The sequence below is a fragment of the Leptodactylus fuscus genome, chromosome 1 (genome assembly GCF_031893055.1).
Source record: "Leptodactylus fuscus isolate aLepFus1 chromosome 1, aLepFus1.hap2, whole genome shotgun sequence".
In the NCBI taxonomy this organism is placed as follows: domain Eukaryota; kingdom Metazoa; phylum Chordata; class Amphibia; order Anura; family Leptodactylidae; genus Leptodactylus; species Leptodactylus fuscus.
Genome location: NC_134265.1, coordinates 111,176,468 through 111,320,646, shown reverse-complemented (window position 1 = coordinate 111,320,646; position 144,179 = coordinate 111,176,468). Strand labels below are relative to the sequence as shown.

Sequence of the window (144,179 nt, the reverse complement as noted above, 5' to 3'; positions counted from 1 at the left end):
AGCGTTTGTTAATTTTTCTTGAACTTGCTTCAAGGTAGACAGTCTGTCGGAGACAGCAGGAACTGAAGAAGAAATTGGAAGGTTGGGAATGAATGTAGGATGGAAACCCATATTGGCAAAAAATGGACTCTGGGATGTAGAAGAATGCTGGGAGTTGTTATAAGCAAATTCTGCTGTAGGAAGGAAATTAACCCAGTCATCCTGGAGATAACTTGTGTAACACCGCAAATACTGTTCAAGGGTTTGGTTAGTGCGCTCAGTTTGCCCATTAGATTGTGGATGAAAAGCAGAAGATAAGTTTACTTCAATTCCTAGAGTGGCACAAAAACTCTTCCAGAACTTTGAGGTAAATTGTACCCCACGGTCAGAAACTACATTGTCGGGTATGCCATGTAGGCGGAAAACTTCTCGGATGACTAATTCCGCAGTCTCTTCAGCAGAGGGTACCCCCTTTGTTGGTATAAAATGAGCCATTTTGGTCAGACGGTCTACCGCTACCAGAATTGTACGCATATCTTTTGAAGATGGTAGTTCAACAATAAAATCCATGGAAATAGAACCCCAAGGACGAGATGGAATAGGAAGGGGTTGAAGTAATCCCACTGGTGAGGATCGAGGGGTCTTATTCCTAGCACAGGTTTGACAGGAAGAAACATACTTCTTTACATCCACTTGATATTTAGGCCACCAAAATGAGCGAGACAAAAGTTCTTTGGTCTTTTCGACTCCCATGTGACCTGCGGGTCTAGAGTCGTGAACAAGGCGCAGAATTCCTAATCGAGTAGTCTCAGGAACATATACACACTGATTAAGAGTCCAAACCCCATCTCTAAACACCAAATCAATATCTGTGGGGGGATGATTAAGGAAGGGATCTCCATTATAACCTTCTTTGATCTTCTGAAGTATATCCTTGGAAATGATTGCCCCTACAAAATTCTTAGCAGGTAAAATGGTGGTCTCGGATGTGTCATCTTTAGAGATGAGCGAACACTAAAATGTTCGAGGTTCGAAATTCGATTCGAACAGCCGCTCAATGTTCGTGTGTTCGAACGGGTTTCGAACCCCATTATAGTCTATGGGGAACAGATACTCGTTAAGGGGGAAACCCAAATCCGTGTCTGGAGGGTCACCAAGTCCACTATGACACCCCAGGAAATGATGCCAACACCTCTGGAATGACACTGGGACAGCAGGGGAAGCATGCCTGGGGGCATCTAACACACCAAAGACCCTCTATTACCCCAACATCACTGCCTAACAACTACACACTTTCCACATTCAAAAAAACCTCTATCAAAGTGGGAAAATACCTGGAAACCTTCTTTACTCCCCAAATGGATGGACACAAACCCCAATTTAAGCTCAACAAACAGTAACAACCACCCCTTTAAATCACGTTCCCCATGACAACCACAAATGGAATAGGCAATGGGAATTCCAAAAGCCCTCACCCTTAACTGTCATTTTGAGTGTGTGTGTGTGTGTGTGTGTGTGTGTGTGTGTGTGTGTGTGTGTGTGTGTGTGATGTGGTAAGACCTTCCAAAATTCACTTTTCTAGCCCTTAACATGAGCCCTTCCAAACAAAGTTACATGACCTTAAGCTGAGCTACCAGCAGAGATTGAGGCCCTTGGCATGAGTAGAGCCTTGCACCAGCAGTGTTTTTGGCACTTAGGGTGAGTTGAGCCTTGTACCAGCGTGTGTCCCTTAACATCAGGCGGGCCCTAAGTTCTGCGCTTTGCACAAAAGTTCCACATTAACTAGGCTGAATGGTACAAAGATTAGTAGGCCCGAGAACCAGGAACAGGTCTTGCAATGGCTGTCGGATAACGCTTAAAGCACATTGTCCACCAGCCAGTCAGCCTCTACCTCCTCTTACCCAACAGTCTTGTCCTCCTTCCACCCAAAATTCCCAATCTTCTCAGAACAATAACCCCAACTGTCCCTGCTCCCCAGAGCTGTTCTCCCTTCCTTTGACTGTACCGCAACCTGCCCCTCCATTTCGCGATTCCACGGACCTAACAGACGAGTATCTGTGTCCAGATGCTCAAACACTAGAGTCTCCTCCATTCCATCTCCGGTCGATTTGGTGGCGGATGACCAGCAACCCACCCTCATCGACGACGATGAGACGCAGTTGCTGTCAGGGCAGCCAGTTGACATGCGCATTGTGCAGGAGGAGGAGGCGAGACAGGAGTTGGAAGAGGAGGTGGTGGACGACGAGGACACCGACCCCACCTGGACAAGGCAGATGTCAAGCTGGGAAAGTAGTGTGGATGTTGAGGCAGGTGCAGCACCAAAAAGGGTAGCTAGAGGCAGAGACATGTCCAGAGGCAGAGGTCAGCTGCTTTGCCGAAGCCAGGCCAGACCCGGAATGTCCGAAGATGTTCCCTTTTGTACCCAGCCCAGAAAAACTCCCCCATCGAGGGCACGTTTCTTGAAGGTGTAGAGTTTTTTCAAGGAATGCGCTGAGGACAGATATAGTGTCGTCTACACAATTTGCCTCTCGAAATCGAGTAGGGGCCCTGAGAAGAGCAACCTGTCCACCACTTCAATGCACCGTCATTTGGAATCCAAGCAATGGAATCAGTGGCAGGCAGCAACGGCAGGACAAACGTCGCCCGCCGTTCATGCCACTGCCTCTGCTCACAGTGCTGGCGATGCACTCCAGAGGACGAGCCAGGACATCACTTCATCTGCCTCCGCCACTTTGTTGACTTCTCCCTCATCCTCCCCTGTTTCTGTCTTATCTCCTTCTCCTGCACCATCAAAGGCACCATCAGGCGCTTCTTTACAACAACCCACCATCTCTCATACATTGGAGCGCCGGCAGAAATACACCGCTAACCACCCACCCACGCAAGCCTAGAACGCCAACATCGCTAAACTGCTGGCCCAGGAGAGGTTGGCGTTCCGGCTTGTTGAAACTCCCGCCTTCCCGGACCTGATGGCAACTGTGGCACCTCACTATGCCGTCCCTAGCCGTCTCAACTTCTCCCGGTGTGGCGTCCCCGCCTTGCACCAGCACGTGTCACTCAACATCAGGTGGGCCCTTAGTTCCGCGCTTTGCTGCAAGGTCCACTTGACCACCGACACTTGGACAAGCGCCTGTGGTCAGGGATGCTGCAGTGCTTATCTTTAATGACAGGCAGGGTGAATGTGGTGGAGTCTGTTCCCCGGGTGCAAACTGGGGTGGCCTATCTCCTCTCCCAGGCCAAAATTCATGGCAGGAGTAGACTGAAACCCTACGACGCTGCAACCTCCACCACAGCTACTAGCGGCAAACGCTAAAACACTGGTGTGGGGAGACGTCAGCAGGCGGTGCTGAAGCTCATCAGCTTGGGGGACAGACAGCACAGTGCCTCCGAGGTCAGGGATGCCATCCTGGCTGAGATGGCATTTTTTTTTCCCTGCTACACCTGGGGCCTGGCATTTTTACGCCTGTGATAATGGCTGGAACCTGGTAGCGGCTCTGGAGCTTGCCAGCCTCCAACACGTTCCATGTTTGGCCCACGTCTAACCTAGTGGTGCAAAGTTTTTTAAAAACATACCCAAATGTACCGAAGCTACTGTTGAAAATGCGGCGCTTGTGCGCCCACTTTTGCAAGTGCACAGGAGTCGCTGCTAGCCTAAAAACACTCTAGCAAGGCCTACATCTGTCCAAACACAGGCTGTTGTCCGTCATTCACACACGCTGAAACCCTACAATACCATATCTTGAGCAGGGTGTGTGAGCTGCACAGACCTTTGATGGAGTTCCATCTACAAAACCCAAGGGTTCCTCAAAGTCAGCAACCAAAGTTTCTGCACCATGAGTTTCCAGGGGTGGCAGAGTTATGGCTAGGGGAAGAGGCATGGATAGGGATGATGTCTAGGGGCAAAAGCAGTGTGGATGTGGAGGCAAGCTAAGCAGGAAAAACTGGGGGTACAAGCTAAGGCATGGACTGGGGTGATGTCTAGGGGCAAAAGCAGTGTGGATGTGGAGGCAAGCTAAGCAGGAAAAACTGGGGATACAAGCTAAGGCATGGACTGGGGTGATGTCTAGGGGCAAAAGCAGTGTGGATGTGGAGGCAAGCTAAGCAGGAAAAACTGGGGGTACAAGCTAAGGCATGGACTGGGGTGATGTCTAGGGGCAAAAGCAGTGTGGATTTGGAGGCAAGCAAAGCAGGGAAAATGGTGGCTAGAGGCAAAGGGATGTCCATAGGCAGCAAGGGCAAAGATGCAAAACTCTCCCGTTTCAAGAATTTTCCTGACTTGTTTCCCCACAAAACATTCCTGGGAGGAGGGCTGAAACACCACCCTCCTCCTCCTCCGCTGTTAGATTTACCCCAGCTACGAGCTGAAAACGCTGCAACACTGGTGTGGGGAGACGTCAGCAGGCTGGGCTGAAGCTCATCAGCTTGGGAGACGGACAGCACACTGCCTCTGAGGTCAGGGATGCCATCCTGGATGAGATGGCAATTTGTTTATCCCCGCTGCCCCTGGGGCCAGGTTTTTTAGCTTGTTGGAGGGCTCTGGAGCTTGCCAGCCTCCAACACGTTCCATGCCTGGCCCACATGTTCAATGTAGTGGTGCAATGATCTTTAAAAACATACCCCAAATTAGCTGAGCTAAGGGTGAAAGTGCGGCACTTGGACACCCACTTTCCCAAGTCTACAGTACCTGGAGCTAGCCGCAATACACTCCAGCAAGGCCTACATCTGCCTGAAGCACCTACTGTTGTGCGAGGTCACCACACGCTCTAACCCTAGATACCGTATGTTCAGCAGGGTGTGTGAGCAGCAGAGACCTTTGATGGAGTACCAGCTACAAAACCCAAGGGTTCCTCAGAGTCAGCTCCCTCACTTTCTGCACCATGAGTTTCCATGGGTGGCAGACTTATGGCTAGAGGCACAGGCATGGATAGGGGTGATGTGTAGGGGCAAAAGCAGTGTGGATGTGGAGGCAAGCTAAGCAGCAAAAACTGGGGGTACAAGCAGCCGGTGACATCATCACTGACAAGCACAGCTGTCTGTCAGCTGACAGGCTGACTTTCACCAAAATGAACAGACAATGGATAGACTCATCATATACATGTCAGTTACATGACAAATTTAGTGCAATTTGCAAGTCCAAGATGGTTTGGAGATCTGCGGAGAGGAATCTCACCACCTCTTGCGGGTGCCATCATTTGGAAGGCAAGCCCTGGGCTCAGTGGGTGAGAGCAAGCGCAGGATAATCGTCGTTTGGCCTGGCGGCCACTGCCTCTTCCACTGTTGACAGGGCTGGCGCTGCAGTCCAGACCAGGAGCCAGGACACCTCCACATCTGCCTCTGACACTTTGGGGAGTTCACCCTTATCCTCACCTTTTCCTGCCATTTCTCCTTTTGCCCGCGCCATCATGCGCCTCTTCCCATCAACTCCCCATCTCCCAAGCCTTTCATTTCATGCTAAAGTACAGCGCAACCCACCCACATGCCCAAGGCTTCAACGGCCTCATCTCAAGAAATCTGGCCCAGGAGATGTTGGAATCCCGGCTGGGGGACACTCTGCCCTTTTTGGGCAGAGTGTCTACTGCGCCACCGCACTGTGCCGTCCACACCAGCACTTTCCCCCAAACATGAGGCGGTCCCTAAATTCAGCGCTTAGCCCTAAAGTTCCATGTGACCAGTTACGAATGGACAAGTGCATGCGGACAGGGACGCTACCTTTCAATTTGGGCACAGTGGTTGAATGTAGTTGAGGCGTGGACCGGGTCGCAAAATGTGGTGGCCTGACTTGTCTCCCCACACAACATTCCTGGGAGGAGGGCTGAAACACCACCCTCCTCCGCTGTTAAATTGACCCCAGCTACGAGCTGGAAACGCTGCAACACTGGTGTGGGGAGACGTCAGCGGGCCGTGCTGAAGCTCATCAGCTTGGGGGCCAGACAGCACACTGCCTACAAAGTGAGTCATGCCATCCTCGATGAGACGGCAATGTGGTTTTTGCCACTGCACCTGGGCCCAGGCATGTTGTCATGTGTGATAATGGCCGTAACCTGGGATTGGCTCTGTAGCTTGGCAGCCTGCAACATATTCCATGCCTGGGCCACGTTTTTAACTCATTGCTGCTAATCTTTTGAAAAAGGTACCCCAATGTTCCTGAGCTACTGGTGAAAGTGTGGCGCTTGTGCGGATAGTTTTTAAAGTGTATAGTTGCCGCTGCTAGCCTCTATGCACTCCTACAACGCCTGTACCTGCTGGAACAACGGCTGTTGTGCGACGTCTCCACACTGCTGGCACTAAACATATCATGTGTTGAGCAGAGTGTGTGAGCAGCACAGACCTTTGATGTAGTTCCAACTCCAAAACCCTCGGGTTCGTCAAAGTCAACTCCCTCAGTTGCTCAACCATGAGTGGCCATGGGTGGCAGACTTATGTGAAATCCCATCCCATCCATTGCACTGGACACGAAACATTAGCATGCGCTCAGCACAACTTCGGATATGGCAGATGCGTTAAGCAGGGTGCAGGGTACAACACAGACCAGGCCCGAGCACCAGGAACAGGTGTTAGAAATACTGCAGCATCTGCCATTTCCTTCCAATTTTGGGGTTTTGGACCCGCCACCGACTTGTCTGGACCTAAGTGGGGATCATGAGACACAGTTGCCATCAAGGCAAGCTGTGGTCATGTGCGGTTTGCAGTAAGGGGGCAGTGCGCAATTGGAAGAGGAGTTGGTGGATGACGAGGCCACCGACCCCACATGGACAGGGGTGATGTCTAGGGGCTAAAGCAGTGTAGATGTAGAGGGAAGCTAAATCAACAAAAAACCTGGGTAGAAGCAAAGGCATAAACTGGGGTGATGTTTAGGGGTGAAAGCAGAGTAGATGTGGAGGGAAGCTAAGCAGCAAAAACAGTGGGTAGAAGCAAAGGCATGCAAAACTCTACCCTGTTGGAAGACTTATTCCTAGGTCTGGAACACGTTAATGGCCCCCCTGGACAAATTACTGCCACTCAGGGGCCTAGTGTCACCAGGAGGGACAAGTATAGGCGCATGTTGTGGGAATACCTGGCCGACACCAGCTCTGTCCTCTCCGATCCCTCTGTGCTCTACAGCCTACACTTATTTTCTCATCTTTTTTTCTGAACTGCACATCTCTTGCCTGCTTCCTTTGGGATCTTAGAAATGGTGGTCCACTTCCACAGATGGTAACTTCAATAGACAGTGTAACGGGAGTAGCTGAGGGATCGCTGTCAACCACTTTTTGGCACAAAATTAACTTCCAAAGCCAAATATGGTGCAAGTATATGATGCAAGGACACCTACACACCTATCTCTGACACATTGGGGAGTTCACCCTCATGCGCCCTTTTGGCCTGCACCATCATGCGCCTCTTCCCAGCCACTCCACATTTCCCAAGCTTTTCATTGCAGGCAGAAGTACAATACAACCCACCCCCATGCCCAAGCCTGTAACAGCCTCATCGATAAACTGCTGGCCCTGGAGATGTTGGTGTTTGTTTATGCTTCTGGAGACCCAGGCCTTCCGTCAGCAGATGGCAGCTGGGGCACCTCCCTATGCTGGGCCTAGCCGTTACTACTTCTCTTGGTGTGCTGTCTCTGCCTTGCGCCTGCATGTGTCCCATAACATCAGTCGGGCCCAGAGCTCTGCGCTTTGCTGCAAGGTCCACTTGACCACCGACACATGGACAAGCGCCTGTGGTCAGGGATGCTGCAGTGCTTATCTTTAATGACAGGCAGGGTGAATGTGGTGGAGTCTGTTCCCCGGGTGCAAACTGGGGTGGCCTATCTCCTCTCCCAGGCCAAAATTCATGGCAGGAGTAGACTGAAACCCTACGAAGCTGCAACCTCCACCCCAGCTACTAGCGGAAAACACTGTAACACTGGCATGGGGAGATGTCAGTAGGCCGTGCTGAAACTGATCAGCTTGGGGGACAGACAGCACAGTGCCTCCGAGGTCAGGGATGCCATCCTGGCTGAGATGGCATTTTTTTTTCCCTGCTACACCTGGGGCCTGGCATTTTTGCGCCTGTGATAATGGCTGGAACCTGGTAGCAGATCTGGAGCTTGCCAGACTCAAACACGGTCCACGCATGGCCCACGTTTTCCAACTTGTTGGTGCCATGTTTCTTTGAAACCTACACCATTGTGCCTGATATACAGGTCAAAGTGGGGCCATTTTCGTAAGTGAGAACTAGCCTCTGCTAGGCAGAAAACATTCAGAGCACACTCCTCTCATCTTCGCACCGTTGGCTGGCGGAGGAAGACGAGGGGGTTGGAGTGGCATCTGATGTCCCTATCCCACACGAGGCTAGAGGGTGCACTTCAGTGCATCCCATTGCTTCACCACAAATGGTGTGAAGGGGAGTGGAAAATGGAGGAAATGGAGAGTGACCCTTACAGTTGGGGCCAGCAAAGGCATGCCAAGTAACACACTGGCACACATGGCTGACTTCATCTTGGGTTGCTTTTCAACACATATTTCACATCATGAAGAACAAATAATACTGGATTTTTTCAAGCCTCGAACCCCGGTCTAGGTCTAATGTCTGTTCCTTTCTTATATTAGGGGAGAGGGAAAAAAAATTACTTCAGTGATACGTTTAGCGTACATAGACTGACTATTAATGTGTATCCCACTTAGTGTTGTTAGGGTTACACACCGTCACAACCTGGCTAAAGCTTCTATAGCTGTTAATAAAGTCAACATAACTTTACGGTATCCAAAAAGACAGCTGGTACCGACAGAGAGCAAGACAAATGTCACCCAAAGCTGTGAGCTCTGAACACCCACAGTGACTTTGGCGTCATCATCATTATAAGGGAGTGGGTGGTAATAAATAACTTGGCAGTGCCTAAAACCCAAAAAGCTTATACAACTATATTTACATTAAGATACACAAATGAAACTTTTCAGTAGCATGTCATGAGACAAGCTGATAAGCTCTTCCTTTGTGCAGTGCTATTTGAAAGTTAAACGCTGCCTTTATTTTAATTCTGGAGAAGGTGCAGACATTAGATTTAGAACATGTTGTCTTCATTGTCCAAATCCTCTATATAGGTAACGCGTTTTTCGGGCCGAGCTGTCTGGGAACGAGCTGGTGCAGCACTGACAACCTGGGTGAATATGGCAAGAGCCTGAGATGTAGGGTGAATGAATCCCCAAATTATTTGTGGAATTCCCAGTGAGACAATGGCACTGTATACCAGTATTAAAAATTGTGGGTGCACATAACCCCCATATATTCTTTGAATTCCCAGTCAGACAATGGCACTATATACCAGTATTAAAAATTGTGGGTGCACATAACCCCCATATATTCTTTGAATTCCCACTCAGACAATGGCACTGTATAGCAGTATTAAAAATTGTGGGTGCACGTAACCCCCATATATTCTTTGAATTCCCAGTCAGACAATGGCACTATATACCAGTATTAAAAATTGTGGGTGCACATAACCCCCATATATTCTTTGAATTCCCAGTCAGACAATGGCACTGTATACCAGTATTAAAAATTGTGGGTGCACATAACCCCCATATATTCTTTGAATTCCCAGTCAGACAATGGCACTGTATACCAGTATTAAAAATTGTGGGTGCACGTAACCCCCATATATTCTTTGAATTCCCAGTCAGACAATGGCACTGTATAGCAGTATTAAAAATTGTGGGTGCACGTAACCCCCATATATTCTTTGAATTCCCAGTCAGACAATGGCACTGTATACCAGTATTAAAAATTGTGGGTGCACATAACCCCCATATATTCTTTGAATTCCCAGTCAGACAATGGCACTGTATACCAGTAGTAAAAATTGTGGGTGCACATAACCCCCATATATTCTTTGAATTCCCAGTCAGACAATGGAACTGTATAGCAGTAGCAAAAATTGTGGGTGCACGTCACCCCAATATATTCTTTGAATTCCCAGTTAGACAATGGCACTGTATACCAGTAGTAAAAATTGTGGGTGCACATAACCCCCATATATTCTTTGAATTCCCAGTCAGACAATGGCACTGTATACCAGTATTAAAAATTGTGGGTGCACATAACCCCCATATATTCTTTGAATTCCCAGTCAGACAATGGCACTGTATACCAGTATTAAAAATTGTGGGTGCACATAACCCCCATATATTCTTTGAATTCCCAGTGAGACAATGGAACTGTATAGCAGTAGCAAAAATTGTGGGTGCACGTCACCCCAATATATTCTTTGAATTCCCAGTTAGACAATGGCACTGTATACCAGTAGTAAAAATTGTGGGTGCACATAACCCCCATATATTCTTTGAATTCCCAGTCAGACAATGGCACTGTATACCAGTATTAAAAATTGTGGGTGCACATAACCCCCATATATTCTTTGAATTCCCAGTCAGACAATGGCACTGTATACCAGTATTAAAAATTGTGGGTGCACATAACCCCCATATATTCTTTGAATTCCCAGTCAGACAATGGCACTGTATACCAGTATTAAAAATTGTGGGTGCACGTAACCCCCATATATTCTTTGAATTCCCAGTCAGACAATGGCACTGTATAGCAGTATTAAAAATTGTGGGTGCACGTAACCCCCATATATTCTTTGAATTCCCAGTCAGACAATGGCACTGTATACCAGTATTAAAAATTGTGGGTGCACATAACCCCCATATATTCTTTGAATTCCCAGTCAGACAATGGCACTGTATACCAGTAGTAAAAATTGTGGGTGCACATAACCCCCATATATTCTTTGAATTCCCAGTCAGACAATGGAACTGTATAGCAGTAGCAAAAATTGTGGGTGCACGTCACCCCAATATATTCTTTGAATTCCCAGTTAGACAATGGCACTGTATACCAGTAGTAAAAATTGTGGGTGCACATAACCCCCATATATTCTTTGAATTCCCAGTCAGACAATGGCACTGTATACCAGTATTAAAAATTGTGGGTGCACATAACCCCCATATATTCTTTGAATTCCCAGTCAGACAATGGCACTGTATACCAGTATTAAAAATTGTGGGTGCACATAACCCCCATATATTCTTTGAATTCCCAGTCAGACAATGGCACTGTATACCAGTATTAAAAATTGTGGGTGCACGTAACCCCCATATATTCTTTGAATTCCCAGTCAGACAATGGCACTGTATAGCAGTATTAAAAATTGTGGGTGCACGTAACCCCCATATATTCTTTGAATTCCCAGTCAGACAATGGCACTGTATACCAGTATTAAAAATTGTGGGTGCACATAACCCCCATATATTCTTTGAATTCCCAGTCAGACAATGGCACTGTATACCAGTAGTAAAAATTGTGGGTGCACGTAACCCCCATATATTCTTTGAATTCCCAGTCAGACAATGGCACTGTATACCAGTATTAAAAATTGTGGGTGCACATAACCCCCATATATTCTTTGAATTCCCAGTCAGACAATGGCACTGTATACCAGTAGTAAAAATTGTGGGTGCACATAACCCCCATATATTCTTTGAATTCCCAGTCAGACAATGGAACTGTATAGCAGTAGCAAAAATTGTGGGTGCACGTCACCCCAATATATTCTTTGAATTCCCAGTCAGACAATGGCACTGTATACCAGTAGTAAAAATTGTGGGTGCACATAACCCCCATATATTCTTTGAATTCCCAGTCAGACAATGGCACTGTATACCAGTAGTAAAAATTGTGGGTGCACATAACCCCCATATATTCTTTGAATTCCCAGTCAGACAATGGAACTGTATAGCAGTAGCAAAAATTGTGGGTGCACGTCACCCCAATATATTCTTTGAATTCCCAGTTAGACAATGGCACTGTATACCAGTAGTAAAAATTGTGGGTGCACATAACCCCCATATATTCTTTGAATTCCCAGTCAGACAATGGCACTGTATACCAGTATTAAAAATTGTGGGTGCACATAACCCCCATATATTCTTTGAATTCCCAGTCAGACAATGGCACTGTATACCAGTATTAAAAATTGTGGGTGCACGTAACCCCCATATATTCTTTGAATTCCCAGTCAGACAATGGCACTGTATAGCAGTATTAAAAATTGTGGGTGCACGTAACCCCCATATATTCTTTGAATTCCCAGTCAGACAATGGCACTGTATACCAGTATTAAAAATTGTGGGTGCACATAACCCCCATATATTCTTTGAATTCCCAGTCAGACAATGGCACTGTATACCAGTAGTAAAAATTGTGGGTGCACATAACCCCCATATATTCTTTGAATTCCCAGTCAGACAATGGCACTGTATACCAGTATTAAAAATTGTGGGTGCACATAACCCCCATATATTCTTTGAATTCCCAGTGAGACAATGGAACTGTATAGCAGTAGCAAAAATTGTGGGTGCACGTCACCCCAATATATTCTTTGAATTCCCAGTTAGACAATGGCACTGTATACCAGTAGTAAAAATTGTGGGTGCACATAACCCCCATATATTCTTTGAATTCCCAGTCAGACAATGGCACTGTATACCAGTATTAAAAATTGTGGGTGCACATAACCCCCATATATTCTTTGAATTCCCAGTCAGACAATGGCACTGTATACCAGTATTAAAAATTGTGGGTGCACATAACCCCCATATATTCTTTGAATTCCCAGTGAGACAATGGAACTGTATAGCAGTAGCAAAAATTGTGGGTGCACGTCACCCCAATATATTCTTTGAATTCCCAGTTAGACAATGGCACTGTATACCAGTAGTAAAAATTGTGGGTGCACATAACCCCCATATATTCTTTGAATTCCCAGTCAGACAATGGCACTGTATACCAGTATTAAAAATTGTGGGTGCACATAACCCCCATATATTCTTTGAATTCCCAGTCAGACAATGGCACTGTATACCAGTATTAAAAATTGTGGGTGCACATAACCCCCATATATTCTTTGAATTCCCAGTCAGACAATGGCACTGTATACCAGTATTAAAAATTGTGGGTGCACGTAACCCCCATATATTCTTTGAATTCCCAGTCAGACAATGGCACTGTATAGCAGTATTAAAAATTGTGGGTGCACGTAACCCCCATATATTCTTTGAATTCCCAGTCAGACAATGGCACTGTATACCAGTATTAAAAATTGTGGGTGCACATAACCCCCATATATTCTTTGAATTCCCAGTCAGACAATGGCACTGTATACCAGTATTAAAAATTGTGGGTGCACATAACCCCCATATATTCTTTGAATTCCCAGTCAGACAATGGCACTGTATACCAGTATTAAAAATTGTGGGTGCACATAACCCCCATATATTCTTTGAATTCCCAGTGAGACAATGGAACTGTATAGCAGTAGCAAAAATTGTGGGTGCACGTCACCCCAATATATTCTTTGAATTCCCAGTCAGACAATGGCACTGTATACCAGTAGTAAAAATTGTGGGTGCACATAACCCCCATATATTCTTTGAATTCCCAGTCAGACAATGGCACTGTATAGCAGTATTAAAAATTGTGGGTGCACGTAACCCCCATATATTCTTTGAATTCCCAGTCAGACAATGGCACTATATACCAGTATTAAAAATTGTGGGTGCACATAACCCCCATATATTCTTTGAATTCCCAGTCAGACAATGGCACTGTATAGCAGTATTAAAAATTGTGGGTGCACATAACCCCCATATATTCTTTGAATTCCCAGTGAGACAATGGCACTGTATACCAGTAGCAAAAATTGTGGGTGTATATAGCCCCAATTCTATTGCTAGGGGACTTGCAGGGTATTTCTGAGGTGAAGGTGGGGGGGCACACCGTTGGAACGGGGATTTGGGGTGTATATATGGGGTATACGGGAATACACTGTCAGTGTGTTCCATTCAGGATCCTGGGAAAGCTGGGTTGCGGCGATTGAGCCCGTCAGTGCCACGTTACACTGACAAGCTTCTCCCTGGAATTGAAGTTATATGTAAGCCCAATATATTCTTTGAATTCCCAGTGAGACAATGGCACTATATGGCAGTAGCAAAAATAGTGGGTGTATATAGCCCCAATTCTATTGCTAGGGGACTTGCAGGGTATTTCTGGGGTGAAGGTGGGGGGGCACACCGTTGGAACGGGTATCGGGGGTATATATCGGGTATACGGGAATACACTGACAGTGTATTCCATTCAGGATCCTGGGAAAGCTGGGTTGCGGCGATTGAGCCCGTCAGTGCCACGTTACACTGACAAGCTTCTCCCTGGAATTTAGCTCTTATAAGAGCTGTTGGTTGTCTTCTCCTTCCTATCCTAGCCTGTCCCTGCCTACCCAGAATCTAACCCCTAGCTAACTGGACGGAAACCTCCGTCCTCGGTGAATTGCAAGCTCAGAATGACGCGAAGCTGGGCGGCGCTGTTCTTTTAAATTAGAGGTCACATGTTTTCGGCAGCCAATGGGTTTTGCCTACTTTTTTCAACGTCACCGGTGTCGTAGTTCCTGTCCCACCTACCCTGCGCTGTTATTGGAGCAAAAAAGGCGCCAGGGAAGGTGGGAGGGGAATCGAGTAATGGCGCACTTTACCACGCGGTGTTCGATTCGATTCGAACATGCCGAACAGCCTAATATCCGATCGAACATGAGTTCGATAGAACACTGTTCGCTCATCTCTAGTCATCTTGTGTTATTTCAGAACACATCCGGGATAAGGCGTCTGCTTTTCCATTGCGGGATCCCGGTCTGTAGGAAATAATGAAATTAAATCTTGAAAAAAATAAAGACCATCTAGCCTGTCTACCAGAAAGTCTCTTGGCCGATCTAATAAATTCTAGATTTCGGTGATCTGTAAGAACCTGAACCACATGAGATGCTCCTTCAAGGAGATGCCCGCATTCTGTGAATGCTTTCTTAATTGCAAGTAATTCTTTATTCCCAATGTCATAGTTTCTTTCAGGAGGAGACATCAGGCAGGAGAAAAAAGTACAAGGATGAAGCAACTGTTTGTCTCCAACTCTTTGGGACAGCACTGCTCCTACTGCTGAATCTGAGGCATCCACTTCAACTATAAATGGGAGGTCTGGATTAGGATGAACTAAGATAGGAGCAGAAGTAAAAAGTGTCTTTAATTGGTTAAATGCTTCATTGGCACTTGAAGACCATTTAAAAGGAATTCCTTTCTGGGTTAATTTTGTTATCGGACTAATAACTTTTGAGAAATTCCTAATAAATTTGCGGTAGAAGTTTGCAAAGCCGACAAATCTTTGGATCTCCTTGACATTCTTGGGAGAAGGCCAGTCTAAAATAGCTTGGATCTTACTAGGGTCCATGCGCAATCCTTCCGTAGAAATGATGTATCCCAAAAACTGAATTTCTGTCTTTTCAAATTCACATTTTTCCAGTTTAATATATAGTTGGTTCTCTCTTAGACGGCTCAAAACCATGGTAACCTGCTTACGATGTTCTTCAAGGTTCTCAGAGTATATTAATATGTCATCCAAATACGCCACCACAAATTGATCCAGCAGATCTCGGAAGACATCATTAATAAAATGTTGAAAAGTTGCTGGGGCATTGCAAAGTCCAAATGGCATAACAAGGGATTCAAAATGGCCGTAGCGTGTTTGGAATGCTGTCTTCCACTCGTCCCCAGGTCGTATACGGACAAGATTGTATGCCCCTCTTAGATCCAACTTAGTGAAGATCTTTGCTGACCGTAATCTCTCGAGTAACTCTGGAATAAGCGGAAGAGGATAACGATTTTTAACGGTTATTTGATTTAGTTCTCTATAGTCAATACAAGGACGTAACGTGCCATCTTTCTTTGGTACAAAGAATATAGGTGCACCTGCTGGAGAAGTGAAATGCCGTATAAATCCTTTGGCCAAATTTTCTTTGATGTACTCATCCAGGACCTTCAGCTCCATCTCTGCAAGTGGATAGATGCGTCCATAAGGTATGGATGCACCTGGTAAAAGTTCAATAGGACAATCATACGTGCGGTGAGGGGGTAGCTGGTCGGCATTCCTTTTGTCACAAACATCTTTAAAGTCTTTATAAGGTTCAGGTAATTCGACAGCGATAGTGCTGGATCTTTCAGTAGCTCCCACCTGTGAAAGAATAGGCTGCTTCAGTTGACAATTTTGTTGACAATATTCAGAAGTGAAAGTTACATTTCCTGACTTCCAGTCTACTGAAGGATTGTGGATGCTGAGCCACGGTATGCCCAAAATTACTGGAAATTTTGGTGAAGAGATTAACTGGAAACTAATCCTCTCCTGATGACCGGGATCAATCAATACTTCCAGTTCAGTAGTTTCATGAGTAACAGGACCAGAATTTAAAGGTGACCCATCAACAGTTACTAATTCAACTGGTGAAGATCTTGCACTGTGCTCAATATGATTATCAAATGCAAACTTAATGTCCATAAAATTTCCAGCTGCACCGGAATCCAACATTGCTGTAGTGGACAACTTATAGGAACCATATGAAAGCTGAACTGGTAAGGTGAAATGAGGTCGGTTAGATGTCATATTGTCAGGACATGGTGTGGTGGAAAACAGAGGCTGTGTCACCAGACTAAGAGAAGCACAGTGGGGACAAGATTCCAAATTTGGTCGAATCTCAGTTGCCGCAACTGCCCGTTGAGGTTTCTTAGGGCAGTCAAGAACATAATGTCCAGGTTGTCCACAATAAAGGCATAATCTTTCAGCAAGGCGGCAACGTTTTTCAGCAGTTGAAATTGGTCCCCGGATGGCATCTACTTGCATAGGTTCTGGGGCCAAACCTGTTTGAGAAGGTGTCTGCATCTTTGGGAGAAACCGTCCCTCAGGTAAATGAGAGAAGGTGCCTGCATCATAATAACCTCATCTTTCTCGCTTCCTTTCCAGGAGTCTTTGGTCAATACGGACGCATAACCGTATATACTCCTCAAAGTCAGCTGGAAGATCTACTTTAACAAGTTCATCTTTAACAGATTCAGAAAGTCCTCCATAGAACCGCCATTTTAGTGCGGAGGTGTTCCAGGAAACATCAGAAGCCCAGCGCCGAAACTCTGCAGCATATTCCACAACAGAGCGTCTTCCCTGGCGGAGATCCCGCAGAGCCCCCTCAGCAGTGGCGCAACGATTGGGGTCATCAAATACTAAGTCCATTGCTGCAAGAAAGTCCTTCAGATTGTCCAAAATCTCATCATCCTGTTCTAAATAAGGTGATGCCCATGCTTGTTCATCGTCTATTAGCAGGGCAATGATGAACACAACTTTGGACCTATCAGTAGGGAACTGTGAGGAATGCGTAGAAAAAATCATCCGGCAATGATTAAGGAATCCTCGGTACAAGTGTCTCTTTCCACCAAATTTTTCTGGTAGTGGAATCCGGTAAACTTGAGAGGTGGCACTGACAGCAGCAGAATTTGCACACAATTTATTTACTTGTTGTTGTAATTCAGTGACTTGACTTTTCATTTCATTTAATTGTCCTTGAAGGCCATACACAAGGTTATGCAATTCCGAGATCTGGAAGGCATGCTGTGACAAAGCAGACTCCGCCCCTCCGGCCTCCATGTTGGGCCTGATTATTATGTAACGATGCTAGTTATCAGATTTGGAGTCCAAATGGTGGGGAAAATGGTACAGTACTTAAATAGTAATAAATGGAGGAAAGGTACCTCAGAGGTAGAAGAAACCGTGGTCAGATGTTTGCCGGGATCGGTACACAGGAGGAGCAGATCAACCGTAGTCAGACGTTAGCAAGGTTCGGTACACAGGAAGAGCAGATCAATCGTAGTCAGGCGTTAGCAAAGTTCGGTACACAGGAGGAGCAGATCAATCGTAGTCAGGCGTTAGCAACGTTCGGTACACAGGAGGAGCAGGTCAATCGTAGTCAGGCGTTAGCAAGGTTTGGTACACAGGAGCAGCAAGGTAGTGGTGAGGTTCAGGGCAACAGGAAGCAGACAGCCAGAATAATCAGGCACAGGATGGAGTGAGCTGTGAGTTTATATAGGACGGGCTAAACTGTGATTGGCCACAGAACAGGTGATCTTAATAACCCAATTACTCCAACAGAAGAGACCAGACAAGGTAAAGCACAGAACAAAACAGGATTCCAAATAGTACTATGGTTAAGGCCGCAGAACATAGCCAGGAAGTCGTGGGTTCAAGACCCAGTGAGTTCAGTTCGTGACACAGAGACAGTAAAGAGCAAGTATGCGCACGGCAATAGCAAGCATTGGTGTGAATGGGAACCAAGGCTAAATAGGGAGGAAGAACCCGCCCATGGAGTTGACTGGAAGGCAGGCTGTCAATCACCGACAGACAAAATTAACCACTTAATGGACAGAGGCAACAAGGGCAGAAGACGGGTGTGGTGCAATCACAATCACAGCAGTAGAGCCGTGTTCACACAGTGTGACCAAAAACCCTAAGGCATGAACCAAACTGCACACGCCTCCTGCGCCGCAGCACACGAGCAGAGGGCGGTGCAGAGACCCGAACAGGCAGAGATGTTACAGTACCCCCCCTTTTATGAGGGGCCACCGGACCCTCACCAAACAACCCAGTTCTAGAGGGATTCAGAATTTTTCCTGCCTTATATTTCAGTTCCGCTTTACCCACAGATGTTTGAGGACCAAGCAAACGTTTATTCACTGGCGTTTTTGATACTGTTGGGTTTTAATACCGGAGGGGCATTCCCAACGTTTAGTAGCTGAGACCTTCTCCTCAGTGACACAATCTACAGAATGTAAAGCAATACAGTGGGATGAGCACTGAGCTCCCCACTTTACCAAACTCCTTTTTACCCCAATCAAAAATAGGGTTATGGAGCTTCAGCCAGGGGAACCCCAAAATAACATCAGCAGAGAGATTCTCCATAACAAAAAGGCCTATGACCTCCGAATGTGTAGAACCCACTTGCAAAGAGATTAAGGGGGTTTTAAAACGGACTTTACCCCTGGCCAGTGGAGTAGAATCCGCTCCAGTAATAGACATAGGCGAGTCAAGTGGCAAAAGCTCAATGCCCAAAGATACAACAACTGAATATTGAATAAAGTTTGCTGCAGAACCAGAGTCAACTAGGGCCTGGCCAGAAACAGATCCATCCCCAGAGGACAAAGACACAGATAACATCATCTTATAGTTATTTCCACCAAATACCTGGCTGCCTGAGTGGTTCTTCTGATTACCACTCAGGCACTGAAGTTTTTTCGCTGGTGTCAGGGGTCTGATTGAGCAGTCACGGATTATATGATCTGGAGAACCACAGTACAGGCACAGGTTATTCCTAAGACGATGCTCTCGTCGTGTCTTGGTGTCCACAGCTCCCAGTTGCATGGGTTCCTCACCAGAAATGATGGGAGGAAAGGTGAGTTTTTCAGGAGAGAGAGAGGAAGAGACAGAAAATTTGGAGGAAACAAGTCCTACTCTCTCTTTCAAATTTTCCCGGATCTTACGGTCAATACGGACCGCCAAAGTCATGGCCTGCTCAAGAGTAGGAGGATCTGGGTGACCGACCAAGAGCTCCTTAACACGGTCACACAAGCCTTGCTTAAAGTGAGCCTTCAGCGCTGACTCACACCAACCTGCTGTTACACTGTACTTACGGAACTCAGAGCAATACTCCTCTGCAGAGCGTTTTCCCTGCCGCATGGTGAGGAGTTGAGATTCCGCAAGTGCAATGTGGTCTGGCTCAGCATAAATAGAGCCCAGGGACTTAAATTTTTTTTCCAGATCAGACCACTCATCAGCGTCAGGGGGGAGTTTATGGGCCCAAGCTTGTGGATCCCCCTGTAGCAGAGATATAACCACCCCCACCATTTGGGCCTGAGTCACATGTGAATTAACACGGAAGTACAGGCGACAAGACTCCTTGAAAGTTTCAAATTTTGCACTGTCCCCTGAGAAACGGTCCGGGAGTAGCATCTTGACCTTATAAGGTGCCGAAACAGCTGGGGATGATGCAGCAGCCTCCATAAGTGTCTGAACCTGTTTAGCTAGCTCAGCTATCAGGCCTGTCAATCCCTCCAACTTTGCTGCAAGGCACTGAATAGGATCCATGCTATCTGTAGGGATGCAATGGATGTAGGTTTTTGGGCTTGCTATTATGTAAGGGAATTGCTAGGACAGCAATTCCCCAGTAACTGTTAAAACTCTGGGACGGGGCACAAGAGACAGTGAGCCCTAAGCTGAAGCCCCCAACTTTCCCTTCCTATTGCCAGACCCTATTCTAGGTAATAGGCGACAACCACGAAGACAGTCCCTCCCTAAATACGTGAAACACAAAACGCAGACAAGACGAACAACAACAATGGGAAGTCAACTTAGTCAAGGGTCAATAACAGTCGGGCAATGCAGTACCAAATCGGAGTCCAAAAAGAGAAGTCAGTGAGGAAAGCCAAAGGTCAAGTATAATAGAGTAATCAAAACAGAGACAGTAAAGAGCAAGTATGTGCACGGCAATAGCAAGCATTGGTGTGAATGGGAACCAAGGCTAAATAGGGAGGAAGAACCCGCTCATGGAGTTGACTGGAAGGCAGGCTGTCAATCACCGACAGACAAAATTAACCACTTAATGCACAGAGGCAACAAGGGCAGAAGACGGGTGAGGTGCAATCACAATCACAGCAGTAGAGCCGTGTTCACACAGTGTGACCAAAAACCCTAAGGCATGAACCAAACTGCACACGCCTCCTGCACCGCAGCACGCGAGCAGAGGGCGGTGCAGAGACCCGAACAGGCAGAGATGTTACAAGTACCATCTTGTACTTGCTATTTCAGAACTTCTTTTGTCTCCTGTTCCAGAGACCTGCAGACTAATCTGTAGAGATAGACCGCATCCACAAAACCCTAAGTCCCCTGACCCGTCTCAACCTTGGGATATTGTTTGCTGTGTGCATCTCTATAAGGAGAAGATAGCCATCCTCCATAGAGCGCGAGAGGAGGACTCACTGCAATATGAGGACTCTTCTATTTCGATCCTCCCTGACTTGGCCAAACACACTGTTGCTCTGCAAAGTGGTTAAGCCACTCCGCACCACACTGAAAGAATACGGCATTCCATATAGGTGAGGAATTCCATTTCATCTTACTACCAGGAAGAATGGCAAACCCATGTCATCCAAATTCATTGGAGATTTACCTTTCCTTCCTCCAACCTGGCACTACTAATTATCTTCTTTCCAGACTGGCTGAACCCAACTTTACTGCCACAGACTCCACCAAGGGAAAAGTGGCAGGACACGGCTCCTTGCTGTTAGAGAAATCGGAGGAAATCATGCCCTATCTTTACCTGAGTCACAACCCAACCTTGGATGTGCTTCACCAGCTCCAGCTCTGGTCCCACCAGGCCCAAACGGCTCCTTTGTTTTGTGCCTCTTATTTATTATTTTCTAAGACCGAATTTCATTGCCTGGACTTTGCCTAAATGCCTACATTTATAATTCTCAGTTCTGAACTGCTATGCATTTGTCTGTTGCCTTTTCTGTAGTCGCCCTGACCCTCTAAACCTTCGTGGGGAATGAAGGAGTTCTGTGCTACTGTTCATCTCCATTTCCCCGCCCTGGGGACTGCAACACTCTGTCGCTAGGTGATCTTTAGTTTAGTTGTACCTAATACCCCTATCTCGACTTTTCTAACCCATTACATTTCTCTTCCTACCTTTACCCCTCTTCTTTTCCCCCTCTTTCTTTTCCTCCTACAGCTTATCCCTTCTTTTTTCTCTATTCATTTTCTTTACCGGAATCTTTCTCTGTACCTAGGCTATTACCCTTCCCGTGGCCTTGCCATGCTGGGCCTAACTTTTTGTACTTTTAATGTGAAGGACTTGAATGTACCTGCCAAACATGGCCATATTCATTTTCCATGAGGCACGTCTGAAGAGGAAGCATTCTATGAGATTAAAGGACCCTCTCACTACCCTGGTGATTCAGGAGGACTGAAACAAGTTAACCCAAACAGATGCGTTGACATCTTGTCTATTTTAGACCAGAGACACTAAACCTTATCTTCTTCATGCATTTAATACTGTCTCTCATGATTAGCCTTTTCCCTCTGAATCTATCCAGGTACATAATACAGTATTACCCAAGTCAATTTCACTACTTAGTATCGATATAAAACTATATGCCATGATTATGGCACTTTGACTCCAACCTCATGTGCCTGAAATTATTCCCCAAGAACTGGTGGGTCTTGACCCTGTGTGTTTATTTAGTAGATGCTGAAAAAGCATTCAACAGGATCCACTGGGGGTTACTGGAGGAGGATCTCTAATCTATCGGGCTGAGTTCTCGCATGCTTGATCGCATAATGACCCTATATAGGGGCACCATGGCCACATTAACAGGGCTCTTTCTGAACCCTTCTCCATATCTATAGGTACATGGCAGGGATGCCCCTTATGCCCAATCCTAGATCTCTTGGCCATGGAAACATTAGCTAATACCTTAAAGGATAACCCTTCCATAAAAGGGGTTCCAGTAGGATCCATAGAACATAAATTATCACTGTTTGTAGATAATCTGCTAATTTATGTGTCATACCCCAGTGCTACCCTCCTAGCCGTATTACAGGAATTAAACTGATATAGTCAATTTAGCAACTTTAAGGTTAATCTGCAAAAATCAGAAATGCTTAATATCACTCTTCCACATGCGGAGGCCAACGTTCCATTTTATTTTCTGCCAACCTGGGGTGGCTTTCTGAGCTAAACTTTAAATCTTTACTCTGTTCCCTGGAACTGGACTTCCAGAGGTTTGGCAGGATCAAGGTCCTGAAAATGGATTCCTTGTGAAACTTCTTTATTTATTACAAATGATTGCCATCCTATGCTCCGTTCTCCAGTTGTGAAAACTGGGGGCAGGGTTTCTTTGGAAAGGCACAAAAGCTAGACTCTGTCACTCAATTCTTTACCGATCCATGGTCAGGGTGTTGGTGGAGTGATTCTTCCAGACTTTTCATTGTACTATAGAGCAGGTACTGTATATGTACCTGTGTGCTGGATTTGTTCTACCATCACTTGTCTAAGTTATGGGTAGAGATGGCGCTAGATCACTCTCAATATATTCTGTTCACCCCTTCCCTCTACACTTTTTTTTTTTTTTTTTATTCAAAAGTTTTATTTATTTTCAAAAAGTGATAACAATACAGAAATCGTAAGAACTGTCGCTTACAGAGTGTATGGAACTAAAACAACACACAATCAGCAGAAGTTCAATATTCACAAGGGCGTAAAATAGAAAACATTACAAAGTCGTCAAATAGGCAGCATTTCAAAATCACAGACAGTAAAGGGAAAGGTGAAAGAGGGCACAGACAAAGAAGGAACATTGAGGAGACGTAAGACAAGAGACAAAGACTGAGGGGGGGGGGGGGAGAGGGAGGGGGAGTAGGCCAGTCGCTAAGTCATCGCTTTTGTATCAGCCAGGGTGTCCAGATCCTAAGGTACTTATCGTGTGTGCGAGAGGACCAGCAAAGCAGCTCTTCAAATCTGGCGATCTGATTGACCTTGTCTTTGAAAAGTGAAATTGGGGGGGATTCTCTCTGCATCCAGAAAAGCGGGATCAATGATTTTGCCGCAGACAGTAGATGTGTTACAAGTTTGTCTTTGGAAGGACTGTACTCCTTGGAGGGTAAAGAAAGAAAAATCATCTCAGGGGTGATTTGAAAGTAGGGGTAGCTCACTAGCCTTATGTAAGATTGGATCTCAGCCCAATAGGGGACTATGACCGGACAGTTCCACCAAATATGTAAGTAGGAGCCGGGTCCTGTCAAGCACCTCCAGCATCTGTCTGAAGAGTGAAGTTTCTTGTCAAATAGCCATTCCGGAGTACGGTACCACCGGGCAAGTAGCTTGTAGCTGTTTTCTTGAAGCCTGATGCATGGGGAAAAGCCATGAGAGGCGGAAAGGATGGCATCTATGTCGTCGGGCGACAGGGACAGGCCGAGTTCCTTCTCCCACGCCGAGACAAACTTAGGTTTGAAGTGGTCCGGAGGGGCCACGAAGCGATGCAGGAAGGTAGATACACCGCGAAGTAGCAATGTTTTGGAGGCCAATAATTTTTCAAACTCCGTTAGGTGGGTGCGGAAAGAGAATTTTCCCTGGAGATCCGCAAGGACAGATGACAGATGTTGTCTATGTAAGAACGTCAGTTTGACCTCCGAAAGAAGTTGGCACACATCGGTCGCTGGTAGCAAGCCTGTGGGAGTGGTGATGTCAAGGAGGGAAAGGGATTTGAATTTATCCCACATGTCTTTGTTGACCGTAGTGCCCCGGCCACGCAGGTAAGGGAGAAGATTGAGAGGTAGGAGGGGTGAGGGCTTCGGCATCAGCGTCTCCAATAAGTCCAACCAGGCAGCTGAGGAGACCGGAAGAAGAGGGCAGGTGTTCCTGGGAGATTTGGATGCCAGTTTCGGGAACCACAAAGTCGCCGGAAGCGGTGAGTCCTCACAGGCATGTAAAAAGGCTGCCGGCACCTCCCTCTACACTTTTGAGGCCCCTTTTTCCCCTTTTACACACTCTTACCATGGGTGTGTAGAACATGGGTCTTATGTCTGTCCAGAAAACTGGCATAGATGGGATAATAAATTTCCTCCATTGCGTTCCTTTTTATTAAATTAGGTACTTGCAAATATACAGTAAAACAAGGAGCATACAAGTAGAAAAGTGGAATAAAGATAAAAATAACATCTTCCACGGTTTCTTGGAAAACAAATATTAAGAAAATGGTAGTTAGAAGGTTTTACCTTTGAGACATCATTGGAGATGAAATTGATGTCATGATGAGAACAGAAACTTACACAATAATTACTTTTAATGCAAATAAAATAGGCCTTTTAGCATAAAAGCTGAAAAAATAAATAAATGATTTAAATCTTCATCCTGTTATTATAACATCAAAGATTACCGTATTTTTCGGACTATAAGACGCACTGAGGTTTTAGAGGAGAAAAATAGGTGAAAAAAATTTTCAGGCAAAAAATGGTAAAATATTTAATATATGGGAGTTGTAGTTTTGGAACAGCTGCAAGGCCACATTGACAGGTGACCCTGCAGCTGTACGGGGATGTATAGGGCGTTTTTTTTTTGTGGGGCCAGGTGTACTTTTTAGTTATACCATTTTGGGAAATGTTTATTGCTTAGATCACCTTTTATTTAATTCAGAGGCAAAACAGAGAGAAAAACCCGGCGGTTTAGCACTTTTGATTTTGACGTTCACTATACATAAAAATATTAGTAGACAGGGCATTTTCAGACACAGGGATACCTAATGTGTATGTTTCACAGTAATGTTATACTTTTATATGTATTCTAGGGAAAGGAGGTGAACTTTTATTTATTTTAGTTTTTATTATATTTTTTTTAAGTGTTTTTTTTTTTTTTTTTTTTTTTTTTACTATTTTATTATCCCCCGCCTAGGGGGCTTGAACCTGCAATCATTTGATTGCAAGTCCCATAGACGGCAATACAAGTGTATTGCTGTCTATGGGAGATTCTATACATTACTATCGCGGAGTGTCATAGACCCAGCCGCGATAGTAATATATAGCTATGACAGGCCTGGGAGCCTTCATTAGGCTCCCGGCTGTCATCGGAACAGGTCGGCTCCTGCGGCCTCGCCGTGCAGGAACTGGCCTGCATCACTAAAGGTATGGGGCCGGTGGGGACCGGCCCCGGGGCTAAATGACTGCTGGGACCTGTGGAGGAGGAGCGGATTTACAGCATGGCCGCGCTACTGCCACCGCTGGTTTTCTTCAGCGGCAGGAGCGTGACAATCTGCAGGCCCCGGCAGCTAAGACAGTCCCCGGCATCTGCTGTAATAGACCGGCGGATGCCGGGGAGTGTCTTAGCTGCCGGGGCCTGCAGATTGTCACGCTCCTGCCGCTGAAGAAAACCAGCGGTGGCAGTAGCGCGGCAATCTGCAGGCCCCGGCAGCTAAGACACTCCCCGGCATCCGCCGGTCTATTACAGCAGATGCCGGGGACTGTCTTAGCTGCCGGGGCCTGCAGATTGTCATGCTCCTGCCGCTGAAGAAAACCAGCGGTGGCAGTAGCGTGGCCATGCTGCAAACCCACATTCAGACTATAAGACGCACCCTCATTTTCCTTCGAAATTTGGGGGGAAAAATACGGTAATAGGTCTGTTTTAGAAAACAAGACTAATGTATTCCCAGAATTTCAAGTTATCCCCTACACACAGAATGCAAGCACAATCTGTGACCCCATCCGTACAGGGCATCTGTATGCTCTTGTGATCATGGAGGTCCCAGCAGTCAGACCCCTACCGATCACACAATTATCTGTGTGCTCTGCTCTGTGTACTTAGAACTATGAGAATACCCCTTTAAGGCTAAGGACACATGCTGTGAATTTGCAGAGGGACTTTGGTTTTGGACATCCTGAAGCGGATCCAGTCACAGCAAAAACCAGGTAAAATGAGCAGGTCTTCGCTGTGGGTTTCACGACTGGTTTCTTGGGCAGATAGCCCTGGTTTCATCCTTTGCATTGCATATATGCTGTATTTGCATATTCAACAGTAATTGACATGCTGCGTGCTCAAAACCTGCAGTACAAGACACTTTGTGCTACAGTGTTTTCTGCAGTATGCTGATGGCATTTATTGTAATCCATAAATCGAAGTAAGTTAACCACCAGTGATTTTGCCACACTTACCCCTGGTTCACATTAGCGTTTGTATTCCATCCGGGGGAGTCCGCATGAGGACCCCCCCAAACGGAATACCAACGCAACTGCAAGCACTGAGCAGTTAAAGCACACGGACCCCAGAGACTATAATGGGTCCATGTGCTTGCTGCGCACTGCCCACACAAATGATTCATGCGGGTAGTGCATGGCAAGCACACGGACCCCATTATAGTCTATGGGGTCTGTGCGCTTTGACAGCAAATCACTTACAATTGCGCTTGTATTCCGTTCGGGGGGTCTCCATGCGGACTCTCCACAGACAGAATACAAAAGCAAATGTGAGCCAACCCTTAACCAACTGGGAAGTCTCAATGTGTAGTTTTAGCCTAAGAGAGACTCTCATGTAACATATGTCACTGGAAATTCAGAGATATATTGCATATAATATATATTTTTCAACTTCCTCTTGTTATCCGGGTTGCTTGTACTTCCAATCTGCTCTACAACTTCTGTATAAGTAGAAAGTGACCTGAACGTGAACATAACGCCTCTGTTAGGAACCTGATGCAACAATAATAACTGTGAGTCTTAGGCTACTAGAATCCCCAGGCACTGAGGTAAAAACAGTCCTGAGTGTATTACACTCTCCTAAAGAATGGATCCAGGCCCCGGAGTTCTTTGCCAGAGTTCCAGAACCGCAGCCGCCAAGAGAGCGCCGAACACCCAGTGAACCCCAAGTAAAGAGGACCCAGAAAAACCCAGACAGTGGATGACGTTCAGGAGAGCAGGTCAGCATGGAAAAAGTCGTACAGGGCAAGTTGGTAGTCCAGAGGTCAAAGCAGGTTCCAGGGGAAGCCAAAGAATAGTCAATGAAGTCGAGTTGTTCACAGGGGGTCATGTGGTAGCAGGAGGTAGAGGCAGAAGCATAGTCAGGAGCGCCAGGTCATAAAAAGGAGGTTTGCAGAGTAGCCAAAACAGGAGCCAGATACGGGAAGTCAGGAGGAAGCCAAAGGTAATGCACAGGAGGTCAGGAAGACACTAAATCAGGATATCAAGAAGGGGTTGCCTGTAAAGCAACATACATGTACAGAGGCGATCAGGAATAGCAGGGACAGGAGACAGGAGGCGAGGAAAGATCACAGTGGAGCTGATGCCACGTAAAACAACCAGCGAGCCGGAGGCTATTTAGGCCTCTTTCTGGCCCTGGTCCATCGCTGACCTCTCTGATCCCGGAAGCACTGGTCTCATTACTAGACGGAAACCAGAACCACCGCAGAGGCTCCCGCCTTCCCTTTGTTGGGACCAGGCACGCTATTCTGGTGCTGGACAAAGAGTGGGCCGGGAGCCTCCACGCAGCACAGCGGAGACCTCGGTTCACCATAACAGCCTCATGAACATGAATGTAATCTTCAGTATATTGCCCTCAATTATGGATCTGCAATTGTGGATAGTATACAGACCTATTAATTTCTATGGCCCCATACACACTTCCATACGTTTTACTGATCAACGTCCGGGCCATAGAAACCATCTGCAAAATATGGAGCAGGTCCTATTCCTGTCCGCATTTGTGGCAGAGACTCACCCATACAGGAGCAGGGGATTATACAAGTCCTTTTATGGCTCCACAATTGCGGATGACATTTTGAAGTAATGTGGACATGTTTATTGCAGAATGCAGATCCGTTTTTGAGGACAGTAAAAAAACACTCATGCGCATAAAGTCTAACTTCTCTAATATAAATTAAGGCAGCAAACTAAAGTTGAATTTTAAGTAGCTATAGTTGTTATCTCGTTTATATAGTATAGACTGGTGTAAACAGTCTGTAAACAGGAACGTAGGGAAACAGAGGGAAATTTATGGTACCGTATATACTTGAGTATAAGCCAATCCGAATATAAGCTGAGGCCCCTAATTTTACCACAAAAAACTGGGAAAATTTATTGACTCGAGTATAAGCCTAGGGGGGAAATGCAGCAGCTACTGGAGAATTTAAAAATTTAAAATGGTCGGAGTTTTTGGGTGCAGTAGTTGCTGGGAAAGGGGAGGGGGGTTTTGGTTGTCTGTCTGCCCCTTCCCTGAGCTTGAGGACTGGTGTTTTTTCTCCCACTTGGAATTCAGCCTGGCTGACTGTAGGGTATCTGCTGTGCTCCTATTAACCCCTTCCCGATGGAACAGATCCCCTATATTCAGTAGTCCGGTCACTTTCAGACACAGGGATACCTAATGTGTATGTGTTTCACAGTCATTTTCTACTTTTATATGTATTTTAGGGAAAGGAGGGATTTAGAACTTATTTTATCTTTTTAATTTTTTTATTATATTTTTTTAAAGCTTCTTCCCCCCCCCCCCCACTATTTTATGGGATATACTATACATTACTATTGTGGATGGTCATAGACCCCCTCCCTCAAAAAAAAAAAATAAAAAAAAATAAAATTATTTTTTTTTTCTTGACTCGAGTATAAGCTGTGCTGAAAATTGTGCCGAAAAACTTGGCTTATACTCGAGTATATACGGTAAGTTCTCTTTTCGGCAGTAATTTCACAGTTAAAATAAAAAAAGGAACTGCTATTTATACAATTACCTAAAATTTTATTCAGTGTATACACTTTATATTAAGGTGAGTCATATAGAAACTGTCCCGAATCTACAATGTATAATTTTAGCATTAGATCTTGGTGACACTTTGTAACAAAATGACTCATATCAGTCAGACAGTATCAATGTTCACGGCATGGAGTTGGCTGCCCCCTGTTGGTGCATATACAATTAGAACTAGTTCAGCAACAAAATGAGTTGTTTAAAGGGATATAATAAAGGAAAAGAACAAGGCTGGTGTGTAACATTTAACAATGTTTTACATGATAAATTGAATATATAAAAATTATGTTTATTTACAGGGCTGACTTTAGGTTGAATTGTGCAATATACAACACTTTCTGTTAACACTCTTTACGGTACACCTTACAGTACCCGAACAGTACAAACATACAACATGCAAATAAACCACCATTGACATAAATAGCACTGACAGGCAATTGCCTAAACAGAACAACCAAGTTAATAAACTAGGGAACGTACACGTAGTCTCTGACGCTGCCTTTCCACAGGTTTATGCTTCAAGTGTGGAACTGGGAGTGTAATTTCTATGGACCCAAATTCACAGCTGTAGTTTTTCCAGGCCATAGTGAAGAGCCGCAAAATATGGAGCAGATCCTATACCTGTCCATATTTCAATGTATACGTCAGTGCAAGTCATACCAATATGTGCGTCATCCATGCTGTTTTTATTAACTTATACACTACACATGGTCTTATGGTTATATTATCTTAATATTTAGTCCTACAGGTCTATACCACTACTGCACTAATGTTTTTGAAATTCTGCCATTTTGGCAATTAGTGGCATGGACCTGTAACTATAACATGCTGCCCCTATATGAGGGAGCCTATTACACTGACAGATCTACTTTAAAGTTATCTATAAGCAACAATGCCTTCTTCAGTTAGACACAAACACCACAAGATCAATTTAAAGGGGTTGTCCGACCTATTTTGTAAAAATTAACAGTGCTGTTGATAGGGTCAATATTATATAAAATGTGAAATTATTCACCCCCGAGGCCACACAGTGGCTCAGTGGTTAGCACTGCAGCCTTGCAGTGCTGGAGTCCTGGTGTTCAAATCCCACCAAGGGCAAAAAAAACATCTGCAAGGAGTTTGTATGTTCTCCCCGTGTTTGCATGGATTTCCATCCCATATTCCAAAAAAGACATACTGATAGGGAAAAATGTACATTGTGAGCTCTAAAAAAAAAAAAATATTATTCACCCCCTCCATCACCTTGTCCTCTGTTTCCTCAGGTGACAGGTCTTGTCTTCCATTTACAGTCCCTCTGGCTGAAGTGATGCCCCATTTATGCCAGGTGACTGCTGCAGATAATCACAGGTCTCAGCAGTGACCTCTTCACAAATAGTATTTTTTCTAAAAAGAATAAGTTGAACAACCTCTTTAAATGGTAAATACTACAAAATGTTGCACTGATTTTGGATCATTTGGGGGTCCAGTGTGATGCACCACATTTAGGAATAATATTCTTGCTATGGACAAGATTGGCAGCTCATCCAAATAAATGGAACCTATCAGGATTCTTTGGTTTCCAATGGATAATAAATCTGCTATAGCTCCTTTGAGAACAGAGCCTACAAAATGCATTTATTCCATGACAGAAAGGATCAAAATGACACATGAAGATAGAAAAAAAAATCCCACTCCAGTTTTTGCTGATATATTCTTACCTACCTACAATCACCAGCATTTTTAGATCTGCTCTAGAATGTAATTGGACTTGGCGCTCATCGTTCTGCTCATCTTCTTCGCTTGCACTTATTCCCACACTCTCTGTATTAATTTTAATATTGTTTGTTTTTGTTATCTCTATACCAAACAGAAGGAACTCAAGAGGGGAAGACAGTCTTAGGACACACAGCAGCATCTGCTACTCTGCTCATAGTATTAAACTGTACCACAGAAGCTATTGATCAATATCCCTTGCCACTTGTATATAAATAATGAATATAGACTACCTCTACTCTTAATACATCTACTATAATCTACTATAGCTGACATTTGTGCCTAATGCAACATGTGCTTTTTCTACAGTACATGAGTTTCTAGGTTACTGTAACACTATTCAGAGTGTTATAAGAGTGCAATGGAGTAAAATGGTTAGTATATTGGTGACATGACATATATTTATTTCATATAATTATGTCTACATTCCATATATACTATACATAATATGTATACACTATACATATTCATATATACTATACAAATCTATATCTAACTGTAGATTATGTGACAACTACGGTTCTGTTAAGGGGAGGAAAAGATGTAGCTTGCATGGTGTCCCTCTTCTTGTTCACTGCCTTGGTTTACCACCAGCAAGTAGTAAGCAATAAGGTGGTAAATCTACTGTATGGCAACTCTAGTGCTGACTCCAAACTCAGATTAAGGATATTTCATTGTGTATATGCCTTACTTATCAGCGCCATCTTCTAAATCCTGCCATTCATAGAGATAAAGTCGTATTCCATTATACGTGTGATTTATTTAAGCATATACAAAACTTTGCAGACTAGAATATCAAGATGAAATGATTTATTTAGCAGTAATGCTATTAGTATATGGCAAAACACTTACATATTGTTCCAACTCAGAACTGAGGGAGATCAGGACTCATCCCAAACTCATAATGGGTTGCACTTTAGACTTTCCAAATGCATTTCAGTGGACAAGTGTATTAACCGCACATGCAATATATAATACCGCTCCATTATCAGCCATTAATCATGTAAGTTATAAAACAGAAAAAAATGATTTTGTTTTTTTAGGGAAAAGAAAACAAGTTATTGATTGTAAAGAATAAGAAGTTTATACTTAAAAGGCTTTGGAGGAGGCCATCATTATTAGCTCTACAAGGGTCTGACAGCTGACACCCCTGCAGATCTGTTGTTTGAGGATAGTGGGGCTCTCAGTAATATTTACATTCTTATGCGATGGTGCAGAAAGCTACAAAATGTACAGCAAGTGAAGAGAGTGTCTCTAGGCAAGGAAATGTTACTGGGAACCACGCTAGATCCAAATAGCTAATCTGCAGGGGTCTTGGTTGTTGGAAACTCCCACAGATTAGTATCTAATATTGATGATTGTCATCAATATTAGAAACTGGATAAGCCTTTCCCTTTTATGGCTTTCCCTTTTACGCATGTATCTAATGCAAATAATGCAGATAATGCAAAATACAACTTTTTGTAAGGTCCCAAATTGTGGCAAAAAACTAAGATACCGTAAATATAATGTACAATTACTTTAGAGCAAGTGTTTCATGCCAATAAATAGTTATCCAGAAGAGATGTGCATATCCTTTATAGGTTAACCCAGTATTTGTGGTGCTTTTTATCTAGATTGTCTGTGTATTCTGAAATTAAAGGGAGTCTGCCAAGTTCTAAAACCAATAATAGTGCCATGTAGGGACCTTTAATAGCCGCAGATACCATTATAGCCACAAACTGATGAAGCAATGTAGACATATCATCTGTTTATGGATATGCAAACCAGTAGGCAAATGCACCAGGGGAAGGATGTGATTTTCCAGTCTTGCCTACAGACAGCAGCTAGCACTGTGTCTCACCTTTGAAACTGCTGTATAAAGAAAAATGTTGCAGAAACACATTTTTTTTTTTTGCTGCATTTTACAGTATTAGCAAATCTCATCCCCACAAAAAAAAAAGAGCTGCAGAAAAGCTGCATATTCGTAAACACATGCGTCTAAAAAAAAAGTGTTAATTTTAGCTGCAGAATCATAAGTGTTTTATCTATAGATTAACTGGGGGAAAGGAAAAATACAGAGACAAAGAGTAAAAACTGAATGAAAAACATTACACAGGACTCTGGTCTAACAGTGCTTCTTTAAGCTGTGATTGACATTTTCAGCCCCTGGCTGTGTCATGGCTATCTATAGAGACCCCCTCCCCCCAGCCTTCACCCACTCCCCTGCTACACTTGCAGACTCATTTTAATAAATAAATAAATAAATAAATAAATAAATAAATAAATATATATATATATATATATATATATATATATATATATAGTTATTCCAGCAATGGTTCATCGGTTTTGCCACAAAGGTATATTTTGGCTCCTATTAAAAGGTCACTATAGGACACTATTGTGATGGTTTCAGAGGAATACTCTCTTTTTTTCCTCCTGGGCAAAGCATAAGCAATATGTTTTTTCATATATGCACTATTCTGTAACCATGGTCAGCACAGGTTTATCTTTACTGTTAAACTCACAATGTGCACTTTACATCTGACAGTTAAAGAGGATCTTTCATGGATTTGGGCACATACGGTGTTATATACTGCTGATAAGCCGTCAGTGCGCTGATTCCTGCACACTGTTGGCTTTCCCCATCTGTTCCCTGAGTGAAGAGCGATCGGTGCCGGTACTGTAGCTCTCCATCGTCAGAAGGTCGTACCTGACACTCTGTCAGGTACGTCCTTCTCCACATCAGCGCCTACAGTGCTGTACTGTGTGAGCGGGAAGGAACGCCCCCCTCCCTCTGCTCACAGTACTCGTCCATAGACGAGTATTATCAGGAGGGGAGGGGGCGTTCCTCTCCACTCACACTGTACAGCGCTTATAGGCGCTGCTGTGCAGAAGGACGTTCCTGACAGAGTGTCAGGAACGTCCTTCTGACGATGAAGAGCTACAGTACCGGCACCGATCGCTCTTCACCGGGGTCACAGATTGGGAAAGCCGACAGTGCGCTGAATTCAGCGCACTGTCGGCTTACCAGCGGTATATAACACTGCATCTTGGAGAGCTAACCATAGAGGAGACACAAATCATTCTTTCTCTTCAGGTAATCCTAGACAGACTTGATGATGTTGAGCTTAGGGATCTGTGAGGGCCAGATCATCACTTTCAGGACTCCAAAAGAGTGGCCACATCAAATATTGTTCACTTCCACTGATGTCAATACAAGTTTTCCTAAGGATAGACCATAAATACCGAATTCCTGGACAAGCCCTTTAAGTTTTTAAACTGACAAATGTAAACTAACACCACTTCTGTTTCTGAAGGTATTCTTACTTGAAGCCTGTTCTATACAATGACTGTGACCTTGTGGTTTGGACCAACGAGAACTGTGTTGCTCAGCGAGCTTTTCTCTTTCTATAAGGGGGCGTTCACACTACCATCGGTGTCCGACAGGTAGTGTCCGCTCAAAGTCGGGTTTTTCTGTCCGCTTGAGAAGTCGGACATCTTCACTTGCGGACAGGGAAGGACAGGAACGGAGTGCAAAAGAACGCACCCGATGCCCATTTAAGTGAAGGACAGGTGTCACGGACACAGCTAGTGTCCGCTCCTAATGTCCGTGCCAGATTTTGAGCGGACACTAGGAGCGGACACTACCTGTCTGACACCGACGGTAGTGTGAGCGCTCCCTAAGAGTGGCACATCTGTACATGCAGTTGTGTCAGGTAATACAGCTCGGTCTTACTCACGTGACCATTGTGCTATATGGTGGGGTTCAGACCCCTACTAACTACACATTGAAGGACCATACATGGGAATTCCTAAACCAATTTTACCGATACTTTGGCTTTTTAATTGGTTGTATTGATAATAATATCTTGATTAATGTGTCAAATAATGCAGCAATAAAGGACAAAGTATCATTACTGCCAGTATAGGTAGGAAAATCCCACCTCCCACAAGCCTGGAAACAATCTGTAACACTTCTATAGGAGATAATGGCTGCAGTATATTTTTATCACATTTGGAAAAGCATAAATGGAGAGTCTTATTAATAGGATTTTAAAGATGGAGAAATATCTTGGACTTATATTGCTATTAATTTTAGGTGGGCACGCTCTGTAACAATATAAAATGTACTAATGACAGTCGTGGTAAAACAATGAGAAAATACTTCATGGAAAGTCCTTTTAAGTGGAATTGTTTGAGCTTATTTGGAGTGAAAAGACTACAGCTGTAATAGATTTCAGGCTTTATAAACCACAGACGACATCAAGTATTTTGCTCCCAACCCTCCAAATAAAAACAAATACTTAACATTCAGGACAAAACCCTATGCTCCCATGATACATAAATAAGCTCCATCATACCAGAGAAATGTGCGCCTTCCAGAATCTTCCCAAAATAGCCTTAACATATAACAATACGCAGACTGAATACCTTTTCCCTGCTTGTGTGATCCAGAGTCTTCTTTATCCCACAGTTTCTTTGTAGTAACAGGAAGATGAGCACGGACACACAAGAATGGCAATATTATAAAGCACAATTCACACACTGGTATACAATCAGTAAGAGTATTAACGGTCAGGCAGATGACTGGGAAACATGGTCGTATTTCCTGGAGTGGCCAAGGCTGCGTGCAGTTGCTACAGGGCCCTGGACCATGAGTGGGCATCGATCGTGCTACTGCCACATAAAATATAATGGCTCATGGTAAGTAGGGGGTCTACTACAGTTTTGCATTGGGGTCCAGGAGCTTTAAGTTACCGGGTCAACCCCCCTTTTCCTGCAGATTCCCCATGGCCCTCACTTGTCGGGCACCCCCACCCCCCCTCTTTAGCAGGGTCCCCTCCGCAAAATCCCCTAACTCCCCTGCCGACACATGCACTGTTCCGCTGCTGAATGACATGGCGTACTCAGCAGAGCTAAGCTGGAGGGTCGGGAAGGCGCAAGACCAGTAAGTTGAGTGCGGCGTTTGGGACTGTCGCGGGCTGCTGAGGACTTCCGATGCAGCGGCCTAGGCTACTGCCGCAAATTGGTGGCGTCCTGGAAGACGTTGTGTACGTCGGCAATGTGCGCATGCGCCTGCAAATGCAATGTAGTTGCTGTGGCTGGCCGGGCGGTGTCCCGGATCCCGATTGCGTTGGTGTTCGGCAAAGATGCCGGGTCCGAAGCGTGGAAGAGGTAGGTCGCTGGAGTAACCTTAAAGTGAGCGAGCAAATGTGAAAGTATATGTAAATGTTATTGCCTGGGGTTAGGGGCTAGCCCGGAGGGGGCAATAGGGAGTTTGTAGCTTGCTATGATAAGAAGTGTGTGGGATTGCAGAGCTGCTGCTATGAGTTCTGGTTTTCTGCGGCTCCTGGCAAGAACTTATGTCCATGATTGTGACGAAAAGTAGCCTATCTTTCAATCCTGCCTATGAACTATGTTTGTGGGAAATTTCACGCGAATCGGTTGAGCGTTTTTTGCGTGATTGAGGAACAAACATCCAAACATCCAAATACACAAACCCACAAACATCTTTTATAACATTAATAGGATAGGATTTACTTCTGATAGGAAGATCCGAGTCTAGTGCCACTGAGTAAATTCTGTGTACGGTACTCTAGACTATGAGAGCGCTATATAAGTAACAGCAACTAAGAACATACGATAGTATTACATACAGTAGTATACAAATGGTTGGTTGACAGGTAGTCTATAATAAATGAAATCTACAAATCCTAATCTAATATTACAAGGGGATTATGGAAAGACCATAAACCCTCTCTATTATTTCTAGACAGTGACTGCTTACACGTCAACGTTACAGTCTACTATATCTGTCATCTGGAGGTTGTTCTGTACACACTTGGAAAAGAAGCCCATGTTAACTAAGTAAATGAACAAGATTTGGGTCTAAATTTAATTTTTCAGGGGATTATGATAATACTTGCTGTTCCTGCTACTGGTTTGTAAATAGCATAGAATGTGCCTATTTACCTTCCATGATATAAGAGTATGTGGTCAAATTTGTAAAATAGGAAGTTGATATTATGATGTGTTACAGTAAATGTGTGGATATACTACTGTATCTCTTGTATTAGGGATGCTAGGATGTGACTTATCATGGCGGGATATGACAATAGATTGATAACTATATTATTACATTTAAATAGCCGCTCTGAATTCAGACAATGAATACAAAGGCTCAGTGACCAAGATATGAGAAGAAAGCAGGCATCGGACTGCAAGATATTATAAGGAAATAACATTTTTAAATTATTTAAATAAACTATGTCTGTTAAACCTGGTAGAACAGAACATCTTCCAGGATATGAAAACAGACGCAAATATGCAAGTCAAAATCCCTGGAGGATCCATACTCATCAAAGAGGATGTCTGGTAACAGTACCTACTGTCCACAATGCAGGTCTTATAGGGTAAAACTCATTAGTCTTATAATTTTAGAACTTTTGAACTATTTTGTAGGTGTAATACACCAATGGGTTATTATACTGTGTGGGGCACACTAAGACGGCATAATACCATGTGGGGACCACTAAGGAAGCATTATATTAAGTGGGGGCTATTTATGGCCATTATACTGTACGAGTGCTACTAAGGAGCATTATACTTGTGCGTGGCACTAATGGGGCACCATGCTATGTGGGGCCAGTAAGTTAGCATTATACTGTGTGGGGAACACTAAGCAGACATTATACTGTGTGAGGGCACAAGGGGAGCATCATACTATGTGGTGGCATTTAGGGGCATTATGTTGTGTGTGTGTATGTATGTGTATGGGGGGAACTAAGGAAGCTTTATTGCTGTGTGCAGGGGTGTAACTACCGTAGAGGCAGCGGAGGCGGCTGCCACAGGGCCCGGGCCATTAGGGGGCCCGGCGACAGCCGCTACTGCTGCGTTTTTTTTTTGTTTGTTTTTTTAATTGGTTGTTACGGGCCCTATTCACTTGCTGATCCTGGCTGGGCCGAGATCGGCAAGTGACACCGTGGGCCCCACAAACACTATCATTATACTTGGGGGTCTTTGCAGACCCCCGGGTATAATGATCGGCGGACCGGGAGAGGTAATAAACATAACAAACACTGTTACTTACCTCTCCACGATCCTGCCAGGCCTCTTTTCTGACATCTCTGATGTCACATGAACCCGGCCTGCGTCCGGAGTTATGTGACGTCTGACGTCATTTCAGAAGACAGCGGAGAAGACAGCGTAATTTTTTATGTTTTTATTCCCCCGGGTCTCCGATTATTATACTCTGGGGTCTGAAAAGACAGTGGCGGAGAATGCAGCGGAGTCGGGAGATAGGTAAGTAACAGTGGTTTTTTTATGTTTGTATCCCCCCGGGTCTCCGATTAATATACTGTGGGCTCTGAAAGGACCCCAGAGTATAATAATTGTTCATGGGTGTCCACAATTAAGCATAATAGTGTGTGTAAGGGCCACTATGGGGCATAATACTGAGTGCAGGAGCCACTATGGGGCATTATAGTGTGTGCAGAAATGGGGGGGGGTCAGTTGGTTGAGATCTTTGGCACAGGTTGGGGGGGCCCATGTCAAAAGTTCGCCAGAAAACAATTCTGACATTTTTTGCCGCTCATCATGGAGAAGAAATAACAGGTTAACTTTTTTTTTATAGGTTAGTATGCTTATGGTTATACCAAATATGAATAGATTTTTAAGTTTTACTCCTTTTGCAATATAAAACCACTTTCATTGTGCTACCACATTCTAATTATTATTATTATTATTATTTTTTCATTGACAGAGCTATGTCAGGGCTTGTTTTTTGCAGGACAAGTAAATGTTTTCATTGTTATGCATGAATAAAATTAGAATAAATAAAATTAGCAACTTTGTATTGCTTATTATTTTTATGTAGCGTGTCATGCTGTTTAAATAAAGGGAGTGTCACTAGAATACTCCATATTGAACTAAATAAGCACAGTCAGATAACCTGGGTTTGCGTGAATAAAATGCTTTTTTCTGCTTTCCAATTGGTGCTTCTGCTGCTGATATATTAGCTTTTTCCTAATATGCTATTGAGTTGTTCGCGGCATCAAGAGCATCAACGTTGTTCACTTTGCACTAAATAGGTATACTTTTCAGCAACCGTTCCTTCCATCCTTCCCTGCTATAAAAAATATATCCAAGGCACTTCAAAATGATGCAAAAAATTAAGATATTTGTATTATATAATACATCTTGCAAAGAATTAGCAGTGTTAGATAGGTTAGTAGGAAAATAGCATAATGGGCAACATATCCTGGACATTTCGGTCAGACTGGACCTTTATCAATGGGTATCTGTGTACGGACAGTACGGTGATCCAACACTGTGCATAGGCCAGAAGCTGCTAGAGAAAAGTCATCTTCAGCAGAATAAAATGTAGAATTTCTGCCGAATGTAGCAACAAATGGGATTAGTGTCACCAGCATGCTGCTGGTTTAGAGGCCCCAGGCCTGGTGACAGCCTTACTTTTTTTGGGACTTAGATACATACCCTTAAGATAGGTCATCAATATGTGATCATTTGGGATCCAGCAGCAGGGATCCCCACTAATTATTTGGTTGAAGAGGCCGCAGTGTCCCAGTGAGCATTATTTAGGGGCTTTGCTTGGAATTGCAGCTTAGCTAAACTGCTGTTGTACCATGTGACTGATGAATGTGATGTCATCACCACAGGGTGAAGCCCCTTCAAATACCCAGGTGTTGTACCCTCACCATGGTCTGGTCATCAAAATGGCACGTCTGATGCAAGATATTGGTGGCATATTGCTAGAGGCCCACAGAACCGTACAGTAAGGGAAGAATACTTGAGAGAACCTACAGAGGCAGAAAACTGGACACATGTGACCAAGAGATGCAAATGGATCACAAGGCCATCACCACTCACACAGCTAAGTAACCGATATGAAACTCTCATGCAGGCGGATGAAAATGACAAAAATAACCTATTAGCAAAAGAAGAAACAAAAGTCACCCAGAGACAATCAGGAGCAACAAGAAATGGTGTTGCAAGGAAGAAAAGAAGAGTAGTGGTTATGGGTGACTCACTGCTAAGAGGCACAGAGGCAGCTGTCTGCAGGCCAGACTTAACCGCACGAGAAGTATGCTGCCTCCCAGGAGCAAAAATCAAGGATGTGGCCGATAGGATACCAAGCCTCCTCAGCTCCAAGGACGACTACCCATTCCTACTGATACATGTGGGTACAAACGACACGGCAAAAAATGATTTACCAACTATCTATAAAGACTTTGAAAATTTGGGGAAGACAGTGAAGGAACTGGATGCGCAGGTAGTATTCTCATCAATCCTCCCAGTTGATGGTCATGGCATCAGGAGATGGAATAGAATACTAGAGGTAAACACCTGGCTTCGACGGTGGTGCCGAGAGCAAGGATTTGGATTTTTGGACCATGGCGTGAATTACCACTATGATGGACTCCTTGCTAGAGACAGGATGCATCTCACAAAACCTGGGAAAAACATATTTGCCAGAAGACTTGCCACACTCATCAGAAGGGCTTTAAACTAGAAGAAGAGGGGATGGGAAGAAAAAAGAAAGACAAGAACATGCAGCTAAAAGACATACTTAACAAGGTTACTAGATGTGGTAAAGAGGACCCAAGACAGGATACTCAGAAGGAAATTACGAAAAAGGATACAACAGAGCACAATCTGAAATGTTTTTACACAAACGCACCAAGCATGGGAAAGAACTAGAGCTGATGATACACAAGGAAAACTATGACGTCATCGGCATCACAGAAACCTGGTGGAATAACATGCATGATTGGAACATACAGATGGAAGGATACAACTTATTCAAAAAGAATAGAACTAATAAAAGAGGGGGTGGAGTTGCATTGTATGTTAAAAAAGAACACATCTCCACAGAAATTACAGTTTTACAGAATGATAATCTACTGGAAATTATTTGGGTAGTAATTCAAGGGAAAAACAATGATAAGGACATCATACTAGGCGTTTATTACAGACCACCAGGACAGACAGAAGACATGGATGAGATTTTTTCACAGCAAATGACCACGCTCTCAAAGAAACATGAAATAGTGATCATGGGAGACTTCAATTACCCTGACATTCATTGGGAAACCCACACAGCCAAGAGTAAAGGCTCCATCAAATTTTTATCCTCTCTAGCAGACAACTTCATTGCCCAGCTAGTAGAAGAAAACACGAGAGGAACATCCATTTTGGACCTAGTCCTAACCAACAAAGAGCACATGGTTGAGGGACTACGGGTAGCAGGGACACTGGGATTCAGCGATCATGCTATACTTGAGTTTGGGGTTGCAAGAAGAAGACCTGAGAAGACACAGACTTCAAGGCTCGACTTTAGCAGGGCAGACTTCAAGAGCCTGAAGGCAAGGGTTAGCAGAATTCCATGGTGCAAAATTCTTAAGCACAAAAATGCACATGAAGGGTGGGAAATCTTCCGTAGGGAAATCATTAAAGCACAGGAACTAACAATACCTAGAAGGAAGAAAAATGGGAAGCACCTAAAAATATCAGGATGGATGACCAAAAAATTACATAACCTGCTAAAAAGGAAAAAGGAAACATACAAAAAGTGGAAGATGGGAACTATACCTAAGGAAGAGTACACAGCAGTCTGCAGACTCTGCAAGACAAGCATCAAAGGAGCTAAGGCTGAACACGAATTGAAGCTTGCAAAAGAGGCAAAGAGTAAGGTAAAAGGATTTTGGGGATATGTTAAAAGCAAAAGAAAAGTGAAGGAGACCATTGGAGTCCTGAAGAATGACAAAGGAGAAACAGTTAACATGGTGGAACAGCAGGTGGAGCTACTAAATTCATATTTTGTATCCATCTTCTCCGAAGAAACTAATGGAAATATTGACATTAATGGTGATGGAGATGAGGGGAAGGAGGACTCCAAGCTGACTATAAGCGAAGGTCTGGTAAGAGAGCACTTAGCCAAATTACAGGAAGCCAAGTCCCCAGGACCAGATGATTTACACCCTAGAGTCCTGAAAGAGATAGCAGAGGAAATAACAGAAACCCTTGCTATAATCTTCGGTAAGTCATGGGAAACAGGAGTGGTCCCTTTAGATTGGAAAAGGGCAAATGTTGTCCCCATCTACAAAAAGGGGAAAAGGGACGATCCAGGAAATTACAGGCCGGTAAGTCTGACCTCGATAGCAGGAAAAATCTTTGAGCAAATTGTCAAGGAACATTTACTCTGGTACCTGGATGGGAAGGCATTAATTAACCAGAGCCAGCACGGCTTTATGACCAATAAATCTTGTCAGACTAACCTGATTTCCTTCTACAACAAAATCACTGAATGGTTGGACCAAGGGAATGCCGTGGACATAGTATATCTTGACTTCAGTAAGGCATTTGATAAAGTATCACATAACCTTCTTATTGAAAAAATGATTAAGTATGGCTTTGACAAAAAATCAGTTAGGTGGATTCACAACTGGCTTAATGATCGGGCACAACGAGTAATACTAAATGGCTACACATCGAACTGGAAGAAAGTCAAAAGTGGGGTGCCGCAGGGCTCTGTTCTGGGCCCAGTACTTTTTAATATCTTTATAAATGATCTGGACGATGGAATTATTGGGGAACTCATAAAATTTGCAGATGATACGAAGATAGGAGGAATAGCCAACACTAGAGAGGAGAGAGAGTGTATTCAAAAGGACTTAGACACACTGGAACAATGGGCTGAGGCGAACAAAATGGTATTTAACAGGGACAAATGCAAAGTTCTACATCTGGGTAACAGAAATGTAAAAAACATATATAGTATGGGAGGAATAGAACTAAGTGATAGCATAGGGGAAAAGGACTTGGGCATAATAGTAGATCACAAATTCAACTAGAGCCAACAGTGCGGTGCTGCTGCAAAAAAGGCTAATAAAATTCTGGGATGTATTAAGACAAGAATACTGTGTACAGTTCTGGGCGCCTCAATTCAAGAAAGACATCGATATATTGGAGCAAGTCCAGAGAAGAGCAACCAAAATGGTGGAAGGTCTGCAAACCATGTCCTATGAGGAGCGGCTAAAAGAACTGGGATTGTTTAGTTTGCAGAAGAGACGGCTGAGGGGAGATTTAATAGCAGTCTAGAAATATCTGAAAGGTAGTCACAGTGTAGGGGGATCTACCCTATTCTCATTAGCACAAGGAAGTACAAGAAGCAATGGGATGAAACTAAAGGGAAAGAGATACAGATTAGACATTAGGAAAAACTTTCTGACAGTGAGGGTAGTGAGAGAGTGGAATAGGCTGCCACGGGAGGTGGTGGGCGCTCCATCAATGGAAATCTTCAAGCGGAATCTGGATAAACATATAGCTGGGATGATTTAGGAAAACCTGCACTCGCAGGGGGTTGGACCCGATGGCCCTTGAGGTCCCTTCCAACTCTACCAAAAAAGAAAAAACAAACAAAAAAAAACCGATCACTAGAACGAAGTTGCAGCAGCACTATGAAAGCTGAGTAGGCCATACTTCATCTTCTGTTGGCTTCACTTTACTTTGGATAGTTTATGACATATCGCTGTAAGTTTTGTCTGAAGCTGTCACAGATACACTCTAGTTTCCTTTCAGTGTTGATCTGTTTCCCTCTAGTGGTTCTTATTGGTACTCTTGATTATGAGCTCAGATATACGATATCTTTGGAAAGTTTATATAATGGACAATTCATCCTGATACAAATAGGTTTGATTTTTTTTTTTTAATTGCCACCCTGACCACACTGCCTATAACTTTTCTTACATAAGACAGCTGCCTTTACATATAAAGCAAGCAGCCCTGTGTAACAGAAATGTCTGCTTCACATGGAGTGAAAGGCTGCAGTCCTGTCGTAGTTACAGTCTCAGTCTGACATGGTAAGGTAGCGTTCACACTACCATCGGTGTCCGACAGCTAGTGTCCGCTGCTAATGTCCGTTCAAAATCTTGTGCGGACATTAGCAGCGGACACTAGCTGTGGCCGTGACATTTTGCATCGATTTAAATGGACATCGGGTGCGTTCTTTTACAGTCTGTGTCTGCCCTTAACTGTCCGTTCCCAAAGATGTCCGACTTTTCAAGCGGACAGCAAAACCCGACATGTACAGAAACCCCTGCATACAGTATAATGTCCCATAATGGCCCCTCCACATACTATAATGTCCTATGATGGCCCCACCACACAGTATAATGTCCCATAGTGGCCCCTCCACATACTATAATGCCCTATGATGGCCCCTCCACACAGTATAATGTCTCATAGTGGCCCCTTCACATACCATAATTTCCCATAGTGGCCACTCAACACAATGTAATGTCTCACAGTAGCCCCTGCACACAGTATAATGTTCCATAGTAGCCCCTCCACACAATATAATGTCTCACAGTAGTTCCTGAACACAGTAGCCCCTCCATATAGTATAATGTCCTATAGCAACTCCTCCACTATGACACAAAGTCTCATAGTGGCCCTTCCACAGACTATAATGCCCCATAATTTCCTCTCCACACAGTATAATGTCCCATAGTGGCCCTCACACAGTAAAATGTTCCATAGTGGCCCCACCACACACTACAATGCCATATACTGGCCATTCCAAACAGTTCAATGTCTCATAGTGGCCCCTCCATACACTATAATGCCCTATAGTGGCCTCCACACATTATAATTGATTTCTCCAGTGCGTTCAACACCATTCAGCCAGGGCTATTGAGGGAGAAGCTGAACCTTGGTGGTGTGGACCATCACCTGTCCAACTGGATCCTAGACTACCTGACAAACCACCCTCAGTATGTGAGAGCCCAGGACTGTGTGTCTGACACTGTGATCTGTAGTACGGGGGCACCACAAGGTACAGTTCTTGCCCCATTTCTCTTCATACTGTACACTGCTAACTTTAGGCACAACTCATCCAGCTGTTACTTACAGAAGTACTCCGATTACTCTGCTATAGTCGGCCTTATCACTGATGGCGATGATAGGGAATACAGAGACTTAAACCGGGACTTTGTTGAATGGTGCCAGCGGAACCAGCTCAGGATTAATGCTGGGAAGACCAAGGAGATGGTGGTGGACTTTAGTAAATGGAGAAGTGGTCCGACCCCGGTGAAGATCCAAGGGACATGCATTGAGATAGTCAGGACCTATAAGTACCTGGGTGTGCTCCTCAACAATAAACTAGACTGGGCTGATCACCTGGAGGCGCTGCACAGAAAGGACCACAGCAGACTCTACCTGCTCAGGAGGCTGAGGGCCTTCGGAGTCCAGGGGCCACTTCTAAGTGCCTTTTTCAACTCTGTGGTTGCTTCAGCCATCTTTTTCGGTGTGGTCTGCTGGGGGAGCAGTATATCAACCAGGGACAGAAATAGACTTGACAGGCTAATCAGAAGGGCCAGCTCTGTCCTGGGGAGCCCCCTGGACCCAGTACAGGTGGTGGGTGACAGAAGGATACTGTCTGTGGTGACCTCCATGCGGGAGAACAAATCCCAGCCCCATGTATGAGACCTTGATGGCACTTAGCAGCACTGTAAGTCTTTCCTTCCAACTGCGATCAGGCTGTATAATCTACATCAGACCAAGCGTAGATCACTCCGTACAGAAACTAATGATTATGATTATGAACTCTTCCTTCTTTTGTCTTCTGTTCCTTAGCTGCTATGGACTCCTAGTATATCTTCTCTTCTCAGCTTATGTGTGTCTACTTCCGTTATATATTACTGTGTATTATCCTGTATCTGTATTACTATGCTGCTGTAACATACTGAAATTTCCACACTGTGGGACTATTAAAGGATTATCTTATCTTAATGTCACTCAGTGGCCCCTCCTCACACTAAAGTGTTCTATGGTTGCCCCTCCACACACTATAACGTCCTATATTGGTCCATGTTGTTTTCTTTATGAATGTTTTTAGAACATTCATAAAGAAATGCCACGCATGAATTCATTATTACACACTGGGGTCTTTTCAGACCCCAGAGTATAATGATTGGAGGCCTCGGGGAGGTGATTAAACAGTGCTACTCAACTCTCCTGACTCTGGCACCTGTCTTCCGGCATCTTAATGTCTTTAAGACGTCATGAATGAAGTTGGCATAACATCACATAGGTCATGCCAGTCATTTTATATTGCAGTCTCTAGTATAAGTAATGTTCGATGCAATGCATAACCCAAGGAGGGCTAAAAATAAAGTTTTTTATTTACATTTATAAAAATAAAAAATGCATAGGAAAAGAAAATTAAAAAACCACTTTCACTATTTATTTTACAAAAAAAAAAATTTTTTTTTTAGGTATCAAAACACCCCAAAACAAAATTTCTAAACAGCTGCTTTCTTTATTTTGCATCTTCATTAGAGATGAGCAAGTACTGTTCGGATCAGCCGATCCGAACAGCACGCTCGCATAGAAATGAATGGACGTAGCTGGCACGCGGGGGGTTAAGCGCGCTGGCTACGTCCAAGCGGAAGTACCAGGTGCATCCATTCATTTCTATGGAGCGTGCTGTTCGGATCGGCTGATCCGAACAGTACTCGCTCATCTCTAATCTTCATCTTCTAAGGCTGGGTTCACATCTGCGCCCGTTGTCTGCCTGGGGATTCCGTTCCCCATTCCGCTTGAAAAACATGGAGAGAAAACCGGTGCAAGCATCGCTTATCTCTCTGTATTTTTTGATCTTTTCGGGTGTGAACCCGGCAGACCCCAATATAGTCTGATGGGGTCTGTGGGTCTAAGAAGTTAATCGCCTTTTTAAGCAGATAAGGTTTCTGTTCAGGGGATCCCCAAAATCTAAACACAAGTGTGAATCTAGCGTCAAAAGAGTGAATAAAAAGGGATTATCCACTTCCGGACTGCCCATAGACTATATACATCCAGAAGGTGGTTGCCTTCTTCTGACTGGATGTACCGGTACATCCAAGCAGAACACAGCAGCTGCACGAGAGCCTGAGCTCCCAGAGAGAAGGCAGGGAAAGTTTATTACCTTCCCGAGTGCTGTGTATACACAGTTATGGGCGCCGCCATGATGCACCCGCCCTCTGATCCAGCGGTCACGTGATCTGCCGGGACCAGTGTCTTACAAGAGCTGCTGGGTCCTACAGGACCCAGATCAGCTCTGTAATCTGTATATACAAAGTATAGGAGGCTGTATTCCTCCTGTAACTGGGGCTAAATGTACCAGCCCAAGTTGCAGGGGAAATCGCCTCCAATACAAAAAAAAGTGGTCAGATGTCCCCAAAGTTCTCTTATGACCCTATGGGGACACAATCTGAAAAAAAAAAATTATAGAAAAGTTTAAAAAAAGTAAATAAAATAATTAAAATAATACGCCAATATTACACTTTGCCTCCTATAAAAAATTGAATAAAAAGTGATCAAACCATCAGATCTTTCCCCAAATGGTATCAATAGAAACGTCATCTTGTCCCGCATAAAAAGACACCACAACCAGCTCCATACATGGAAATATGAAAAAGTTACAGGTGTTAGAACATGATGACACAAATTTTTTTTTCTATTTTGCAAAGTTTATCATTTTTTTAAAAGTATCAAAACATTTCAAATACTATATAAATTTGGTATCATCGCGTTCGTACTGACACGTAGAACACAAGTAGCATGTCATTTGTACCAAACAGTGAACGCTGTAAAAATTAAACCCATAAGAAAATGGCGCAAATGCATTTTTTCTCCAATTGCACCTCATTCTGAATTTTTTTCCAGCTTCCCAGTACATTGCACAGCATATTGAATGATGCCATTACAAAGTACAATTTGTCCCGCAAACAATAAGCCATCATGTGACTCTGTGAACTGAAAAATGAAAAAGTTATGGCTCTTGAAATGTGAGGAGGGAAAAACGAAAATGCGAAACCAAAAAATGGCCTGGTCCTTAAGGGGTTAAAACACATTCAAAAATAAAAACAACATAAAAATAAAAATGTGTCACTGAAAAAAGACGCAGAAATTAGTTGGATGAGACGTATCACCTCATGTACAGTCATCCATAGTTATACACAGATAAAGTGCAAGTTACATCCATCAAAGAGGAGAGGACTTTGGCGGCACTCACCATCACATCCAAAAGTGTCATTTAATACACAGTGAACACTAGAATAACAAAACCCCTAAGGAAATGGCACCAGACACTTTTCTTTTTCCAGTTCCTCAGCATTCATAGTTTTTTGGGCCACCTTCCCCATATATTACATAACATGATATGAAATGATATTAGGCTACTAAGAAGTACAATTTGTCCAGCAAAAAACAAGTCCTCGTATGGCTAAGTGACTATAATAAAAAATTAAACCGTTGGCAGGAAGGGGTTAATGGCAGGAGAATCTTGGAAAAACTAAACTCCAATCTCTAACTAGAAGTGTAACTTGCATTGTGTCTATGGTGAAGCTCAGAGGTTTGTGCAGGCTGTATAGTGGCACGGTATGTCAGCACTATAACAGTATATATAGATGGCAGTATATAGACAGCTGATGAATGAAAGCCCCAGAGATCCGCTAGTATGGACTCCTGCAGGGGTACGAGGGGTCGTGTGGTCACCTTGGGCGCCCGCACTAGCGGGTAATGACCCCACATTCTGGGGGTGGGCAGAGAAGGGGCCTGTCCCGATAGTCCCGCCCTCAGCACGTACTTCTGTGGGGCTGACGGCCGGAGGGGCACACCGGTCACCATGGCAGGAGAGCTGGTATCTGTGGAGCACGTCCTGAAGAAATACATTCCTGCCGAGGAGCTGAGGGAAGTATGGAGGCTGCTGTACGGCAAGGAGCTGAGGTGAGAGCAGACGGCTGCCACTAACTACATGAGGAACACATGGATGCTAGGAACCCTGATAAACGCATGTCTGCCTCATAGCTGTCTAGTCATATAGGGCTGTGTTCACATCTGTGATAGAGGCTCTGTCCCATCCAAACAGGGACAGGCAGGTTAGCAGACAATTCTGCACTATAGTGCCCAGTAAGATGATAAGACTCTCCATCAGAAACCCCACAGACGCCAATGTAAAGCCATACGGGTCCGTCCAAGGGATTTGGGGCTTCCGTTATGTTTTTTGCTCTTCTCCATTAATATAACTGATGTATATGTGAACACAGTCTAAGGCTGGGTTCATATCTCCATTATTACAGTGACCGCCAAAGATCGCCAGACAAATAAGTCTGACTTTATTACCTGGCGGTTTCAGTTTAAAAGAACACATATTATAGTAAGTAGTGACCGCTGGGCACCATTGGTGTCTGCACTGGAGCAGAACAGGAGACGCTGGGGCGCAGATGTGACCATAGTGTAACCATTATAAATACTGTATATGTATCTAGATGTCTATAGCTACTTCTGTAGTTTTCTATCTATTGACATGTCTATTCATCTATGTACATATCTCTTTACTATATATTTATTCAAGGTTCTGTTAACTCTTGCATTCCTGACGTAATGGGGTCCATTAAAGGGATTGTCCAGGCATATATTTTTTTAGTGCCTATCATCAGCATAGGCCATAAATATATAATCAATAGGGAGCTGACACCTGTCAGTTGGAGCTATTCACATGGCCATTATTTTAACTGCTTGTAACAGACTCTCAAAATCTAGGTCTTGTTCTCTTACACGGGCCTCTCCATACACTCAAATGCAAGATGGGTGTTTTGCATTTCAGTTGTGTGTATGTACCATTTGTCTTAGGCTAAAGCCCCATGTAAAGCCCCATATTCATTGTGTTTTTGCAGTGTTATTCTCTTTGGGTTTTTCTTCAAAAATTGACATGCCGCCGTGTATTCTTGAAAAACTGAGCTTTTCTGCAGCTGTTTATTTCTGCAGTACGTAGAAAAATCCCCCAGAGGAGGAGAGCCCAGCGCAAATGTGAGCCTACCCTTACACTAGGTTCACACTAGCATTCAGGTTTCCATTCTTCAGGTCCGCTGGAGGACCGAAAACAGAAACCTTATCTGCTTAAAAAGCGGTTACCCGCAGACCTATAGACTAATGGCGTCCGCCTGGTTTCCACCCAAAATCGGCAGAGAGAAAAGTCCTGCCTGCATATTTTAAGCAGAATGAAGGATGGAGTCCTGAATGGTCAATCAACACTAATGTGACCACAGCCTTAGTCTGTCTACATGTAAACAATTTATCTATCTATAAATCTATGAGTCACCAAGCTTTTTCCCAGTGTAGCACACAATATAGTGCTATATACTACGTGTGTGCCCTGATCCATACCCCTCGTTCACATCTGCGTTTGGTAATCCAAATACCAAACGCATTGGCAAGTGGTGTGCAGTGAAAGCACATGGACCCCATAGACTATAAGGGTCCGTGTGCTCTCCGCGCAGTGTCCGCATGGAATATGCAGACAGAACAGTATTTTGTGATCTACTTTCATGTCTGCATGATTCGCGTGAGCAGCATGCGGAGAGCACACAGACCCCGATGCGTTTGGTATTCCGAATGGGGATCGCCCAAACGGATTATTAAATGCAGATGTGAACAAGGGGTTAGTCTGACTACAGTCTGTCAGTCGCAAAGTTTTTCCTTCATGTAGTACACAACGTAGTGTTATATACTGTGATGTGACATGCTAAGTGGATGTTGTGATATTTTCTAGAACTTTAGAGCTCCCAAGTCGCGCTGTGGATTCTGCCACAGAACACGGATTCGAGTTAAAGGGATACGCGTTTGATGCGGCTAATGAACAGCTCCGAAGATCCCGGGTAGTCCGAGTGGGATTAATTCAGAATAAAATCCAGCTGCCCACTTCAAGTCCAGTGGCAGAGCAGGTGTGATAACCATGCACATATATGCAATAAAATTAATAGGTGTTACATTAACCATTTATTGGACCTTCAGGCAAGTGTTTCTTAGCTATTTCTATAACTCCCATAAAAGTGAACAGAGAAAACCACATTCCTGCACGGCCACCTGTCTGTTATCCAGAGGCATTAGCTTTCTCATCGCTGTTATCTGTATACAGTAGGTGTGGGCCTTTTATCAAATATTTATCACACATTTTGTGAATATGTCCTAAAGGTATATGATGGGGACACTGCATTTAAATTAAAGGCAAATAGTAAACCACCTGCATATTATGGAGAAGGGGCTTAGTCAATCTTGTCTATAGTAAAACCGAATGTTAAGGTAGAGTCTTTGGAGCAAATATCAGAAAACAGCATGATCTTGCTGAGAGTAGTAGAACTAGATATTTAGATATTTAGTTCTATACAGAACTGAGAGATAGGTCCCAGACACCCGAACGCCTTCCCCAGCACCAGTCGCAAAGCCAGATGGACTTGTGCTGAATTTAGAATCAAAGTAGTCACCACATAAACCGTACGAGAAAAAATTCTCCATTATCAGAAGTCAAAATCAGAACTCACGATTAACTTACAGAAGGACCAAATCCATTAGTCAGGCCAAGTGTTCAGTCTTCAGCTTCATCTGCACATTATGCATTGAGTCTCAGAGTCATTTCTACGGAGTCATGATATATATATATTATCAAGTCTGATTAAACCTCAGGTTATGAATATATAGAATGATTGAGACTGTAAACCCCATCTGTTTGAGGAATTGCTGGTGGTTTAGTGGCGCTAAATATAGTGATAGGATCCTAATAGGAAGTTATTTAGTGTCATACCGTGCAAGTTACTAAAAAGGAACAAATAAATGGACACTAGTATAGATGTACCCCATGTAGCTATGTCAAGGAAAATTTATCAAGGTATAGCTGCTAAAACGCAGACTTGTCAGTCCGCAATGTGTTTATGGCTTTCTGTGTGTGCTGTCCTGTTGCAGCTAGAGAAGGTAATGATTAGAGATGAGCGAACAGTGTTCTATCGAACTCATGTTCGATCGGATATTAGGCTGTTCGGCATGTTCGAATCGAATCGAACACCGCGTGGTAAAGTGCGCCATTACTCGATTCCCCTCCCACCTTCCCTGGCGCCTTTTTTGCTCCAATAACAGCGCAGGGTAGGTGGGACAGGAACTACGACACCGGTGACGTTGAGAAAAGTAGGCAAAACCCATTGGCTGCCGAAAACATGTGACCTCTAATTTAAAAGAACAGCGCCGCCCAGGTTCGCGTCATTCTGAGCTTGCAATTCACCGAGGACGGAGGTTTCCGTCCAGCTAGCTAGGGCTTAGATTCTGGGTAGGCAGGGACAGGCTAGGATAGGAAGGAGAAGACAACCAACAGCTCTTGTAAGAGCTAAATTCCAGGGAGAAGCTTGTCAGTGTAACGTGGCACTGACGGGCTCAATCGCCGCAACCCAGCTTTCCCAGGATCCTGAATGGAATACACTGTCAGTGTATTCCCGTATACCCGATATATACCCCGATACCCGTTCCAACGGTGTGCCCCCCCACCTTCACCCCAGAAATACCCTGCAAGTCCCCTAGCAATAGAATTGGGGCTATATACACCCACAATTTTTACTACTGGTATACAGTGCCATTGTCTGACTGGGAATTCAAAGAATATATTGGGAATACAAATACCCTCATTTCTTGCTACTGCCATATAGTGCCAGTGTCTGACTGGGAATTCAAAGAATATATTGGGGTTACGTGCACCCACAATTTTTACTACTGGTATACAGTGCCATTGTCTGACTGGGAATTCAAAGAATATATTGGGAATACAAATACCCTCATTTCTTGCTACTGCCATATAGTGCCAGTGTCTGACTGGGAATTCAAAGAATATATTGGGGTTACGTGCACCCACAATTTTTACTACTGGTATACAGTGCCATTGTCTGACTGGGAATTCAAAGAATATATTGGGGTTATAAATACCCTCATTTCTTGCTACTGCCATATAGTGCCAGTTTCTGACTGGTAATTCAAAGAATATATTGGGGTTACGTGCACCCACAATTTTTACTACTGGTATACAGTGCCATTGTCTGACTGGGAATTCAAAGAATATATTGGGAATACAAATACCCTCATTTCTTGCTACTGCCATATAGTGCCAGTGTCTGACTGGGAATTCAAAGAATATATTGGGGTTACGTGCACCCACAATTTTTACTACTGGTATACAGTGCCATTGTCTGACTGGGAATTCAAAGAATATATTGGGAATACAAATACCCTCATTTCTTGCTACTGCCATATAGTGCCAGTGTCTGACTGGGAATTCAAAGAATATATTGGGGTTACGTGCACCCACAATTTTTACTACTGGTATACAGTGCCATTGTCTGACTGGGAATTCAAAGAATATATTGGGGTTATAAATACCCTCATTTCTTGCTACTGCCATATAGTGCCAGTTTCTGACTGGTAATTCAAAGAATATATTGGGGTTACGTGCACCCACAATTTTTACTACTGGTATACAGTGCCATTGTCTGACTGGGAATTCAAAGAATATATTGGGAATACAAATACCCTCATTTCTTGCTACTGCCATATAGTGCCAGTTTCTGACTGGTAATTCAAAGAATATATTGGGGTTACGTGCACCCACAATTTTTACTACTGGTATACAGTGCCATTGTCTGACTGGGAATTCAAAGAATATATTGGGGTTATAAATACCCTCATTTCTTGCTACTGCCATATAGTGCCAGTTTCTGACTGGTAATTCAAAGAATATATTGTGGTTACGTGCACCCACAATTTTTACTACTGGTATACAGTGCCATTGTCTGACTGGGAATTCAAAGAATATATTGGGGTTATAAATACCCTCATTTCTTGCTACTGCCATATAGTGCCAGTTTCTGACTGGTAATTCAAAGAATATATTGGGGTTACGTGCACCCACAATTTTTACTACTGGTATACAGTGCCATTGTCTGACTGGGAATTCAAAGAATATATTGGGAATACAAATACCCTCATTTCTTGCTACTGCCATATAGTGCCAGTGTCTGACTGGGAATTCAAAGAATATATTGGGAATACAAATACCCTCATTTCTTGCTACTGCCATATAGTGCCAGTTTCTGACTGGTAATTCAAAGAATATATTGGGGTTACGTGCACCCACAATTTTTACTACTGGTATACAGTGCCATTGTCTGACTGGGAATTCAAAGAATATATTGGGGTTATAAATACCCTCATTTCTTGCTACTGCCATATAGTGCCAGTTTCTGACTGGTAATTCAAAGAATATATTGGGGTTACGTGCACCCACAATTTTTACTACTGGTATACAGTGCCATTGTCTGACTGGGAATTCAAAGAGTATATTGGGAATACAAATACCCTCATTTCTTGCTACTGCCATATAGTGCCAGTATCTGACTGGGAATTCAAAGAATATATTGGGGTTACGTGCACCCACAATTTTTACTACTGGTATACAGTGCCATTGTCTGACTGGGAATTCAAAGAATATATTGGGGTTATAAATACCCTCATTTCTTGCTACTGCCATATAGTGCCAGTTTCTGACTGGTAATTCAAAGAATATATTGGGGTTACGTGCACCCACAATTTTTACTACTGGTATACAGTGCCATTGTCTGACTGGGAATTCAAAGAATATATTGGGAATACAAATACCCTCATTTCTTGCTACTGCCATATAGTGCCAGTGTCTGACTGGGAATTCAAAGAATATATTGGGGTTACGTGCACCCACAATTTTTACTACTGGTATACAGTGCCAATTTCTAACTAGGAATTCAAAATGCGCAAGGCTCCCGGAAAGGGACGTGGACGAGGCCGTGGGCGAGGTCGGGGGAATGGTTCTGGGGAGCAAGGTAGCAGTGAAGCCACAGGGCGTCCCGTGCCTACTCCTGTGGGGCAGCAAGCATTGCGCCACTCCACAGTGCCAGGGTTGCTTGCCACATTAACTAAACTGCAGGGTACAAACCTTAGTAGGCCCGAGAACCAGGAACAGGTCTTGCAATGGCTGTCAGAGAACGCTTACAGCACATTGTCCAGCAGCCAGTCAGACTCTGCCTCCTCTCCTCCTATTACCCAACAGTCTTGTCTTCCTTCCTCCCAAAATTCCGAAGCTTTACAGAACAATAACCCAAACTGTCCCTGCTCCCCAGAGCTGTTCTCCGCTCCTTTCATTGTCCCTCAACCTGCCTCTCCACGTCACGATTCCACGAACCTAACAGAGGAGCATCTGTGTCCAGATGCTCAAACACTAGAGTCTCCTCCATCTCCGTTCGATTTGGTGGTGGATGACCAGCAACCCACCCTCATCGACGATGATGTGACGCAGTTGCCGTCGGGGCATCCAGTTGACCGGCGCATTGTGCGGGAGGAGGAGATGAGACAGGAGTTGGAAGAGGAAGTGGTGGATGATGAGGACACTGACCCGACCTGGACAGGGGGGATGTCAAGCGGGGAAAGTAGTGTGGATGTTGAGGCAGGTGCAGCACCAAAAAGGGTAGCTAGAGGCAGAGGCAGAGGTCAGCAGCTTAGGCAAAGCCAGGCCACACCCGGAATCTCCCAAGATGTTCCAGTTCGTACCCAGCCCCGAAAAACTCCCACCTCGAGGGCACGTTTCTCGAAGGTGTGGAGTTTTTTCAAGGAATGCGCCGAGGACAGATATAGTGTTGTCTGCACAATTTGCCTCTCGAAATTGATTAGGGGCTCTGAGAAGAGCAACCTGTCCACCACTTCAATGCGCCGTCATTTGGAATCCAAGCACTGGAATCAGTGGCAGGCAGCAACGGCAGGACAAAGGCCGCCTGCCGTTCACGCCACTGCCACTGCCTCTGCCACTGCCTCTGCCACTGCCACTGCTGACTGTGCTGGCGATGCACTCCAGAGGACGAGCCAGGACACCACTTCATCTGCCTCCGCCACTTTGTTGACTTCTACCTCATCCTCCCCTGGTCCTGTCTTATCTCCTTCTCCTGCACCATCAAAGGCACCATCAGGCGTTTCTTTACAACAACCCACCATCTCTCAGACATTGGAGCGGCGGCAGAAATACACTGCTAACCACCCACACGCGCAAGCCTTGAACGCCAACATCGCTAAACTGCTGGCCCAGGAGATGTTGGCGTTCCGGCTTGTTGAAACTCCCGCCTTCCTGGACCTGATGGCAACTGCGGCACCTCGCTATGCCGTCCCTAGCCGTCACTACTTCTCCCGGTGTGCCGTCCCCGCCTTGCACCAGCACGTGTCACTCAACATCAGGCGGGCCCTTAGTTCCGCGCTTTGCACAAAGGTCCACTTGACCACCGACGCGTGGACAAGTGCATGCGGACAGGGACGCTACATTTCACTGACGGCACACTGGGTGAATGTAGTTGAGGCTGGGACTGCTTCCCAAACTGGCCCGGTGTACCTCGTCTCCCCGCCTAACATTCCTGGCAGGGACACGAGAAGAACACCCCCCTCCTCCTCCTCCTCTACCGCCTCCTCCTCCGCCACCGCCTCCTCCTCCGCCACCGCCTCCTCCTCCGCTGTTAGATTGACCCCAGCTACGAGTTGGAAACGTTGCAGCACTGGCGTTGGTAGACGTCAGCAGGCTGTGCTGAAGCTGATCAGCTTGGGGGACAGACAGCACACTGCCTCCGAGGTGAGGGATGCCCTCCTCGATGAGACGGCAATATGGTTTGAGCCGCTGCACCTGGGCCCAGGCATGGTCGTTTGTGATAACGGCCGGAACCTGGTAGCAGCTCTGGAGCTTGCCGGACTCCAACATGTTCCATGCCTGGCCCACGTCTTCAACCTAGTGGTGCAACGTTTCCTAAAGAGCTACCCCAATGTTCCAGAGCTACTGGTGAAAGTGCGGCGCATGTGCGCCCACTTTCGCAAGTCGACAGTAGCCGCTGCTAGCTTAAAATCTCTCCAGCAACGCCTGCATGTGCCACAACACCGGCTTTTGTGCGACGTCCCCACACGCTGGAACTCAACGTTTCAGATGTTGAATAGAGTGGTTGAGCAGCAGAGACCTTTGATGGAATACCAGCTACAAAACCCTAGGGTGCCACAAAGTCAGCTGCCTCAGTTTCACATCCATGAGTGGCCATGGATGAGAGACCTTTGTGACATCCTACGGGTCTTTGAGGAGTCCACAAGGAGGGTGAGCTCTGAGGATGCGATGGTGAGCCTTACAATCCCGCTCTTGTGTGTTCTGAGAGAATCCCTGATTGACATCAGGGATAACTCAGATCACACAGAGGAGTTAGGGATAGCATCCGATCCGTCACAGCTGGAGAGTAGGTCCACACATCTGTCCGCTTCACTGCGTTTAATGGAGGAGGAGGAGGAGGAGGAGGAGGAGGAAGAAGAGTTGTCCGATGATGTGATGGTGATACAGGAGGCTTCCGGGCAACTTCGAATCGTCCCATTGTTGCAGCGCGGATGGGTAGACATGGAGGATGAGGAGGAAATGGAGATTGAACTTTCCGGTGGGGCCAGAGGAGTCATGCCAACTAACACTGTGGCAGACATGGCTGAGTTCATGTTGGGGTGCTTTACAACCGACAAGCGTATTGTCAAAATCATGGAGGACAACCAGTACTGGATCTTTGCTATCCTTGACCCCCGGTATAAAAACAACATCTCGTCTTTTATTCCGGTAGAGGGGAGGGCCAATCGCATCAATGCTTGCCACAGGCAATTGGTGCAGAATATGATGGAGATGTTTCCAGCATGTGACGTTGGCGGCAGGGAGGGCAGTTCCTCCAGTAGGCAACCAAGTTCTCACCGGTTCACACAAACGAGGGGCACACTGTCTAAGGTCTGGGACACCTTGATGGCACCCCCTCGCCAAAGTGCCGCCACGGAGGGTCCTAGTGTCACCAGGCGTGAGAAGTATAGGCGCATGTTGCGGGAATACCTTTCCGACCACAGCCCTGTCCTCTCCGACCCCTCTGCGCCCTACACGTATTGGGTGTCGAAGTTGGACCTGTGGCTTGAACTTGCCCTATATGCCTTGGAGGTGCTGTCCTGTCCTGCCGCCAGCGTCCTATCTGAGAGGGTGTTCAGTGCAGCCGGTGGCATCATCACTGACAAGCGCACCCGTCTGTCAGCTGAGAGTGCCGACCGGCTCACTTTGATAAAAATGAACCACCACTGGATAGAGCCTTCATTTTTGTGCCCACCTGTGTAAAGCACCCCAACATGAAACTCCATGTCTGTACTCAACCTCTCCAATTCCTCCGCATCCTCATACTCATCCACCATAAGCGTTGCACAATTCTGCTAATACTAGGCTCCCTCCAACATGATTTCCCCCAACTCTGCTGGTTAGAGGCTCCCTCCACCCTGATTTCCACCAACTCTGCTGGTTAGAGGCTCCCTCCACCCTGCTTTCCCACAACTCTGCTGGTTAGAGGCTCCCTCCACCATGAATTTGCCCAAACTGGGCTGTTTAGAGGCTCCCTCCACCATGAATTGGTCCAAACTGGGTTTTTTAGAGGCTCCCTCCACCATGAATTGGTCCAAACTGGGCTGTTTAGAGGCTCCCTCCACCATGAATTTGCCCAAACTGGGCTGTTTAGCGGCTCCCTCCACCATTAATTGGTCCAAACTGGGCTGGTTAGAGGCTCCCTCCACCATGAATTTGCCCAAACTGGGCTGTTTAGAGGCTCCCTCCACCATGAATTTGCCCAAACTGGGCTGGTTAGAGGCTCCCTCCACCATGAATTGGTCCAAACTGGGTTTTTTAGAGGCTCCCTCCACCATGAATTTGCCCAAACTGGGCTGTTTAGAGGCTCCCTCCACCATGAATTGGTCCAAACTGGGCTGTTTAGAGGCTCCCTCCACCATTAATTGGTCCAAACTGGGCTGGTTAGAGGCTCCCTCCACCATGAATTTCCCAAAACTTGGCTGTTTAGAGGCTCCCTCCACCATTAATTGGTCCAAACTGGGCTGGTTCGAGGCTCCCTCCACCATGAATTTGCCCAAACTGGGCTGTTTAGAGGCTCCCTCCACCATGAATTGGTCCAAACTGGGTTTTTTAGAGGCTCCCTCCACCATGAATTGGTCCAAACTGGGCTGTTTAGAGGCTCCCTCCACCATGAATTTGCCCAAACTGGGCTGTTTAGCGGCTCCCTCCACCATTAATTGGTCCAAACTGGGCTGGTTAGAGGCTCCCTCCACCATGAATTTGCCCAAACTGGGCTGTTTAGAGGCTCCCTCCACCATGAATTTGCCCAAACTGGGCTGGTTAGAGGCTCCCTCCACCATGAATTGGTCCAAACTGGGGTTTTTAGAGGCTCCCTCCACCATGAATTGGTCCAAACTTGGCTGTTTAGAGGCTCCCTCCACCATGAATTGGTCCAAACTGGGGTGGTTAGAGGCTCCCTCCACCATTAATTGGTCCAAACTGGGCTGGTTAGAGGCTCCCTCCACCATTAATTGGTCCAAACTGGGCTGGTTAGAGGCTCCCTCCACCATGAATTGGTCCAAACTGGGGTTTTTAGAGGCTCCCTCCACCATGAATTGGTCCAAACTTGGCTGTTTAGAGGCTCCCTCCACCATTAATTGGTCCAAACTGGGCTGGTTAGAGGCTCCCTCCACCATGAATTGGTCCAAACTGGGTTTTTTAGAGGCTCCCTCCACCATGAATTGGTCCAAACTGGGGTTTTTAGAGGCTCCCTCCACCATGAATTGGTCCAAACTGGGCTGTTTAGCGGCTCCCTCCACCATTAATTGGTCCAAACTGGGCTGGTTAGAGGCTCCCTCCACCATGAATTTGCCCAAACTGGGCTGTTTAGAGGCTCCCTCCACCATGAATTTGCCCAAACTGGGCTGGTTAGAGGCTCCCTCCACCATGAATTGGTCCAAACTGGGGTTTTTAGAGGCTCCCTCCACCATGAATTGGTCCAAACTTGGCTGTTTAGAGGCTCCCTCCACCATTAATTGGTCCAAACTGGGCTGGTTAGAGGCTCCCTCCACCATGAATTGGTCCAAACTGGGTTTTTTAGAGGCTCCCTCCACCATGAATTTGCCCAAACTGGGCTGTTTAGAGGCTCCCTCCACCATTAATTGGTCCAAACTGGGCTGGTTAGAGGCTCCCTCCACCATGAATTTGCCCAAACTGGGCTGGTTAGAGGCTCCCTCCACCATGAATTTGCCCAAACTGGGCTGTTTAGAGGCTCCCTCCACCATGAATTGGTCCAAACTGGGTTTTTTAGAGGCTCCCTCCACCATGAATTGGTCCAAACTGGGCTGTTTAGAGGCTCCCTCCACCATGAATTTGCCCAAACTGGGCTGTTTAGCGGCTCCCTCCACCATTAATTGGTCCAAACTGGGCTGGTTAGAGGCTCCCTCCACCATGAATTTGCCCAAACTGGGCTGTTTAGAGGCTCCCTCCACCATGAATTTGCCCAAACTGGGCTGGTTAGAGGCTCCCTCCACCATGAATTGGTCCAAACTGGGGTTTTTAGAGGCTCCCTCCACCATGAATTGGTCCAAACTTGGCTGTTTAGAGGCTCCCTCCACCATGAATTGGTCCAAACTGGGGTGGTTAGAGGCTCCCTCCACCATTAATTGGTCCAAACTGGGCTGGTTAGAGGCTCCCTCCACCATGAATTTGCCCAAACTGGGCTGGTTAGAGGCTCCCTCCACCATGAATTGGTCCAAACTGGGGTTTTTAGAGGCTCCCTCCACCATGAATTGGTCCAAACTTGGCTGTTTAGAGGCTCCCTCCACCATTAATTGGTCCAAACTGGGCTGGTTAGAGGCTCCCTCCACCATGAATTGGTCCAAACTGGGTTTTTTAGAGGCTCCCTCCACCATGAATTTGCCCAAACTGGGCTGTTTAGAGGCTCCCTCCACCATTAATTGGTCCAAACTGGGCTGGTTAGAGGCTCCCTCCACCATGAATTTGCCCAAACTGGGCTGGTTAGAGGCTCCCTCCACCATGAATTTGCCCAAACTGGGCTGTTTAGAGGCTCCCTCCACCATGAATTGGTCCAAACTGGGTTTTTTAGAGGCTCCCTCCACCATGAATTGGTCCAAACTGGGCTGTTTAGAGGCTCCCTCCACCATGAATTTGCCCAAACTGGGCTGTTTAGCGGCTCCCTCCACCATTAATTGGTCCAAACTGGGCTGGTTAGAGGCTCCCTCCACCATGAATTTGCCCAAACTGGGCTGTTTAGAGGCTCCCTCCACCATGAATTTGCCCAAACTGGGCTGGTTAGAGGCTCCCTCCACCATGAATTGGTCCAAACTGGGGGTTTTAGAGGCTCCCTCCACCATGAATTGGTCCAAACTGGGGTTTTTAGAGGCTCCCTCCACCATGAATTGGTCCAAACTTGGCTGTTTAGAGGCTCCCTCCACCATTAATTGGTCCAAACTGGGCTGGTTAGAGGCTCCCTCCACCATGAATTGGTCCAAACTGGGTTTTATAGAGGCTCCCTCCACCATGAATTGGTCCAAACTGGGGTTTTTAGAGGCTCCCTCCACCATGAATTGGTCCAAACTGGGCTGTTTAGCGGCTCCCTCCACCATTAATTGGTCCAAACTGGGCTGTTTAGAGGCTCCCTCCACCATGAATTTGCCCAAACTGGGCTGTTTAGAGGCTCCCTCCACCATGAATTTGCCCAAACTGGGCTGGTTAGAGGCTCCCTCCACCATGAATTGGTCCAAACTGGGGTTTTTAGAGGCTCCCTCCACCATGAATTGGTCCAAACTTGGCTGTTTAGAGGCTCCCTCCACCATTAATTGGTCCAAACTGGGCTGGTTAGAGGCTCCCTCCACCATGAATTGGTCCAAACTGGGTTTTTTAGAGGCTCCCTCCACCATGAATTTGCCCAAACTGGGCTGTTTAGAGGCTCCCTCCACCATGAATTGGTCCAAACTGGGCTGGTTAGAGGCTCCCTCCACCATGAATTTCCCAAAACTTGGCTGTTTAGAGGCTCCCTCCACCATTAATTGGTCCAAACTGGGCTGGTTAGAGGCTCCCTCCACCATGAATTTGCCCAAAATGGGCTGTTTAGAGGCTCCCTCCACCATGAATTTGCCCAAACTGGGCTGTTTAGAGGCTCCCTCCACCATGAATTGGTCCAAACTGGGTTTTTTAGAGGCTCCCTCCACCATGAATTGGTCCAAACTGGGCTGTTTAGAGGCTCCCTCCACCATGAATTTGCCCAAACTGGGCTGTTTAGCGGCTCCCTCCACCATTAATTGGTCCAAACTGGGCTGGTTAGAGGCTCCCTCCACCATGAATTTGCCCAAACTGGGCTGTTTAGAGGCTCCCTCCACCATGAATTTGCCCAAACTGGGCTGGTTAGAGGCTCCCTCCACCATGAATTGGTCCAAACTGGGGTTTTTAGAGGCTCCCTCCACCATGAATTGGTCCAAACTTGGCTGTTTAGAGGCTCCCTCCACCATGAATTGGTCCAAACTGGGGTGGTTAGAGGCTCCCTCCACCATTAATTGGTCCAAACTGGGCTGGTTAGAGGCTCCCTCCACCATTAATTGGTCCAAACTGGGCTGGTTAGAGGCTCCCTCCACCATTAATTGGTCCAAACTGGGCTGGTTAGAGGCTCCCTCCACCATTAATTGGTCCAAACTGGGCTGGTTAGAGGCTCCCTCCACCATGAATTTGCCCAAACTGGGCTGGTTAGAGGCTCCCTCCACCATGAATTGGTCCAAACTGGGGTTTTTAGAGGCTCCCTCCACCATGAATTTGCCCAAACTGGGGTGTTTAGAGGCTCCCTCCACCATGAATTTGCCCAAACTCTGCTGGTTAGAGGCTCAATCCACCCTGATTTTCAAAACAAATGTTGGTGCCAACCTCAACTTACTACAAGGGCCAAATTCACTGCTGGTGACAAGCTCTCCTCACTGCAAGTGCCAAATACACATGTTTCAAGGTGTTTTCCTACTGTCAGAGAGGTGGTATTGAGTGTGTAAAGTGTGTAGTTGTTAGGCTGTGATGTTGGGGTAATAGAGGGTCTTTGGTGTGTTAGATGCCCCCAGACATGCTTCCCCTGCTGTCCCAGTGTCATTCCAGAGGTGTTGGCATCATTTCCTGGGGTGTCATAGTGGACTTGGTGACCCTCCAGACACGGATTTGGGTTTCCCCCTTAACGAGTATCTGTTCCCCATAGACTATAATGGGGTTCGAAACCCGTTCGAACACACGAACATTGAGCGGCTGTTCGAATCGAATTTCGAACCTCGAACATTTTAGTGTTCGCTCATCTCTAGTAATGATGAATACTGGAGACATCTCAGTGGGAGAGAACAAGTTGTGAGTAACATCTTTGGCCCCATTCACATTCCGTTTAGGAGATCCATTTTCCATAATTTTAGTAAAAGATGGATCACACTAAAAAGTGCAGATAGATTCCCAAATTTATCCGTAGGGAATCGATTAGAACAAACGTCTTGGTGCTCACTGAGCTTGTCCACAATGTTTTCTTTATTCTAAACTAGCGATCACAGGATAGGGATAAAAGCTGCGTAGACATTTCACGAGTTGTCACGCGAAGATCCATGATAACACATTACAGTACAATATATATGAGTGAGGTTTTCTAAACCCCTCTACATGGAGTGCAAAAATAATTGATTTGGTTTAAGGACATATTTCAGTCTTGCAATGCACAGGGTACCTGCACAGGGGATGGATTTTTCTGCTCATATCCAGCAGCAAATCCACATGTATGTCAATTGTTCCTGTGGGTTTTCACTACAGATTTCGCTTTTTTTGGTTGGTAATCTACAGTGGAAATCCGCAGGACAAATTGATATGTAGCTGATGTAACATTTCTGTCAGTTTTTGTACTGAGAATCTCCGCAGTATATAAAATCTCATTTGCTGCTAATGTATTACGCTGTGGATTCTCTGTTGGTCAATCCGAAGGGCAACTAATATAATAAAAAAAATTCCACAGCAAATCTGCAGCACTGTCTAACATTCTCTATGATACTTTTTATGAAAGCTTTTTTCTACAGTGTTTTCGTCATGTATTTTTTCACAGCCATTTTTAACTGTGTCTCCGCAATGTGTGGCCTCAGATGGATCTAATGGCCTTTAAAAATGGACATTTTTGCATCTGTTCCGCTTTTCCATTTTTGAAATCAATGTTGCCCAATTGACTTTTTACAGTGTGTGCAAGTATGCTGAGACTACAAAACTGTTAGCACAAGCCACTGTCCTGCTAGATATTTATAGAGCAGAGCGGCTCTGCCATCGCTCTGTGCAGGTCAGGTCACTGTGGATTGTGTTACACAGATATCCAGTCACCAAAGTCTCTATTTGTTTTGGTAAAGATTCTGATGACTACGTAAACTTCATTACTTCTTAAAGTGCCCATGTACCATGAAAAGAACCAGAGGGGACAGCTTGTTCAGATGACAGCTATTCCCTTCTGGTTTTTCTATACACATACAAGCTCAGTACAGAATGGATAAAAATGAGTAAGCTGCAGCTAAACATCTCTAATGGCAGCTGATCTCTTCTGAGAGCAAGTTCACATGGCGATTTTTGGTCCAGAACCTGAGGCAAAGGCCAGGTAGCCGTGACTGAAAGACGGTACACTGCACCGACACCAGCCGCGCACTCCGCTCCGGAATAGGTCGAATGAATGGGCCTAGTCTGGACAAGGGTGAGCATCTCGCTTCTTTTTTCCTGGGAGCCGGAAGAAACAGCTCCCGGAATAAAGAACTGATCGGCTCTCATTGATTTCAATGGGAGCCGTCTTTTTGGTCAGGATTTTGAGGCGGATACAGCCTCAAAATTCTGACCAAAAATCTCTGTGTGAACTTACCCTGAGAGTAAAAAATTCTGAGCTTAAAAACATGTCTCTTAATCCTTCTCTCCCTTAACATAACCAGTTGGAAAGAACAGTGAGGCCGATATACACATAATGTAGTTAGCCAGTCCCTTCCAAGTCAATGTGTTCAGATGACTTTGCTGTAACGTTTATGGTGGCCTTAAAGCTGACTATAGGTAGTAAGTCTAAAATGTTTTGGACTGACAATTAAGATGATTGTTTCCCCATTAGCAGCCTGCCACAACTGCATATTACACCATATGACAACCTGGTTTATGATTTTACACTTTGTAGATAGAGTTAAAGTGAGTAATGCATATGTTCTTTGTATAGCGTTAAGCAAAATTTGAGTCCATTTCCCGTCTATATGACACTAGCCATGTATGATGGTGGGCATCATGAATACCTCCTACACAAATCCTTTTAAGTACTGTTAGAGTCTATATACCTGCATTACCCCTGTTCAATAGCCTGTTCTAATGCATAGCTGCTTTTGCAATTCTGATAGTTCTTGAGCATGCACCGCTTGTTCACTATCTGCACAGGTCTTGCACTGATAATGTGAACTGCGTTAAAATAATAATGTAGTAAAGTGTAAAGATATATGGACATGTGGCAAATTTATCAATTTCTGAAATAAATTTTCCATGTGTGAATATAATATAGTAGCTAATCTGCCATGATGTTGACTGGTTCCAATAACAACCAGGAGAGTTGTCATTATATAAACTGAAATAAAAAGAGCGTCCACTTGAATTTGATGCAGCAGCTAGAGGCAAAAGGTTGGCAGACAAATGTTATCTCTATGTGGGGAGCAGTAGCATCCGACAAGAACATGTAACCTGTTTCTTTCATGTAGACATATTTTGGGCAACTTCCCATAGGTATTAGAATAGTGACAATTATCTTATATAAAGGGTTAAGAGCAACACTTTGCTATGACATGTGGAATCATTGTTAGATCATGTGTATTATGCTTGCTTCAACAGGTGAATGCCATGCATCGGCGCATTGCAGAGATTGTGGAAGTAGCAGCTATGTGTGATGTGAATATTGTATGTTTTCAGGAGGCATGGAGTAAGTATCAAACTTCAAATAACTTGTTGCTTTAATACTAGTGATATATGATACATATCTGGGTTCTGCCACATTTCACAGTACTCCATGATGTGTGATATAATCTAATAGTGGACCAAACTCATTGTAGGACACTTACAGCTCATTCATTCAAGAAGCTTCATGTATGCATTCTGAATAGAAGACATCCAGTAAAAGATAACTATTCTAGCGAGCAATGTGTGCTATGCAGGTTAGAGGTGCCCATATGTCAAGTGAATGTGTAACATGCCATTATTTTTTAACAGTGTGAACCTACTGTGAGCTGTGCAAAGGGTCAAGAACAAACATGCAGCTAGCTCTGTACTTGTTACTGTATGTCTAGAGAAACTGTTGGATATAAAACTTCATAAGGCTAAGTCCTGATATAGTGGGCCACGTCCAAAAAGCGCTGAGGGTAAAACTGCAGCGGAAACACATTGCGTTTTTTCTACAGCACTTTTCAAAGAAAGTTCACAAAGTTTTCCTCTGTGGACATTCTGTTTCAGCAGAACCACCAGCATTTCCGTAGGTATAATTGACATGTTGTGATTGCCAAAAATGAAATGGTTTTGGAAATTGCAGCATTTCCGCTGCGGGTATTTTTCTGTAAAGTGTGGATGGGATTCGATAAATGCCACAATTTTTTGCTGTGGCACCTGACTGCCACCAGGAGCTTACTGACACATGCACTACCACCTCAATACTTCTGGGTTCTTTACCAGGACTCTTTCCCTGTGCCCTACATCAATCTTTCATATTTGTGGCAGTCATCTCGCCTACTTATCCTACGTTGCACTTGAATATCTACATTTCTATGATATCTATCATGGAATGTGTACTCTGTGAATAAACTTGACAAACAAGCTCAATCATAGAGTGCTGTCCATCCGTCCATACAAACACTATCTTGATTTGATAGATTTTGGTCAGCCACCTGTGGAATCCATGCACTCAGTCTATGGAGCGTGCTGCTCACACCAGTATTGGATATCACTGTTTAGGCTAAGGACCCATGTTGTGGAATGCAGCTAAATGCCCCATGAACATGGGACACATTTTTTTTCCCTGCAGCGCTTTTCATTGCATTTTTCCTTTGCGGTTTTTGTTCCGTATAAAATATATGGGGAAAACATTTTTCCAAAACATTTTTTTCCCACAATGTGTGGATGGGATTAGCCAGAATCTCATTAATTTTGTTGGTATGGTAAAACGGTGCGTTTTTTTTCCTACTGCATTTCTGCAACAGGAAAAATGCAGCTTTTTTAATTGCAGATTTTGTTGCAGTTTTTTGAGCCAAAGACAAAAATAACTACAAATGGAATGGGAAATATATAGGAGACACTTGTATGTCTCCTTTTTGGTAAATTCATACCACTGTGCTAAATTCACTAAAAAAAATAAACTACATCAATATCTGCCAAAAGAAAGCTGTTTCTGCAATGTGGGCCTTAGCCCAATAAAAGGTTTTTTTGTTGCAGATTTTTGAGCCAAAGCCAAGGCTGGCTTCAACACGAATGTAAAATAAATAGGAGGCACTTATATGTCTCCTTTTTGCTAAATTCACTCCACTTTGCCAAATTTACTCAAAAAAACACATCAAAACTGCAACAAAAAAAGCAGCACGGTTTTCTGATCTAAGGGGGCATTCACACGATGTAACACGGTACTAATTCTTGCACGATAACTTGCGTAAGAATCAGTGCTGCAAAACAGAATCCCAATTACTTCAATGGGTTCCGTTTAATCCATTGATTTCAATGTGTTATGCACGTTAAACGGAACCCATTGAAGTCAATGGGATTCTGTTTTGCAGCGCTGATTCTTACGCGAGTTATCGTGCAAGAATAAGTGCCACATTACATCATGTGAATGCCCCCTAAAGCAAAGCCAAAGAAAGGATAAGTATACGTGCTTCCTATATATTTTCCATTCCTGTTGAAACCAACTTTGACTTTGCAGCAAATCTTGCAACAAAAAAAAAACTGGTTTGTTTTTTTTCTGCTGCATATTTCTCTGTGGTTTTTCTTCTTTTATTAAATCTATAGGGAAACCGCAAGCGTTGTTTCTTTCAAATTAATAATAAATCATGAACCGCTTAATTTGTAAAGGAAATCCACATAAACAATTAGAGTGTAACTATATCCCTCTTGTTAATTCAGTGACAATTCAAGAGTTCAAAGTTTATTATTTAGTAAGTGTACTTGGTCATTCGACGTCCTAACTTCCCTATGGTACCCTTTCAGCTATGCCTTTTGCCTTCTGTACAAGAGAGCGACTGCCATGGACAGAATTTGCAGAGTCAGCTGAAAATGGAATCACTACTAAGTTCTGCCAGGAGGTAAAATATTGTATGCAGTGGTTGTGATTAAATATTTCAGTTTTATATTCTCTGTTTTATCAAAGAGAAAATGCTATAAGTTACATCATATTTTTTTTATATTGGGAGTATATTTAGAATTATGAGAGGTTTTTTTTTTTCTGGTCAAATGTAGCGCCAGACACCGGGCACCACTTCCTAGTGTTGTACACAAGTAAACTATGGCTAACCTATGAATTGTGGTGGCTGATCTTTGCACTTCTCAGTGTACTTTTACATTGTTGTGAAAAAGGGAGATTCTATAATACTATTAATAAGCAATTAGGCTTTATGCACATGACCATGGGCATAATGTCCCAACTCATTAATGCTTATGGGCCTGTTCACATGTCTGTTTTTTATGACCACCAAAGCAAAGATAAAGCTTATCGGTTTTCTTGGTGGCTGTGAAATTGATCCATCATAAACCGGATGTGTGAGTAGACAAGTAGACACTTCTGGGTTTTAAAAACCCATTCAAAAAACAGCTTTCACATGGCCTTTATTCACTGTGGTGTGAATAAGCCCTTTACTGCTTCAGGAATTAGAGACCGAGGCCCCATGAGACAAAAACACACTTTTTTTTTTTTTTTTTGCAGATTTAGGGGGTATTTGCACGAAGTAACGCGGTGCTGATTCTGGCATGATAACTCACATGAGAATCAGCGCTGCAAAACAGAATCCCATCGACTTCAATGGGTTCCGTTTAATGCGCGTAACACATTGAAATCAATGGGTTAAAAAGCCTCCCATTGATTTCAATGTGTTACACGTGTTAAATGGAACCCATTGAAGTCAATGGGATTCTGTTTTGCAGCGCTGATTCTTAGGCAAGTTATCGTGCCAGAATCAGTGCCGCGTTACTCCATGTAAATGCACCCTTAGCTTTGTTTTTTTGAGCTAAAGCCAAGAGTAGATTGAGCAGAAAGTAGAAATATAAGCACTTCCTATAGATTTCCTATTCCTTTTGTAGCCATTCTTGATTTTGGCTCAAAAAAACCACAGCAAAATCTGCAACAACAAATGTTTATGCAACGTGGTCAAATTCCACATTCCATGAGTGGGACGTAATAAATTCTGTGTCGTTGAAAAAAGATATTTTGCGCCTCCCATTACCTTCATTGGAAATTCTCAGGGACAGTCTACCTGAAGAACAAGTAGGGCTAGTTCACACAGGGGGTGGTGGGGCAGATTTTGGCATCGAAAGTGACTGGGGAGCCACGTCACTATCGGGTCAAAACCTGCCTGCCAAGACTGTCACAGTCGCAGCTTCCCCCTCCGGAGTCGGCTCAAATGAATGGGCCAACTCCAGATGTTGCGGACACTGCGGCTCAACAAGCCGCGGAAAACGCCTGAAGAAAGGGCAGCTCACTTCTTTTTTGCACTAGTGGCAACATGCCACTAGTGGAAAAAAAGAACACTAGCGGTCTCCACAGACCACCATTGTGAGGGGGCGGATTATGACATGGATTACACGCCATAATCCGCCCCCTCTGTGCCCGTGTGAATGGGCCCATAGGATGCTTTTTTTTTCTGCTAGCTGAAAAAATAAAGGGTCCATTCACAAGGAGGAAAATGGTGAGGAATTTGGTGTGGAATTTCAGCACTGAAAAAAAAAAAGCCTCCCATTGACTTCAATGGGTTCCTTTAAAAGGAACAGCTACTGCATCTCATTGAAATGAATGGGAGGCAGATTTCAGGAGGAATTTGAGGCAGATATTCAGGTGGCATCCAGCTCAAATTCGTACATGTGAACACCACCTTTGACGTTATAGTATTGTCTTAGTTTATGTTTGCAATTTTGGGTCAACTTAACATTTATGTAACATGCTAAATTATTATTGCTTTGCAATGTTTCCTCACTTCATGTCAGACCTTGTAGCATAAATCATTTTAGTGCTTTTTCCCTTCAACACTTTTCAGCTTGCAAAGAAGTATAACATGGTGATTGTTTCTCCAATCTTGGAGAGAGATGAGTTGCATGGAGACACACTATGGAACACCGCCGTGGTCATATCAAATACAGGAGCTGTCCTTGGCAAGAGCCGCAAAAATCACATCCCAAGAGTAGGGGATTTTAATGAGGTGAGAACATTTCACTGCTTAGTAACATCTATATAGGCAATCTGTAATATTGTGAAGAGGGACAATGTGTAATATTGTATGCAGTCATCTGAAACCATAACCTTTCATGACAATATAAGGCCTTATTCAGAAATCCACATATTACATAAGTATTTGCATCTGTATTTTTTGCGGCATGTGTGCCTATTAATTTCAACATATTTATTATTTCACTGATAATGATGCATCACACCAATGAAAGTTTAAGGGCATCACAGACATACAAATTGTGGAAGCAGATCAACCATGAACAGCACAACACCATCAAAAGTGTATGGTGGGGTGCTGTCTGAATAACACGGGCCACATGTGGATGTGTGAATGAGGCCTTATTTGAGGAAATTGCATCTGTCACTGGAGATCTGCTTTAGGGTAAGTTCACACTGAGTTTTTTGGTCAGGATTTTTAGGCCGTATCCACCTCAAAATCCTGACCAAAAAGACGGCTCCCATTGAAATCAATGGGAGCCAGTCAGGTCTTTTTTTTCTGGGAGCTGGAAGCCGGAAAAAGAAGTGAGATGCTTATTCTTCAGGCCATTTCGCCTTGCAATTTGGCCTGAAGACACTCCCTCCTGACCAGGCCCATTCATTGGGCCTAATTCGCAGCGGAGTGCGCGATTGGATGCTGGTGCAGTGCACCGGCATTCAGTCGCGGCTATCCGTTTTTTGGTCCGGAACCTGAAGCGGCCTCCACCTCAGGTTCTGGACCAAAAACCCCATGTGAACTTGCCCTTTGGGTCCATTCACACAGAGGAAAATGGTGAGGAATTTGGTGTGGAATTTCAGCGCTGAAAAAAAAGCCTCCCTTTGACTTCAATGGGTTTCTTTTTCTGCTAGTAGAATTTTCTGCTAGAATATTCTGCTAGCAGAAAATGGAACCCATTGACGTCAATGGGAGGCTTTTTTTTCAGCGCTGAAATTCCACACCAAATCCCTCACCATTTTCCTCTGTGTGAATGTACCCTTTAAGATATTCATCAGCTTCATCAGGATGTCCCAGGTGGCTGGCTTCACTCTTCATTACGCTGCAGTATCGCCTTTAATAAAAGGCTGGAGAAAATAAAAAGTATCTGAAATGAGGCTTTAAAAACAGTGATGAGTGGTAAATTTTAAAAATATAGGTAAAGGGCTAAAGCCTCATGTTACTGAAATGGAACTTTTTTGTTGTGGCTCCTTGAGCCAAAGCCAAGAGTGGATTGAGCAGAATATAGAAGAACTTCCTATTTCCCATTCCTTTTATAGACATTCTTGGCTTTGACTCAAAATGCCACAGCAAAATCAGCAACAAAAAGTAAAGCTGAATTTCCGCAACATGGGGCCGCAGCCTTATATAGATCTTTCTCTAAACAACCCAGAGGTGACAGTCTTTTGTCTTGGATACGACCATGAATGCAAGGACTTTCTCTAGTCTGGGACCAGCCAGAATTTCCCTATTGTGGACAGGTTATCGTCTGAGACAATAATAAGGCAACATTAAGGAAATCATAGCTTGGGTTTCTGACAAGTCCCAGACTATGGCAAGTTCCTGCATCCATGGCAGTATCCATTGGCAACCAATCCAGCCAAAAGACTGACTCCACAAAATGAGAAAATCTTTCAAACTCTGAAATGTTTTCAATCACTTAAATATGCAAAAACTGCTAATTGTTTCCAAACTTAAATATGATTGTGTTGTTGGGAATACGTCTTCAAGTAAAGGATATTAAGATCAAGTGTATTTCATGTTTCTTGGTCTTCTTTGTATTTTAGTCTACTTATTACATGGAAGGAAACACAGGTCACAGAGTATTTCAGACTGCATATGGGAAGATTGCTGTAAACATTTGTTATGGACGACACCACCCCCTTAACTGGTTAATGTACAGCTTGAATGGAGCAGAAATTATTTTCAACCCTTCAGCCACTGTTGGAGAGCTAAGGTAATAAATCATTGTAGACAAATAACAGTGAAATAAAACATTTAGTAGCTCTGCTCATTCAGCTTCTACAGTTGCTATTTATAAAATTATTTAATTTGTTTTACAATATTCTTACTGTAAAACAAATATTACAATACTCTGTCTTTAGTTACTCTGCTTTGTTAAAATGGTTGTGATACAATTATAATACTACTTTGTTTCAATAGACTCAACAGAATAAATAATTGTAGATATAGTCTAAGGCCCCAGAGGACTTTCCACAGCAAAAAAGCGCTGCGGGAAAAACCGCAAAGCATCGCAGTTCTTCCCACAGCGCTTTAGACAGAAAGTTTGCAGAGTTTTCCTCAGCGGACTTTGTTACAATTATACCCATGGGGAAACTGCTGACGTTTCCGTAGGTGTAACAGACATGCTCTGATTTCCAGAGCCATGCCGGTTTTGGAGATTGTGGCGTGTCTGCAAGGTGGGCATGGGACTTGCTAGAATCCCATCCACTTTGCCATTACTGTAAAATGCTGCAATTTTGCTGCGGGCACATCACGGCGTTTCTGTCCAGTGGGGTCCCGGCCATAGAAAGAGCCAGCACACAAAGAGAGCTAGGGTCATACTTTTTAACAATTGGTTTGTTTCACATTTGTGTAAAAATTATATATACTAAACATTAGTGTGACTGTAAATAGTATAAAACTAATATGGATTGTGCCCTTACCAATTTATGTCTGGACAATAACTAGACTGCAACTCGGCAGGTGTGGACCTACTGTGTCACTGAATGAATATGACTTATGAATACTCCCATTGGCATTGTCTAAACTAAGTTCCTTCATATTCACTCTTTAAGGCTAAGGCCCCATGTGGCGTCCCACAGCAATAAAGCACTGCGGGAAAAACCGTGGCAGCAACGCATCGTGGTTCTTCCTGCAGCGCTTTAAAAAGAAAGTTCACAGAGTTTTCCTCTGCGGACTTTCTGTTACAATTATATCTATGGAGAAACCGCTGGCGTTTCTGTAGATATAATTGGCATACTTCGATTTCCAAAACCGTACCAGTTTTGGAAATCACTGCCTGTCCGCGACGCAATTTTTACCGCAAAGTGGGCATGTGATTCATAAGAATCCCATCCACTTTGCAGTTGCTGTAAAATGCCGCAATTTTTCCCACGGCGGAAAAATCGCAGCATTTCCAACCCTTGGAGCCCTGGCCTAAGGCTGAGGCCCCACATTGCTGCGTTTTTGTTTTTTTTTCTTTTCTTTTTGGACAAAAGCCAACAGTGGCTACAAAAGGAATAGGAAATATATAGAAAGTGATTATACTTTTACCTTCTGCTCAATCCACTCCTGGCTTTGGCTCAAAAAATTACAGCAAGATCTGCAACAACAAAAAAAAACACTGATTCTGCAGCATGGGGCTCATCCTTACCCTCAAATGGGGATCTGGATTTTGCTGCAGGGATAACACATCTTGGAGTGGGTTCTTTGCTGTGAAAATGACTCAGACTGCTTGAGAGAGCACCAAAGAGACATATCGAAACCTGAACAGTGACAACACAAGGTCAGCGCAAGCAGAGTTAATTCATAATAGTAACCCAGGCAGAAGCCACGGCAGGCTGCATTACAAAACCACACTTTTGTTTTGTTCTGGCAACATCTTGGAATACATTTACCACAAGCTTAAGTTTTTTGGCAGATATAGTAGTAAGAAATATTTTGTGTTGTAGAGTCTTTGATACAAACAACCTTTTTTACATTAACAATAAGACAAGATTTTCTATTGCAACATTAAAGTACTGTGGTCTCAATTTGTTTGTAGTGAGTCTTTGTGGCCCATAGAAGCAAGGAATGCCTCTATTGCCAATCATTGTTTTACCTGTGCCATCAACCGTGTGGGAACTGTGAGTATAAACCATGTGTCTGTCCTCCTAAATCTTTCATTCTTGTATCATAAATTAAAAAGGATGTCCAGGAATTTGTATATTGGCCTATATAAATATACATATATATGGCCTATACTTACAAATTCCTGAACAACACCTTTAATTTTTGATATAAAGTGGTTTTCCAGACTTGTAATATTGATGATGTTATCCTTAGGATAAGTCATCAGTATAACATTAATGAGGTCTGAAACCTTGGACCCCAACCTATAAGTGGGTTAATGACAGTGCAGTGCTTGGGTGAGCCCTCTTGCCATTCCAATGAATACATTGCTTAGATGCTATGTTTGATAATGCAACTCAGCCCCATTCACTTGAATGAGACTAACCTACAAACAGGCCATGTGATTAACAAACGTGGCCTGTTAAGGGTAAGTGGTGCTCACCCACTGGTGTAACTATAGGGGTTGCAGTGTTAGCACTGCCCTTAGGTCACCCTCTACATTAGGGAATTTGATCTCCTTTGTGATTTCCTTTGATAGCTGGCAGTCTAGGCATTGTAAATTTATTACATATCCCCTGTGGAGCACTGCAGAAGACAAGAAGATTTATGATACACAGCCTTTACTTCTGAATATTTCTTTTCAGGAGCATTTTGAAAACGAGTTCACTTCTGGAGATGGCAAGAAAGGTAAAGCCTTCTAGTACTATCATTTGTGTGTAGATTGAAAGGATTTATAGTACATTTATAGTTTATTTGCTAAATTAAGGCATATAGTACTTAGTCTAAAGTAATATCAAATCTCCCCTAGTTAAATTATTAGGCAATTTATTATACTCAATGTTAAATATGGCACCAACCAGTATACTTGCACTTTTCTTCAAATATAAACATGGTTGTGGGTTATGCACTCTATAATTGTGGTTCTGTACAGTGTATGACATGTGAACGACAGCAGCAGGACTTAGTTAAGGTTGGTGGAGGCCCCTGGATGTGGCATGTGTGTCTAGGGTATAGTTGTGTCTAGGGTAAAGTTGACACAGTGACCAGAGTAAGTCCTATGCTTTCATAGCTAGTTCAAATCCACTTATGGAATCCCCATCAGCATCAATGTTCATTTGTGGCCACAAACCGTTGAGAGGCACTACAGGGGAACATTGCTTCATTACTCCAGATTTGTGTTTTAAAACACATTTTAAGGCTAAAGCCCCAAGTAGCAAGCTGCAGCCAAAAATCTCTGCGATAACTGCGGCAGAAACACATTGTGGTTTTTCCAGCCCGCTTTTCCCAGAACAATAGGTATAATTGACATGCTGCAATTTCCAAAAAACATGAGCGTTTTTTTAAAACTTAGCATTTCTGCTATGGATTTTTATTTCTGCATTGTGAGGATGGGATTAGCCCGAATCCATTCCACTTTGCGGGTACTGTGAAACGCCACGATTTTTGCCGCTGTGTTTCTGCAGCAGCCAAATCGTGACGTTTACACCAAGCGAGGCCCCCTGGCCTTAGTTAGCCAGGGAATAAACTTGGAGAAATAAACAAAAGGCTTGAAAAGCCCCAATATGGAATCCAGAATTTTCCTCAGTCTTCTACATTAAAAAAATTAATTATATATATATATATATATATATATATATATATATATAGACAGTTATCTGTATTTCATTACTTATACAGCTTTGATAATGGACATCTTTCTTTTCTTCAGCCCATCATGACTTTGGCCATTTTTATGGATCTAGTTATGTAGCTGCTCCTGATGGGAGTCGTACCCCTGGGCTAAGTAGGGTATGTGATGGTCTTCAGATTGCTGAACTGGACCTTAATCTTTGTCGACAGACTAATGATAAGTGGAACTTCAAGGTAAGTACCTGCAGCAACTCAAACATGCAAAAACACATTAACACCAAGATTTCTTTTACAGTTTTTAAACTATGCTTAAGCAGTCTCAACATTTGCTGCTTATTTATTAAGAGACCTATATGTTGCTTCTTGAACTAGCAAGTTTTCTAAATTATTTCTGGAATAAAGAGTTACACTGCAAATTAGAAGAAACTGATGATTTATTTCTTCCTTCATGCAGATGACTGGACGCTATGAAATGTATGCTGCCGAATTAACTCAAGCTGTGAGACCAGATTTCCAGCCTAACATTGTACGGGAATAAACAGTGATTCATAATCAGACACAAAGGATGTTCTTGTTATATTATCACAAGTGAAGAATGGAATTACACACATTTGGTTATAATAAAAGCATTGCTGGAATGTATACAGCTTCACATGACAAGATCCACACATTAGTATGGTTAAATCTACACTTTATAGTATTTAAAAGGGGATTTCCACGCTGTTTTAAAGGCTACCCTCAGGATAGGGCCTTAGTATCTGATCACTGGGGTAACAGCACCCGGCCCTGCCAGGCATGATACTATACAGTGTACGGAGTCAGAAGGAGGGGACTAGGTACATTGCATAGTGGCTAAGTGACATTACTGCAGCTCAGTTCCCCTTCAAATACTGTTCTAAACAGCTGAATGTTGTGCTGGCTCCGCTTTTGACCCCCCTCCCCCCACACACCCATTAGATATTAATAGAATATCCTTCCTGTCCTGCTAATATGCTAATATTATAAATGTGAAAGTTTGGATGTTTGTTCCTCAATCACGCAAAAACGGCTGAATGGATTTGCATGAAATTTGCCACATACATAGATAGGAATCCTGATTAAAACATAGGCTACTTTTTATCCCGTTAAATGACGTCACTACACGACTGAAGTGAAGGAATTTAGGTTCACACAACACTAAAGGACCTGTGATGACGTCATTGCAGGTCCTTGAGCTATTCTCAGATAGGATCATGCTAGACAGTGGGCGGCGCTACACACTATTTTATGGGTGGAGCTATATAGGATGAAGCTGGACAGTGTGAAAGCTGAAGAAAATGGAGTCTCATGGAAGTTCAGGAGACTACAGAACATGCAGGCTGTGTGTGGGCAAGAGGAGTATATCAGTTGTAGACTTTCAGTGAGTACAACGGGGAATGTGTTGTTCTGCCGGGAAGGGGGGAGAACTTTGGCATATTTCAGCAACATCCGTTCAGCCCTTTGTATCACAGAAGCTGCTCAGACATAACCAAACCCCTGTAATCACAATTGCCCGATGTAGCAGAGTTTAGGCAGCGCTGTAGCACAGCTGGGTATCCTATGCATATGCAGCGATGTAGCAGAGCAGAGATGCGGGAGCAAGCTGATCGAACTCTGGCACATTTCAGCAACATCCGTTCAGCCCTTTGTAACACAGAAGCTGCTCACAGTCACATTACCAAACCCCTGTAATCACAATCGCCTGATGTAGCAGAGTTTAGACAGTGCTGTAGCACAGCTGATTACGCTCTCCATATGCAGAGATGTACATACAACTGAGTAGGCTGCGCATATGCAGCGATGTAGTAGAGCTGAGACATGGGAGCAGGCGGATCATCCACAACAGCAATTAGCTAAATATAAGCGGCTCAGTGCCAACAACAACCCGCAGACAAAGTCGTGGGCAGATGCTAGTAAGCCCATAAAAGAAATCCCAGAAAACCCCTTTAACAGCTGAATTGGCTTGAACAGTGACAACTACTCTTAATAAGTAGAAATATGCACAGAGCAGTTGCTTCTTCCCTTCAGTGTTACAAGTGGAGTATGAAATAACATTCTGTGTGCTGGAAGTCGACCACCAGAGAAGAGAATTCTGAGTTTGACACTTTCCATACCTTCTTTATTTCTCAGTCATACAGTGGTTTCTTCCAGTTGGTGGTTGTTCCTACACATCTCATAGAATATATTTTTTGTAATGTGACAAGGACACTGCTGTATAACTGTGGGTTACAAGTGGATAAACTATCTAAAAGAATCCTTCACATAAAAGTTACATATTAACTGTACCATAGGTTTACAAGGTATAAAACTCAAGTAGCTAACCTTATAGACTTCACTTCTTGCACCAAAGAAAAACTAAATAAGAAACAAACAGAACCAAAGCCTAAGGATATCCAAGCACAATAAAGTCAACTGGGCCTGGCCGGACTGGCTGACTATCGTATGTGTCTCTAGATTAAAAAAAATAAAAATCATACTTGTCCCCGATGCTCTGGCAGCTTCTCCTGGGTCTCTTTCTAAATTCCGCCAAAATTGCAGGTTGCTGATTGGCCTCAGCGGTCACGTGTGACTGGGATTTCCGTCACACGTCAGCATAGGACCGAGAAGATCGGACAGTACAGGGAGGGACTGGAGGACCTCGGAAAGGTATGAATTTAATTTTTTTTTTCACTGCCCCCCAACCTGTTTAAAACAGACAACCCCTTTAAACATTCATCTTCTAATTCTTCCTCTGACAAACAGAAGCAATCCTCTTCTGAATCTCATCCCCGAGGATCTGGAGAATCAGAAATGAACTGTGGTCTTTTAACGGGTGGTCCAGATGTACTCTCCTGTGACTGCAACAGGGATGACATAAATTAAGGAGTTTCATCTTTAATTTGGCCATCAATCCTAACATCTGCTTTTTATAAGCTACTTGTAAGGGTTTGGCACAGTTTACAAATTTCCTGCATTTTTAGGTTCAGAATTTAGAGCCAAGTCCTTATCATGTACTTGGGCTAAATCAGCATCAGGATGAGGTTTTTAGGGTCCCTCTTTTCTTTGCTCCATGACCACAGCAAACGTAAGTAGTATACACCAAGAACGATCTGGAGGCCACATTGCGGTGGGCCTTATACCCCCTTTTGTAGTCTTCATGTGCAGCTGGGAAGCAGGAAGTACTGCTGGAGCACCACCCTATCTGACGAATGCCGCATCCTTCACGCTCCACCCCTGCAGACATGCTTCTCCTATGCTGAGAGCTACATGTGCCACCTCCAAGATGGCCACCACAGCACTTCCAGTTGTGACACTAACGCCACATACGTATGTGCACTCGAACAGAGGGTACGATGGTGGCAGCCGAAAACCAGGGCGAAGGGGGAGCAGCTGCTGCCAAATTTGAAAATCCAGGATCCAGAGGTCCATATGTAAAAGAATGGACAACCGCCCCTAGATCTTTAGGCTAAGGGATGCTAGCCTTGGCTTCAGGAAGGAAGGGGACAAGCAACCCCCAATCTGCAACCAGGTAGAGACTCCCCTCTTGTACTTGTCTCTGAGAGGGAAAGGAAGAACACTGGAGAGGGGAGGAGGGCTGGGGGCTTTTGACCTCTATCTTCCTGTATCCTCAGAGGTCAACCTCTGTTGGTCCTGTCATGAGGATGCATTGGAAAACACATTTAAGGATAGGCTATCAAGATTAACTTGAAAGAATATTATCAGTATTCCTGGCATTTTATTGCTGTATAAATGCCATTTCACTCTTACATAATATCATTGGGGGGAATCAATAAGTTTTAGGTCCAACATAATTTCTAATCCTGTTGATTGACACATGAGAACAAATACCAAAATTCTTTAAAATTTGATTTATTTGCAGCTGAATGTATGAATAATTGAAATAAATACATGATACAGAAGACACTGCATTTCAAGTACAGACACCAAGTGGCACTGTAGTCAAACTCCAAGTTTATAGAGTATGCAAAGTGTGAACTGCTTAAGTTGCAAAATACCAGAAAGAGATGTGAATGTGTACATGTCTGGCATAGCCAACAGATCATGTTTAATGCAGTTATAAGTATATGGCAGATAACACTTGACTAATAAACTGGTTAAAGAGTGTATAATTATATATATATATATATATATATATATATATATATATATATATATATATATATATATATATATATATACACACACACACACACAGCGTATAGAAGCTCTTTTGTGCTAGTGACGCCCTTATGGTTGCTGCACTTCAAAATAAAAAGTGGAGAGACAAAGTAAATTCCCTTTATGCCATACTGTACCTTACTGGTCAGCTCTAAGTGTATATTTGTCCTATTTATACAATCTAGTTGATACTTCTCAAATGGAAGTAGTGAAAACAGAAATTACCCACCAGCATTCACTCAGCATCAGTATGTCAGATACTGACAGCAGATGAGCCTTTGGCCTCCTTGTTAGAAGCATTGTATCCATATCTAGGGGACATATCCAATGTACACTGCATTCTAGCACTGGTCAGCTGTATGTGTATACTATTCAAGAGGAAATGTCAATAACAGGGGAGCCTTAAAATAACAGGACAAACAAACTTACATTGTGGGAATGTGTAGCGTAGTCAACTTAATGGGACAATGCTACAATACCCACAACAGGGGCTACAAAATGTATGGCACCTGTAATTGCAGCAACTCGCTGTCCATAGGGTGTCTTTCTTTTTTGGGGTTAAATTGGGTGACAACTGTAAAAAAAAGGTGCTTCAGCTGGTGTGGCCTAGTCTCAAATGTACCAAACAGCTTATTTGCATATGGAATAAAAATTCTGCACTTTGACACAAGACATGTTCATTATGCCACTAACTCACCCTACTATAGCATATAAGTGGCCTAGAAGAGATTTTGGTGGCAGAAGACTCCCCTTAAAAAAGCCTTTAGGCTGAGATCACACAAGTTTTTTTGGTCAGGAAACTGACTCAAATTCCTCCTCACCATACAGTCCTATGGTGAGGCGTTTTAGGAGGAGGAATTTGAGTCAATTTCCTGACCAAATTACTCCGTGTCAACTCCGCCTTAAATGGTTTCCAAAGTCTGGCATTGAAGAATGTGACATGAACTGACTGCACAGAGCTGTGACCTTCTGTAGAAATCTGGTGTTAAAACTGTGAAATTAAGACTTATTGTCCTACAACACTACCTGATCTCACTAATGCTCCTGACACTGAGGAGGCGGCAAATCCTTATAGCCATCTCTGAAAATCTAGTGGAAAGTATTCCCAGACCACTGGTGGCTATTTTAAACCGCAAAAGTGGAGGAAACTTCATATTACAGGTCAAAGAGAGATCTTTAGGTGTTCACATTGATGCTGTGTACATGTCCAAACATATAATACTCCTGTTCAGTAATGAGGCCGATATCTCAAGTACCATGGCTACTGCATAGCTTCTTACACAATAAATCACTTCCTCTGGTAGTGGATAGACAAGACCGTGCCCTCTTTAGGTGACCAATGAATCCACCCATCCGATTTGTCTTTTTACTGCAAATTCTGTACATTGAAATGTCTCTGTAGTGCATGGACTGCAGAATTTGTTCTGCATACAACAAAATACTTCTTGACAAGTTCCATTCTGAGGTCAGCTGTCCACATAGATAAAGAGGATATCCTCATCTGTACCATAACTACTACGAGCTTCTTCAAAGTTGGTGATGCTTGTCCGACACAACCCTAGGTTAAAAGATACTATTAGGTAAAGCACAGTTTATAAACTGAAGAAGAGCACAACACAGGTCATCAATATCAAAATGGTGGGGGGTCCAACACCTGGCACTCAGGCGAGAGAGTTGTGGCCTCTAATGAATACTGCAGCGCCGTACATTAAGTTGGGGCTGTGCTAGGCATTGAAGATCAGCCCCATTCAACTAAATAAGACTGAGCTGCAATCAGGATACATGACAACACTAGCATGCAGTAGATCTGTGGCTTCCCCATGATTGTACCACCACTGGTCAGATATTTATGACATACCCCATGGGCAGTATATCCATAGGTCAGCTCCCAGAAGATCCATTTAAAGTAAAAGTACTTACTGTCTGCATATCCAGGATTATTGTAGAAAAAACTTCCAGAGGATTTGTTGTAGCCACAAAGCACAATAAAATGACCCTGATATTCGCTGCTTTTGCAGAAGCACTTCTGTCCAATGGGAAGAAAACAGCAGTATTTAACACGGCTAGGACAGAGGTCACACAGGAGCAGAACAGCATTAACCAGTACAATGGCCACATGTCCCTGGGATAGGTGATCTTGCAGTTCTTGTATTGTTACACTTCTGCAAACATAGGAGATATAATGAAGAATTAGTATACTACGGTTTATTCTGAAATAAGTATAGAGACTAAGCTAAAATGCTTAGAGTATGAAATGTATAGTATATGCAAAGAAAAAGTAGAAAAATTACCTATGCAACAAGATTCTTTTCTGATTGGTTTCTAAGAGCAACAACTCCATCTTTCCCTTGTTTCGATATGCCCCATGCTGCCAATTATATGTACACTAGAGAAGTCACCAAAATCCATATAAACGCCCCCCCCCCCCCATGCTTGCTGAAAATATCACCCATTTTATCAATGCGCATATTTGGAGCAGTAATTGCTCTAAGACTGCCTCTGCGGCTCCCTCCTTAGGCCAGTTGTAGACGACTGTGCTGCAACCAGCCTGCCGTGAATTAAAAGCATGGGCTGCAGAGGGGGGACAGTGGGATGTCCCTGTGTGCCGCCCGTGCTTCCACGGAGCCTTTCATTAAATGAAGAGGAGCTACGAAAGCATGTGCCGCAAAACAGAACAGGAACAGGTCCTGTCCTATCCGATGCAGCATGGACCGGCGGCCTGCACACGAGATTGTGAAAACTACAGTCGTGTGTACGGGCCCATAGACAATAATGGGCCAGTGGGGTATCCAAGAAATACACGGATAGCACACTGACCTACACCACGTTCATCTGCAACCGACCTTATTCTGATTGACTGGGCCAGGCAATTTATAACTAATCTTACCAGGTTTGTGGCACTCGCCGTTGCTCATATTCTCAGTGCATGCGCAGCACTACTGTGATGTATGCTTGGTCTGAATCACATGTATCAAATGTGCCAAAAACATGAGTATGAAAGAATCCAGGACCAGGCGAGATTAGGTATACACTGTCTGGCCCAGTCAGAGGAGGGAGGGGCAAGGGCAGTGGGAGGCTTACTTCTTTGTGCAACAGCAACATCCCTATTGCTCCAAATAAACCATTTTCATAATGACAAAATTGGCAATATCTTGGGAACTGACTGATTTATAAGGGGAATATACCATTTAATTTAGGTGACCCTACTCTGTGTGGCTTGGTTGGTATGTTGGTTCTAGTTATCAGTCTTGTGTATGCCATATATTGTATGGTTTTGAAACCTTGAGGGATGTTCACATTGTGCTTTTTCATGCAGTTTCTGACATGAAAAACACCTCAAATCACCATAATTTTTAAAGTACAGTGTGAGACTACACACTAACTGGTCCCATTGAAGTGGGGTTTACCTGCACAAAAACCTGTGACATTGCAAAGTGTGGCAGAAACTCAAGGTTCAACCTCTGCTGTGGGGCTCACAGAATAAATCATATTTACAGGTCAGATTATTCTGACCTGTTATACTGCTGTACAAACAAATCCATATACTCAGTTACTTGGTACTGTTGGAAAACCTTCTGTCGTATAAAACCCAGAATGAGGATTCTGGGTATATTCAAAGTCACACATATGAATGTGCAGGAATCCGGTTACATAAGGACGTCACCACTGAGAAGAAAGAAAAAAAATAATATGATGTACCTTTTTTCTACATTAACACCATGGGCTTTGGCTTGGGCAAATAATTGGTTGACCCTGTTCTCCTCTGCATCGAAATGTTTCCTGTAGAAAGACTTTGGAAAGAACCGTGCTTTAGAACACTTGGTGCTTGATATTCCAGCATAATAAGACAGTATAAATCATATCTATCCTTTAAGGGTGTGTTCACATGGAAGAATTTACCACAGAATTTCGCCTCTGTAACTGAAGCAGATTCCTCCCAGAATCTGTCTGCCATTGCTTTCAACAGGAAATACAGATCATAGCAGGACATGGAAAAAAGAAGTGTCCAGCTCAATTTTGCTGCGGATTCTGCGACTAATTCAGCCACGGGGTCCACGGCTCGAGACTCCCTGCTGATTGGTCTTCCTCCTGATTTCACAGCATTGGCATCCCTTACGGTTAGATCGCTTCAAAAATGCTGGTGGTGGAAAATGAAGAGAATTCCTCTTCACTCTCTGCTGTGTGAACATACCCTTAGGGGTTGTGCAGGACTTCGAAAACATGGCTTCTTTTTTCTTTTTAGGAAGTGATAACTTGTCCACTGGTCACACGGCCACGCTACAGCTCTCATTCATTTTAATGGAATGGAGATGTGGCATTGCCATGTGACTAATGGACTTGATGTCACTTCCTGTGAAGATTTCCAGTCCTGTCCTAAAATATCACTATTTTATTGCAGATTTTTCATTTATGTCTGAAGTAAATATAGCTGGCACATATGGTTTATGTTAAGCCGGTTTAACTCTTTAGTAATATACACATTTTAGCCTTAAAGGAGTTGTGCAGTTAAGCATATTCATAAGATAGGGGATATGCGTCTGCCCTCCGGGTCCCCCAGCAGTTAGGAGGACAGGGCCTAAGAGTCTCCCTAAAGTCTCCATTCCTTGTGTCACAGACACTCCATTCACTTCTATTGGACTGCGAGAACTGCCAGAGGTTACAATCTCAGCAGCCCTATATCAATGAATGGAGTACCGGTCACACAAGCACACTAGTGTCAAGGAGGCTTTAGGTGGACTTTTAGTCTCCCAATCCTCCTGATTGCTCGCGAACCCAGTGGTAATGCCCCCAGTGATTGGACACTTATTCCCCATCCTGTGGACGTGGGATAAGTGTGCTTAACAGGACACCCCTTTTAAAAAGAACCATGTCCTCAGAGATGTGTGGTATATATAACTCTAGAAAGTAGACAGTGCGCTATGCCAGCTGCAAACTGGTGTAGCTTTCATACTGACACATGGACAGCTGAAAGATGCCCCCAATTTAGCATGAGTCCTGCACCTCATCATAAACTAAGCACTGATACTGGGAATAACAAGATCGGCTTTGAAATTAAAAAACATAACAATACATATATGGACAAGTAATCCTGTGTGTTCCTACAATGGTTTACAGACTAAGGACACCTCCTTTTCTGTAGGTTCACAGACAAGAAGATCTGCAGCGTTGGGTATAACAGCAATAGTTGCTGTAGGTCTAAAGCAGACTATATAACAACATGGAAATTATTTCCCGATAGTAATAGACAAAACATAAAGGTCATACTTGGTTTTTGTATCCCTTGTCTACTCCTAAGGTCTGTGTGCAGAACTGATGCTGTACCCCAAAATGGTGCATTAGGTATGCCAAATCAATAGTCCAAATACTTTTTGTGAGTTGGAGCTCTTGCATTGCATTTCGAAACTCCTCTTCATTCAGGAGATTGAGGTACCTGCAAGGTTGCATATAACCAAAAAGTAACATATAGAGAAGATTGCAGATAAAAAACAAAACAAATAAAAACTACTTAGAGGTTATAACACACGTTCAACAAGTATTTAATAAATTGTTTATCTCCTAATTAGTTATATTTGACTTCAATGCACAGGCTATAGAAAATGTAATCTGTAAAAATAACTAATAACTCAGGTGCCAGTAGCATATTTTTAGCATAATAACTACCTGAGTACAAATACATACCTAGGTGTAAGAAGCCAACCCCAGCCAAAAAAAAACAAAACAAACAAGCTGACAACTGGTGTTAGACTAAGTTCACATCTGCCGCAGAAACTGTCAGAAATCAGAGAGAAAATCCTGTGCAGTTTCAGTATAAAAACAGCGGACATGAACAACAGAGATCCGGGCGAAGATATGCACCGAACCTAACAAAGGCATTTGCTCTTAATGACAGCATTGCATCTGCTACCCATTAAGTTGATAAAGGAGTTAAACTATACATAACGAAATACAGCGATGTATGGATTTCCCCAAAAACACTTTTGGGATAATTTGAGAAGAAATCTTAGGGTTGTGCCAAGTAGAAATCTTATATACACTCCATTCATATTGGGGTACAAGGAACCAAACTTCAGTTGTCAGACCCCACCAATCAGACTAATCCACAGGACAGTTGATTAGTTGATAATTTATCCCAACCCCTTACGAAACAACATGGCTGGAATATTAAATGTAATTTTTGTTTTAGTTTTTGATACACTTGTGTTGAGCTGAACACCAGAATGGATCCAAAATTAAGGAAAAACAAAGCAAAGCCTGAAACTTCCTTCTGTGGTCGTGCCAGTACAGTACCAGTGTCAGTCCCAAATACCCTGAAGCCCTTTATCCAAGAACTACTTACTGCAATACCATGCGTGCACATGCCAGGCCGCAATCCCAGTGATAAGACTGCTGGATAAGGGGTACCTTCAGCTGGACATGATCACCTAAAAAGGATAGGACGCATAATTTATTAGTCTCAGATTGGAACACACAGACTAGTATAGTATTTACTGTGTTTAGTATTTAGTTTAGTATTTAGTGCATAGTATTTAGTGTTGGACTGTTACATCCCAACTAACTATTTTAAATATGATTTTTATTGGAAAAAGAAAGCAGAGGGAAATTTTACAATGTAAAAAAAACAGATACAAACATAGGGAAAACTAACAAAGGTCCGATCAGTAGAATGAAAAATACAGGGTCGGAACTCCGGATTTCAACCTAAGTACAGAAATATCACAAACATCCCAACTAACTATAGTGAATGTGGTCACGTTGCAATCTGCAAGTTGACTGCTGATTTTGGGTGTGACCACATTCACTATAATTTGTTGTGACTGGCTGCAGATTTACAATCTTGTACTGCCAAATTGTTGTGCAGCCCTAAGCTACATATAAATATTCAGCTTTGGTTACATAGTAGTGGTTGGATGAAGACATCAGTCCATCAAGTGTTGATCCAGAGGAAGGAAAAGACGTGTCCTTAATTAAAATATAGAATCAATAAACCGTAATATTGTTCTCTCTTCAAGCAAGGCATCCAGTCCCTTTATGGTTAAACATAAAATTTATCTTCACTAGTGTGTACAGTGACAGAGTAAGAGGATCTACAGATAGGTTTCATTGGTCAGCATCAATTTTTTTTTTATATATCCTCAGTCACCAGAGATGATTTATGAATGAAATTATATCAGCCTTAAGGAATGTTCACATGGGATGTGTGCATTGATATCCTCTCTTGTGAATCCACAGCAGCAATATCGTGTAATATTTGTTGTGGATTCTGTGTACACTTACTGCAGATTTGCAGCACATTTCACCTTATACACTGCAACGGGCGAAATCAATGTTGAAAATCTGGAGCATAAACTGAGATGGGGCACTCAGTAATAGATAGGGGTACAGGTGTAACCGTGGTGCAGACACTATGAGATAAGGGTGCAGGTGTGACCGTGGTGCAGTCACTATAAGATAGGGGTGCAGGTGTGACCGTGGTGCAGTCACTATCAGATAGGGGTGCAGGTGTGACCGTGGTGCAGTCACTATAAGATAGGGGTGCAGGTGTGACCGTGGTACAGTCACTATCAGATAGGGGTGCAGGTGTGACCGTGGTGCAGTCACTATAAGATAGGGGTGCAGGTGTGATGGTGCAGTCAGTATTAGGGGTACAGGTGTGATGGTGCGGTCAGTATTAGGGGTACAGGTGTGATGGTGCGGTCAGTATTAGGGGTACAGGTGTGATCAGTATTAGATAGGGGTACAGGTGTGATGGTGCGGTCAGTATTAGATAGGGGTACAGGTGTGATAGTGCAGTCAGTATTAGGGGTACAGGTGTGATTATGCAGTTAGTATTAGATAGGGGTACAGGTGTGATGGTGCAGTCAGTATTAGGGGTACAGGTGTGATGGTGCGGTCAGTATTAGGGGTACAGGTGTGATGGTGCAGTCAGTATTAGATAGGGGTACAGGTGTGATGGTGCGGTCAGTATTAGGGGTACAGGTGTGATGGTGCGGTCAGTATTAGGGGTACAGGTGTGATGGTGCAGTCAGTATTAGGGGTACAGGTGTGATGGTGCGGTCAGTATTAGGGGTACAGGTGTGATGGTGCGGTCAGTATTAGGGGTACAGGTGTGATGGTGCGGTCAGTATTAGGGGTACAGGTGTGATGGTGCAGTCAGTATTAGGGGTACAGGTGTGATGGTGCAGTCAGTATTAGGGGTACAGGTGTGATGGTGCGGTCAGTATTAGGGGTACAGGTGTGATGGTGCGGTCAGTATTAGATAGGGGTACAGGTGTGATGGTGCGGTCAGTATTAGGGGTACAGGTGTGATGGTGCAGTCAGTATTAGGGGTACAGGTGTGATGGTGCGGTCAGTATTAGGGGTACAGGTGTGATGGTGCAGTCAGTATTAGGGGTACAGGTGTGATGGTGCAGTCAGTATTAAGGGTACAGGTGTGATGGTGCAGTCAGTATTAGGGGTACAGGTGTGATGGTGCGGTCAGTATTAGATAGGGGTACAGGTGTGATGGTGCGGTCAGTATTAGGGGTACAGGTGTGATGGTGCGGTCAGTATTAGGGGTACAGGTGTGATGGTGCGGTCAGTATTAGGGGTACAGGTGTGATGGTGCGGTCAGTATTAGGGGTACAGGTGTGATGGTGCGGTCAGTATTAGGGGTACAGGTGTGATGGTGCGGTCAGTATTAGGGGTACAGGTGTGATGGTGCGGTCAGTATTAGGGGTACAGGTGTGATGGTGCGGTCAGTATTAGGGGTACAGGTGTGATGGTGCGGTCAGTATTAGGGGTACAGGTGTGATGGTGCGGTCAGTATTAGGGGTACAGGTGTGATGGTGCGGTCAGTATTAGGGGTACAGGTGTGATGGTGCGGTCAGTATTAGGGGTACAGGTGTGATGGTGCGGTCAGTATTAGGGGTACAGGTGTGATGGTGCGGTCAGTATTAGGGGTACAGGTGTGATGGTGCGGTCAGTATTAGGGGTACAGGTGTGATGGTGCGGTCAGTATTAGGGGTACAGGTGTGATGGTGCGGTCAGTATTAGGGGTACAGGTGTGATGGTGCGGTCAGTATTAGGGATACAGGTGTGATTATGCAGTCAGTATTAGATAGGGGTACAGGTGTGATGGTGCAGCCAGTATTAGGGGTACAGGTGTGATGGCGCGGTCAGTATTAGGGGTACAGGTGTGATGGCGCAGTCAGTATTAGGGGTACAGGTGTGATGGTGCGGTCAGTATTAGGGGTACAGGTGTGATGGTGCGGCCAGTATTAGGGGTACAGGTGTGATGGTGCAGTGAGTATTAGATAGGGGTACAGTTGTGACCGTGGTGCAGTCAGTAATAGATAGGGGTGCAGGTGTGATGGTGCGGTCAGTATTACGGGTACAGGTGTGATTATGCAGTCAGTATTAGATAGGGGTACAAGTGTGATGGTGCGGTCAGTATTACGGGTACAGGTGTGATTATGCAGTCAGTATTAGATAGGGGTACAGGTGAGATGCTGCAGTCAGTATTAGGGGTACAGGTGTGATGGTGCAGTCAGTATTAGGGGTACAGGTGTGATGGTGCGGTCAGTATTAGATAGGGGTACAGGTGTGATGGTGCGGTCAGTATTAGATAGGGGTACAGGTGTGATGGTGCGGTCAGTATTAGATAGGGGTACAGGTGTGATGGTGCAGTCAGTATTAGGGGTACAGGTGTGATGGTGCAGTCAGTATTAGGGGTACAGGTGTGATGGTGCAGTCAGTATTAGGGGTACAGGTGTGATGGTGCAGTCAGTATTAGGGGTACAGGTGTGATGGTGCGGTCAGTATTAGGGGTACAGGTGTGATGGTGCAGTCAGTATTAGGGGTACAGGTGTGATGGTGCAGTCAGTATTAGGGGTACAGGTGTGATGGTGCGGTCAGTATTAGGGGTACAGGTGTGATGGTGCGGTCAGTATTAGGGGTACAGGTGTGATGGTGCGGTCAGTATTAGGGGTACAGGTGTGATGGTGCGGTCAGTATTAGGGGTACAGGTGTGATGGTGCGGTCAGTATTAGGGGTACAGGTGTGATGGTGCGGTCAGTATTAGGGGTACAGGTGTGATGGTGCGGTCAGTATTAGGGGTACAGGTGTGATGGTGCGGTCAGTATTAGGGGTACAGGTGTGATGGTGCGGTCAGTATTAGGGGTACAGGTGTGATGGTGCGGTCAGTATTAGGGGTACAGGTGTGATGGTGCGGTCAGTATTAGGGGTACAGGTGTGATGGTGCGGTCAGTATTAGGGGTACAGGTGTGATGGTGCGGTCAGTATTAGGGGTACAGGTGTGATGGTGCGGTCAGTATTAGGGGTACAGGTGTGATGGTGCGGTCAGTATTAGGGGTACAGGTGTGATGGTGCGGTCAGTATTAGGGGTACAGGTGTGATGGTGCGGTCAGTATTAGGGGTACAGGTGTGATGGTGCGGTCAGTATTAGGGGTACAGGTGTGATGGTGCGGTCAGTATTAGGGGTACAGGTGTGATGGTGCGGTCAGTATTAGGGATACAGGTGTGATTATGCAGTCAGTATTAGATAGGGGTACAGGTGTGATGGTGCGGCCAGTATTAGGGGTACAGGTGTGATGGCGCGGTCAGTATTAGGGGTACAGGTGTGATGGCGCAGTCAGTATTAGGGGTACAGGTGTGATGGTGCGGTCAGTATTAGGGGTACAGGTGTGATGGTGCGGCCAGTATTAGGGGTACAGGTGTGATGGTGCAGTGAGTATTAGATAGGGGTACAGTTGTGACCGTGGTGCAGTCAGTAATAGATAGGGGTGCAGGTGTGATGGTGCGGTCAGTATTACGGGTACAGGTGTGATTATGCAGTCAGTATTAGATAGGGGTACAAGTGTGATGGTGCGGTCAGTATTACGGGTACAGGTGTGATTATGCAGTCAGTATTAGATAGGGGTACAGGTGAGATGCTGCAGTCAGTATTAGGGGTACAGGTGTGATGGTGCAGTCAGTATTAGGGGTACAGGTGTGATGGTGCGGTCAGTATTAGATAGGGGTACAGGTGTGATGGTGCGGTCAGTATTAGATAGGGGTACAGGTGTGATGGTGCGGTCAGTATTAGATAGGGGTACAGGTGTGATGGTGCAGTCAGTATTAGGGGTACAGGTGTGATGGTGCAGTCAGTATTAGGGGTACAGGTGTGATGGTGCAGTCAGTATTAGGGGTACAGGTGTGATGGTGCAGTCAGTATTAGGGGTACAGGTGTGATGGTGCGGTCAGTATTAGGGGTACAGGTGTGATGGTGCAGTCAGTATTAGGGGTACAGGTGTGATGGTGCAGTCAGTATTAGGGGTACAGGTGTGATGGTGCGGTCAGTATTAGGGGTACAGGTGTGACGGTGCGGTCAGTATTAGGGGTACAGGTGTGACGGTGCGGTCAGTATTAGGGGTACAGGTGTGACGGTGCGGTCAGTATTAGATAGGGGTACAGGTGAGATGCTGCAGTCAGTATTAGGGGTACAGGTGAGATGCTGCAGTCAGTATTAGGGGTACAGGTGTGATGGTGCGGTCAGTATTAGGGGTACAGGTGTGATGGTGCGGTCAGTATTAGGGGTACAGGTGAGATGGTGCGGTGAGTATTAGATAGGGGTACAGGTGTGATGGTGCGGTCAGTATTAGATAGGGGTACAGGCGTGATGGTGCAGTCAGTATTAGGGGTACAGGTGTGATGGTGCGGTCAGTATTAGATAGGGGTACAGGCGTGATGGTGCAGTCAGTATTAGGGGTACAGGTGTGATGGTGCGGTCAGTATTAGGGGTACAGGTGTAATGGTGCGGTCAGTATTAGATAGGGGTACAGGCGTGATGGTGCGGTCAGTATTAGGGGTACAGGTGTGATGGTGCGGTCAGTATTAGGAGTACAGGTGAGATGGTGCGGTATTAGATAGGGGTACAGGTGTGATGGTGCGGTCAGTATTAGATAGGGGTACAGGCGTGATGGTGCGGTCAGTATTAGGGGTACAGGTGTGATGGTGCGGTCAGTATGAGATAGGGGTACAGGCGTGATGGTGCAGTCAGTATTAGATAGGGGTACAGGTGTGATGGTGCGGTCAGTATTAGATAGGGATACAGGCGTGATGGTGCGGTCAGTATTAGATAGGGGTACAGGTGTGATGGTGCGGTCAGTATTAGATAGGGGTACAGGCGTGATGGTGCGGTCAGTATTAGGGCTACAGGTGTGATGGTGCGGTCAGTATTAGGGGTACAGGTGTGATGGTGCGGTCAGTATTAGGAGTACAGGTGAGATGGTGCGGTATTAGATAGGGGTACAGGTGTGATGGTGCGGTCAGTATTAGATAGGGGTACAGGCGTGATGGTGCAGTCAGTATTAGGGGTACAGGTGTGATGGTGCGGTCAGTATTAGGGGTACAGGTGTGATGGTGCGGTCAGTATTAGGGGTACAGGTGTGATGGTGCGGTCAGTATTAGATAGGGGTACAGGCGTGATGGTGCGGTCAGTATTAGATAGGGGTACAGGCGTGATGGTGCGGTCAGTATTAGATAAGGGTACAGGCGTGATGGTGCGATCAGTATTAGGGGTACAGGTGTGATGGTGCAGTCAGTATTAGGGGTACAGGTGTGATGGTGCGGTCAGTATTAGGGGTACAGGTGTGATGGTGCGGTCAGTATTAGGGGTACAGGTGTGATGGTGCAGTCAGTATTAGGGGTACAGGTGTGATGGTGCAGTCAGTATTAGGGGTACAGGTGTGATGGTGCGGTCAGTATTAGGGGTACAGGCGTGATGGTGCAGTCAGTATTAGGGGTACAGGTGTGATGGTGCGGTCAGTATTAGGAGTACAGGTGAGATGGTGCGGTATTAGATAGGGGTACAGGTGTGATGGTGCGGTCAGTATTAGATAGGGGTACAGGTGTGATGGTGCGGTCAGTATTAGATAGGGGTACAGGCGTGATGGTGCGGTCAGTATTAGGGGTACAGGTGTGATGCACCAGTTGAATACTGGTCAGTCTCCACCTTCATAAGCACACTGCCTGCCGAGACATTACTGACGGTTGTCGGTGTGCCTTGTATCCGCTGTCTGCAGTGCGGCCTTGTCGGCTTCTGCCTCATTGCTTGCCGGGCTCTTCATGACGCTGTGTCCTGGAGGATACGGGGTTCCCTCATACCGGACTACACCGCTGCCGACCTCTCCTTGTGTATCCGGGGCGGAGCTGCACAGCACAGAGTAGGCGCCCCGTCCGGATGTATGGAGACAACGCCCACTGTCGGGTGAGTCACTGCCCGGGGCGGGGCCTGACACCCCTATACACAGGCTGCCACTTAGTGCTGTTAGCTGTGCTGTCATACCATCTGCTGTAGTGCTGCTCGTGGTCCCTGCCATAGACAACTGTAGTTAAAGAGAAACTAGAGCAAAAGTTTTTTATTAGACAGTTCCTCGTATTTGTCTACAATCTTTATAAAGAAGCTTCTAGAGTAGTCCTACTGTTTACCACCTGGATAGGTAATAAGTGATTGGTGGGGAGACTCCGACCACAGGGACCCCCACCAATCACAAGCGGCCCTTTGTGACCTGTCTGGTGTGAAGGTCATGAATGAGGATCCATTCAAAGTCTATGGGACTGACAGAGATAACAGAGTACACTATGATCATCAGTCCCATAGACTTTGAATGGATTGGTACCCTAAGGAGAGGGACATGGGACCCCTGTGCTCGTGATCGGTTGTTCTCCTACACTGACGTCACCAGCAATTAAATACTTTGCAGCAGCAGAAATATTTGCAACAAACCTGCCATGTGTGAACAGAAATCTCCTTTGCTTTGCAAACATGGATGTGAAAGTTAAATGCTACAGATGAGGAAAAATGGACACTAGGTACAAGGTAGACATTTTTATGGAAATAGATTGGAGATGGAGATGTCCATGTGCTAGAACCTGAAATCTACATCTACACCTATGCTCAGCTAGGAGCTGATGTAGCTTTCAGCTATTATTTATCTCTGGCATAAGTAATAGCAAGTGGGTCGCACCACCACTGAGTCACCCACCTTTTAATGATTTGGCAAACATGTTAGGCCCAGTTGACATCTGAGTTTGGGCTGTTCCGCAACACTTTTCTCTCCGCATCTTTCGAGCGGAAACCACACGGACCCCATTACAGTCTATGGAGTCCGCAGGTTTCCTTAGGTAACCACTTTTTTATTTGGATACGTTTCCGTTCATGGGGTCCCCATGCAGACCCAAACAGAGAGAATAGAGCCTTAGAAAGTTAAAATGAGGTGCACTTTTTTTTTTGGTGCAAAAACACGCCTATATTTTTTTTACACCAGAAAGCTGTATTAGTAAATATGGGACATTTTTGTTTCTGTCTGTCAGTATACATTATACATACTCTATTCACCACTCAGTGTGTAAATGACTTTACCCTTTGGGTCAATACGATTGTGGTGATACAACATTCATATAGATTTCCTATAGTTTATTACTGTTACATAATAAAAACATTTTATTAAAAATGTATCTGTTGCCTCTTTCCAAGATCCAATTTTTGTCAATAAAACCATATGAGGGCATATTTTTTTATTTTAAATTAACTAACCCAAATAGATCACTGAGCATATGTTTAACTTCTATTTCCTATGCAGGTGCCATTAATAACACTTTTTCAAGGTTTTTTTGTTTTGTAGAACACAACTTTTGCTCTATAAAGCCATATCCTTCTCTATCTACTATTTCCTACATGCTAAAGCTGGTTGTAATTCTTCTATTCATGACTGGCCCCCCCAGGCAGCTACTGTGGGTGTGTTAGCTAGCCACTGAGAACCGCCATATCATCACTAATACTCTACTAAGAATCCATCTTCTGTATCATGTGACTTACTCACAGTGGAGCCTATAATAAAATAGTTTGAGAGTCATAGTAAGGGCTCGTTCACATCTGCGCCCTGAATCTCCGTTATGCAGGTTTCGGGCAGGAAACGGAAACCTGCAGTCATTTTTCAAACCAATTGAATGGGTTTGAAAAGTGTCCGGCCGTGAGCGTTTTGTGCTCTCTGCGGTGAAACCATTTTTGTTTTTTTTTCAACCGGACACAAAGTCAGACATGCAGGACTTTGTGTCCGGTTAAAAAAAACAAAACATTTAGTCACGGAGAGCACAAAACGCTCACAGCCAGACACGGTCTGACCGGTTTCTGTCTGCAGAAGACGGAAACCTGAGAATGGAGATCGAGGCGCAGGTGTGAACCCAGCGTCAGCTTAATAGTTCCATGAACATGTGTATTGCTCTTTCAATGTAACCAGATGATTTTAAAGTAGCACACCACTTCTTTGAAATTCCTTAGACATGGGCTCCACAGTAAGGATCTTTTTGCACTGTGTCTGCAGTATATGTTTATTGCATGCACTGAGAAGGCTCTTGACCTATAGGCCCTCTGTTATGGCAAAAGAGTGTCCTTTTGGCCCCTGTTCAGTAGTATCCACCAGGAGCATGTGGTAAACAAACGCTTCATATGCAATGTGAAAAGAGCCCAAAAGACTGTCATGTAATATGCTACCTGTAACAGAAGTAGGTAGGTACAAAATAATTAGTGATTATTAGAAAATATTGAACACTGTTAGATTGTTTGCAGTAGCGATATTGCAGATGCCTGACACGGCATAAACATGTGCAATGTCATGTGATCCCATAACAATACACTACACACACTAGAGCACTATATCCACGTTACAGAGCACTGCAATGCAATTATTACATACACATAAGGTTGGCTGCATTCATCAAAATTCTGTTTCATCAAAAGAATGGAAAAGCTGACAAAAAGGCATCAACAGTCAAAACTCACATGACCACCCCAGGCATATGGGTAAATATAAATGTATTATTATTAATGTTATTTATAAAGGTGAAGGGTGTTTAGAATAGTGTAGGGATATCAAATTATCCCAGGCAACCCAAAATCTTTATGTGATAAACAACACAAAAAATGGGAGTTTGTCATATAATGAAAGCAAAGCATTGGAAGACATCCATGACAATCCCTATATTATAGTCCGAGCTTTAGACAAGAGAAGTTCCATTACAGTTTTGAACAAAGGGTTATATGAATGTGAGGCTCTGAAACAGTTACAGGATCATTCTACATTCCATATGCTCACTAAAGATCCCACTCAAGAAGTTCACCAATCTTTATTTGATTTATTACAATGGGTCATAACTTTAGGTATACAAACAGAGGAGGAGGTTAAATATATGAATCCCCCTTCTCCATTATGTCCTATTTTTCATTCATTGCCTAAATCATATAAAGGGGTTTTTCCCCTCCCCTTACCCCTGGTTCACACTAGCGTATGTATTCCGTCCGGTTAGAGTCCGCATGGAGTCCCCCTCTGGACGGTATACAATCGCAATATCAAGCACTGTGCTGTCAAAGCACACGGACTCCATAGACTATAATGTGTGCTTGCCGTGCACTGTCCGCATGAATGATTCTACTAAGTCTCCATGCAGACTCTCCCCGGAAAGAATACATACGCTATTGTGAACCAACCCTTAGACCAGGGGTAGGGAACCTTTAGCTCTCCAGCTGCTGTGAAACTACAACTCCCAGCATGCTCCATTCACTTTCATGGGAGTTCCAAGAGCAGCAGAGCAAGTATGCATGCTGGGAGTTGCAGTTTTGCAACAGCTGGAGAGCCGTACGTTCCCTACCCCTGCCTTAGACCCATAACATCAGGGATTGGGTCCTGATAGAACATTTGAATGCATGGCTGGATGTATTCATTCATACATGGTGAAAAAAATCTTCCGGTTATATTCAGGATACTAAAGCTGTTTTGGCAGCGATGTCAAACATGTAATGGCAGGATAACTTCATGTGGTTATCTTAGACATAATTTAGACATGTATAATGATTATAAATCAGATTTAAAAACTTTCTAGTAATGGTGATGCATTTTTTTGTTCAAATACAATATTTTGTGTTTGATAATCAGTATTATTAGAAATGATTGGTGTGGGAATAAAAACATCCTTAGGCTGAGGCCCCACGTTGCGAAACGTGTTTTGGAAATGTCCTGGCAAAAAACGCTGCATTTTACATTACCTGCAAAGTGGATGGTGTCGGGGGAATACCCCAACTATTCTCCAGGTATGCTGTGAGGTGCCAAATTAAAAGTAGCTGTGGTAAAATATTGAGCTTGGGAGATGCACAGAGACACAAACACATGGTTCTGTTTCCAAAATGGATCTCGGTTTATTGACTAGCAAGCATAGGATTATAAAAGAAAATAACGGCTTTATGCCAGCTTAAGCATCACAAAATACATCACATAAGAATATGTATTATAATTAGTCAGAGAATATAATGGGGGTTTACATATGACGAGAACGTGCATCCATGAGTTAACACATGAATATCTGTGTCCTCCATTTTAGCCTTATGAAAATATTAGCACCTGAAAACATTAAATCATTCTACTCATTATAACCAGTAGTCTCCGAGCATGCTCCACACAATTTTAATGAGGCCTAGTTCTTATCTCCATGTCCTCCCAGAATTGCGGGATGTAGAAACACTCTAGTGGACTTCAAGGTTTCTCAAGATATTCTGATGAGAAACTGCACTCATCAACATTTTCAGAAAATCCTATATGCAAGAAAGTTTATACAAAGGTTAAACATGGAGGATACAGAGCAAGATGGTTGAATGAACCAATGTCTGTCTTATACAGATATTCTGTCCCTCACGGATGGGATTCTGGCTAATCCCATCCACACAGTGCAGTAAAAAATTTGCAACAGAAAAACTGCAGTTTCAAAAACATTTGCATGTCAGTTAAGCTGCTTGCACACGACTGTGTGCTAACCGGCTGCCGTTAACGAACTGTACAGGCAGTGCAAGGGCAACACACAGATGTCTCCCATGGCTCCTTTCATTTAATGAATAGGAGCCACAGAAGCAGGGCTGGGCTAGGACCTGTTCCATATTTTGTGGCCCCGACTGTTGGCCCGCACTTGTGACTGTGTAATTCACGATCATGTGTTTAGAAATGAATAGTTAGCACACTGACCTAACACGGTTGTCTGCAAGAGACTTATACGTACAGAAACACTGGCCTACTCCATATAGGTATAATAGGGGCAGAAAGTCCACAGGGGAAAACTTTGCAGACATTCTGCAAAACATTGTGGTAAAAAACGCTATGTGTTTCCAACCTACCAGCCTCCCCCCGTTCCACCTGGCACAGCTCTCCACCTTTCCCAATAGTCCACTGTGCACCCCACATCTCTCCCCCCCATATCTTATTCCACTGCATGGGATAGAACTTTTCTTCATGTGGGAGGATCTTCTTAGGGCTAGTTCACACGGGGCCATGGAGGAGGATGAATCCACGTCATAATCCTCCTCCATATAGTGTTAGTCTATGTAGAGGGCTAGGTTTTTTTACGCTAGGCGAAAAAAGAAGCAACATGACCTTTCTTCAGGCGTTTTCCGCCTGAAGAAAGCAATAGAAGTGAATGGGAAGTGCAAAACGCGCGTTTTTTACGGCGACGCGTTTTTTGCAGCCCGTTCTTTTTAAGGATGGGAAAACCGCCTGGAAGCTGTTTTTACAAAAAAAAAAAAAAAAAACGCTCCACAAAAAGCCGGCCCAGGTCCAAAAAACGCTTCCTAATTAGGAAGCGTTTTTTCCCCGTGCCAAAATAAGGCACATGTAATTTACGTACACGGCACGAAACACGCCAACCCAGCCACGTGACTAGACAATGTCATGTTGTCGTCTGACGTCCTTACCGAATCGATAGTATTTAGCTTTTCACGATCTCAGGCATGCGCAGAAGCGTGCATGGGTGTCCCGTGTAAGTGATTGGCCGGAACTCTTCAGTCAAGCTTTTGTTTCTGCGGATACTTGCTCTGGTTACTACGGAAGTCAGCGGTGCCGGCGTTCTTCTCCCTCCTGTTCGCTGTGCATTGTGGGGCAGGCGGGACGCCATTAGATCGTTGAATAAGCCCTGCACGAGGAGAGTGCGCTGCCGTTCAGAGCTGTGAGTAGTAATGGGCGATGTGTGGGCTGGTCCTTGCGGCTGTGGTCGCGCTGAGTATGGAGTGCAGCATCTGAGTGTATCTGCTTTATTCCAGGTTACGTCCATTGATCCATCACTATGTCTATCGGTGTGCCCATTAAGGTGCTGCATGAAGCAGAAGGACATATCGTCACCTGCGAAACAAACACCGGCGAGGTGTACAGAGGGAAGCTTATTGAGGCCGAGGATAACATGAACTGCCAGGTATGCACGTCCAGCCGCTCATCATGGGGGTGCCCTACTAATTTCCCACTAACTCTCATCAGCCTTGGTTTCCTGTGCAGTGAGGTCTGGTCTTGTGTATATTACAGACTGCCCTTCATACCTCTACATTCTGTGCATATGGGTGGGCTCGCTGTGGTCCAGTAGAATTTCTCAGGCTACAGTCAGTGTGTGGTTAAACTATGTTTTTGGTGATTTGCTATTGTGGAGAAAATGCACCGCACAGTGTGACTTTATCTTCAGATTCAGTATACATGAGTCCCCCTGCGAACTTCCGGTTGGCACATGCGCAATGGAAGGGCGGCAAGAAGACTTCCTGTTCCTTAGTGAATTAACCAGGGCTGGGTATGTACTTCAGGGTATGGTCCTCGGGTTACGACGAGCCTGCTGCAGAACCTCATTTTCTGAATGCTATACAGTGTATAGCATTCGGCAAAGGAAGGCTGATTGTGTAGCAGGCTTGTCCTTGCTACGAGCAGGTAAGTATGCTGTTACCAGTTGACTTTTTCTCATTGAAATGAATAGACCAGCGTTGATTGGCCAGTTGCCAGTGATTTGGCCAATCAACGCTGGTTCTGCCAGAGGCTCGTCTGAGGAGGCGGAGTCTAACATCGGACTATTCATTCCAATGAGAAAAACTCTTGCCTGCCCGTGGCAAGGACGTGCCTGCTGCAGAATCAGTGTTCATTTGCCGAATGCTATACATATATATAGCATTCGGCAAATAAATATATATACTGTATAGCATTTAGCAAATGAGGTTCTGCAGCAGGCTCGTCGTAACCACGAAACAGTATGCCTATACCCCTGCTAGACCTCAGCGTCATGGCTGGGTGGTAAGGAACGCCCCCTCTGACATTATAGCACTACACACAGTACTGTCAGGAGGGGTGTTCTAGCTAGACTGTCTGGAATGCCCTTCTGACAGTGAAGAGCTATAGTAATTGCACCAATCTCTCTTTCCTTGGGGAACATAAAGGGAAATCTGCTTTCTAGCGGTATATGAAACCACCTGTGTCCGAGGACATGAAAGGTAGTCTTTAATTGTTACATGTCCTTCGAAGTGGAAGCCGTTCCCTTTTGCTTTAAACAACTAAACGTGGGTTCTCAGGTGTTGGACCCTCATGGATCTTCAATTGAAGACACAGGTCAAAATAACACCTGTACAGGTAGTTTAACACATTAAATATACATGACTTTTTTTCAGATTTTAGTATCTAAGCTCTGCATCTCCATTGTAAACCTTTGCATACATCAGCTGTACTATTGTGGATGTCTGCACTTAAAATTTGGCTCTGGTTCTCCACTGTTTAAAACTGCAGAGCAAGTGCCATAACCGTGGAGTCTCTGCTACTTCATACAATTGAGACCCAGTGCAAATGCCTGTTATCAGACTCTTCCCTATTCATGAGCATTTAGTGCATCAGAGGCCCCCAGACCTCAACCTTTTATTTAGATGCTGGTGCATGTTCTGCGCAGCGAGACTGTGGGAGCCATCCAGTGTCTATGGCGGCCAGGAGCTTTGTGTAGGTCTGTCATAGACGGTAATTGTTGGGGCTTGCCTGTGGCTAGCCTCAGTGCTTATGCAGTGATTTTCCAATAGAATGCAATGTAATTATATTGCAGTTTATGGGGCAAGAAATGTAATGGTCGCAGGTTCAAGGACTCTTTATGAGCTAAAAAAAGTTTTCATATTTAAAAACTTCATCACCCACACTTTCCCTAGATCACAAGTAACAAAAACAAACAAACTCGTCATCTTTGCGTCTATAAAAACCTAAATCTGCTATTTATGTATGAAAGACCTCTCAGCATTATTATGCCTACATGTCCTTTATTTCCATTACTGTAAACTTCGTACTCATCCATGGCTAAAAATTACAGGAACTTTTTTTTTTTTTTCCTCTCTTCCTGAAAAATTGTAGAGCAACATCTGAACTTATAGCAGTGTTTTCCCAACCTTTCTGGACTGGGCACCTCTGGGGGGGAAAAACTCCTTTGGGGCACCCTACAAAATACATTTTTTTACCAAAACACTAAAATCATCCTAAGGCCACAGATAATGTTTCAAGAAGGCATGCATCTTCCCAACTTTAGTGTTGCTGTACCCCTGTTGGGAAGCTGTGACCTATCTTAAGGATGCACAGGAAAATAGGTGTCAGATCCTTGCTGGTCTTCAATATTGAATAAAGATAGGCTGTTAATAAATAAGTCCTGTAAATCCATTTAAGGCCCCACATTGTGGTAAAGTTGCTTTTTATGTTGCAGACTTTGCTGTGGTATTTTGAGCCAAAGTCAGAAGTGGCTTCAGAAGCAATGGGAAATGTACATCTCCCTCCTGCTCAATACTCTCCTGACTTTGGCACAAGTAATGCAGCAAAATCTGCAACAAAAAAGCTGGTTTTCCGCAATGTGGGGCCTTAACCTAAAGAGGAATTGGTACCCGGTTTGAGGCCCCTAAACAGAATGCTTTCTACTGTTGTGATTTAGTGTTGCACATCTAGCACACCTTGTTCCGTCTGTCATCCAGCTTCAGATTTGAGTTTTAACATAATCTAACTTGCTGCAAATGAATCGGAAACTAATTTTTAGGGGCTCAGGGCACATGTGCATTACTCCACTGAAACTGAGGACTGTCCTGACGTGCCATGGGAGCACTGTTCTTGCTACTCAGACACCTACCAGCTGCTGCCTGTGCCACCCTGTTCAGTGAATGTGATCCTTCGACTGCTATGACACTTGATGATATATGGGGCCATAGAAAATACTGGGTACGTGTTGTCAGTGTGATAGCCATGTTTTTCAAAGCTACAAAGTACACGCAAGTGTGTAGTTTTATGTGAAGATTTAGATCTCTCGACCACTAGATGGCATAATGTACCTCTCCAGGTACATCTGCCTACTCGGCATGTTATTCTGGGTTTTTGTGTATGCTAGTAAGGAGATTGTGATGGTATGTCAGACAAATCTCAGAGCTTTCTGCCAAATCCAGAGGTGAATTCCAAAGAAACTTGGGTCTGTGCACATCAAACATTTCATGGCCAAAAATGTAAATGAACCACAAATGGGCCTGGCCGATTATTTGAACCATAAACGAAACCAATTATTAACAAGGATAACTGATGGGATTTTGTCCATGTCTGGGATTTTGTCCACGTCTGTGATTTCTGGTAAGTTATTGCAATACCTGTACAGTTCTGTTCAGACAGAACATGTCCAAACCAAAACGAGTACTATATTTTGGGGTCTTCAGACCCCAGAGTATAATGATCGAAGGCCCAGGGGAGGTGAGTGAACATAAAGATCAACTTGCTCACCTCTCCTGGGCTCCACCACGACTCCCTGCTGTCTCCACGCTTCTGCCTGTAGTGAGGGACCGCTGAGATCTGTGATTGAGCTCAGCTGTCACCTGGTGTTGCAATGTGTGCCTCACAACACCATGTGAAACTGAGGTCCAATCTCTGGTCTCAACGATCTCTGACATCAGTCAGAAGCGCCAAAGATGGCAGGGTTTTGCGCTGGAGCCCAGGAGAGGAGGAGAGGTGAGTAATCTGGTTTTTATGTTTGATCACCTCACCAGAGTCTGAATAGACCTCAGAGTATAATAGCAGGTTCGGTTTAGCTGAGTGACGTTTGAAAGAAACTGCCAGATGACTGTTGCAAGGTTCGCACAACACTGTCTGAGGGTGTGGCCTAAGTAATCACCATAAATTGTGACTGAAGTAAAATGCCCAATTGATCTGATTTTAGGCCCAACCCTAATCCTAAAGTTTTATGACTTCTCCTAGGAGCATATTGAGGTATAGTTTTACGGGAGAAGGGTTGGTTTGAGAAATCCAGCCTACGTGATGTCATGTTTCCTGAACTGATCTCATATCTACTGTCCCTATCCCATGGGACAGTAGACTTGCAGGCATTCGGTTCACTTTGATGTGAATTCTGTTTAGACACTTGGTCTGGGAAGTGCCACTGTCCTGTGGATCAGGTTCCATTGACTGAACACAGCTTCATGAAACCGGCTAAATTTGTTATTTACTCATTTAAGCCTCTGCTACTACTTGGTGACTCACAGCCTTCCTTGTATGAATGTACATGCCCAAATAGCTGGCAATCACGGAGTAAGGCCACTCTTAGTTCCTCTTGCTCTTTAACATGCTGCCTGCAGAATACACAATTTTTTCACAAGATGGGTTCCTTTTCATAAACTTATTACTCTTTGGATTATACTTGTGTATGTAGCTTGTTGTGAATTGTTTAGGCAGTCTCTTATGTTAAACGAAGTGTAAGGTTTTGGAAATCACAGCATGTCAGTTATAACTACCTCAACGCCATTGGTTCTGCTGTGGTTTTCTGAGCCAAAACCAGGAGTGGATTGAGTAGAAGGGAGAAGTATAAGAACTTCCCTTATATTTTCCATTCCTTTTGTAACCATTCTTGGCTTTGGCTCAAAAAAACGCAGCAAAATCTGCAACAACAAAAAGTTGTTTTCGCAAAATGGGGCCTCAGCCTAAGAGTATGTGATTGTGATAAAACTGACCTTACTCATGCGCTTTGTTTCAGATGTCAAACATTACTGTGACTTACAGAGATGGCAGAGTGGCACAGCTTGAACAGGTTTACATCAGAGGAAGCAAGATACGTTTTCTCATTCTTCCTGATATGTTGAAAAATGCTCCCATGTTAAAGAGTATGAAAAATAAAAACCAGGGCTCGGGGGCTGGAAGAGGGAAAGCAGCCATTCTCAAAGCCCAGGGTAAGTTTTTATCTGTGTGTGTGAATAGTTGATAATTGGTTGTTATACACATTTAGGCTTATACAGTTGAATTTGTGATGTTTTTGCCCAAGAAGTGGTATGTATCACAGGACAAGGTAGAAAGTAAACCTTTTCAAGAACCTTTTAATGTGTGTGTGTTCACATGTTCTAGTTGTGATGCAGATAAATGTTACTCAACAAAGTATAGCTTTAAAAAATAATTGTCTTAATGTTGCCAAGGACAACTTACACTTATGATATTTGGTTACGAGGGCCAAATCTTAGAGATGCCAGTGGAGTCTTCAATCCATTCTGGTACATCGAACTGGTGATTGGATACACATAATACATAGTTATATAGTAGATGAGGTTGGCTGAAGACACCAGTCCAACCTATAACCCTATAATCCCCTACACATAATGTTGCTGTCACACATGGTGAATGTCATTACATTACATTCTGTTATTTTACAGAACTGTAGGGTTTAGAATGAATAGCCAAATAAAAAATGCATTATACCTTTTACAGGTGAAACTTTCATTTGAATAAAAAAAAATTCATTACAAGACCATGGCAAGTCGCAGTAAATTGTGTATTTTCCCAAGTGGAAGTTGCTGGGCAGCAAAAAGACTGTCATTAGACTTGTGTGAAAGCTCTTTTTATCGGCAGCTGAACAAGCCTTTGGCATTTATATGTCCTAACACCCTAAATCTGAGACTTCTGATGAGTTCCCCAACAATAGAACAATGGCGACTGTAATATTGAGCTGTATTTCTTGTCTTGTTATGGGGACAGTATTTCCATCAATAAATTTGCCTGATCACCAGAGTATATGCTACACAAGATATGATACAAATAATTGCTTCTTATTTTATCTTTCAGTGGCAGCAAGAGGCAGAGGACGTGGCATGGGTCGAGGAAACATCTTCCAGAAACGTCGATAACCAACTGTTTTTACAAAAGAAAATTTCTATTTTTTTTTTTTTTCCTTATGTAACTGCTCTGACTGTTTTTTGCTTTTGAATTTTGGTTAATAAAACTTTGTAATGTTCACAAGTTCTTTAGTGACTGTATCATTTTAACATTTATCTTGTTTTATTTGATAGATCTGCTTAAAGAGGACCTTTCATGGTCCGGGGCACAGGCAGTTCTATATACTGTTGGAAAGCCGGCTTTCCCAGTCTGTGCCCCGGGTAAAGAGCGATCAGTCCTGGTACTATAGCTCTTTACAAGTCAGAAGGGCATTCCTGACAGTTAGTCAGGTACGTCCTTCTCCACAGCAGCGCCTATTTCGCTGAATAGTGTGAGCGGGCAGGAACGCCTCCTCCCTCTGCTCACATTGCACGTCCATAGACGAGTATTATCAGGAGGGGAGGGGGGGCGTTCCTCCCCGCTCACACTGTACAGCGCTATTGACACTGCGGTGGAGAAGGACGTACCTGACTGACTGTCAGAAATGCCCTTCTGACTGTAAAGCGCCATGTACCGGGACTTCAGCGTACTGTCGGCTTTCCAGCAGTATATGGAACTGCCTGTGCCCCGGACCATGAAAGGTCCTCTTTAAAGTTGTCCGTGATGACCATTTTCCTCTCTTATGTGTACAAGCCTAAGGGATAGCAGATGTAAGGAGGGAACAAAGCATTCAAGTCTTCAAGGGGTGCAGATCATATAAACTGTACTGTATTAGTATATATGGGAGAGGAAATGTCCATTCTTCTGCATACAGGTGTTCACTTTATACTCTGTTGCTTGTTTATTCTAGATACGAGAGATTTAACATGTAGGGACATATGTAAAGAAGAAAAGTCTGAAACGAAGAGTAGGCTTCTGTAAAAGTGAGCATGACTATCCTGTATACCAAATCTAGCAAACGGTGTGCGATATCTGATAAGTATGGCACAAATCGCAGCAGTCCTGACTTGTGATTTACACTCTTGATGTGATGGTTTTACATGCCCATATTAATTTCATTGGACCCCACTGACCATATCATGTGTATATGGATGTCATGATTGTATGGCAAATATCAGTGGAAACCTGAGCTGGGCAAGCTGTAGTTCAGTGCAATTGATCCTTTGTTATGCCTGAAGTTTGTTTTGTGCTTTTATAGTGAATAAATGTACTTACGAGGCCAGGTGTACAGGTTTATGGGGATATAGGAAGAGTTAACATTTAAGCCAACAGTTATGCAATGATATGGACATTACACTGTTAAGAGTGATAGAACTCCATTTATTTATGATCTGAGAAGTTGTTGAAAGGCCTATATAAAGAAAATAAAACTTACCAGTTCATTCATTGGACTGGATAAGTATATATAATGTGTTCCCCAGAGTGCTTTGGGGTGCCCAAATGCTTGTGCATGGCCTCTGCTGCTACTGTTCATTTTCCCTGTGAAGTCACGAATTCTGCTCTGCTGCCTGTTTATACAGTAGGGTAGAATGGGGTCGTCATGTAATGGAGAGTTGGTGTAACAGCAGGGGACGTGTGTGTGATTGTGTGTGTGTGTGTGTGTGTGTGTATGTATATATATATATATATATATATATATATATATATATATAGTGGCTTATCCCATGCTTTAAAGGGGTTTTGCAGGAAAAACTATTTTTTTTTTTTTTTTTGTACTATTCTTTGTATAGTACATGAGAATAGAAACCCATTTCAGTCCCTTAATAGACTAGTATAGATTTCTTTTTGTGAAGCACAAATGTCAGCCACAGTTTTGTGACCATTTACTGTTATAACCTGATATGGAGAGATCTGGTGTCACTTTATACAAAGAAGAAATATTACGTTTTAACACCTTGGTGTATGCACATAATGCCACAGTGTCACTTCAACCTTCCATGGGAAAAACCTCTGGCATCTTTGCTTGGGTTGTGTGACTTGTAAGGGGTAAGGTGAGAAGTGTGTGATCAGGATTAGCTACTGGAGAGCCGTGACCATAGTAACTGGTGTATTATCTCCAATGCATAAAGTCCACTTCTCTTCATGCCTCGCTGCTAATAGGCTCAAAGGTGAGGACAGTTCCTGCCAAATCATGCTTGCCCTGCCAAATAGGTCTGTTCATTAAGTGGAAATTCTTTGCTAATTACAGTTGGTGTGTAATGAGCTTTCTATCTTTAACTCTTTACACAAATATGCAGAGCAAAGTTAAAAGCTAAAGTGAACCCAATTCCAATATAATTCACCACCTTAGGTTAAGACTGAAAGGTGACTTCAACGAACACCACAAATAAGGGTCGACCCTTTAAAATAGGTGATTTTCTTCACAAATCATTCATGTAAGGCTATATTCACATCTGCATTGGAGTTTCCATCAACAGCCGGACGAAAAAAAATAAATCATAACTGATACTCTACAGAGACCCCATTACGGTCAAAGGGGTTTATCAGGATCTGTTGGTGTCAATCATACTACAGATGCGTTTCCCTTGTTCTGTTCATATAATGGAACAAAAATGGAAGTATTGATGGAGAGGAAAATGCACGTACTTTCAGCGGATTAGATTCAGCAATATTGCCTGAAGACCAGCAGCAGTGCAGTGGATGGGACCATTCACACACTGCAGAAAAACTCCCATAGTGCAAAGTGTCTTGCGCCGTGGGGGTTTTCAACAAGTAGCATGCAGCATTGCCTTTATTGCTGTTTACCCGCAGTCACTGGAATTCTTCAAATATCTGCAGACCATAAAACAATCTTGTCTCTTGGTAGCATAGTAGGTTATTTAAATTATTTTTAGTGTCTAGTTAGTACAAATGGTTGTTCAGCTGCTTTCTCTACTTGTCCAAAGTTCTGGTGGATTCGGGTTTAGCTTCTGCTGGCAGATGTGACCTAAAAGCTTGTTTCTCTATAGTGGATAACTATCATGAGAACTCGCATAATACACTACCCTAAATGAACAGATACTAAATTACTATTACTATAAAATTTTATCACACCAAAGTTTGTGTGACGGTTTTCCTTTTTATGTGCTATGGGCACGAGCACCACTATAATCGGATTATTGAGCATTTACACCAGTTTTCTGAGACAGTATGCTTGAGATCTATACCAACTTTGGGCATGTGAACCTGCCAGAAGATCCTCCTGATTTATAATGAGGTGTCTGCCTCATGCATAAATGAGGGGCTTCCCTCAGCAGCACAGGAATTATCATGATGGGTATACTAATCGAGGGGCTTCATGAATCGGCTCCTATATAATTGAAAAGTGTTACAAGAGATTACTAACGATGACTTTTCTCCGTATTATGTAGTGTTTTGGTTGGATTGCTTGAATTGTTCTTACTACTAGAGATGAGCGAGTACTGTTCGGATCAGCCGATCCGAACAACACGCACGCATTGAAATGGACGAAGCCGGCACGCGGGGGGTTAAGTGGCCGGCCGGCGTCAAAGCGGAAGTACCAGGTGCATCCATTCATTTCTATGGAGCGTGCTGTTCAGATCGGCTGGAACCAACTTGGCTTTGAGCTTTCTCTGTGCAGGAAGGGGAAGTAGATAAGCTGTGACATCATTTATTATCAGAATGGATGTTCTGTACAGGTGTTTTCTTCTATTGTAATCCTGCCTGTCTTGTTTGCGGTATCAGTTGCAAAGAAAACTAGAATGTGAAAGGGTCAGCCTATTATTAGACTTAGTGGCCAGAGTTAAAATTTACAGGCCATAGTACTTTTTAAATATAAATAGTATTGACTTAGAATTAGAATGTCTTTCAAATAAAAACTTTGTTTAAAAAAATTTCATTTTCTGGTGACATTCCCTTTAAATATTTCTAAAGCCACCTGCAGGATTCAGTGGCCCTTTGAATAAACTTCATGAAAACAACTGCTACCATAAGGCTAAGTTCATATGGAGTTTTTTGGACCGGAACCTGAGGCGGCGTTCTGGAACAAAAGCCGGGTAGCCGCGACTGAAAGCCAGTGCTCTACACAGGCAGCCAACCGCGCACTCCAGATTAGGCCCAAGGAATGGGCCTAGTCCTGAGGAGGAGTGTCTTCAGGCTGAATCGCGAGGCGACTCGGCCTGAAGAATGAGCATCTCACTTCTTTTTTCCGGGAACCGGAAGAAATTGCTCCCGGAAAAAATTCCTGAGCGGCTCCCATTGATTTCAATGGGAGCCGTCTTTTTGGTCAGGATTTTGAGGCGGACCAAAAAGACGGCTCAAAAGAACTTAACCTAAGACTTTCCAGAAAAGAAATGCTTCAGCTTTTTCTGGTCATACATATTCTCCAGTAGTTGCATTAAAACATTACAGATGTCCTAAGACAGGCATGTCAAACATGCGGCCCGCGGGCCGCATGCGGCCCTTTACAGGCATATCTGCGGCCCGCACAAAAGTCTCAAACTTTGTCTCTTTAAGAGACAAAGTTTGAGACTTTTGTGCAGGCCGCAGAGGTGCAATACTCTCGCGGCTATTCGCTACTACACGCTGCTGGTGTAGACGTGATGACGTCATATCGCGTCTCAGGCGGAAGCCGCGCGGGTTGAGCCGCGCGGCTTCCGCCCCCGGCAGCTCCCTCCTATGTCGGCTCATTCATCTGAGCCGACAGCGGAGGGGAAAGCCGCGACCGCGATGGTCGCGGCAGGGGGGTTTTGACCAGAGAGAGACGTGGCTCGCCGCGTCTCTCTCGGTGTCAAAACCCACACGGGCAGTTCACGTGTGAACTAGCCCGAGAGAGAGAGAAAGTGCGGCGGGGGAGCGAGGACTCGGAGTCGTCGGAGAAGGTAAGTTTAATGTGTGTATGCATAGAGGTGGAACGTGAAACAGGGCAGATGAAGGAGGGGACGGCATGACACTGGGGGCAGAGATGGAGAGGACGGCACTGGGGGCAGAGATGGGGGGAAATGACACTGGGGGCAGAGATGGGGGGAAATGACACTGGGGGCAGAGATGGCGAGGACATGACACAGGGGGCAGAGATGGAGAGGACATGACACAGGAGGCAGAGATGGAGGGGACATGAATCTGGGGGCAGAGATGTGGAGACATGAATCTGGGGGCAGAGATGGAGGGGACATGAATCTGGGGGCAGAGATGGACGGACATGACACTGGGGGCAGAGATGGAGGGGACATGAATCTGGGGGCAGAGATGGAGGGGACATGAATCTGGGGGCAGAGATGGACGGACATGACACTGGGGGCAGAGATGGAGGGGACATGAATCTGGGGGCAGAGATGTGGAGACATGAATCTGGGGGCAGAGATGGAGGGACATGAATCTGGGGGCAGAGATGGAGGGACATGAATCTGGGGGCAGAGATGTGGAGACATGAATCTGGGGGCAGAGATGGAGGGACATGAATCTGGGGGCAGAGATGGAGGGGACATGAATCTGGGGGCAGAGATGTGGAGACATGAATCTGGGGGCAGAGATGGAGGGGACATGAATCTGGGGGCAGAGATGTGGAGACATGAATCTGGGGGCAGAGATGGAGGGGACATGAATCTGGGGGCAGAGATGGAGGGACATGAATCTGGGGGCAGAGATGGGTGGACATGAATCTGGGGCAGAGATGGGGGACATGAATCTGGGGGCAGAGATGGGGGACATGAATCTGGGGGCAGAGATGGAGGGGACATGAATCTGGGGGCAGAGATGGAGGGGACATGAATCTGGGGGCAGAGATGGGGGGACATGAATCTGGGGGCAGAGATGGGGGACATGAATCTGGGGGCAGAGATGGGGGACATGAATCTGGGGGCAGAGATGGGGGACATGAATCTGGGGGCAGAGATGGAAGGGAAATGAATCTGGGGGCAGAGATGGGGGACATGAATCTGGGGGCAGAGATGGGGGGACATGAATCTGGGGGCAGAGATGGAGGGGACATGAATCTGGGGGCAGAGATGGGGGGACATGAATCTGGGGGCAGAGATGGGGGACATGAATCTGGGGGCAGAGATGGGGGACATGAATCTGGGGGCAGAGATGGAGGGGACATGAATCTGGGGGCAGAGATGGAAGGGACATGAATCTGGGGGCAGAGATGGGGGACATGAATCTGGGGGCAGATGAAGGGTGTATATGTAAATAGATAATTTTCTTTTATGAAACTAACAAAATCTTCTCAGAGAACAAGGCTGACTGATCACCACTTATAATCTAAAAAAGATTGAAAAAAATGATAGCAAATAAATGTTTAGTTTTTAATTGCTGTATTTTTGTTAAATATATATATTGCTGTTACATATTGCTACTTCATATCTTGTTTTCATGACTGCTGTTAAAATACGTGTGTGACATTAGCTGCTGTGTGCGGCCCTCGCAACAACTTCTTGTTACTCATGCGGCCCTCGGGGTACCCTGAGTTTGACATGCCTGTCCTAAGACGTCACACTCTCATTCAGCCACAGGACACTGTTATCTCTAGCATTTATTGACTAGGGCAAATCACACAATTACAGTATTTACCAAGTATTACCAATTTGCATAACACAGTTTAACCCTTTATACGGTAGCGTACAGATAATATACTGTCGCCATACAGCATGAATAGACCGACTTATACTATTCCTTTTAGAATTGCAACTACACAAAAAATTGCCCTCAATGGACCAAATATCTTATTTTCATATGGAATAAAAGTTGGACTTAGAAGTGTATATTCAGTATGTCACTATGTATTTGAGAAGCATTTTGGTAACTGTTAAAAGGCTCCCTTTAAATAAACTACATTCTAAAGCTACATTCACACAACAGTGAATAATGGCCATGTGACGTACATTTTCTCAATACATGTCACCCAGCAGAGTTAAATTCAATATCAATGAATGGGGGGCTATTCTCAAGACCATTATTTTGACGGTCTGTCGTCATGTCCTATTTTTTGTTCATTTTCACCGATTCTCTCCATACTTTAAAATGTATGGGGGATTTGTGAAAATGGGTACCCTTCAGGTTCAAGACGGTCGTAAAATATGGAAGTTTTTCACTGCCGTTTTACATCTCAGTCATCTGAATGCAGCCTCAATATTATATGGTGGATATTCATTGGTTTCTTCCTCTATATCTGGCTATATGCTTCTTAAAAAGAAATACAAGGCGATATATAATACAGATTCAAAATGACCTGTAAATATACTGTGTCAGTCTGCCATATACTTATCATCCATAAGTAGGTATTATTGCTTGTGAAGCCTGGCACACTTCAGTCTTTGTCTTTCTGTAATGGATGCTGTTAGACAAGTCTCCTGAGCACTATCAGGAGCTATTTATATGAGAAGCTTCTTATCTTTGGCTCTAACTATTCACAAAGCCATTTTTTAGTCATCCATGGTCCGTCCACAAAACACAAATGATGGAAAAAAAAATGGGGCAGGTGCATGTGTGGTCAGTTTACTGTCTGAGAAAATCTCTAACTGCACATACACTGTTCTAGCCCACAAATGACCATAATATGACATGCCTTGAGTTTTTTCACATAAACCCATGTATGGCCCCATTCAGGGGTGTAACTACAGGGGTAGCAGCGGTAGCGGCTGCCACAGGGCCCGGGATATTAGGGGGCCCAGCGACAGCCGCTACTGCTGTAGTTTTTTTTTAATAGGCCATTACCAGCTGTAGCAACTCCAGCCAGTAGGGGCCCTATTTACTTACCTCTCCTGGCTCCGGGCAGGCTTCAGACCTACATGTGTGACATCCCTGATGCCACATGACTGGGTCATGTGACGTCCTGTACGTCATTGAAGAGATAGAGCTAGAGAAAGGTAAGTCACAGTATTTTTTTTATGTTTTATTCCCCCCCTCCCCCCGGGTCTCCGATTATTATACTGTGGGGTATGCAAACCCCCCACAGTATAATAATTGTTCATGGGTGTCCACAATGGGACATAATACTGTGTGTGCAGAAGCCACTATGGCACATAATACTTTGTACAGGGGCCACTATGGGACATAATAGTGCGTGCAGGAATGCAGGGGAGAATCGGTTGGTCGGGGTCTTCGGCTTTGGTCAGGGGGCCCCATGTCAAAAGTTTGCCACAGGGCCCCACCATTCCTAGTTACGCCACTGGCCCCATTAACTGGTACAGAGACTGTGTCATGTCCGAATCTAGTTCTTTCAGACTAGAACTGCACACAAAACTGAGAACAGCTTCAGTGAATATTTCCATAATATGCCTCTGTTTCAGGACTCCTTATTTACACATTATTAAAACCAGTCTGATACTTTTTCCATTTATAAGGCTACTATGAACAATAAAGTCTTTTTATACTGAGTAATAAATAATTTACAATGAATAATATCAGACTAGATTTAACACTAATGGAAGAACAAGCCCTGGGTCATACAGTGATCTTGTCAAGTCACAATGATCCAAGGTGAAAGTGGGCCAATATCTAATTTGCATACTATGAGTCAAGACATATAAAGGAAACTGTACAGTCATGGCCAAAAGTTTTGAGAATGATACAAATATTAATTTTTATAAAGTCTACTGCTTCAGTTTTTCTAATGGCAATTTGCATATACTCCAGAATGTTATAAAGAGTGATCAGCTTAACAGCAATTACTTGCAAAGTCAATATTTGCCTAGAAAATGAACTTTATCCCCCAAAACACATTTCAACATCATTGCAGCCCTGCCTTAAAAAAGGACCAGCTAACATCGTTTCAGTGATTGCTCCATTAACACAGGTGTGGGTGTTGATGAGGACAGGGCTGAAGATCAATCTGTCATGATTAAGTAAGAATGACACCACTGGACACTTTAAAAGGAGGCTGGTGCTTGGCATCATTGTTTCTCTTCTGTTAACCATAGTTATCTCTAAAGAAACATGTGCAGTCATCATTACACTGCACAAAAATGGCCTAACAGGGAAGAGTATCGCAGCTAGAAAGATTGCACCTCAGTCAACAATCTATCGCATCATCAAGAACTTCAAGGAGGGAGGTTCCATTGTTGGCAAAAAGGCTCCAGGACGCCCAAGAAAGACCAGCAAGTGCCAGGACCGTCTCTTAAAAGTGTTTCAGCTGCGGGATCGGGCTACCAGCAGTGCAGAGCTTGCTCAGGAATGGCAGCAGGCAGGTGTGAGTGCATCTGCACGCACTGTGAGGCGGAGACTCTTGGAGCAAGGCCTGGTCTCAAGGAGGGCAGCAAAGAAGCCACTTCTCTCCAGAAAAAACATCAGGGTCAGACTGATATTCTGCAAAAGGTACAGGGAGTGGACTGCTGAGGACTAGGGTAAAGTCATTTTCTCTGATGAATCCCCTTTTCGATTGTTTGGAACATCTAGAAAACAGCTTATTTGGAGAAGATGAGGTGACGCTACCACCAGTCTTGTCTCATGCCAACTGTAAAGCATCCTGAAACCATTCATGTGTGGGGTTTCTTCTCAGCCAAGGGAATCGGCTCTCTCACAGTCTTGCCTAAAAACACAGCCATGAATAAAGAATGGTACCAGAATGTCCTCCAGGATCAACTTCTCCCAACCATCCAAGAGCAGTTTGGCGATCAACAATGCCTTTTCCAGCATGATGGAGCACCTTGCCATAAAGCAAAGGTGATAACTAAATGGCTCAGGGAACAAAACATAGAGATTTTGGGTCCATGGCCTGGAAACTCCCCAGATCTTAATCCCATTGAGAACTTGTGGTCAATCATCAAGAGACGGGTGGACAAACAAAAACCTACAAATTCTGACAAAACTGCTATCAGTCAGGATTTGGTCCAGAAGTTGATTTAAAGCATGGCAGGGAGAATTGCAGAGGTCCTGAAGAAGAAGAAGGGTCAACACTGTAAATATTGACTTGCTGCATTAACGCATTCTAACTGTCAATATAAGCTTTTGTTACTCATAATATGATTGCAATTATATTTCTGTATGTGATAAAAACATCTGACAAACACACATAAAAACCAGAGGGCAGCAGATCATGTGAAAATATAAGATTTGTGTCATTCTCAAAACTTTTGGCCATGACTGTATTCTGGGTATACCATTGGTCATCTTCTTCCATCATGCCAGTAGCACAAATTTAAAAATGGTTATGTTCGTGGGAATACCCCTTTAATTTTCTGTACCTGCCAATACGAGTCAATAAAATATATTGATGACCAGGAAATTAAAGTGTAACTGTCTTGACATCATCTATGGACTTCTTGAAATAATATTGGTTTGATATCGCTTTGTCATGAAGATGTTACTGTATCATTACATTACTAGTGTGACCATAAATGTGTATTAATCTTATGATGTAAATAACTTATGTTGGCTCTATTTGTAACTGTTCTTATAAGAAAAAAACAAAACAATAAAAATTAAGATATAAAAAACATCAGACAGGAGATCGACCAACTTTTTAAACATCTTTTGCATATTTACTGAGTAGTAAAGACATCAATGTTGTAATTTATTGAACTTTGGCCTGCGGAAACACAGCAATTCGACATGACATCCGCAGATATGAGACCCAAGGTGTGCCAAGCATTTCAGCAAGCATCATTATTACAACAGCCTGAAGTGTTGACAAGAAGGATTCACCAATTCATGCTGCTTGTGCAAAATTCTGCATAGTGCAAGAGAAATCTGCGTTCATCTGACCAGGCAATTGACATCCTTCCCTGAACCCATTCATTGACAAGTTGTTTCCATTCACAGGATCCCGCTTTGCTGACTGTTTCTGGTATACTTAGACAACTTGCAAAAGAAAACTTCAGACGGTTAGCAGTTCTTGAAATGTTGGCGTTGTTGAAAGTAGCTCAGATTGCTAGTTATTCCCATTCTAATGTGGGTTCTTTGTAAAACTGATCCATGGAAAACTCACATAGCGCTCAGGGTAATGTATCTAATTTTCATACAGAGAAATTCCAATCATGAAAGTGCAAGTGGGACAAAATACAACATGGAATACCTACTAAAACAACATCTAAAATATGTAAAAATATTTAAAGAGGACCTTTCATGTCCTCTTTGCACATGCATTTTTATATACCGCTAGAAAGTCGACAATGCTCTGAATTCAGCGCTCTCTTGGCTTTCCCATTATGTGCCTCGGGGCTGGAGATATCGGTGTCATTAGATTCGGCACCAATCTTTCTCCACAGTAAGAAGGGCGTTCCTGACAGTCTAGCTGGGTACTCATCCATAGACTTATACTGGTGGGGGGAAGGGGTGTTCTTCACAGTTCAGCATCATCGCTGGGCGGTAAGGAATGCCCCTCTCTGACAGTACAGTGCTATGGATGAGTACTGTCAGGAGAGGCGTTTCTCACAGCCCAGCTAGACTGTCAGGAACGCCCTTCTGACAATGGGCATATCTCCAGCCCTGGGGCACATACCAGGAAAACCGACAGTGCAGTCAATTCAGCGCACTGTCTGCTTTCTAGTGGTATATAAAACCGCAGGTGCATGAGGACATGAAAGGTCCTCTTTAAGGAGTGTTTGCAAGACTGCTTAATATAGATTTAACCCATGTGACAGGGTTACAGATGAAACCACCATATTGCATCTAGTCAATACAATGCATACATTGTTCAGCTCCAGTCCAGGATAAATGAGATTGCAGGCTTGATATTGACACACAACATTTTTATTATAGTGACGAATGAGATAAAAGGACATATTAGTGTTTTGTCATGGCAGAGATACCGAAATACATTGGGTTAGCTCTTACATATACATATTACACACAAAGACAGACCGTGTCATTGACAAGCAAATTAATAGAGTGTTAAGACAGCAGAATGCGGGAACAATAACCACAGTCTACATATATCATTAATGCATACAACTGTGTGAAATATTCTGTAATGCATTGCATATACTGTGAGTTGGAAGATCATCCATCAATGAAATGTCTCTTTTCTTCTTCCAAGCTGCACTAATATATTACAGAGCCTCTGCTAAACAATACAAACATAAATGCCCGCCATTATACACAGGCCGGATGTGTGAAAAAGACTATAGGCCTGAAATGGCAATGTGTTATAGTGTGGCTCTAAATATACCTTTGACAGTCTCTTCGATTGAAATAACATGCCTTGGTTAATTTAGCACTATTCTAGTTATTTGATTTAGTGTTGAAGGTACCATCTTCAATACCTAAAAGAACAAACATCTTGACTTCCTCTATTACCCCTTGTTATTACAGAGCATGGCTCTCTTCCTACTTGGTTACCTTTCAGTAGCTGAGTGGAAAGGAATAGGTTATTAAAGTTAATGTGTCATCAGAAAATAATGTATTACATTTTAAAATACAATTTTCCATGTCACTATCTACTTCCTGTCCTGCAGAGATCACTTTTCATGAGTCATCTCATAATCATCATACGCAGGCTAACAATGAAAGATAACACCTATATACAGATTACACAAGATCACACCATTCAGGGGCCACACGGTGGCTCAGTGGTTAGCACTGCAGCCTTGCAGCGCTGGAGTCCTGGTGTTCAAATTCCACCATGGGCAAAAAACCATCTGCAAGGAGTTTGTATGTTCTCCCCGTGTTTGCATGGATTTCCATCCCATATTCCAAAAAAATGTACATTGTGAACTCTGTGTGGGGCTCACAGTCTACATTAAAAAAAAAAATAAAAAAATCACACCATTCACAATAGGTACCAACCTCCTCCCCGCACAATGACCTCAGCGCGGATCACAAAGTTTTGAATACTTTTCCTTAAAAGCCAATGAACATCTGTGATCTACATGTCTCAAATATACATAAGGCTGCTGTAATGCATATATATGAGACCTGTTAGCAGTTCATGCAAAGTTGTTGTCCCCTTAACCCTTTAAAGAAAATACAATACCAAATCTATCATCTGTCAAGAAAACAATAGGAAAAGCAGACTATGTTCCCCTCTCTTGTACTATTGTGCTGCAATGGTAATGCTTGTGCCTCAAACTTATCATCTAATGCAACAATACTGACAAGAACATGACCTTGCTGGTATGAAGTAACAGGCTATGTTTGGTTAGTTGAGTGGGAACCCTAGATAGGCCATCTACCTTGGCCAATGGCTTGAGTTAAAACAATCAGGGTCCTAAATGAATAGAACAATAAAATCACAATGAAGCACGGATTAACAAACAACAGGTATACTACATAATAAATTGTTATTTAATAGTTAATAAAAAAGTGACCCCAATAAATATAGAACAGTGCATATTTTACCTTATCTTTACTCATCTGAACTTCTATAATAATATTGGTGCCTTCAATATAAGTGAATGGGAGAAATCTGAATGTGATAACATTTATCTTTCCCTCTAATAAAGAAATCTGCTGCTATGTGACATATGTCATGGTGCTAAAATCATTACCATAAAGGATCAATTTTCTGGTAGTTCTTGAATTAGACTATTAAATATGTGTATTAATAGACTGCTATTAGGATTTTTGTTTCAGTCCATGCTGGTTCATCGTGTATTCAGAAAATAATTGCATTGTATGATTAGTAAGGAATATGATGTGTTTTATAAAGATATGGATTTCTGCCCACCATTGGAAGTGATTCTAAGGACCTACCCTCTATTTATAGACAATATGTGCACATCCACTTTTTAATGTATTAACTTACTAACCTTGTATACATAGGATATGCCATAAATAAGGCTTAAAGTATTTAGGACTCAACCCATAGGAAACATACCATAGTGACAAGTCTTGCACCAATCTACATAGGACTTACAGAACTATATACAGGACACCACACAAGTATAGCTTTGCATTTACAAGATCCATGAAATCCCTTCACTGTGTTTTAAACTTGTAACCTACAAAAATTTTTGGGCAACCTGGAGTTTAGTAATATTGCAATATGACCTTTTGCAAGTGGCATACTTTCCAATTTATTAATAAGAACTTGGCATTAGACAATAGTATAATAATAAACGGTATGATTCTTGGGAATGTATATTATAATTGCTTAACAGGTTCTTCTGAGAAAAATTATAATGGTGATATTAAGTATAATTGGTGAGATTTTCATAACCAGTCTAGCTTAGGTAATGATGGAACGATGGTAACACTATACTATAAGCAGATTCTGCTTTACGTTGTGTTCTCTTTATACACATTATTGTGGTTTTGTGTACAGATTGAGTGATTAGAAGGATTGAGCTGTACTGAGAATACATTCTGCTCTCTGGACAAGGAACAGCTTCTAAATGTCTCTGAAACCTTTGCACATACAACACTGCCTTTGTGAGCTTCACAATATACAACTTCTGCAGGCTGAGCAAACGCTTTGCCAATACGTGTTTTGCATTCTGTTCACTGCTGCAAGAATGAAAGGGAGGATAGCTAAAATACTCAAAAATATTATGCAGAATAGCCCGTCCATTTTGAAGGATATTTGTGGTTTCCTCCCTCAGAATCATGCCACTGTATGGTAGCAGGTGCCCCCTCCTCTTGGTCTTGGACACCCATCCCCTTTTTCCGGTTTTCCTGACACTGCAGTTCTTTCCCTGCCTGGCTGTGATCACTGGCTCCTTTTGTTTAGAGATTAATCCACAGTACACACAGTGATGAGGCCGGTGCTGATCTGTGATGGACTCTCTTGTCTCTGGGCTCCTCACCCGGTGGGTGAAGATGTGTGGGGCTCTGGGGTTCCTTTATCTGGCGCCCCTCCTCCTTGGCTGAAAACAAACTACCTGTGGCACTGTGAGTGTAACATCTGCTCTCTTATGTTAGATGAGATCAACACTGGTTTGAGGAGTGGTGATCAGTCCCCCATCTCCATGGCTATTTCACAAAGAGGTCTCACCTGTCCCAAGGCAAAGGGAAAGACATGGGAATTCCTCCCTCAGACAAGTCATTATCCTGTGCCTCTGGAATGGTGGGAAGCAGATTCTGCTGACACAGACGGCGCCTAAGCCCCAAGAGCAAAGGTTGGGGCATGGAGCAGATGTCTACGTTGTTACCAAGATCTACCCAGGCCAATGAGGGGAAATTGGTACTGTCCTTCATGGCTTCGCTAAGCTCCTTCAGGGTGGCACAAGTAAGACGGTTTCCGTTAAGGGCAAGGTGCGTGACATTGGGAAGAACTGCCAGAGCAGGTAGAGCCATACTGAGAGTGCTATCTGTAAGATCAGTAAAGCTTAAGTCCACACTGGTTAGATGATCTCCATGGCTTTGCAAGTAAAGGATCACACGCTGAACATCTCTGTTAGTTAAAGTGATGCCAGACAGATCCAGGGACTCAATATTTGACTTTTGTTGAAGGCTGTTCTTTAGGCTGCAAAAAGAGAAGGAATTGACTTCGGGGTGCAATAATTTTGTACAACAAACATCAAGAAAACAATATAGTTCTACCAGAACATAAAAATATACTTAAAACTGTTCTTGAGAAGCTTATAGAAAGGGCTGTGTCATTTACATATATAAATGGATATATATATATATATATATATATATATATATATATATATATATATATATAAATAATAATAAAATTGCTAATTTTTGTGACTTCATGTTCCTTTGGGAAGAACTATAGCTAACCTCTCCCCATTTCAACTTTGTTGTATCAATAATCGATACCATTAAACTGATTGTCCAAAAAACTTTGTGTCCCTTTAAAGGAGTTCATTTGGTTGCTCTAGTTGGGTAACACCTTTTATCTACCAAGTTTGCCTACAACTAGCTTATCAAAGCAGTTTCAAAGGCCTTAGAGGGATATGTTCATCTTGGGGAATCGGTACTGAGATGAGAATAGTTGCTCCTAAGACCTACCTTACAACAGCTGAGCAGTGCTGCTCTACGCTAGTTTAGTCACTTCCAGAGAGGAGAATAGGAGATACGGAAACAGAGTATGTAGCAATTGTAGATCCACAGTTAAATTTGCTAAGCTGTTTCCGTAGCTCCCATTCACCTCTCTGGGAGTTACAGAAACAGCAGAGAGCAGCACTGCTTGGCCATTTCAATATGTCCCACTTTGGGAGTCAGGACCTACAAGCAGTTAGTCCCATCTCAGCAGCGATTTGCTAATATGAGAATAACCCATTAGGATCAGCTGTCATTGGCTGGAGAACTGAGTGGCTGTTGTTCTCCAGTGCCTGCAGTGAGGTCACATTGGAAATAGAGCAAGTGTTTCCCTTGTAGCAGCTCTATACTCTGACTAATAAAGGGACACTTAGAATGTCTAACTAACTAGGAAACACCCTTAAAAGGCCACTAACTGTTCAGACAATGTCGTTTCATTAAATAGATCATGTGATTCTGGACAAAAATACACTTTATTTAAAAATGTTGCTCTAGCCTTTCTGCCACTAGGTGTCTCCCTTCTAGCTAATTTACTGGGCAGGTCTGTTCATAGATATACATTAGGCATTAAGATATAGATCAGGCTTCGCAGCATGTCTGCAGCCAGCCATCATGTCCTATATATGCAGTCCAGTGTCCCTGGATCTCCTATATTATACTCTCTTGGGCTTTTCTGAGCTGAGTTTACTATTTTACAGTTACTCCTGGCAGAATTATATGTATATAAGCCACAGACTGCTCCGTATTTTTCATGCACACAGTCTTAGAGAGGAATGCAAAGTGGGTCTATTAACAGACATAGGAGACGAGCAAGACCCTGCAGATATCAATGACACAACCCATTTAACATCTCTGTTCCAATTCTGAACATGTTACTAATGCTGGCTGGTGTCGCCACAAAGTAGCACATGAAATAAATGCTAAATATTATTAATTAGCACAAATATTACCTTAATAAAATGTGAAGAGAAAGTTATCAATGTGAAACTGTAAATGAGTAGCCTTCCATTCCTCATACAATGCATACATTGTGCTGTGTTGCCATCGGTCCCTTTCATCAGTTTACTCACCAGGCCATACTTTTCCTACGAGGTAGACTGTGTCGATGCCACTTTGAGTGGGGTGTCAAATGGTAAAGAAGTTGCCGACAGATGCGGTCTGTAGACTTCATTTGGTCCTGTTCCTAAAAATGTACATTTTTTTTTACAGAAAATGTAGGGTAGTTATGTATTAAGACAAAACACTCATTAACACATTTTAACCAGCTCAACACCAAGGCAATTTACCCAGTTCATGATCGGACAGATTTTTGTTATCTATTTTTCATTACAGGAAACACTGAGGGCTTATTCACATGACTGTGTAATGGCCATCACACATCCATGTTGACAACACCTTGAATTCAATGTATATACTCAATGTTTTTTTGACACTCCGTTTCCATGGGCGTCAAAAAATTGACACTGCCATGCAGTGGTGTAACTAGGAATGGCAGAGCCCCGTGGTGAACTTTTGACACGATACCGACGACCTCGACCGACCCCCTCCTACGCATTCTATTATGCCCCATAGTGGCACCTGCACACAGTATTATCCCCAATAGTGGCCCCTGCACGCAGTATTATCCCCCATAGTGGCCCCTGCACATAGTATTATCCTGCATAGTGGCCCCTGCACACAGTATTATGCCCCAATAGTGGCCCCTGCACACAGTATTGTACCCCAATAGTGGCCCCTGCACACAGTATTATCCCCCATAGTGGACACCCATAAAGAATTATTATACTCTGGGGTCTTTTCAGACCCCAGAGTATAATAATCGGAGACCCGGGGGAATAAAAACATAAAAAAACCACTGTTACTTACCTGTCCCCCGGCTCCTACGCTGTCCTCTCCGCTGCCGTCCTTCTTCTATGACGTCGGATACAGGCCGGGTTCATGTGACATCAGAGACGTCATAAAGGACGTCAGGAAGGAGGCCTGGCAGGATCGTGGAGAGGTAAGTAACATGCGGTAGTTACACCGCTGCTGTCAAATGAATAGACCTATTAGGTCATCCATGGACTTGCATGGACAGAAGTGACTGTTTTTCACAGACATAAGGTCTGTGAAAAATGGCATGGATGTGTCCATATGTCCTCAGTCTTTGTGTCATTGGGTTGACATTGGTCATTCATGAAATACCGTTGGGAAATATTTAAAAATTTCACTTTTTTATTGTTGCTTTCTCCTGTCACTGGGGCCTACCTATTAGCCCCAGGTACAAGGGGAATACAGCCTTGAAACACCCGTAAGAGCTGATATGGGTCAGCTAAGTCCTGTAGCTCCTGCAGTACAGTACTCAGTGAACTGATGATAAGACCGCCAAGTCTGTAACAGGATGTGTCATGATGCAGTTTATGTATAGCAGCAAGGTGGAAACAGTAATAAACCATATCTGCCTGCTTTATGGGAAGCTGACTTTGGCTGACACTCAATTCCCGAAGCAGAGTTCAAAAGGACATTTTAAAGTATCCTTGCAGAGTTATATACAGACCTGCCAGATGTTTAATGTCCAGCAGTCAGTAAGTGGTTAACCTAAATGAATGCTCAAGGCTCTGTATTTACATCTATATTCATTTACAGACAGAAACCATAATGCTGTGCTGCATCAATCACATGATCGCAGTGCCTGATGGATCCCATTGATTTATAATAGGGTCTGCTGCATTCTGCCGAGCTGTCAATCCTCTTCACAGAAAAAATTGTGTATTCTGTGCTATGCTGTCTGTAAATAATTCTGACATCTGCCACACCAATGTGAACGTAGACTATTATACATAAGAATATGATGAAATATACATTAGGAGTCAATTCACACTATATATAGGCAAGGTATGTCAGAGATATATTTTGAGAGGATTTTCTGACTTAAGGGGGTTGCCCAGGTTTTAAGATTTTATGGGATATCCTTAGGATAGCTAGCCCCAGTATTGATCAGCTGAATGGGGCTTCATTTGACACCCGAACTATACACAATATAGGGCCGGAGGTAGATTGCTCTAGTCCCTGTATAGTGGTCCAGGACCAGAAAAAGAAAATACATTGTATAACTGACACTAGAAAACTCATCTAGTTTTAAGCCCCCATCAAATGTTTCACATACATCAATATGGGATACAGCAAATCCTCTGTTAAGGGCTTGGGTTGCCCTTTTGGAACTTGCTAGTATATGAAGAACACAGGAAAAGGAAGACATGTATGCCAATTGTATAGAAAGTAGTAACTAGAGGATTTATAGAAATTAAAATGACTAAAATTAAGATGCATTTGATTCATAAATCTGCTCCACATACAGTGCTGCTTCCCAGTCCTCACTAGAGCCCTACTTATATTTCCATGTCTAAGATTTATGTGCATACTTCAGGGGCTCAATCTATTTTTGTTGTCCTTTTTGCCAGAAGAAATTGGTTACTAGCAAAAGAAACAAGTGCTAAGCATTGTTGTATCTGTCAGTGCTGCCGCTGTCGACATTGTACAGACATTGTGTAGCTGTCATCACTGAACAGATACATTTACTGGCATATAAAACTCTTCTTTATACAGACATTTTCCATTGTTACCAGCAGTTACACATTTGTGGCTTGTAGTTAGTCACTGACACAGCTTGGCAGTCACGTATAAAGTGTTTTAATTTCATTGAACATTATTTTTTGCCATGTTTTATTGCTATTCATCCACTAGTTAAAGACACATTGGAGACTATACTTTCTTTTTGAAGGAAATATCCATGTAATACTTAGAGGAGGACTCCTTAAGCAAATCAGCAGCTAAATAAAGGTGACCATACACCTTTAATAGTTGTCGAATGAACACGCATTTGCCTGACAGAGAATCCTACTGACCAGGGGTGTTACTTGAGGGGTGCAGAGGGTGCAGTCACACCGGGGCCCTGGAGTTTTAGGCCCATAAGCACTGGCATCAGTATTGAGATTGCAGCTTCCATCTGGCCCATAAGCCAAGGAGACCCACAGATTACCCTAATCACACTAAGGTTGATTAACTCCTTAGCTCCCATAACCATCACTATCAAGAATTTGCTGTAGGGATGGGATAGGGGGCCCCAGACAAAAGATTGCACCGGGGCCCTTAAGACGTTAGTTACGCCACTGCTCCTGACCCCTTCATACACATGCACACTTGGCTTGAACAAGCTTGCATGTGTTCTGAATGGAAAGAGGGGAGTAAGCCAATGCAAGACACTTCTGGCATCAGCTTATCTTCCCTTAAAACATAAGGATAATGACATGGAAAATTCAACATGTCTGAACCTTCTATCTCTCAAAATCATGTGTCTGAGGGGAGAATGGACACTCCATGCACATTTATTTATTATGTTTCTATAGTGCAAACTGTATAGACACCTCAAGCCACTATTCACATCACATATTAGGCATATACGCTGGACAAATCTTTCAATGTATGCAGCAGACATATGATCCCTAAATATGTCACCTTTTGTATACTATACACTGAACATATGCTCCATAGATTCCATATAGGTAGAATAACTATACCATGTAACCTAGAGAAGGTATAATAATGAGCAGAATGGGGTTGCTGAGAGACAATGGTGGATGGACCGCCCTATGTGTCTCCTATAGCATACCTTAAAGGGGTTGTCTATTTTTTTTATTTTTATTTAGGACCTTTCCTCAGGAATGGTCATCAATAAGAGATCATTAAGGGTTCAACCCAGGTACCCAGCGGATCAGCTGTTTAAGGGCCGATGCTGTGAATTCGCTGTTTACATCATATGCCATCTGTTTCATAGTAGCCATGGAATGTACAAGTAGAAGTATATGAGATGAGACTGTAATTACACCCCTTCAGTCTGCCAAAATGAACCCCTTCTCCCCTGTGATTTCCATATTACCTAATAGGGCATTACTATTAAGACTACTAGCAAGATAGCATAACAAAAATGGCAGCATGCGCTATCAGCTACTGTCGGACTATAGTTGAGATGTTTTATTTGCATCTGCAGGGAATTGAGTGCAGCACCAACAGAACAAATTGTTCCACGTATTAACCTGTTCACATAAACGTGGAAAAAACAACATTAGGGATAACACGTATTTAGTTTTTGACCCTGAACAATGAAAGAACATGACATTTACATTTTTGTTAACCTAGTCTTCTGTCTATCCTATTAGAGCTTGTTCTCTTTCACTTTTTCTCTGAATTCTGTAGAATTGCTGCCACTTTTAGGTCCCACTAAATGATTGTGGGGGCAGATTAATTAAAATGAGAAAATATTTAATTTTTTTATTCACATGTCTAACTTAATATAAAATTTTCTTTTCAAAAAATTCTTTAGACATTAGGGTGAGTTGTATTTACCATCCAAGTTGAAATTTTGGAAGGTATAAATGTGTGCCTGTCAAAAAATCTATAGTATTTTGCTGGCGATATAAGTTCCAGATTATGACAATTGTGTAGAAGTGATGAGTGTTGCTCTATATTATATTATATAATTATTATTTGTTACATTACGCCTGATGGTGTTGGTAAGTCAGTTATATGTCTATGGCTGCCTTTATTTAACAACGGCGTAACATGATCACGTAAAACGTACACATTTACATAGACAACCCCTTTTTCATATGCCATTTAATTTTACAACAATGAGACATGAAGAATCTGAACAATGGTAAATCTCATATTTCACCAAACACAACATTCACATTGTGCCTATATCTATAAGAGAGCCTTTCAAGCTACAATATTTTATCTGTAAAGCAGTCATGGGGCGAGTATTGATGAAACCAACAGGTTGTAAGTCTTACAGAAACACTATTATTTTAGTATTATAATATTATTTTTCTGAAGACAGCGTTAGAAAATGCAGATGCAAATTATTAAGCTAATATTGGGATCGCAATTCTTGTATTACTGCTCTTGTTAGAGTAAGCATGTATGCTTCTTCACTTACTAAATACATGTATATATCCTTTACACCTTATTTCACACATATTGTACTTGTAGAGCTTTTTGCATCCCCCAGCCTTTCTATCTAGTTCTCCATTCCATCTCTTTTCATGGCCCCTGCCTCCCTTGCTCCCTGTATTTTCTCCTCCCTTCTCCCTCCTCTCTCAGCCTCCACCCTCGCTACCAGTTACATGTTCCTATCATTGATATTCAGTACAAGTCTTAGTGTTTCTGGAAGGTTTTCCCTCCAAGCTAAGGCGGAGAAACAAAATCACTGGCAAGCAAATTACCATGAAGCAGGTCTATGTGGGAAATAATAACCCTATAGATAAGACCCAGGCATTGGCTGTATACAGAAGCAATATACCATTAGTATAGAGAATTAGTGTATTAGCAAGGTTAGATGAAGGAGGACAGCTATTATAAGGAATGTTCTTGTATGTTTAACTCTTACCTTCCTTGGACATTGCAATTCCCTTGCCAGGCTGAGTAGTAGTTCATGGGAGATGGGATCCACCAGGTTGAGGAAAGTGACATGCCTATATAAGATATCATTGAGGAATGTCCCCTCCAGGCCCAGGTCCTACAGAGACATTAAAAGGGGAGGTCACCACACTCTGGACACCATTGGTTATTGTACTGCCTAGAAGTATACTTGTAGTGGGTGCCATAGCTCCAGCCCCCGGGCTCCTCACCTTGCGGAGCACTCTGACAATGTGTAGCGCCCGCTCTTGATGGTGGTCCCGCAGCAGCGCCTGTATGTCCCGTATCCAGGCGGCTCTCCTCACATACGGAGCCGGCTTATTCCTCCGCAGCACCCCTGGGATCCGCTCTGAGTTCAGAATCAGGGAAGTGAGGGCAAAATCACCGCGGGACCCTGCAGCCTCCCCCCGCAGGGGCCCCATATCCATCCCATCATCGGGCTCATCCTCCAGGCTGCTCTGCCTGCTCAGCCGGCCTCCCATCACCCTGCTGTTATAGCTGTCACCTGTATAAAGCCTACAGTCCCTTCCCCAGCATCAGCACCACATGGAGCTGCCCCTCACCTAAGGGGAGATACCTGCTCGCCCCTGCACTACTAGCAGCTGCATAGCCCCTATAGCAGAGTGCAGGAGCTGTCCACAGCGGCGGGTGCTGATCTGTCCCTGTGCTGCGGTGTATACAGGCGGTGTGAGGGTGCTGGATGTGCCGGGCGGGCTCTGCTGTGTATGTCCGTGTCTGCAGCCGCCTGTCTTCTGTTTGTTTATGTTCCAGCTTCAGACTCTAACCAATCCGGAGCGGAGCTGTGTGTAGTGGTGGGGGATGGTGGGAGCAATGTGTCTGGGATGGTGGAGGGAGGGCTGCCAGTGTGTCTGAGGAGAGAGGCCACTATGTCAGGGTGTGACATCTTCTCATACATGTGCTGAGGCAAGTCCTAGGTGACATTCCTGGAACCCCTCCATATACATCCAATACAAACACCTCTTCATAGAAAGCACCAGGCTGATCTCTTCTGTCAAGTCTCCAAGAATCTCTTCAGCTGCCTTCTATGCAATTAATATGATAAACTGGATGATGACCTAATATGGTACATGAAGCACTATATGATATCCTAATACAGCACATGTAGCACCACATGATATCCTAATATAGTACATGTAGCACCACATGATAACCTAATACAGTACATGTAACGCCACATGATAACACAATATCTAATACAGTACATGTACAGTAACACCACATGATAACACAATACATGTAACACCACATGATAACCCAGTACCCAATACAATACATGTAGCATCACATGATAAGCCAATACAGTACATATAACACCATATGATAACCTAATACCCAGTACAGCACATGTAGCACCACATGATAACCCAATACAGTACATATAGCACCATATGATAACCTAATACCCAGTACAGCACATGTAGCTTCTGTCATCCAATTTGCTATTTCCATAGCTAGGCATAGTCCTGAAAAAAATCTGGAAAAAGCATTTTTTTTTAAAATTAGTAATCCAAATGGGTTGTCACACAGCTTTACCAGAATCAGAAATATCAAAGAAATGACTACGGTATCAAGAGCATATAATGAAAAAGTAAAAGTAAAAAAAGCAACATCTCATTAGTTCATGATAATAAATGTGGCTAAATCAGGAGCTAAAACGTTGCAATGAAAACAAGGCGGTGATGAGGACTGAGCATGAACTGCATGAAAACCCAGAGATCACAGGGCTACTTCTGATAGAGGATGGGGACAATATCTCTAGAAATCACAGTGCTGCTTACTGATAGAGGGTGGGGAAATATCTCTAGAAATCACACAGTTACCCAATTGTGACATTGTTCACACCATGAAAAACCCACAGCTTTCTCAAGTCTATGTGTTGAATATACTAGATGGTTATTTTTTGGGGGGATACTTTATTCAGAAGTATTTATTACATATAAAGACATAGATGAATAAAATATGGCCAAGGAAGAGAATACATAGATGTCCACTTTTTTTTTGGATTATGGAGGATTTCCAGCCTGCCCCCATTGAGGCCATGTATCTGTGTGACTATTACCTTACAATTCTTTATTACCGTTGGTTTAGTTTCTTATTGTTTCTAATTATTATGATCTTGCTGTAATGGAAGTCATCTCGATTAACCTATTGGTGACCTTGCTATGGGCTTGTGGTTATGTCTCAACAGGCAAAGCAGTGCATTGTCTGCCTCTTAATTTAATAGAACACACCTAATGTTTTTCCTGTTCTTATTTATATGTTTATATGTGTATTCTATGTAATCTTGTCACCCAACTTTGCTAGAGTCCTCGTCTGCTTATGTAGTAATATTGGAGATGGGTACGTATCATATAGGAACATATTTTAGACTTTGTGCCACTGTGGTCAGGGGCCTTTTCCTACTAGTAGCTTGTAAACTTAATTTGTATCTTGCTTGCACTTGTAGCTAACCCTGTTTTGTCCTCCATTGTACAGTCACAGAATATAATGTACTATTCGCTATGCATCTAATCTTGTAGTTATTGTACTAAATCACACCCTGTGTGGTATTACTGACATACCCCTTTACTGACAGACATCTGACAGACTTTTTTTGGACATAGGGATACTTAATGTGTATATGTTTTGCAGTATTTGTTTTAGTTATATATGTGTTCTAGGAAAGGGAGGTAATGTGAACTTTTAGTTTTTTCATATTTTTTAAAAACTTTTTTAAAAACTATTTTATTAGTCCCACTAGGGGGCTTCAACCTGCATTTGTTTGATTGCAACTTCCATAGTTTGCAGTACAACTGTAATTTACAGGAGATTTGCTACATTACTATGGAGGCTGGTTATAGACCAGCCCCAAAAATAATATTCTTATGGACGAGCCTGGGAGCCTTCTTTGCCAAGATGTTCATTGAAGAACTGCTAAACCCCACACTTCCTGGGAATTAGCTCCTTCCTACTCCATTGTTTGAGGAGCTATGCTGAAATCTTGGCTCGCTCGGTGTTCTTCAACTCGCACCAGTGTATTAGTGCAGTGTGGGGTGTAGCAGTTTGGAGCAAAAGAGCCACCCTTGGTGCTCCAGATTTCTTATTTGCATATTTTGAGATAAATGAATATCTCATGCGGAAACCGAGCGAAAACCACATGAACCCCATTGTAGTCTATGGGGTCTGCGGGTTTCCTAAGGTAACTGCTTTTTTATCCTATGTTTATATTCCTTTTATAGATACTCCTGCCTCTGGTTAAAAAAAAACAAACTCAGAAACATCTGTTTGATGTGCCACATCTCCACTCAATTATGCTAGAAAAGTGACAGATGAGTTAGTAAATTCTCCTCCAATAAATGAAAAGTTATTGCAGATAATGTGTGATATGTGCTGTATCCACCACAGATGGTCTCATTAAGCTAACTACTAGAGATGAGCGAATAGTGAAATATTCGATTCGAATAGTCCCTCAATATTCGACTATTCGATCGAATATCGAATCCTATTATAGTCTATGGGGAAAAAAATGTTTGTTTCAGGGGAAACCAATATTCGACTAATGTGAGTCACCAAGTCTACAATGACACCTCAGGAAATGATGCCACCTCTGGAATGCAACTGGGACAGCGGGGGGAAGCATGCCTGGGTGCATCTAACACACTCAAGTCCCGGTATTACGACATTATTAAGCTGAGCCATACAAAAATGTACTTTTCAGGCCCTTGGGTTGAGCCCTCCCAAACTTAGCTTCAGGCCCTTGAGGTGAGTTGAGCCTTGTAGTAGCAGAGTTTTAGGCCCTTGAGGTGAGTTGAGCATTGTGCCAGCAGAGTTTTAGGCCCTTGAAGTGAGTTGAGCCTTGCATCAGCAGAGTATTAGGCCCTTGAGGTGAATTGAGCCTTGGAAGAGCAGAGTTTTTGGCCCTTGAGGTGAGATGAGCCTTGCACCAGAGTTTTAGGCCCCTGAGGTGAGGTGAGCCTTGCACCAGCAGAGTTTCAGGCCCTTGAGGTGAGTTGAGCCTTGCACCAGCAGAGTTTTAGGCCCTTGAGGTGAGTTGAGCCTTGCACCAGCAGAGTTTTAGGTCCTTGAGGTGAGTTGAGCCTTGCACCAGCAGAGTATTAGGCCCTTGAGGTGAATTGAGCCTTGGAATAGCAGAGTATTAGGCTCTTGGGATGAATTGAGGATTGTAGGAGCATAATATTATGCTCCTACGGGATGAATTGAGCCTTTTAGGAGCATAATATTATGATCTTTGCACTTTAAATGTCATTTTTCAACAGTGATGGTGGAGGAGGAGGATGAACTGGCGAGCTGGAGCACAAACATGGAACTTCATGTTGGGGTGCTTGACACTGGTGGAGATGCAAATCCTGGGTCAAACCAGTGGCTGTTCATTTTGATCAGTATCAGCCGGTCAGCACTGTCAGCTGACAGATAGCTGCGCTTATCAGTGATGATGCCACCGGTTGCGATGAAGACCCTTTCAGATAGAATGCTGGTGGCAGGGCAGGACAGCACCTCCAAGGCGTAAAGCACAAGTTCCAGCCACAGGTCCAACTTCGACACCCAATACATGTAGGGTGCAGAGGGATCAGAGAGGACAGGGCTGTGGTTGGCCAGGTACTCACGCAATATGCGCCTATACTTGTCCCTCCAGGTTACACTAGGCCCCTCAGTGGTGGTAGTTTGGCAAGGAGGTGCCATTAACATGTCCCACACCTTGGAGAGTGTTCCTCTGGTTGGTGTGGACCCGATGGCAGTTGTTAGCCTCTTGAAGGAACTCTCCTCTCTGCCGGCAGCTAGGGTTGATGGAAACATTTCCATCATATTCTGCACCAGTTGCTTGTGGCAATCATTTATGCGATTGGTGCTCCCCTATACCGCAATGAAAGACAAGATGTTATTTTTATACAGGGGGTCAAGGATTGCAAAAATCTAGTATTGGTTGCTTGCCATGATTTTTTCAATGCGTTTGTCACTGGAAAAGCAGCCCAACATGAAGTCAGCCATCTGTGCCAGAGTGTTACTCGGCATGACATCGCTGCCCCCACTGGAATGGTCACTCTCCATTACCTCCTCCCCTTCGCCCCATCCACGCTGAAGCAATGGGACGCACTGAACTTCCACGCTAGCCTCGTGTGTGAGAATGACATCATCTGCCACTTCATCCTCCTCTTCTTCCTCCGTCATTACGCGCTGAGAAGCTGAAAGGAGTGTGCTCTGAGTATCTAGCTGTGATGGGTCTGCTCCTATCTCGGACTCCTCAGCGTGCAATGCATTATACCTGATGACAATGAGGGATTCTCGCATCACACAGAGGAGCGAGATGGTTACGCTCACTAATGTGTTGTTACAGCTGACCCTCTTGGGGATGGTACTCCATCAAAGGTCTCTGCTGCTCACACACTGTTATGGTCTGGGGATCTCTGACCACGGACTGGCCCCGGACTGATAACTTCTCAGTACAGTACAGGAAAAACATATATAAAAATAAACAATAATAAGTATGAGCAGTTTGGACTTCTAGTGTGGATACTCCTACACCCTGCCTCGCACAACTAGAAGTAGCCGTGGGCCCGACTAACTTGCCTGAAGGGGCACGAGCACAGCCGGAGAAGTAGCTAACCTGCAAAGGGAAATAGAGCCCCTGTCTAGCTTCACGTTTACGAAGGAGAGGCAGATACAGAACAAGCCCCCCACGGATGTCCAGACTTGGACTAACGGTGAACGTGAGTAACGCAAAGCATAGGGAGAAAATAAACGTGAAACACAGAATAACTGAACTAAGCAAGGGATAGGAAAAAACAGAACTGAGTATCACACACTATAAAAACCCCTACCAAAAAAATTCCAAACCTCCAAACAGAAAAAATACCTAGGGCTCGCTGCGCCCGGAACACTATGTCTGGATAGGAGCTCAATACTTAGCTAACAGTCTTGTGTGACCAGGAGCAAGAAACTGGATGGGCCGGGATGCAGATGGTAGCAGCTTCAGACAACAGACCATACTAGATCACAGGTACAGACGTTTAAGACCGGCATCAGAGAGCAAGTGCAACAGCCTTATATAGTAAGAGAAGGCCTCGCCCATGGCCTGTCAAGTATTCAGCACTGCAGAGAACTTAACCCCTTCAGAGGCCAAGACACACCAGGCACTGATCCACCAGGCAACTCACCAAATGATCCACGCCCGAGTGCCAGAGCAGAAACAGCATGTCTGGTGTGAATATTCCCCTGCCATGCATCAGGTGATTCACGCGCTGAATGCCGTCCGGACACTCTGCGCCTGAACCAAACAGGCGGAAACTGCTGAGACCGGGTCATAACACACACCCTGCTCAACATATGGTATGTTGAGTTCCAGCCTGTGGTGACGTCACACAACAGCCAGTGTTCGGGCAGATGTAGGTGTTGCTGGAGGGTTTTGGGGCTAGCAGCGGCTACTGTAGATTTACGTAAGTGGACGCACAAGTGCCGCACTTTCACCAGTAGCTCAGGCACATTGGGGTAGGTTTTTAAAAACCGTTGCACCACCAAGTTAAAAACGTGGGCCAGGCATGGAACGTGTTTGAATCTGGCAAGCTCCAGAGCCGCTACCAGGTTCTGACCATTATCTCACTTAGTGCAAAGTGCGGAACTCAGGGCCCGCCTGATGTTATGGGACACATGCTGGTGCAAGGTGGGGACGGCGTACCGGGAGAAGTAGTGATGGCTAGGGACGGCATAGCGAGATGCCACAGATGCCATCAGGTCACGGAAGGCCTGAGTTTCCACAAGCCTACACAGTAACATCTCCAGGGCTAGCAGTTTGGAGATGTGGCCGTATAAGGCTTGGGCATGTGGGTGTCTTGGGCTGTATTTTTGCCTGTGCTCAAACGCCTGGGAGATGATGAGTTGCTTGGAAGAGGTGCATGATGGTGCAGGCGAAGGAGCAGAGGCAGGAAAAGGGGAGGATGAGGGTGAATTCCCTAAAGTGTCAGAGGCAGATATGGAGGTGTCCTGGCTGGTGGTCTGGACTGCAGCACCAGCACTGGAAACAGTGAAAGAGGCAGTAGCGGCAACGCCGGACGACGATTGTCTTGCATTTGCTCTCTCCCACTGAGCCCAGTGCTTGCCTTCCAAATGACGGCGCATGGCTGTGGTGGTCAGGTTGCTCTTCTCAGAGACCCTACTCAGTTTTGAGTTGCACAATGTGTAAACCGCACTCAGTTTGTCCTCTGCACATACGTTGAAAAAGTGGCTAGGAGAGGGAATATTTTGGGCCTTGTTGGCTCTGGCCTGGCTTCTCTGAAGCAACTGTCCTGTGCCTCTGGACATGCCTCTACCTCTAGCCACCTTTTTTGGTGCTGCGCTTGCCTCCACATCTACACTGCTTTCCCGCTAGAAATCAACCCTATCCAGGTCGGGTCGGTCGCCTCGTCGACCACCACCTCCTCTTCCAATTGCTCACTCTGCTCCTCCTCCTGCACACCGCACATGAGAACAGCCTACCCTGATGGCAACTGTGTCTCATCATCATCACTGAGGACAGGTTTGCAGGTCCACAACAATAAAATTGCCAGGAGATGGTGGATGCTCCAGTGTTTGGGCATCAGGACACAGAATGTTGTCTGGTAGCTCCTGGGAGTGTGAGAGGGTAAAAGGACCCAAAAACAGCTCCTAGGAGGGGACAAAAGGTGGGAGGGCTCTGCTGGGAAGATTGGGAATGTTGGGAGGAAGGAGGGGCATACTCTTGGGTAGGAACATGACTGGAGGTAGTGGCTGACTGGCTGGTGGAAATGCCGCTGGAAGCATTATCCGCTAGCCATTGTAACACCTATTCCTGGGGCTCCGGCCTCATCAGCATTGTACCATGCACCCTGCTTAATGTTGCTATCAAGCCAGGGATTTTGAATGAACTGAATGCTGGCTGCCCCTCACCAGTAGACATTGAATCTGGAGTAGCTTGACTGCGGCCTTGGTTCCCAGCTGCATTTCCACGCCCCCATCCTCGTCTCTTTGTGCTAGCCTTACACATTTAAAGATGTATACAATCATACTGTATGGCAAGTATACACCTTGCTTCACACCGGTATAGGACAGGTACAGTATATTGGACACACAAACCGATGTATATAAGCGTACTGTATGGCAAGTATATAAGTTATATACTGTATATATTTTGAGCGTATAGCACTATTCCTATAAATCGGAGGTCACCTGATTTAGCCAGCCAATGACTTTTTCCTTCTTTTTTTTTCAATGCCTACGTTTTCCTACTTCCTTTCCCACCTCCCCTGCACAGTTATTGGTGCAAAAATAACGCCAGGGAAGTCGAATATTTACTGTGAAAACTGCATGGTATTCGATCGAATACGATTATTTCGAATACCTTAGTATTTGATCGAATACCTATTAGATCGAACGGTATTCGCTCATCTCTACTAACTACCTCAAACTGTGGTTAGCCAGACATTTTTTCTTCCAGGAAAAGACAGTGTGATACACGGATGGAGCAGGGTTGTCAGAGTGAAAACTACACTTTATAAGCAGCTCTCTGTGCTGGCTAAAAGACGGGGGCTCCCTCATATAAAATTTACCCTATTAGAATATTCTTCCTGCGACAACCCATTTTACCAAGAAGTTATGGAATGTTCTCTAGTAAATGGGTTTGTAAAATCGTTCAACCATTTTTTATTCAGAAGAATGGCAGTGGGCTATGCCATGTACTTCTTATTATAGATTAGTATTTACCCCACACACCCTTTCATAGGTGTGTACATAGGTGTGTTGGGAAATAAGAGTGATATTTAAAAAAGGTTTTACTTATTGTTGTAAAATATTGTACTGCACTTCTCGGGTGTTAAGACAAGGAATGCAATTGCGTGACACCAGAGTCTATTCAGTAAGATGTAAAACAGGGAGGTTTAATACAAACAATTAGGTTACAGAAGGTTATAATGCATACAAAGGTAAAATAACAGAAGAAAAAACTTACGCAGAATGTATGTGTCAGGTCCGGTTCACATCTGCGTTTGGGCCATTCCACTCCCCTCTCTGCATGAAAAATGCAGCGAGAAAAGTCCTACAAGCAGCACTTTCCTCTCCGCATTTTTCGTGTGGAAACCAAAGGAAAACAACACGGACCCCATTATAGTGTATGGGGTCTGCAGGTTTCCAACTGTAATTTTCCTACTTTAACATATTTACTCCCCACTCGTATCACATTCACTCACAGGCCATGTGATAACATTCTGCAGCATGTTCATGGTTTATGACAGAGCTACAATACTGAGTTTGTCTTAACATTTCTTGTAAAATTTTGTCACCTTTTGCAATTTCCTCTCTATACCTTCTTAACCCTACACATTATAAAAATTTGACATGCTATAAGGGAACGTTCACACTACCGTCGGTGTCCGATAGCTAGTGTCCGATGCTAATGTCCGCGCAAAATCTTGCGCGGATATTAGCATTGGACACTAGCTGTGTCCGTTATATTTTGCATTGATTTAAATGGACATCGGGTGTGTTCTTATACAGTCCGTGCCTGTCCTTAACTGTCCGTTCACAAAGATGTCCAACTTTTCAAGCGGACAGCAAAAACCTACATGTCGGGTTTTGCTGTCCGCTTGAAAAATCGGACATCTTTGTGAACGGACAGTTAAGGACAGGCACGGACTGTAAAAGAACGCACCCGATATCCATTTAAATCAATGCAAAATGTAACGGACACAGCTAGTGTCCGCTGCTAATGTCCGCACAAGATTTTGCGCAGACATTAGCATCAGACACTAGTTGTCGGACACTGATGGTAATGTGAACGCTCCCTAACTGTCACCACAATAGTAAATATAACAATAGGATTAGATAAAACATTTCCAACTGCCATTTTAGTTGATGATTTTCACCAAACGTAACTGATTTCTCACATTTTCCCCAGCACGATGATCCTGACATAATATTCCATTCCTCTCCTATATCTTCTTGCTGATGTTAAAAAGCATTTTCTTCACCTTTAAATGTTTTGTTAAAGCATCTAATATGCCTTTATCTTTTCAATCTAATGTATACAGTTATCTAAAGCAGAAGTTATTGATAAGCAAAAACACTATCTTATTACTTTATAACATTTAATAAAATGATACAATAACAGGTTTCCATACTTTGTTGGATAAAATCCATAAATAATGCCATTAAAGGAAATCACCATTCTTAAATAGCATTTTACTATATTCCACAGTTGAAGGGCTTGTTCACATAGCAGTGCCTGAGCCCTACATTGTTGCCACATGTCTCTGATTTAATACAGAGGTATTCAGATTTTTTTTTTTTAGGACTCTGAAAATATTGTGTCATACTCTTTTAGTATACATGAAGATATTTTTCCCTAGTATCATTTTTTTCTAGGAGAGAATACGTCCTTACACATTGAGTAAAAATGAACCTGTACGTCAGTACATGGGGGCAGCATGACTCTGTATTAAATGTGTTTTCCATGAACATAACCATATTTAAGTTTGTACAATTAAAAGTTAAACATTAGAGATGAGCGAACAGTAAAATATTCGATATTCGTTTCAAATAGCTGCTCAATATTCGACTATTCGAACGAATATCGAACCCTATTATAGTCTATGGGGAAAAATGCTTAGTTTCAGGGGAACCCACCATTCGACTCAGGAGGGTCACCAAGTCCACTATGATACCTCAGGAAATGATGCCAACACCTCTGGAATGCAACTGGGACAGCAGGGGAAGCATGTCTGGGGGCATCTAACAAGCCCAAGTCACAGTTTTACCCCACCATCACAGCCTATCAACTACACACTTTCCACACTGAAAAAAACCCACTATGAAAGTGGAAAAATACCTGGAAACGTTCTTTCCTCCCCAATTGGATGGACAGAAACCCAAATTTAAAGCTAAAGAAACATTAACAAGCACCCCTTTAAATCACGTTGCCCATGGCAACCACAGATGGAATAGGCAATGGGAAATTCAAAAGCCTCCACCCTCAACTGTCATTGTTCATGTGTGTGTGATGTTATGAGACCTTCCAAAATTCACTTTTCTGGTCCTTAACGTGAACCCTTCCAAATTAAGTAAGAGGCCCTTATGCTGAGCTACCAGCAGAGATTGAGGCCCTTCAGGTGAAATCAGCCTTCTACCTGCAGAGTTTTAGGCCCTTTAACTTAGTTCAGCCTTGCAACAGCAGAGATTTGTTGGACCTTTGGGTGAGTTGAGCCTGTAAACAGCAGAGATTTAGTTTTTGGCCCTTGGAGTGAGTAGAGCCTTTAAAAAGCATTGTTTTTGGCTCTTGGAGTGAGTAGAGCCTTGCACCGGCAGTATTTTTGGCCCTTGGAGTGAGTAGAGCCTTTAAAAAGCATTGCTTTTGGCACCTTTAAAAAGCAGTGTTTTTGGCCCTTGGAGTGAGTAGAGCCTTTAAAAAGCAGTGTTTTTGGCCCTTGGAGTGAGTAAAGCCTTGCACCTTCAGTGTTTTTGGCCCTTGGAGTGAGTAAAGCCTTGCACCTTCAGTGTTTTTGGCCCTTGGAGTGAGTATAGCCTTTAAAAAGCAGTGTTTTTGGCCCTTGGAGTGAGTAAAGCCTTGCACCGGCAGTGTTTTTGGCCCTTGGAGTGAGTAGAGCCTTGCACCGGCAGTGTTTTTGGCCCTTGGAGTGAGAACAATCTTGCACCGGCAGTGTTTTTGGCCCGTGGAGTGAGTAGAATCTTGCACCGGCAGTGTTTTTGGCCCTTGGAGTGAGTAGAATCTTGCAACGGCAGTGTTTTTGGCCCTTGGAGTGAGTAGAGCCTTTAAAAAGCATTGTTTTTGGCCCTTGGAGTGAGTAGAGCCTTTAAACAGCAGTGGTTTTGGCTCTTGGAGAGAGTAGAGCCTCTAACCAGCAGAGTTTGGGGGAATCAGGGTGGATTGAGACTAACCAGCAGAGTTAGGGGGAATCAGGGTGGATTAAGACTCTAACCTGCAGAGTTGGGGGGAATCAGGGTGGATTGAGAGTCTAACCAGCAGAGTTGGGGGGAATCAGGGTGGAGTGAGCCTAGTAGGAGCACAATTGTGCAATGCTGATGGTGCAGGAGGAGAAGGAGAAGGAGGAGGAATTGTAGAGGGTGAGCACACACATGAAACTTCATGTCGGGGTGCTTGACACAGGTGGACATGAAAATGATGGGTCTATCCAGTGGCTGTTCATTTTGATCAGCGTCAGCACTGTCAGCTGACAGCCGGCTGCGCTAAAGACCCTTACCAAAAGCACACTGGCGGCAGGGCAGGAAAGGACCTCCAATGCGTATAGTGCAAGTTCCAGGCACAAATCCAACTTGGAGACCCAATAAGTATAGGGCGCAGAGGGATCGGAGAGGACAGTGCTGGGGTCGGCCAGGTACTCCCGCAACATGCACCTATACTTGTCCCTCCTGGTGACACTAGGCCCCTCAGTGGTGGTAGTTTGGCGAGTGGGTGCCATTAACGTGTCCCAGACCTCGGAGAGTGTGCCCCTGCGGGGTGTGGACCGGACGGCAGTTGTTTGCCTGTTGGAGGAACTCTCCTGTGTGCTGCCAATGAGAGTTGATGGAAACATCTCCATCATATTCTGCACCAGTTCCTTGTGGCAATGACTCATGCAACTGGCCCTCCCCTCTACTGGAATAAAATTAGAAACATTATTTTTATACCGGGGGTTGAGGAGTGCAAAAATCCAGTAGTCGTTGCTCTCCAGGATTTTGACAATGTGTTTGTCAGTTGAAAAGCACTCCAACGTCTATTCAGCCATGCGTGCCAGAGTGTTACTTGGCATGACTTGGCTGCCCCCACCAGAATGGTCACTCTACATTTCCTCCTCTTCCTCCTTCTCCTCCATTTCGTCCCATCCGCGCTGCAGCAATGGGACGTACTGAACTTCCCCGCTAGCCTCCTGTGTGACAATGAGATCTGCCACTTCATCATCCTCCTCCCTCAATATATGCTGTGAAGTGGACAGGAGTGTGCCCCGACTATCCTGCTGAGATGGTTGTGCTCCTATGCCCGACTCCTCAGCATTGAATGCGTTATCCCTGATGGCGATGAGGGATTCTCGCATCACACACAGGAGCGGGATTGTGACACTCACGAGTGCATCATAACAGCTGACCCTTATGGTTAACTCCTCAAAGACACGCAAGATCTCGCATGTCTGCCATCCATGGCCACTCATGGTGCAGAAACTGCGGGAGCCGACTCTGAGGAACCCTTGGGTTTTGGAGATGGTACTCCATCAAGGGTCTCTGCTGCTCACACACTCTATTCAACATGTGATATGTTGAGTTCCAGCGTGTGGGGACATCGCACATCAGCCGATGTTCTGGCAGATGGTGGCATTGCTGGAGGCTTCGGAAGCTAGAAACAGCTACTGTAGACTTGCGAAAGTGGGCGTACAAGCGCCGCACTTTCTCCAGTAGATCGGGTAAATTTGGGTATGTTTTTAAAAACCGTTGCACCACTAAATTGAACCCGTGGGCCAGGCATGGAACGTGTTGGAGATTGGCAAGATCCAGAGCTGCTACCAGGTTCCAGCCGTTATCACACACGGCCATGCCTGGGCCCAGGTGCAGCAGCGAAAACCATGTTGCCGTCTCATCGAGGAAGGCATCCCTCACCTCGGAGGCAGTGTGCTGTCTGTCCCCTAAGTTGATGAGCTTCAGCACGGCCTGCTCACATCTCCCCACGCCAGTGCTGCAGCGTTTCCAGCAAGTAGCTGGGGTTGATGTGATGGCGGAGGCAGAGGAGGAGGAGGAGGGTGGTGGTTCAGAGCCCCTGCCAGGGATGTTTGGTGGGGAAATGAGGTAGACCGCCCCAGATTGTGACCTGGTCCCATCCTCAACTACATTCACCCAGTGTGCCGTCAGTGAAATGTAGTGTCCCTGTCCGCATGCACTTGTCCACGCGTCAGTGATGAAGTGGACCTTTGTGGGAATCGCGGAACTTAGGGCCCGTCTGATGTTGAGTGACACATGCTGGTGCAAGGCGGGGACGGCACAGCGGGAGAAGTAGTGACGGCTAGGGATGGCATAGGGAGGTGCCGCACTTGCCATCAGGTCACGGGAGGCCTGAGTTTCCACAGGCCGGAACGGCAACATCTCCTGGGCCAGCAGTTTGGAGATGTGCGCGTTTAAGGCTTGGAGTGGGTAGCACTGTATTTTCACCTGCACTCAAAAGTCTGGGAGATGGTGGGTTGCTGTGAAGAGGCGCATGATGGTACAGGAGAAGGAGCTAAGGCAGGAGAAGGAGCTGAGACAGGAAAAGGAGAGGATGAGTGAGAAGTCTCCAAAGTGGTGGAGGCAGATGTGGAGGTTTCCTGGCTGCTGGTCTGGACTGCAGTGCCAGCACTGGCAACAGTGGAAGAGGCAGTGGTGGCAACGCCGGATGACGATTGTCTTATGTTTGCTCTCTGCCACTGAGCCCAGTGCTTGCCTTTCAAATAACGGCCCATGCCAGTGGTCGTAAGGTTGCTTTTATCAGAGCCCCTACTCAGTTTGGAGTTGCAGAGTGTGCAAACCGCACTATATTTGTCTGCCGAACATACATTAAAAAAATTCCACACCACTGAAGACCGTGGCCTCGATATAGGAGTTTTTCTAGGCTGGCTACAAGAGGGAACATTTTCAGCCCTTCAGCTTCAGTGAAGGAGCTGTCCTCTGCCTCTGGACATGCCTCTGCCTCTAGCCACCCTCTTTGGTACTGCACTTCCCTCCACATCTATACTGCTCTCCCTGCTTGACATCCCCCCTGTCCAGGTTGGGTTAGTGTCCTTGTTGTCCACCACCTTTTCTTCCAAATACTCCTCCTCCTCCTCTTGCACACCGACCATGGCAACAAGCTGCCCTGATGGCAACTGTGTATCGTCATCGTCGTCACTGAGGGCCGATTGCTGGTCAACAACATCAACAGGAGATAACGGATGCTCCAGTGTTTGTGCATCAGGGCACAGCAAGTCATCTGTTACCTCTGGTGATTCAGGACGTGGTGGGACAGAGAGAGGGACAGTGAATGGAGCCGAAAACAGCTCCTGGGAGGTGGGAAAGGTGGGATTAGTTTGCTGGGAAGATTGGGCATGTTGTGAGGAAGGAGGACCAGACTGTTGGGTAGGAGGAGGAGTTGAGGTTGAGGCTGACTGGCTGGTGGAGAATGTGCTGGAAGCATTGTCCGCCATCCATTGTAACACCTCTTCCTGGTGCTCGGGCCTGGTTAGGGTTTTACCCTGCACCCTACTTAATGTGGTCATCAAGCCGGGGATTGTGGGGAAGCGCAATGCTTGCTGCCGGGAAGCAGTAGGCACAGTAGACGCTGTTGGTTGAGCTCAACTTTGCTCCACATCTGCATTTCCACGCCCCTGTCCGTCCTCGTCCCCTTGCGCTAGCCTTACGCATTTTTTGATGTATACTAATGCCCTTTTTATGGGCTATACACCCCTAATAAAAGCTGTTTTTCACGTATATGGCAAGAAGTAACTGCTGTGGATTCCTGCTATTTTTTGGGGGGATACCCCTGAGAAAAGCTGTTTTTCACGTATATAGCAAGAACTAACTGTTGTGAATTCCTGCTATTTTTTGGGGGGACACCCCTGAGAAAAGCTGGTTGGAATGTATATAGCAAGAACTTCTGGGTGCGCGCTGGAGGCTAATTAGCATATAAATAAAATCGGTCTAATTAAAAAATGGCTGAGAGGATTAACAAATAAAACATGTGTGTGGAATAGCCTTTCTAAACGCTATGCAAGTATGTGCTTAGTTAAAAATGAGTTTTCCCAATGATAGAGCCCCTTTAACAATGTTCTGTTGGGAAACCAAGGATTCATGTATATATTATTTTGACACACATTTTTACAGCATAATGTGCCTCAATACACTGCAAAAGTTTTTACAGAAGCTATTGGAGATATATGACAACATGGTAAGATCCATGAAAACCCTTACCTTACATTACAGGACTTAAGATGTGCCTCACCTTTGCATGTTCAGTTTCTAATTTTTATTTCCCCCTGAGCTGGTGGGTAGAGACTAGCTTCAATAATGTCTCCCATACACTACAGGCATAAAGTACAGTACAATCTGCTCATATAACTCTCTCTCACTAGGAAGCATCAGCAAGTTGGAAGCATCTAAGAAGACAGATTCAGGCTATGACCCCACATTTCCACATTGCAGAAAAGCAGCGTTTTTTTTGTTACAGATTTTGCTATTTATTTTTAGCCATAGTCAGGAGTGGACTTAACAGAATGGGAACTTCTAAATACTTCCTTCATATTTCCCATTCCCAAACTGCAGTAAAAATCTTCAACAAAAAACACTGAGTGTGAGCAATGTGGGCCCTTAGCCTAAAGGGATAAAAATTTAGCTTAAAGGGATTCAATCATTAAAATGCAATTTTTTCTCCCGAAGGCAGAAGCAACTGCGCATGCCTAGAAGTTTGAAACCAGCACCGGAAGAAGATGCAAGGAAAGGCCGTTCCAGGCGAAGCTAGAGGCAGTGATTTCTCTCGCAGCCCTGGGGACGCCCCCAGTGCTGTTTGAGAGTTGGGGACCGCCCCCAGTGCTGCGAGAGAACTCATTTGCATACAGAAGAAAATCTGGATTTCTACTGAACGGCAGCGCAGAGAAGACTTCTAAAGGAAGGAGAAGAATAGCCTTTCTTAAGGCTATTCCTACGTGGTATGGAGAAAAAATTCCATTTTAATGATTGAATCCCTTTTACAGAAGGTACTATACAATTAAAAAGGAGTGTTACCTATTAATCCCTCAGTAACAATAATATAACAAACTAAAAAACTACTAGTACAACCTGGCTAACATGGGTATATCAACATTTTATTGTCTAGAAGTGCGAAGGCTATAAACCAAATGAGAGCCCATCAATGTGTTGATGCCACATATATAACACAGTTTATTAGTAGCGGACTGTTTTGTAGGTCTAATAAAAGTGTTACAGTGACATTTAGGATATTGGTTTTATTGTACATGGTGAATTGTGTTACTACAAAACTATAGTTGAATACGTAAAGGAGGTTTCTTCAGAAAAGCTCCCGTAATGAGGTATCAGAGAGTGCAAACCGCATAAATAGAAAGCTAGAGATGTGTCATTAACCTTTAAGAGAAGACATAGGACTTTAATCTAAAACAGAACTCAGTCAATATAAACAGAAGCACTAAGTGATAAGTGAGTACATA

The 144,179-nt window shown here is 44.0% G+C and overlaps 4 protein-coding genes across 4 annotated transcripts; 2 read left to right on the top strand and 2 right to left on the bottom strand.

The window, feature by feature from the left end:
- Positions 1–48,585: 48,585 nt before the first annotated feature.
- UPB1 (beta-ureidopropionase 1) lies at positions 48,586–76,245 on the top strand. The gene is made up of 10 exons (XM_075262676.1): positions 48,586–48,715; positions 50,541–50,712; positions 65,592–65,679; positions 67,944–68,038; positions 69,980–70,141; positions 71,929–72,098; positions 73,908–73,989; positions 74,620–74,662; positions 75,684–75,838; positions 76,059–76,245. The coding sequence occupies exons 1-10, from the start codon at positions 48,615–48,617 to the stop codon at positions 76,140–76,142; spliced, it is 1,152 nt and encodes a 383-aa protein (XP_075118777.1). The 5' UTR covers positions 48,586–48,614; the 3' UTR covers positions 76,143–76,245.
- Positions 76,246–79,483: 3,238 nt separating this feature from the next.
- GUCD1 (guanylyl cyclase domain containing 1) lies at positions 79,484–93,019 on the bottom strand. Its single transcript, XM_075276038.1, has 6 exons — positions 92,808–93,019; positions 86,118–86,202; positions 85,046–85,211; positions 83,480–83,571; positions 81,701–81,942; positions 79,484–81,338 (listed from the first exon to the last, which is right to left on the bottom strand). Exons 1-6 carry the CDS (start codon positions 92,884–92,886, stop codon positions 81,247–81,249), a joined length of 756 nt encoding a protein of 251 aa, XP_075132139.1. The 5' UTR covers positions 92,887–93,019; the 3' UTR covers positions 79,484–81,246.
- A 5,696-nt stretch (positions 93,020–98,715) lies between these two features.
- On the top strand, positions 98,716–104,837 carry SNRPD3 (small nuclear ribonucleoprotein D3 polypeptide). Its single transcript, XM_075262664.1, has 4 exons — positions 98,716–98,800; positions 98,895–99,043; positions 103,622–103,814; positions 104,698–104,837. Exons 2-4 carry the CDS (start codon positions 98,918–98,920, stop codon positions 104,757–104,759), a joined length of 381 nt encoding a protein of 126 aa, XP_075118765.1. The 5' UTR covers positions 98,716–98,800; positions 98,895–98,917; the 3' UTR covers positions 104,760–104,837.
- A 13,963-nt stretch (positions 104,838–118,800) lies between these two features.
- LRRC75B (leucine rich repeat containing 75B) lies at positions 118,801–127,727 on the bottom strand. Its single transcript, XM_075262655.1, has 4 exons — positions 127,200–127,727; positions 126,959–127,087; positions 121,605–121,717; positions 118,801–120,007 (listed from the first exon to the last, which is right to left on the bottom strand). The coding sequence occupies exons 1-4, from the start codon at positions 127,467–127,469 to the stop codon at positions 119,533–119,535; spliced, it is 987 nt and encodes a 328-aa protein (XP_075118756.1). The 5' UTR covers positions 127,470–127,727; the 3' UTR covers positions 118,801–119,532.
- Between the last annotated feature and the right edge of the window lie 16,452 nt (positions 127,728–144,179).

Coding starts and splice junctions, on each gene's coding strand:
- LRRC75B (XM_075262655.1), bottom strand. CDS start 127,469: ATGGGAGGCCGGCTGAGCAGGCAGAGCAGCCTGGAGGATGAGCCCGAT. Junction 127,088..127,199: donor TTGTCAGAGTGCTCCGCAAG/GTGAGGAGCCCG, acceptor ATGTCTCTGTAG/GACCTGGGCCTGGAGGGGAC. Junction 120,008..121,604: donor CGTAGGAAAAGTATGGCCTG/GTGAGTAAACTG, acceptor CTCTTTTTGCAG/CCTAAAGAACAGCCTTCAAC.
- GUCD1 (XM_075276038.1), bottom strand. CDS start 92,886: ATGAAGAGCCCGGCAAGCAATGAGGCAGAAGCCGACAAGGCCGCACTG. Junction 86,203..92,807: donor TACAAGGCACACCGACAACC/GTCAGTAATGTC, acceptor TATCCTTTTTAG/GTGATCATGTCCAGCTGAAG. Junction 85,212..86,117: donor TGTGCACGCATGGTATTGCA/GTAAGTAGTTCT, acceptor GCAACCTTGCAG/GTACCTCAATCTCCTGAATG.
- SNRPD3 (XM_075262664.1), top strand. CDS start 98,918: ATGTCTATCGGTGTGCCCATTAAGGTGCTGCATGAAGCAGAAGGACAT. Junction 99,044..103,621: donor AGGATAACATGAACTGCCAG/GTATGCACGTCC, acceptor GCTTTGTTTCAG/ATGTCAAACATTACTGTGAC. Junction 103,815..104,697: donor AGCCATTCTCAAAGCCCAGG/GTAAGTTTTTAT, acceptor TTTATCTTTCAG/TGGCAGCAAGAGGCAGAGGA.
- UPB1 (XM_075262676.1), top strand. CDS start 48,615: ATGGCAGGAGAGCTGGTATCTGTGGAGCACGTCCTGAAGAAATACATT. Junction 48,716..50,540: donor CTGTACGGCAAGGAGCTGAG/GTGAGAGCAGAC, acceptor GATATTTTCTAG/AACTTTAGAGCTCCCAAGTC. Junction 73,990..74,619: donor CCATCAACCGTGTGGGAACT/GTGAGTATAAAC, acceptor ATTTCTTTTCAG/GAGCATTTTGAAAACGAGTT.